Source organism: Salvelinus namaycush, chromosome 10 (genome assembly GCF_016432855.1).
Source record: "Salvelinus namaycush isolate Seneca chromosome 10, SaNama_1.0, whole genome shotgun sequence".
NCBI classification, from domain to species: Eukaryota; Metazoa; Chordata; class Actinopteri; order Salmoniformes; family Salmonidae; genus Salvelinus; species Salvelinus namaycush.
The window spans coordinates 14,809,800-14,953,978 of NC_052316.1; the positions used below are offsets into that span (position 1 = coordinate 14,809,800).

Consider the following 144,179-nt stretch of genomic DNA (forward strand, 5'->3'; position numbering starts at 1 on the left):
TGAAATAGTGCCTGGGGCTGAGCGGAGTGGAAACGTAATCCAATAGGACCTCCATCACTATTAGGGTTATTGATGGGGCATTGAGAGCAGGGACGGGGCTACCCTGTGGCCCACCCCACTGCTCCACACACTGATTTACTCTTACTGTCGTTGAACCAGAGCAAACAATAGCTTGAGGGAAGGGAAGGGGAGCCCCCACACATATTACTCACAAAGATACAGATGGCTGGTGTATGGCAACCCCTAACACAGACAAGGCTTCTCGTCTCTCCTTCTCTTCACTCTCCTTTCACTCAACCTCAAAGCCATCTATTCCATTATTTCCATCATGATGGAATGATGCCTGGTCACTGAATTTTCATACTGAAAGAGAAATACAGTCTAACATGTTGGCACAACATCCTCTCACCTGTGTAAATGATTTCAATTACGAACCCATCACTTTGATATTCATGCACCAACTTATACAGATAGTACTAGGTGTGCATTACTGTATCCCAGGTACACTGTCTGGGGCCCCTGCCAAAAGATAATGGCCGTGGCTGACTCTCCCAGACAACTTATGAAGCCATTTGTGTCTGGTTAAGACAGGAAGTTGTATTTACAGCCCGGCTCCTTTTGTACTTTTACAGAAATCATCTCTGTCTCCCTCCTGACAAAGGCAGATATGACTGGCCACTAAATCTTCTGGCAAATGGCCGCCCTAAACAGCACCAACAGAGGCTCAAGGGGCAGAATCATGGATTCTCGTAAAGAATCCACCCTCACAATTGAAGAACTGTGTGTGTGTGTGTGTGTGTGTGTGTGTGTGTGTGTGTGTGTGTGTGTGTGTGTGTGTGTGTGTGTGTGTGTGTGTGTGTGTGTGTGTGTGTGTGTGTGTGTGTGTGTGTGTGTGTGTCCCCACAAGGTTAGCTGTACAAGACTGTGTGTGTGTGTGTGTGTGCGGGCGAGAGAGAGATTGCGCCCAAGCTTGGCTGTTCTCCTCCTCTGCGCCCGATGCTAATGTGCGGGCTGTGAGTTACGGCACGTCCACCCTCCCCCCTGTTCCCCCTCGTCTCTCCGCAGAGATGGCAGGGACAGAGAGGAGACTGGTCAGTGCACAGTCCTAACACATTAGTGCTGAGCAGGCGTGCCGATGTCACACACTATCCTAGACCCTGATCTCCAATGCAAAACAAAGAATCAGAATCTAAAATGGCCTCTCTATTCGATTAGTGATAGATATATTCATGACAGATGGTTTTCCCACCCATCTGATATCGCTGGCTTATCTTATAGGAGAGGAGAGGTATGAAAAGGAGATAAGGTTATTATTTGACAGGGGATTTGATGAGGACAAAAAGTAGCGAAGCTGGAAAGTCCTGGAGAGCATCACTCACTCAACCAATAACAAGATTGTCTTTATGAAAAGATGAGAATGAGGAGATGAGGAAGATAACTTTTAAGAACAAGTCATTGTAATAAAAAGCAATATCCCCAAACAAAACTGAGGAAGTTGCAGAGGAACATCCATTATCAGCATTTTTAGACCAAGATAATGTCACTACTGTCCTGCATGTTGAAGTATTAAAAGATGAATGTGATTTAACCTTGAAAGTGTATTACAGAACACCAGTAAGACCATGGGCTTAATGAGACTGAATTTGGGGACTCGGGATAATGAGAAACCCAGTGAGAGGGATGAAGAATGATTGTGTAAGTCTCACAAGCCCAGACAGACAAATCAACTACCAGTCCCACTGTGCCTACTCTCTGGTGTACAGCACACTGCCTTGTTACTGTACTCCGACCGTACACGGTCACGGACACAGCCACCACCGCACACGGCAGCTCTCACACACACACGCTCTCTTTCTCTTTCTCCCTGGCCTCTAGACCATTCAGAGAAGTATGGTCCACTCGAGACAAATAGATGGATCTTTAGTTGTGTGGTCTCCAAAAGCTTAATGAGCATCTTCCCGATTCGGAGGTTCTTTTCCACAGCGAACATTTCAACAACATGATGACAACTGAGAAACATACTCCTGGTTTTTACTTGAGGGGTTGAGGTTTCTCCTCACTTGCTTGCTCACCTCTGGCAATTCCTCTATTACAAACAGAGGGATAAAGGAGGGGGTGTTGCTGGATAGGGTGAAGGCTGCTGGGGGAACTCAATTACAGCCAACTTAATAGAGCATCAGAAAAGGAGGAAGAGAGGGAGATTAAATTAATAGAATAATTGTATTTTTATAAAAAAATATATTTAACCTTTATTTAAGAATGACAGGCATGAAAAACTTAAACTTCACAGGTGGGCAAGTGTCAGAGATGGCCATTTGCCTGACTATAACCATGAATACTGAATATATCACGTGAAATAATCTAGCTTTGCTGACAAGTGGTAGTGAACTGAATACTATAGTCAACTGACTTGAGGAATTGCTTTCCAGTCATCTTCCATTAAATGCATTCCAATTAGTTTGGTGTCCCTCAACTAGGGAAGATAACTGATGAAAAGTGGATATCGAAAGTACACTGAGTGTACAAAACATTAAGGACACCTGCTCTTTCCGTGACATAGACTGACCAGATGAATCCAGGTGAAAGCTATGATCCATTCTTGATGTCACTTGTTAAATCCACTTCAATCAGTGAAAATGAAGGAAAGGAGTCAGGTTAAATAATTATTTTTAAGCCTTGAGACAATTGAGACATGGATTGTGTTTGTGCTATTCAGAACGTGAATAGGCAAGAAAAAAAAATGTAAGTACCTTTGAACGGGGAATGGTAGTACGTGCCAGGCGCACCGGTTTGTGTCAAGAACTGCAATGCTGCTGGGTTTCACACTCAACAGTTTCCCTTGTGTATCAACAATGGTCCACCACCCATAGGACATCCAGCCAACTTGCAGGCCAGTCAAGTTCTTCCACACCGATCTCGACAAACCATTTCTTTATGGACCTCGCTTTGTGCATAGGGGCATTGTCATGCTGAAACAGAAAAGGGCCTTCCCCAAACTATTGCCACAAAGTTGCAAGCACAGAATCATCTAGAATGTCATTGTATGCTGTAGCATTAAGATTTCCCTTCACTGGAGCTAAGGGACCTAGCCCGAACCATGAAAAACAGCCCCAGACCATTATTCCTTTTCCACCAAACTTAACAGTTGGCACTATTCATTGGGGCAGGTAGCGTTCTCCTGGCATCCGCCAAACCCAGATTCGTCCGTCAGACTGCCAGATGTTGAAGAGTGATTCATCACTCCAGAGAACGCATTTCCACTGCTCCAAAGTCCAATGGCGGTGAGCTTTACACCACTGCAGCCAACGCTTGGTATTGGGCATGGTGATCTTAGACTTGTGTGCGGCTGCTCTGCCATGGAAACCCATTTTATGAAGCTCCCGACGAACAGTTCTTGTGCTGACGTTGCTTCCAGAGGCAGTTTGGAAGTCGGTTGAGAGTGTTGCAACCGAGGACAGACTAACTTTACGCGCTACAGCACTCGGCGGTCCTGTTCTGTGAGCTTGTGTGGCCTACCACTTTGCTGGTGAGCCGTTGTTGCTCCTAGATGTTTCCACTTCACAATAACAGCACTTACAGTTGACCGGGGCAGCTCTAGCAGGGCAGAAATTTTACAAACTGACTTGTTGGAAAGGTGGCAACTTATGATGGTGCCACATTGAAGGTCACTGATCTCTTCAGTAAGGCCATTCTACTGCCAATGTTTGTATATGGAGTTTGCATGGCTGTGTGCTCGATTTTATACACCTATCAGCAACGGGTGTGGCTGAAATATCCGAATCCACTAGTTTGAAGGCGTGTCCACATACTTTTGTATCGGGGTACATCCAGAAAGTGTTCAGACCCCTTGGCTTTTTCCACATGTTGTTACCTTACAGCCTTATTCTAAATTGGATTAAATAAATGTTCCTCATCAATCTACACACAATACCCCATTATTACAAGGTGAAACCAGGTTTTTAGAATTTTTTGCAAATGTATTAAAAATAAATAACAGAAATACCTTACTTTCATAAGTATTCAGACCTTTTACTCAGTACTTTGTTGAAGCATCTTTGTCAGCAATTACAGCCTCGAGTCTTCTTGGGTATGATGCTACAAGCTTGGCACACCTGTATTTTGGGAGTTTCTCCCATTCTTCTCTGCAGATCCTCTCAAGCTCTGTCAGGTTTGATGGGGAGCGTCGCTGGACAGCTAATTTCAGGTCTCTCCAGAGATGTTCGACTGGGTACAAGTCCGGGCTCTGGCTGGGCCAATCAAGTTCATTCAGAGACTGTCCCGAAGCCACTCCTGCGTTGTCCTGTTGGAAGGTGAACCTTCGCCACAGTCTGAGGTCCTGAGCAGGTCTTCATGAAGGAGCTCTCTGTACTTTGCTCCATTCATCTTTCCCTCGATCCTGACTAGTCTCCCAGTCCCTACCGTGTCCAAACTTTCATACACAGTACCATTCAAAAATTTGGACACACCTACTCATTCAAGAGTTTTTATTTTTACTATTTTCTACACTGTAGAATAATAGTGAAGACATCAAAACTATGAAATAACATTTGGAATCATGTAGTAACCCAAAAATATATACATATGAAATTCTTCAAAGTAGCCACCCTTTGCCATGACAGCTTTGCACACTCTTGACATTCTCTCAACCAGTTTCATGAGGAATGCTTTTCCAAGTCTTGAAGGAGTTCCCACATATGCCGAGCACTTGTTGGCTGCTTTTCCTTCACTCTGCAGTCCAACTCATCCCAAGCCATCTCAATTGTGTAGCACACCAGCTAGGGGGATCCATCATCACAGACAGCCCTGAAATAGGTTGGCTACTTACTACCATGTATGAATCAATAGGCAGGAGGTGGGCTTGTTCATCAATTTTTCCAAGGCCCGGGTAATCAATCCTGGTGCATCAAAGCTGGTAGCATCCACATCCACCCACCGTTCTCAGCAAGCCCCGCTGCTCTGCATTCCACTAGCTGTGCTGGACGCCCTCACAGGGGTAATGGGTGACATCAGTCATGATAAGGCCTACTTTCCATGTATTGTAGCGTTCTCTACAGTCAGACTTTCACATGCAGGAAAGGACAAGTAAGGACACTGGCTTACAGGGAGTCTATAGAACATATTGTCTCTCTGTTTTGAAATATATTCTGTTCTTCCGTCAGAGAATAAAAAGCGTGCACATCCTCAGTTGGGAAACTTTACAAGTGTGCTCATTCTCAGGTTTCAAAATGGCAGCCATCTACCTGTTATGACACTCATGGGCTGAAGTTCAACAAGTTACATAAACCAAAACAAGTTTAGCATTAAAAACAAATAACATGGTTGGAATTCAGAAAAGTTTATTAAGTTGACTCATTTTGGCCATGACGTAATGAGAAACTACCATCATAAAAATCCCCAATATGTGGAGCCTTCTGTCTATGCCAAGTGGGCTTGATATAAAAACAAACACTCAAGTATGACATACACTGATCTCAGGGGGGAAAAAGCTAAATAGCAGCAAATCACAATACAATGAGTTGTCAGAAGAGTGGTGGATCCACGTGTACATAAACATCTGTCTCTATTAATAATGAGGTCTGACTAGCCCCTTGTGTGGCACCATTGTGTTAGGACTGTTTAGCAGCATGGCGTTGTTTGGAGGCCTTATAAAAAACATTGGAATTCCAAATCTACTGTGTGCCATACCACCAAGTTCACAGATGCTAAATGGCTGAATGCTAATTAGTGACACTAAAACAATAGTGTTAATATTTGGTTCAACAGAAAATCTTTTAGGATTTGTCCTCAAAAAATATATATATTTAAAAAAAAAAATAAGCTCATGCCATACATTGAAGTCCCAATTCGTTGAGGTTTTAATAATAAACAGTTTGCCGTCAAATATCAGCAGATATTTCCAAGTTTATTTAAGGCAAGCCTAAACATTTTACAGCAAATGGGTACAAAAAACTCCTCAAACAAAATGTCTGAAGGTGAAGCAGGGTTTAAAAAAAAATAATATAGATTTTCTCAATTCAATAATTAGACTGGGCTATCATACAAATGTGTGTATAGGGCACTAGTGGACCACATGGCATCCAAAATGTCCTCCCCAAACTGGGAAGAGATCAACAGAGAAGCATTAAAAGACACCCTTCACTTTATCCTCAATCCTCCAGTTAACATAATTATGTCTAGGAGAGGAGGACAGTATCAACTTATCTGACCATGGTGTGACAGACAGAAGGACAGAGCGACTGCTCTGAGTGGACTACTGCCCCTAGAGTCACCCAGTGGGAACACAGGTCTATCCAGTCTGGGCCTCCTCTATCCTGGTCTGTGAAGACTACCAGTCTTGTACATGAGGGGCAGCCATAAGAGGCAGTCCACAGTGGGCCACCCAAAACCATGCTGGAGGAGGAGTTAGCTGGGTTGCTGAAAGGGTCAGCACTGCTTGTTCATGTCCCTGTGGTAATTCCATGCTCCCCCGTCCAGCCCGCCTCCTCTTCTCCTCAGTCTTCCAGCCCTAGGTGTATGTGTGTGTTGGTCTCAGAGGATCTGTTCAGTGCTGGAGGCAGAGATATCCAGGAGTCTCCAGGCTGCGTAGGGGTTCAGCTCCTCTTGGTCTCGACACAGGGCCCACACGTACATCATCCTCAGCACCTTGTCCTGTGGGCCAAACAGACAAAGGTATTGGCAAGTTGAAAATTAAGTCACTTTTCAATGCTTTTGAGCAGGTGTCCAAAGTGTACAACCCTCCCTGCTAGCCTGTCCAGCTTATCCTCTCAGTGAGAGACAAAGGGGGAAAAAAGTTATCATCAACAATAGAACAAATAAAACGCCCAGCCTCCCTAAATCCCCTGGCAGTGCCTTGCGGTAGACTGAGGGAGTGCCAGTTTCCTGCGGCTGAGTGGATGCCCTCCCATTAGGCCCAGCTCCCCCCTCCTCCTCCAATCCAAAGACTCCCTGAGGTGCCCTCACTGGCCTATCAGACAGATTTACAGCTCAGGAGGCTTTCATGTGGAGTCTGGCTGACAGTCGGCAGGGGCTCAATAGACTAGTCTGGCTTCCTCTCTTTCGCTCATTCGAAAGATAAAGGGAGGAAGCCATTTTAGACTATAAGAGATGCACCCCCAGGTCTGAAACATTGCCATGTCTGATTAGCCAAGCTCAGAGACAAACAGAGCCCTGTTTGAATACTTTTACAATTGATCCTCATTTCCAGAGTATAGATGGAGGGTGTATTCTACTCACAGGGTCTCCCTCTATGACGTCTCCTTTAGTGTTGCGGATCACCATGACCAGCTGGGCCTGGAAGGTGATGATCAGCACTGGACCCTGCTCCATCATCTTCCCCATGGCCAGCTGAACACACACACAATTAAAATACACTAGTAGAAAAGCAAATCCCACAAACAAATATTAGGATGAGACGGTCGTAAAAGGCCTAGGGTAACTCACATCAATGTTGTCTATGTCCAGGATCTTAGAGTGGAACTGCAGACCCATAGCCTTGGCCTGTTGAATGGGGTGGGCCAGCTGGCTGTAAGTCTACACAAGACAGAGAGGTGTGGGTTAAGAACAACAAGGGCAGGATTTTTTTTTAACTGAAAATCTCAACATCACTATTGCAGATCTACATTTACAGTACTTCAAAAATAATCAATTCATCTTCAGCCGGTGTCCAAATGAATAGTCGATAAACTGGTCAATAAAAAAAGTGCTTACCGCTTCATAACACCAGTCCTTCAGAACCTCCAGCTCCCCTCGGATCATAGCCTGCAGACAGAAAGACAGAGAGGTAATGCAGACAGAGAGGTCAGAGTAGGGTGATATCCACACCTCAAGAGGCACTGCAGACATAGACAAAAAAAATGTATCTGGACAGCGGGGAAAGAAGTGCTGCATTGATTTTACAATTTGTCTGGATATTCATCAGATTTAAGTGAGACAGACTAATGTTTCTAGTAATGTGTATAGTGTCTCTATTAACTGCAGTGACATACAACTGTTACATGGAGGGTTCTCTCCCCCGAGTGTCTTCAGCTCAAAATGAGAATCTGTTTTCTGAAAATGAGATCTGTTTTCCCACTGTGCCTTCAACACAATCTGTACCGCACCAATGTCAGGGGAGGAAAGATATTTCTTTACCTCCAGGACGTTGGGTATGATGTCAAATTCACACTGCTTGAGGAAGACATCTTTGTCGAACGACGGATCCACCTTCAGAATCTCTGTCAGCACCTCAGACATCTCGGTCTTGGAGAAGAGCCCACCTGACCAGACATACACACAACTTTAAAACAAGAACAAAGACCGAGCCCACTAACCAAATACGTGATTGGGGTTAGGGTTGGTGGCATGGAGAAGTTAGTAGGTTACCTAGAAGGTCGGTCATTTTATCTGTGACGGCACGAGACGCTCTGACGAGGGCATTCTCGCTCTCATCGTACTTCATCTTCATTTCGAAGAACCCTGGGAAGAGAACGCAAATAGTGAGTCATCTCAGTTAATTGCAGTGCATCAACATCAAACAAAGAGTAACAGGCTGGGGGAAGATGTCATTTGGACTCGCATAAGTAGCATAAGTAGCATAAGTAGCATAGCATAAGTAGTGTTACCCCAAGGTCAGGGCATTGAGTTGTATTGTATGGATCAAACACAGGGACTGAGCTGTGGGTCGTTGTACAGTATCGCTCTGATATGTGATTGATTACTTACTGTACTTCGCTGGCACATTCTCTGATAACACACGCAGTACCAACATTCCATGATGTATTTACAGTGTTAGGCAAGTTGTGATGTGACAATAAGAAACTTGATACAATTTATTTCTATAGACTCAGCACAATGTCCTTACTGTAAATCATAGCTCCTTTTCACAAGTCAGAAACATGATTTATAGTCGGTGCAGTTTCCTTAGGTAATGCTTAATTGCTTGCTCCCTGTATAAAGCTACGGTAAAAACCCACAACAGGAACAGTCGTTTAAGGCTCCTAGTAAAAAAAAAAAGCCACTGCTCCCCAGTCTCTCATCCCCGACCCCTAGGAAGTCCCTGGGCTCCCATTACCTGCTGCTCGTTAGTGAGGGCCCATTAGCACCAGGGTTTTAATAGGAGCAGGACACTGTTCACCCGTCTGATACAGCAGTCAATCAGCTAGCAGAGGGATCCCTGTCTACACTAGGTTTGGATCCCTTACAATGTGCACCCTCAAGACTATGATTTTGGAGACCGGAACGTTTCTGACTGCCAACCATGACGACAGTTCGAATTTGGAAATGTTCAAGGTAAAGTCAAAAGTTAAGGACAAAGGGCACTTAGTAAAGATAAACGCACCACACCCAGCAGAGTAACAAGCACTAAGCCACTGATAGGTAGTTTATACACTTAGCCCCATCTACTGGACAAACGTTTTACAGTGGCAGACATTCATACCATTCTTTGACGTAGCAATAATGTAATATTTTAGAGTAATAACTCAGTCTTCATCATATAAATATCATCATCTTCCTACATTATGATTCGGAAAGGGTGATACTTAGACTGCAATGACTACGGCAGACATCAGAAAGATTAACAAACTGATAGTGAGACAGGCTGTCCTTACTGTTAAAAACCATGTTGTTATCCTTGAAGTCCTTCCACTGTGCGTACCATTTGGAGTCCTTGTGCAGCACCACCCCCATGGCCTCCCTAGAAAACAGATCACTGCTCAGTGCTCACGGCCATGCCACTACACACACACTTATCTAGACTAGAACTCATTTTCACCCTTACTGTGAATCCAAATTATACCTGCAAGTGCAATTTGGGCACTGATAAATATTGTGTGATATTGAGCTTGTCTGATAGACAAATTTTGAGTTCTAAAGATAATTCTGCTCAAATAAAAATCTAGAGCTCTACCGAAACAGAATGAGAGTGGGAGACTGTCAGCACGTACTCATTGGCCTCGAAGACCTTGTTCTCATTTTCTGCAGCCTTAGATGAAAAGTCACTCCTCTTCCGTAGTCTTTTGGGGGCCCGGTAGGGCCCACTCTGATTAAGGTCATCAATCTCCTTCTTCACATTCTCTATACCCTGTATGTGCACATACAGCAGGCTTTAGGGAAATGCATGGGCTGTTGTGATGAGCTCCCTAAGCAATGGGTTGTCTCTGTACATTCCCTCCTGATCATTTGACTTGCTTAGTTTATGCAGTGACAACCCCAAAAAAATGGAGCAAGTGATTTCTATAATGCAGTGAACATGACCAAACCCAGTATTTGACTTTGAAGTGCTGAATTGATCCTTTTGGACCTTGGAGAACCTATCCAGTTCTCACCTGAGATATTGCCCTGAAGGCACCGGTCTTTCCCAGTTTCTCTCCACTCTTGGACACAGACTCCGCAGACGTCTTGGCTGTCTTCGCTGCTTCCTCCACGCCCTCCTTGATCTTCCTCCCTATATCTGTACGACTGACCTCTTCCAGACCCTAAAAACAAGCAGACACTAACTTTTTGTCTCAGACACACACACACACACCGTTTCTGTTGACATGCCGAAGATATAGACCTACATACAGTGCATTCTGAAAGTATTCAGGCCCCTTAACTTTTGCTACATTACAACCTTATTCTAAAATTGATTAAATAGTTCCCCCCCCCCTCATCAATCTACACACAATACCCCATAATGACAAAGCAAAACCAGGTTGACATTTTTGCAAATGTATAAAAAACTGAAACATCACATTTACATAAATATTCAGACCCTTTACTCAGTACTTTGAAGCACCTTTGGCAGCGAAATCAGCCTTGAGTCTCCTTGGGTATGACGATACGAGCTTGGCACACCTGTATTTAGGGAGTTTCTCCCATTATTCTCTGCAGATCCTCTCAAGCGCTGTCAGTTTGGATGGGGAGCGTCGCTGCGCAGCTATTTTCAGGTCTCTCCAGAGATGTTCGATCGAGTTCAAGTCCGGGCTCTGGCTGGGCCACTTAAGGACATTCAGAGACTTTTTCCGAAGACTCTTCTGCATTGTCTTGGCTGTGTGCTTAGGGTCATTGTCCTGTTGGAAGATGAATCTTCACCCCAGTCTTAGGTCCTGAGCGCTCTGTACTTTACTTGGTTCATATTTCCCTTGATCCTGACTAGTCTCGCAGTCCCTGCCGCTGAAAAACAAACCCCACAGCATGATGCTGCCACCCCCATGGTTCATGTGACGCTTGGCATTCAGGCCAAAGAGTTCAATCTTGGTTTCATCAGACCAGATAACCTTGTTTCTCATGGTCAGAGTCTTTAAGTACCTTTTGGCAAAACTCCAAGTGGGCTGTCATGTGCGTTTTACTGACAGGCGGCCAGCTCTAGGAAGAGTCTTGGTGGTTCCAAAATTCTTCCATTTAAGAATGATCAAGGCCACTGTTTTCTTGGGGACCTTCAATGCTGCAGACATTTTTTGGTAATCTTCCCCAGATCTGTGCCTCGACACAATCCTGTGTCGGAGCTCTACGGACAATTCCTTCAACCTCATGGCTTGGTTTTGCTCTGACATGCACTGTCAACTGTGGGACCTTATAAAGACAGGTGTGTGCCTTTCCAAATCAATGCATTGATTTTACCACAGGTGGACACCAATTAAGTTGTAGAAACATCTCAAGGATGATCAATGGAAACAAATGCACCTGAGCTCAATTTTGAGTGTCATAGCAAAGGATCTGAATACTTATGTAAATAAGGTATCTGTTTTTATTTTTAATACATTTCCAAACATTTCTAAAACCCTATTTTTGCTTTGTCATTATGGGGTAAAATAAGAGGAACAAATTATTCATCAATTTTAGAATAAGGCCGTAACGTAACAAAATGTGGAAAAAGTCAAAGGGTCTGAATACTTTCCGATGGCACTATATAATTCATGTCAATGTTTCCATTTAATTGACAGCATGCAGCTCTACATTTACCATGCTCAAGTTTAGTCATCAAGGCTGATGAGTAACTAAACAGCAATCCATGTACCTCTTTCACAGTCTCTGAGAAGGTCCCTAACTTCTTCTTCAGAACTTCAGACGTCTTCACAGTTTCAGACTCTATGGTTTGCTAAGGAAGTAAAATAGTGAAGGAAAGAAGTCAAGTAATTATTCAATCCAACCTGCATAACAACATCCTTTGTCCAATGTGACAATGAAACAACACGTGACATGCGCTTCAAATTATTTGCTGGGCCACAAATGTCCACCTGAAGATCAAGGAATAAAGCTGTTCAAAGGATGGCAGCACTTACATATTTCCTCCGAGCTTGCTTCAGAGCTTCTGATTCCTCCAACTTTTTGGCCTCCTCACGAAACTTCTTGATGTTCTCCTTCATTTCCTTGTTCTTGCTGAGCTCCTGCTTGAGGTTGTCCAAGAACCCCCCAAAGAAGCCCTTTCGGCCACCTCCCCTGTCTGATGCATATCGTACCTAGAGCAAGATATAGGCATTGCATGAGTTGGAGAAAGGGGAACACACACTATATATACACAAAAGTATGTGGACACCCCATTCAAATTTGTGGAATCAGCTATTTCAGCCACACCTGTTGCTGACAGGTGTATACAATCAAGCACACAGCCATGCAATCTCCAAAGAAACATTGCCAGTAGAAGGTCCTTACTGAAGAGCTCAGTGACTTTCAATGTGGCACCGTCATAGGATGCCACTTCTCCAACAAGACCGCTTGTCAAATTCCTGGCCTGGTCAACTATAAGTGCTGTTATTGTGAAGTTGAAACGTCTAGGAGCAACAACAGCTCAGACGCGAAGTGGTAGCCCACACAAGCGCAGAGAACGGGACCGTTGAGTGCTGAAGCGGTCCATACAGAAATGTTTTGTTGAGATAGGTGTGGAAGAACTTGACTGGCCTGCACAGAGCCCTGACCTCAATCCTATCGAACACCTTTGGGATAAATTGGAACACTGACTGCAAACCAGGCCTAATCACCCAACATCAGTGCCCGACCACACTATTGCTCTTGTAGCTGAATGGAAGCAAGTCCCCGCAGAAATGTTCCAACATCTAGTGGAAAGCCTTCCCAGAAAAGTGGAGGCTGTTATAGCAGCAAAGATGGGACCAACTCCATATTAATGACCATGATTTTAGAATGTGATGTATGACGAGCAGGTGTACACATACTTTTGGTCGTGTATTTCTGCATAGGAATCAAAGAATTTTGGTTATCTGACTACTTCTGCATTCAACAAGAGTACATTGTTGGACAAGACAAGTTGGCTAAAGCAGAAATGGGATTTACACACAGCCTGCACTTTGAATGTTAATGCTACTAGTACGCAATTAATGATTATCACAAGGGGGAACAGTCACTGTTACCTGTGAAGAACTTGTGAGAGACCCACATATCCTGTATACATGAGGTTTGTTGTGTAGGAGCAAATATGAAGGACTGGAGACAAGCAAACTTCTTCTGACACACAGCTAGAGAGAGAAATACACAATTAGAAATAATCATTATAAAATTGTGTTCTGGCCACATTATGATTGGCAGAGAAGATTTGTTAGACCTACAATTTAAGTGCCCAAGAGAATTGATGTTGCCACCTCAGAGATTATGATTGCAAAAATGTTGAAGACAACATAGCCTTTATTGCTTATGAAATTAACAGATTCCTCCTACTAGCTACAATTGTTAACTTTGGCCTATAGTTTTATTTCATTTTCAAAAATTACTTTGAGGGTTAAAAAAAACCTTCAGAGTCTTGTGCAATTGAATGTGACATGTAAACGATATCCATGTCATCTGTCTATGCTATTGAAATAAGTGTGCAAAAGTGTAAATGATGCATATTCGAAATGTGCAGAGAGAGCAGCAAACTACTGCTTGGTACACATTTTATACGGTTATGAATCAAGGGCCAAACACCGGCACGACACAAGATTCCATTCAGAGAAGTCTTGCTGCTAAATTAGTCTGATTCGGCGTTAAAACGTATTGCAGTGGAGAAGGCGGTTCGAGTATATAAGTATTCCATCGCTATTTTCAATAATATATTAAGTTACTTATTTCTGGTTAAAAGACAATGTGGAAAAATATGTTTTAATGACAACTAACCTGGTAACACTGACACAAGGAGGCCGCCATCTTGGTTGCATTGCCTGTGACCTTTCCCGCTGATGACCTTCTGACGTATATGTGGAGGAGCCTGAAGAAAGTTGGACATTTTCGCCTTAAGCGAAAAATAAATAGTTCGGGTCGGATGAAAGCACCAACTTTGTCACATAGGCAGATGCATGCATCATGATTAAAAATATATTATTTTCAACAGCAAAAATCCAGACCAGGAGAGGTGTTAGCAGTAGCGCCAACTATGGCTCGGACAAGGATAGAACAATGTGTTATAAGAATCTTTGGTTTTGTATAAAAGTAAACAAACAGACACCGACAGCAACACATACAAATAAGTAATGCCTGATAATGCGCAAGTACTGTATCACTGCCGCTTTAGGCTCTGGTCCATATGCTGAATGAGAAAGAAAATAAGCGGATGCTAAAAAAAAACGCTAACCCATACAAGATGGGTGAAAATTTGGACACTGCAGCGACAGGCTCGAGGTCAAGGTAGCTAGATATTTATCCAACATTAGCAAGCTAACTAGCAAACATTTCCGCAATACCATTGCTTTTACTTTCAAAGAACATATGGGATTCTCTCCGAACTCACAAGCTTCCCTCTTCGAGAAGGTATTGTACAAAAAGAACCGGCAGACTACATTTAGAGCATCACACGAGGGATTTCTAATCTCCTGACCACCAAGGCATTTGAACTGACATTCATTGAGGAAAGTAGTTAGCTCCCATCACATGTTGCTATGATAAACAAATTGCTTCTCCACTCTATTCCATAGTTTACTCACACAAGTTTAGTAACTTCTTGCCTAGCCAAATGATCGTTCTTCAGATAGCTAGCCAGTTATTAATGATTGTTTCTGTGTTGAAGGATATGGATGCATCAGATGACATCCCCTCACCTATTGCAGAGAACTACCTCAGGCCGAGTGTGAGTAACAGCGGGGACAACAGTAATGAGCCTGACTTGCAGGTTCAGAAGTGAGACAGCTCTGCAGTTTCAGCTACATTCCGCCTAGAAGAGAAGCTTGGAGACAGTGTCAGACCTTCCAGCGTGAACAGACAGTTGTTTCGTGTTACTGGGATTCTAATTTATATATTCTATAGTTCTTTATTTTTATACCCAGTGACTAGAATAGTGAAACAAATCTCTACTCCATTGGGATTCCAAGCTACGATAGTACACTTGAGTGGCAAGGAAGAGACGGAAAACAAAATTCCAATGATATTTATTATCAAAACACCTCAGAACAAAAAGCAATGAAGTGAAGCATTAAGTAAAATAAAGAAATACAATTGTCACAAAAAAAATGCACAGATGAGCAATAACTAAAAGTACACATTTGCACTGTTACAAATGCCCAACAAACCAAGAAATATGCAAATATCAGGGTCAAAATGACAATCTGGACGATTATGCATTTCTGTCAATTCTGACATCGATCTCTCTTCCATTCAGCCTGTAGCCATTCATGGTGTGACAGGCTCTCTCGGCAGTCTCCGGGTTGTCGAAGCGAACCACGCCACAGCCCTTGGACTTGCCATTCTCTGTCTTGATGTCAGCATATTGGACGATACCTGCAGAAGAAAGCAGATACGGGTTAAAATTATTTGGCTGACGTTCCAATTGAATCTTGGGTCAGACTCACCATGGTGTAATTGTGAAATGTTGTGGGTTAACTTACACATTCCATTTACGTGTTTTTCAATCCTGTTAAATTACATTTAAGATTATTATTTCGCAAGAGACTTGACTCCCTAGAACTCGACCAGAGGGGAATGCGTCAGAAAATCTCTTACTTGCTGTTGTAGTTATTAGTATGTTAAATATGCAACCGTTGCAAGAGCTGTAATATCTAGTTACCCTTAAAGCAACAATTCAGATTTAAAAAAAATTGTTGGACCACAGCTTTTAGGGGCTTCTGACTCGAGTTTAAAAGGACTAACAACACTAGGGACTACAGATGTTTAGTGACTTGACTACAGCACTGGCCTCTTGGGTGCAAGAAAGTCCTTACGTACAGTACCAGTCAAATTGACACCAAGGTCTTGTTCATTTTTTTACAATTTTATACATTGTAGAATAGAAGACATCAAATCTATGAAAACACATGGAATCATGTAGTAACCCAAAAAGTGACAAATCAAAATATATTTTAGATTCTTCAAAGAAGCCACCCTTTGCCTTGATGACAGCTTTGCACATGCTTGGCACTCTCTCAACCAGCACCTGGAATGCTTTTCCAACAGTCTTGAAGGAGTTCCCACATATGCTGAGCACTTGTTGGCTGCTTTTCATTCACTCGGCAGTCCAACTTAAACTTGCCCATTTTTATCTCAGTCAAAGACTCAATCATGGACACTGTTACTGACAGTTGTGGCTGCTTTGAGTGATGTATGGGTGGATGTGATGTATGGGTGGATGTGGAGTGATGTATGGGTGGATACTTTGAAGAATCTAAAATATTTTGATTTAACACTTGGTTACTACATGATTCCATGTGTTAGTTGATGTCTTCACTATTATTGTACAATGTAGAAAGTTGTAAAAAGGCCTCCTGAGTGGCGCAGTGGTTAGCTGTGCCACTAGAGATTCTGGGTTTGAGTCCAGGATCTGTCGAAGCCGGCCGTGACACCCATGGGGAGGCGCACAATTGGTCGCCAGGTGTACGGCGTTTCCTTCGGCACATTGGTGCGCGGCTGGCTTCCGGGTTAAGTGGGCATTGTGTCAAGAACCAGTTGGGTTTCGGAGGACGCATGGCTCTCGACCTTCGCCTCGCCTCCGTACAGGAGTTGCAGCGATGAGACAATTGGATACCACAAAATTGAGGAGAAAAGTTTTTAGATTATGTTCTTACCGCATGTATTGAAGGTATCCTTCAGCACCTTCCAGGTGAAGTCATATGGCAGCTACAAGAGAAGAGTCAAATCGATCAGTTGAAGTTTACAATGGTGACTGTCGAATACTAGTTCAATATGCTGAATACGCTTTAACCACAACAATGGGGACACTTATTTCTCTAGAGACACTTACATTCCGGACAAAGATCTGACAGCCCTTCCTGGCGTTGGCCCCAGGACCTCCGGCTCCTCCAAAGCCATTTCCTCCAAAGCCTCCACGTTCCATCTCAGCAGGCCGGTCATACTGGCCTCCAACACCGGCAGTGCCCATGTGGTCCATGGTGGAGCCCATGCGGTCAAGCCCGGTGGTCGGGAAGCGGTCCATGCCAGCAGACCCCATGCGGTCAAAGTTGGTTCCCATCCTCTCCATGCCGGTGTTCATGCGGTCCACCATGCCCATGGGGGAGGTGAAGTCCAGGCCGGCGGACATGCGGTCTAAACTGGATGGGCCTAGGCAGTCAAACCCAGCTGGGCCCAGGCGGTCCATGCTGGAGCTCATACGATCCAGGCCAGAACCAAGTCTGTCCATACTAGGACCCAGCCGGTCCAGCCCAGAGCCCATACGGTCAAAGCCAGAGCCCCCCAGCCTGTTCAGATCAGACACACGGTCCATCCTCTCCATCCCACCCAGACGGTCCATTCCACCACCCAGGCGATCCATGCCAGAGCTCATGCGGTCCATGCCCAGTGAGCTACCTGTAAGTCGAGGGAAAACAGAAAACAAAAGAAACGACAACGACAATTGAGGCAGAGTTTAGGTCCTGTGAGAAATCAGCTTCAGGTGTGTTCAACACATCAGCAAGAAATTTAGCAAATCCTTAAAGTACTAACCCATTCCTCTATCAAAGGACTCCCCAAAATTATTGCGAGACATGCCCATTTCATTTCGACCACACTCCCGGTCAAAAGCACCACCAATCTCACGGTCCATCTCTGACAACACAAGAGATAAAACTATTAGAAGACCAGCCAAATGTGAACGTTCCATGTCAGAGTGAAATTAATTTCCTTACCATTCATACGTCCCATTCCTGATGGTCCAAAGCGCTCCATGTTGTTCATTCCTCCACCAAAGTTATCCATGTCTTGAGAAAAAAAATCAGAACAAAATGTCATCTTTAACACTCAAATGTATTAGAATAAAACACAATGCAAACGATTTGATGAACTGCACTCATTCAACGCAGTACAAAACATACATACCTCCCATTCTACCCATGCCACCACCGAAGCCCATGCCATCCATGCCTATAAACCAAACAATTAGTAAGTGACTGAAAGAAGTCAAATTAAAGTTCTATGTGAAGGAGGATCACAAAGACAGCCCCTTACCCCCAGGTCCCATGTTGCCCATTCCTCCACCACCACCACCTCGGTTCAGTGCGGTGGCGTCAATGGGTTGGCCACCAGGCCCCAGTCCCTGCCCAATGCCACTCAGGCCACCTGAGGGAAAAGCAATGGATGACTGAGAGAAACAAATACTACCAGCCCTTCTATTGAAGATCCTATGGAAGCTAGCCTTGAAGATACTCAACATTTTGGACAGATTAGTTTTCTGTTTTTCGTTTACTTTGGGGGGGGGGGGGAACACATTGTACTTACGGGGTAGTGCTGGGGGTCTCTCCGGTGGTGAAAAGTCTCCTTTTGGCAAGGACTTCTCATCCTGAAATATCCAACACAAGCATTGCTTAAAATGTGTACAGTTTGAACATTTACTAAAATTTACAAATGTTAGTCTCTAGAATATATGTTGCTTACCAGCTTGACATGCATGACCCGGTTGAACAGTAGTTGACCGTTGAACATGCTGACGGCTTGGACAGCTTCAATAGGCATGTCAAAGGTGACAGTGCCCATGCCCCTGCTATTCCCATCCTTGTCCTCCAAGATGTCAGTACGCACCACCACTCCTGCCATGCCAAACACCTCCTTCAGCTTCTTCCAGCCAACCTTGTAGTCCAGCTGGAAACAACATTGCATTGACAATAGGGAATCGGAAGATATTATCTAAAAATGCCAGCATCGGCCCGGTGTCTAGTTTAACGCCGATGTGCAAAACCGATGTCAAAGCTGACGTGCATACATATTACGTAAATGGCGCCACGAAACATACAGCACTACACAGAACAAAAGCAGAAACATACTAAGCGCACACTTCCAACACCTAAACAAGTTCAAGTCAAGCAGTCATTTGAAAGAGTAAGAACATTTGAGACAACTCAAAGGCGAAATCAATTATCGGCAAGATAATGGAATTCATTGCCTTTGACAATCAACCGTTCTCTGTCGTAGATGATGTTGGCTTTCTCTGTCTGGTCGAACACCTCGAGCCCCGGCTGTACCAAGTAGGCGCTATTTTTCAGATGTTTCCCTACTGGAGTTACACAGTATTATTGAAACGCACATCCCTGAGCTACTTGCTATTAACTTCACGACTGACATTTGGACCAGCGATGTCAGCCCCATGAGCATGCTGAGTTTGACAGCACAGTGGGTTGACAAGGACTTCGTACTGAGGAAATCCGTATTGCATGCTCAAGAATGTGCTGGTTCTCATACCACTGCTGCCATTTCAATGGCATTTGAGAACATGTTTTAAACATGAACACACTCCTAGCTCCATTCAAACAACTGACTGGAGAAATAAGCTCATCAACTGCGTCTGCAGCAGACGTGATACCCTCTGTCATGGCATTGAAACGCCTGCTCAACAAAAATGCCAACAGACCGTCGGGTTAACTTGGAAAAGTACTCTACTATAGGCTGTGAACAAGCGATTCGGCGGCATTCTCTAAGCCTCTTTACTGTGTCGCCACCATGCTCAATGCTAGGTACAAGGACCGCTACTTCGATGCAGACAAGAAACATGGTTTACGTGAGAATGTTAAACAGCTGGACAAGATGGAAACGGACACAGTGACAGTGCGCACCCGAGGAAGAGAGGCCACGGACAGACAGAGCTGAAACTTCGCTGCTTGACATGCATGATGAAATCCTGGTTGAGACTGAACAAACAATGAAACAGCACAACGAGTGAAAGAAATAGGTTTTGATTATGTTTTACTGGTAATGGGGACATACGTAAATGCCAACAAATTAACTTTTTGGTCAGTGCGTGTGTGTTTCAACTATTTAACTGTACTAGAATGCTTAAAAAGCAGCGAAATTTAAAAGGAAGGAAAATATAGGATATCGGTATCGGCCAAAAATGTCATATCGGTGCATCCCTAATTGACAAGGTTAAAATACTTGCAATAACATAATGCAATATATGACTTCAACTGATATTTTAAAAATATCTATATTGGCGTACTGGACTACAATCCGCGACTTACGTTAGCTACGAAGACCGTGCTTCCGATCTTGCCAGCCTGCAGCCCGTGGATGATCTCATTGGGGATGTTAGAGTTGTTCATGAGGCTGGGGGGGATGTTGACCATGGGTGGGCCGCCCGGTCCTGGGCCCATGCAGTCCATGTTCATCCGCTCCATATTCATGCGATCCATCCCCATCCCCATGTTCATTCCACCATGGCCGCCTGGGGGCCCACCACCACCTCCACCACCCTGGGCCCTGTGTGAATCCCTCTGGGCAATCACACCATCTGGGTCCTGGGGAAATAGGATTAGAGAAACATTGGCAACATTACCAAACAGGAAATACAAGCCTAATGATAGATTTGTTTTATTCTGGTGTCATTAGCTTAAACAAAATATTGCTTACCTCTTTAACCTTCAGGGGCCGACCATTCAGGTTGTGCTTGTTGACCTTCTCCACAGCCTTCTTCATCAGCTCCTCAGTCCTGAACTCAACAATCCTGTTGAGACAAAAACCATGATGAATATCAGGAACTTAAAACTTTGAGACATCTATTAGAATAAAGACTGGATGAAGAAAATACTTACGCACAACCCTTTGTTGATTGAAGACCGCACAACAGCATCATTGAAGTAGAAAAACAACATTTGAGTTAGTAATCAGTCATGGCAATGTAGAGAACAATGACTTCATGCATATTCAATAACAAGGTTAAACACATTCTACTCACTTGTATGGCCTTAGCCTAGAACAGTCAGCTACTCTTTCAAAATGAGTTGACAGCTTAAAAGCTGGTCACCAGACAATATAAAATGCAGAAGTCTGGTGAATCTAAACCCTTAAAACATTGTCCACATCAAAAGCAGAAGTCCCACAGACAAAATGGACTCTTGAAGGAAATATCTGTTCGACAAAAACAATTCAATGGACTCAAATCTATTGCACGTTACAACCTCTTGGGGGCTGGGCCCCACTTTAGTCCCAGATGAACAAATCTGCAGCAAAATTGACTTTCCAAACTACTGGAACCTGAATTCCCAATACGACGCCAACCCATGAGATGATGTCATTCAGTGCCAGACTGCAACATGTTCTGTTCAGCGTCACCCACTTGACACGCTTTCATCAACACTCCATGTCTGAAAATCCCCACAATTAAAGAAAAGGAAACTCAAGCTGACAAACACAGGTTTGTCTATTGCACTTACCCTTGATTTGCCTTCTCCGTCCATTAAGTGTTCCACGTACGTTACCTCACCCACTACAAATCAGATTCCAGACGACACACACCAAGGGAGAGAAGCCGAGAGAACAATGGGGGTTTAGAGCAGACACACAAGCGGTTGGTGACCGTGAGCTCGGCCTGCTACTCCAGAGCCTCCCCCCAAGCACCTCAGTAGCACAATTCTGGTACAGATCTACAAAAAGCTCTTACTGGATCTTAAAATGGCTTCTTAGCCTGTTCTTGCCGAGTCCCGAAACACAAAGACCAATAGAATGAAAAGAACAATAGTCAAATAGCTACCAGCCCTGTTATCGGATGGATTGTCATCATGGAGGAACCCTTTTCTAAATATAAACTTGACAGAATGAAAGTTTGCGAAGCCTTTTGAAACCACGAGTCCACCCTTCCAAAATCCATGTTCCTTGTTAAATGTATTTAGAACCACTGACTGATACAACGGTTCTACCGCACCTTTGAATGAATACACACGAAAAACTAAATTGTACCAACTCAGCTATCTCCAATGTCTGAAGAACATGGAATTAAATTTTTGGAAAGTTGTACATACATTGGACCTGGAGGCACAACAGTGTCCAACTTTGTAACTAACAGAGGGACAACCATTGCTAATTCCAGCAAATGAGTCAGCACCATAAATGGACATGAACCAATCCTCAGCTGAAACAAGAACAGGCGTAAGAAGATGCTTCATTTTGTAGACCTGTACCCCAAGAAATCGCAAACACACATCCGTGATCGGTACAACATGGAGATCTGCGGAAACAACAAACCTAAAAAAGAGAATGCAATTTAACGCCACATTCAATTATATCCAAACACTAAATTCTGTTTCTGAAAAGCATTGGTAACCTCTCAGAACACCTATGCTTTATCGTGATTAAAAGCAGGTGCTATTTACTACATTCGACCTAACATATCTATAGCTTTGCCAAAAACATGTAAACGTCTGTTTAAACTGTTAGATAAACAGTACACCGTTGCTTTTGTTGCAGGATTCAAATTGAAGTTAAGTTGAGGACAACTGATCCATGCTGCAAATTAAGATAATTACAGAACCAGTTATCAAACATTATAAAATTCTTACATTTGACAATCTCCAAGAAAAGGATCACGCAGAACATACGCAGCAAGAACCGCTTTAACAATTGTAGCGTAAGCACCTGAGAGCAATTCATTATGTCTCAAGGTAATAAGTACGTTTTTCTATTTTTCTGCATTTGTGAGAAACGCAATTTGCTATACCATTCAAGACCCAACACAGGAATTGATTGCCCATATACTATAAGCTCTGTACTTCATTTGAAGAGCCCCCTTTAGTTGGTAGATTCCCACTGTTCAATCAAGTGTAGCTGAAGAGATCAAGCACAAATTTATAATGCTATTCGCAGCACTATAAAAATGACTAGCCAAAGGCAGAAATCACAGAACTGTTCTGAAATCTGAAACATCTCGGAGAGTTAGCAGAACACAGGCCAATCCATGGAAAACCCGCTCCCATTTGAAGTTTTGCCACCTAGTCCACATACCAAGAACCTCATAGCTAATAATTGCAACTTGGGTCCTTTACAGGCCAGAGGCCTTCCAGTCAACATGGTGAAGTGGTTCAACACAAATGACCAGTTATGGAAGGCTTCATTAGCCATGCTGGTCTTCATATCTACAGTGGATCCAACACAACCCTTAACACCTTACCTTTTTCTTTCATTAGATCTTTGAGTGCCTGCCATTTCACATCGTATGGGATGTTGCTGACAAACACACGGTATCTCTTTGATGGGTTTCCATAGGGCTCAAAGCGACCACCTCCACGCTTCTGGGGCCTCTCCTTCCTGGTATTGGGTTCATGCTTGGCCTTGCCGTTCATTTCCCTTTGTAAAGAAAAAACGCATTAGCTCGATATGTATGTATTAGGTAACTAAGAATAGATGAACTCATTATGACTTTAGTTAGCTGGCTAGTTAACTTAGCTGCAAACAAATCAGATCGCTTTGCTAGCTACCCGACCGATAAACCTAGTTACCTGGAGTGGAGCCTGATATCGCACTCACGATCATGGTAGGGATGTCGAATTAATGGCTGCTGCAGTCATTATGGGGAGCTCCTTCTAGAGCGCCCGGTTAAAATTTCGCATTTTTTAAATTTCTAAATGGCTTAACTTATGAGAAAAGCATTGATGAAATCTGAGTTTGCTTCATTTACTATCAGACCAAATTATGACAATTTTACCATATCTAATTAATGTATATTACGGTACTTTCCATGATGCAAACACAAGCTGACGTTTTGACCACATCGAATTGGGGGGAATTACATCCTTTTTACCTCAGATTGGTGATGTTAGTATAAAAGTTTATAGTAAACACAATGACAAGTTCAATTGCTTAAAAACAGATCAATATCTTTTTTTATACATACGCACACACTGGGGGTCGCAAGACTTAGAACGCTATCATTTCCCCCCTCAAATGGCACGGATAATTCGGGGAGGTCTCTTAGGCTTGGGGCGGTATCCAGATTGTCATACCGACCATGTGCCATCACGGGATATTTGGTAACACTGAGCCTTCTAATACCGAAGATTAACAATGCTAACAAGTATATGTAAAAGCCCATAGAGAAAGCTAACTAAATGCTAACGAGTGCATTGGAAACATTTTATACAGTCTCTGACCTAAACTATTTGCAGGACAGACACCCCATTTTACAAATTAACTCAAAAATGCTACTCACAGTTTGCTGCACGCACAAAACAAATATTAGACGGCAAGGCTCTAGACCCAGGAGGGGATTCTCTGCTGTTTCAAAGCCAAGCTTGATTTTGGAAGAAGCTAACCATTTAGCTAGATAGCTACTAAATTAGCAAACCAACTGCACAACTACAGTGCATTTAGCACACTTTAGACAGTTAACTTAGTTTTAAGATATCTAGCTGGCAAACATTTAATTGTGAATTCCATACCGTAACTAGATCACTGAGTGTGTGCTGCACAACACAGTGACTCACAAGGCTCCGCTCTCATTGTTGGTGTGTTTGTTCCCTTTTCCCTGATGGCAGCCTCCCAAAACCAACATTCCAAAATATAGATATAAGCCTTCTACAAGTTCTCATTTAACTAACCATGTATAGGTTATTCAAAGTTCCCTTGTGGCCTTTGAATTAGGACTCTGCGATATGGCCTAAAAAGCATATTGATTTTGTTTAACTTATGGGCGATTCACGATATACATAAAAAATAATATATGACCAACTAGTAATTTAAAATGCAATATGCAGAAAATCACACCGCCATTTCCTGCTTTCAAAAATTCAAATAGTTTGTCTAATTTCAGTTTGTGACAAAACTAGTGTAGAGAATCATTGTGCCATCGAAACCACTGTGACATATCTTTTCAATAACCAAAAATGTATTTTCGGCTGGTGAACAAAACCAAAAGCTGCAAAAACAAAACTTAGCGGGAAGCATAGAAATAGCACACAAAGAACAGATCTACTTGTAGAGGCATGATAGAGAATATACACAGGACTCAATCTCAAACCCACGTGCTCGGGATTAGCCAGCTAATCTTCATATTTCAAGCTAACAAGGTAGAACAGTTGAATTGTTATGAACACACCCTTCTGTCTGTTTCCAACTGTTTGAACAGTATGCTAGTCTGTCCACTGTTCAGATGTTGAAATCAAGTGGCAAAGTTTATTTCTCAGAATGAGTTGCCAATTCCTTATATAAATTGTGTTTTATAATTATTGCACATCTATAAAACAGACCAGACAGCTAGTAAGTCTTTGGTTAAAATGCAGCTAGAGGTACCGCAAAACGGCACGTGGTAAACTGAGCATTAATTTTCCAGAATTAATGTTCATTGATACTCCTGTTTTAGTAGTCTGCTCTGTGCACAATTTGAGGAGTTGAGACATTAAAAAAAAGTATCGTTAGAAAGGTTAACTACTCCGCTATTACAGTAAAATAAAGTCTAAAATGTATTTCAGTGTCCATGATTTTGTGTTGTAGATATGTGGTAGTCGAGTAGTGGCCTGAGGGACACGCTTAATGTGTTGTGAAATGTATTGTAATGTTTTTAAAATTGTATACAATTGCCTCAATTTTGCTGGACCCCAGGAAGAGTAGCTGCTGCCTTGATAATAAATTCAAATGACCGATTCTGTTGGACCAAACCTCAAATGCAAATAGCAAGTTAAAACCTCTTGTCAGAGATGGAGTGATCTCTCATCTTTGTTGTTGTGAGTGGCAGGGGCTTGGTGTGTGTAAATGGAAAGGTGCACATGGCACAGAATGGAGACAAGACAAAAAGATATGAGAACAAGGGGACATAAAAGCTCATTCTTGTGATAGGCATTTGGAATATCGCACCAAAACATGAATGCAAATTAATTTGATATCACCCAGCTCTACTTTGAATAGTTAGTTTAAATAGCGCTACACTCCAAACGTTTGCCCCACATTCTATTGATTTTAGAATGATATCGATGAAGTGATTAACAAAAAAGTGTTGCGTTACACTTACTGCGTTGGCGACCCACTTGACTCAAAACGCAACACTTCAAAATGTAGCTAGATGTCTTCTACAAATTGTCCTCTAACCAGTGATGTACACATTCCCATATTCCGTGTGTTTTTTGCGCTGTGTTAACAGGACGCGTAACCTCATCTCCCCCCTTTTGTGCAATTGATTTCAACGTGATAAATCGATGAGTGACTGACAAGCAATGTCCTCTCTAAGCTGCGCGAGTGCGCGGCCTCGCACCTCCTGCAGGACTGCCACGCAGAAGAAATGCCAGGCCACGCAGAGATGCAAGAGATTGAACTTCACTGAGTTCGCACTATATAGATAAAAGTTTGATCAAATCAACATTAGTCAGCCCCTTTTCAATGCAACAAACCAAAACAAATCTAACTTTGCAATATTGAGTCTGACTTTGTTGTAGGGAGAGCCAGAGTGCAAAGGAGTAGAATTCTATTGGCAGGGATCTCTTTCAATTACCTCCAAGTGAATGCGCTTTTCAGATCAGAGCCTCGCGTGTGCACATGTTGATATTCTTCGCGAGTTATAACCCAGTTATAGATAAGTATAGGTCAGCAATGGGTAGTTACTGCTTCTTAGAAGAGCACCAAACATATAGGCTACATTTCTTTGAAAATTCAGGTAAAAAGCTTGTCTTAATTTAAGGGGCAGTGTTGTATTTTGAGACAGGCTTGAATATGCAAATAAGCCAATAGGCAGAGGGGTGGCCTATATTGTCTAATTCTCTGCATGGTAATTGCTTGTTTTGTAGTTTCTTGCATCATACAATGCAATTTACAGTCAAGTAAAAATATTTAATGGCAAGCCCTTCATTATGTAAAAAATACATTTAATAAAAAATTTAAAAAAGAGTCATGCAATGTAGGCCTGCATTGAACACCACATACAGGCTACTGCAGGCTCTCAGAAATCATAAACTATTTCCAAGTGAAAATGTTATGGGATTTGCTCCATTGGTTTTGTTGGTAGACCTACATTATGCTCAAATAGCCACAATGGCCTATTGGCTACAACTGTACTGGTACAGCCTCAGTGCTCACAGTAAACGTGCACCGGAAGTTGCATTAAGTTCTCACAACTTTCTAGTTTCCACTCACAAGACCTAAAATGTCCTCAGTGCCCCAGAGAATTAGAGGGAACATTGATGACAAGTGTTGCTTTTCTCTTTGTTTTGGTGACCCCGTATCAAAACACAACATTCCAAAATGTAGCTGACTGTCCTCTAACCAGTGATGTAAAAGTCTCCAGTTTCAATGTATTTTTCTAATCTCTCGATCAATGAGAGAAGACTTGAAATAGACAAGATGGCGGAGTACACATTGTTGGATTACTTAAATGACCAAAAAAATATATTTTAATAACGCAGCATTTTCCAAAACAGACCCCCTGCAACTGGACACTGACATTTTATGAGACCCGTCTCCACGAATCGATGATGAAGATAGTGTCATCCAAACCAGGTTAGTTAAAGTCTCTGGTGACGTTTTGTATAGCCACACCTGTAACTACCAGTATAATAGTACAAATATTTGGGATTTAAATCACATCTGGTGTTACAATCTGTAGCTATTGATTGATGGAGTCGGTCTGATGGTGAACAAGAGTTGAAACGTCCACTTACCAAAAAAATGGCTAGCTACCCTTTGTATTGATGTCTAGAAATGTAGCTGTAATTCATTAGCTAGCTAAATGCAAACTCTTCATTCGTGTTGTATTGGTTATTCTTAGGCCAACTTCAAGAGCCTGTCCGAGTATTTCTGGCCTGGTCTAATTAGTTGCTCTAGCGAGCTAAGGAGTCATGACTTGGCTACGAAAAAGGCGCTGACAGACAGCACGCGGCGGACGGGGTGGCTCAATCATTTTCAATGAAGCCTAGGCGGAGGGCAAAATTGTAGACTCTTAGCAGAGGCGGAGAAAATAGGATTCTGCTCTATTTTTTTCCAAGTGATGCAGTTGTTGACCAATCACAGTAGAAAACAGTCTAGCCCACTCTAGCTAGCTATTTTTTTTATTAATAATTTCTGTTGAATGTAAATTCATTTTAATGCATGCTTATGGTGTCAAAGCACACATTTTCACACGTCAATAATATTTATTTAGCTGCTATGGTCACTGGCGGCTGTCACCCTTGTGTTTGAAGGCACTAGCCGCTTTAACTAGAGGGGCAAGTAACATACTCGGCGGGGAAGTCTGCAATATTCCGCTGGCTGTCTGAAAATAGCTTAGCTTCCCTTTCGCCCTAGCCAATTAAACTCAACTCCAAGATTTACGATGGAGTGGAGCGGGGACTAGTGTGGGTGTAGTGAAGCTCCGATGTCACAAAATGTAGTTATCATAAACTACTGATTTCAGCACCCAAAGAATAGCCCGAAATTACACGTTGTAGTTGAGGGCTTTTCATTGGGTGCTAATCAGAAGACTGATAAAACCTTCCATTGTATGTGATGTCGAAGCTCCAGTCTGCCCACACTAGTCACCGCTCAGCTCCATCGTAAATTGCGGAGGAGTTTTGTCTGCTACTTTCACCCCTTTTCCAGATATGCAATATATTCCATAGATGGGTTAGCTGACAAAAACGATGTGCACGGAGCAGAAGTCTACATGTTGTTGTGATTCTGAATGGCCAGATCACTAGCAAGAACAACAAGATGAAACAATCTAGTTTGTCATTGATACTAGAGGTCGACCGATTAATCGGAATGGCCGATTAATTAGGGCTGATTTCAAGTTTTCATAACAATCGGAAATCGGTATTTTTGGACGCCGATTTTGCCGTATTTTTTAAATTTTTTATACAACTTTATTTAACGAGGCAAGTCAGTTAAGAACACATTCTTATTTTCATTGACGGCCTAGGAACGGTGGGTTAACTGCCTTGTTCAGGGGCAGAACGACAGATTTTTACCTTGTCAGCTCAGAGATTCAATCTTGCAACCTTACGGTTAACTAGTCCAACGCTCTAACCACCTGCCTCACGAGGAGCCTGCCTGTTACGCGAATGCAGTAAGAATCCATGGTAAGTTGCTAGCTAGGATTAAACTTATCTTATAAAAAACAATCACTCATAATCCCTAGTTATAACTACACATGGTTGATGATATTACTAGTTTATCTAGCGTCTTGCGTTGCATATAATCGATGCGGTGCGTATTCGCGAAAAAGGACTGTCGTTGCTCCAAAGTGTACCTAACCATAAACATCAATGCCCGTCTTAAAATCAATACACAGAAGTATATATTTTTAAACCTGCATATTTAGCTAAAAGAAAGGTTAGCAGGCAATATTAACCAAGTGAAATTGTGTCACTTCTCTTGCGTTCATTGCACGCAGAGTCAGGGTATATGCAACAGCTTGGAACGCCTGGCTCATTGCGAACTAATTTGCCAGAATTTTACGTAATTATGACATAACATTGAAGGTTGTGCAATGTAACAGCAGATCCGCTAGATAAAATACGTAATGGTTCCGTATTTCACTGAAAGAATAAATGTTTTGTTTCCGAAATGATAGTTTCCGGATTCGACCATATTAATGACCTAAGGCTCGTATTTCTGTGTGTTATTATGTTATATTTAAGTCTATGATTTGATAGAGCAGTCTGACTGAGCAATGGTAGGCACCAGCAGGCACGTAAGCATTCATTTAAACAGCACTTTCGTGCGTTCTTCCAGCAGCTCTTCGCAATGCTTCAAGCATTGCGCTGTTTATGACTTCAAGCCTATCAACTTCCGAGATTAGGCTGGTGTAACCGATGTGAAATGGCTAGCTAGTTAGCGGGGTGCGCGCTAATAGCGTTTCAAGCTCTGAGACTTGGAGTAGTTGTTCCCCTTGCTCTGCATGGGTAACGCTGCTTCGAGGGTGGCTGTTGTCGATGTGTTCCTGGTTCGAGGCCAGGTAGCGGCGAGGAGAGGGATGGAAGCTATACTGTTACACTGGCAATACTAAAGTGCCTATAAGAACATCCAATAGTCAAAGGTATAGGAAATACAAATCGTATAAAGAGAAATATTCCTATAATTCCTACAACCTAAAAAACGTCTTACCTGGGAATATTGAAGACTCATGTTAAAAGGAACCACCAGCTTTCATATGTTCTCATGTTCTGAGCAGGTGTAACGGATGTGAAATGGCTAGCTAGTTAGCGGGTACGCGCTACTAGCATTTCAATCAGTTACGTCACTTGCTCTGAAACCTAGAAGTAGGGTTGCACCTTTTTCCTGGAGAAGAAACTCACCCCCCTTTCAACCTCCTCCTTTTCCGCAGCAACCAGTGATCCGGGTCACGGCACCAATGTAACAGTATAACTTTAAACCGTCTCCTCGCCCCGACACGGGCGCGAACCAGGGACCCTCTGCACACATCAACAACTGACACCCACGAAGCGTCGTTACCCATCGCTCCACAAAAGCCGCGGCCCTTGCAGAGCAAGGTGCAACCCTACTTCTAGGTTTCAGAGCAAGTGACGTAACTGATTGAAATGCTACTAGCGCGTACCCGCTAACTAGCTAGCCATTTCACATCCGTTACACAGGGAACTTAAACTTTGGCTTTCTTACATGGCACTTTTACTTCCTTCTCCAACACTGTTTTTGCATTATTTAAACCAAATTGAACATGTTTCATTATTTATTTGAGGCTAAATTGATTTTATTGATGTATTATATTAAGGTAAAATAAGTGTTCATTCAGTATTGCTGTAATTGTCAATATTACAAATATATATATATATATATATATATAAATAAATTACTTTATTAAATCGGCCGATTAATCGGTATCGGCTTTTTTGGTCCTCCAATAATCGGTATAGGCGTTAAAATCATAATCGGTCGACCTCTGATACCATGTCTTATTTTGAGGTGACTGATTTCATGCCAATAACAATGTATGAGAGAAGTGCTGAATGTGCAAATATATATTTTTTGTAAATATTGAAGACGAAATACACCTTACATGTTGTCAACAACCTAAACCAACCCTGTTTGTTTTGCCCCATAGTTGCGCACGGCTCAGTTGTTGCTAAACAACCAACCCGTCTCGTGTTTGAATAACTAGCTAGTTGGCTATTACGCAAGTCCCAATACACTGAACAAAAATACAAAACGCAACATACAATTTTTTACTGAGTTACACTTCATAAGGAAGTAAGGCAATTTAAATAAATTAGGCCCTAATCTATGGATTTCATAACTGAATACAGATATGCATATGTTGATCACAGATACCCTAAAAAGAATGGTAGGGGCGTGATCAGAAAACCAGTCAGTATCTGGTGTGACCACCATTTACCTCAGTGCGACATCTTCAGAGTTGATCAGGCTGTTGATTGTGACCTGTGGAATGTTGTCCCCCTCTTCAATGACTGTGCAAACTTGCTGGATATTGGCGGTAACTGGATCTCGTCACGGTATCTCTGTGCATTCAAATTGCCATCGATAAAATGCAATTGTGCTTGTTGTACGTAACTTATGCCTGCCCATACCATAGCGCCACCATGGACCTGTTCACAACTTTGATATTAGCAAACTGCTTTCCCACACAACATGTGTCTGCCATCTGCCCAGTACAGTTGATACCGGGATTCATCTGTGAAGAGCACACTTCTCCAGCAAGGCCGAACTGCAGTCAGGTCAAGACCCTGGTGAGGGCAACAAGTGTAGCACGCATATGAGCTTCCCCGAAAAGTTCTGACAGTTTGTACAGAAATTCTTCGGTTGTGCAAACCCACTGTTTCATCAGTTGTCAGGGTGGCTGTTCTCAGAAGATTCAGCGGGCGAAGACGACAGATGTGGAAGTCCTGGACTGGCGTGGTCACACATGGTCTGCGTTTGTGAGGCCGGTTGGACATACAGCCAAATTCTCTAAAATGACTTGAGGCGGCTTATGGTAGAGAATGTAATATTAAATTATCTGGCAACAGCTCTGGTGGACAATTGGCAGTAAGCATGCCAATTGTACTGTCCCAAAACTTGTGATAAAACTGCACATTTAAGAATGGCCTTTTATTGTCCCCAGCACAAGGTGCTGTTTAATCAGCTTCTTGATTTGCCACACTTGTCAGGTGGATGGTTTATCTTGGCAAATGAGAAATGCTCATTAAGTGTTACATTTGTGCACAAAACTTGAGAAATAAGCTTTCTGTGATCTTTTATTTCAGCTCATGAAACATAAGACCAACACTACAAGTTGCGTTGAACCACCCCCCCAAAAAATAATTGTGTAGCAAGTGATGGCGTACTTCACTAAAAAAATAGGAGGGCGAGGAGAAATTGGTCAGTTAGCTAACGTTAGCTAGTTAAAAAAAATAATTGGGGGGGCTAACTAGTTACTGTAGCTAATTTGGTAATCTCATGCCAGTGCAAGCACGCACGCAGGCACATTTGTGGCTAACGTTAGCAGAATCAATTGATTAGCTAGTTAGTGGTGATTAGCCAGTTAGATAACCATTAAGCTAGCTGCTACTAGGCAGTTGGAGACATAATGTAACGTTACACGTAGCCAAACCTTAACGAGCAGGAGGTAAGTTAAATAGTTTAGTTAGCCAACTAGCTAACAAAAGAATAAATTAATGAAACGTTACCCCTGGCCTGGTTTCTCCGTAGCAGCGGCCTCGGTCGACATCTTCGCAGTTTATTCTGTTTCCGCTGATTTGTTGCTGAATGAATTTGCGGTCAGTAGAGTACTTCAAAAAGTTATTAAAATATTGTCTAAGTTTGGCAGTGGACCTTCACTTGAGCAGTATTGAATAAATATAGGATTTAATGTAATGCCTTTGGAGAGGCTGGCCGGCTGCAAGCTAGTGAAATGGCGGATGAATTCTTCTTTGGGTTTTATGGCTAACTACACTCAAAATATTGTTGTCGCCACCAACTGGCCGGAGAAATGCATCCGTTTGGGAGAGGCTATAGACGGATTAGCTGAAGAACTTCATGAAAACGATGCCCACGCAAATGACAACACGGAGAAAAACACATCTTTCAAAAATACATAAAAAAAAATACATAAACCAAATAAAAAACAAATATCAACAGGGTCAGTTCCGGGACTACAGAATCATGGGAGATGGAGTTTCACTGTCCCGTCACTGACAGCGCGCCACTTTTAAGTCATAATATAAGTCTGAAAGAAATACATCGCTAAAAAGTATTTCCATGTGCTTACACAACTTGTATTATTGTCTTTTTACATAAATTATAAAAGCTATTAGATTTTTAAACAGCTAGCTAAAAGGCCAGCTAACGTTAACCTTAGCATACAACACTGTTTGCCAGAGCGAATAAAGATCACTTCCTGTCTACAAGATGATAAAGCAATACACGTAACTGATTAAAATAAAATTGTTTAGAATTATGCGGGAAGAAACACAGAAAATACTAGATTATTGATTATCGGATAATTTACCTCGCTTTTTCACTGTCAAATAGCTAGCTACGTCCAAATAAGCAGTTGTGTTTATTTGTACTACAGCACAAACTCCGAGTGGATGGAGTTATGGGGTTAAGAAGGCGTGGCGTTGATCGAGTTCGATGTACCATGAATAAGCATGGTTGCACCGAGGTAAAGATGGTTTTGTATTCACACATTCGGACATTCAACAGACAATCAGACATTCGCCAAATGCCATTTAAAAATGTAAAAATCAATAACTAATTTACCGTTTGCCACAGAATCATCAAACTATGTATGATTTATTCTATAAATGTCTAGCATACTTTTACAACCTTTGTTTCGAGGAAAAATTATAGTTTTGATTTAATAGAAATACATAAAATCTATAAAATGCAATTTAAAGCGGTAAAAATCAATAACTAATTCACTGTTTGTCACAGAAACATCAAACAAGATATGATTTATTCTATAAATGTCTAGCATACTTTTACAACCTTTGTTTTGAGTAGAAATTCCAGTTTTGACTTGATATAAATACATAACATCTATAAAATGTCATTTAAAGCTATATAAATCAATAACGTTTTCACTGATTATGACAGTATCATCAATCTAGGTACGATTTATTCTATAAATGTCTAGTATACTTTTGCAAACTTTGCTTCGAGTAGAAATTCCAGTATCGATTTGATAGAAATACATAAAATCTCAAATATTGCATTTAAAGATGAAGAAATCTAATTCAGTGACTGTCTCAGAAAAAAGTGAAAATATGCATTTATTTGCAATAACTTTAAAGAAATGTTCATTTCAAGTGCAATTTGTTCTATATGAAGTTAGACAATGTTTACATAAAGTTGTACAATGTTTACAAACTTAAATTGTATGCCAAATCAATGTTAGCATTTTTAGTGCAACAGCTCCACATTTTAAAGTAGTTACAAGGCACAACAGTCATTTATTAATAGGTCTCTAATTTAACAGCAAAGAGGCCCCTTCCAATCATTTTCTATTTTGGCTTTGTTGAAGTTCTTCTTTGTTATCCCCAGACAAACTGAATGGTACCATCTCTGGCACACAGAGCATTCTATCTGCGGTATTAAAAACATAAAACAGGGTTATGTTTATTTACATGTAAATTACAGTTCTAGAATACCCAAATTCTGTTACATGCTTTTGCAATTAGGAACGTTTTCAAATTGAATTGGCTTTTGTTCAATTGCTAAATTGACTTTAAATGACATGCATTTGACCACAACCCTGACAGAAGCACACATAACTGTGTTGTTGAGTATTCATCGTTGAGTATTCAGGCAATATAAATCATATAGTAATAAAGGCATAAAAAGTTATCACACATCAATGTTGAAATATCAAACATTACAATAATGCCAGTCTTTGAAATCCAAATCAGTTTAATCGTCACTTGTGCCAGATACAACGTGTGTACCTATTACAGTGAATTGCTGTCATAGTATGTATCTTAGTATCTAGTATCTCTCATAGTAGACTAATAAAATTGAGTCATGATAATAGAACATTAGAGCAATAACTAGGGTTGCAAAGGGCCTGAATTTTTTCCAGGAATTTTCCATGGAAAGTTAAGCCCAGGAGTTTTGTGAATTTTGCTTAAATTCATCAAAAAATGTTGCTTATAACAGTGAACCTTTTTTGTGGGATACACATAAGGCAATTCTAGGTCTTGTGGCATATTTTGGTTAAACTATCCCCAATTCAATGGAATTGCAACCCTCTGCATGCACAGTGCATTCTTCTATCACATGTGCAGTGCACTCTTCCATCACATCTACAGCTGATTCTCAAGAACTTTCACACTAATGAGATGCTATTGAGCCCACACGAATACACTGTCTGAGCCAAGGACTAAATGCTTTCTGATAAGTTTTGATTACAATACTGGGTGGGGTGAATATATTTTATATGACATACATTATTTTTTTATTAGCTAGTAAATAGTAGCCTACAGCAAAGTGTGTTTAAATAATTTCTAACTTGTTAACAATTTCTGCTGGTTAGTTTTTGCTACCATGTGGGGTTTAGCTTTGTCACAATTGCCTGGAGTGGTGGGTGCAGAGTCAATTGCAGAGAGCAGAAGATACTGGGGAAAACCGTCTTTATTTGGATTCCCAAACGAACGCCCAAAACCATAGGCGAAAAATAGACCGAAAAATTGTCCGACCCAACACAGGGCACAAACGGACAGGAACACACCCTGACTAACAGAAAACAATCCCGCACAAACATAGGCGGGCCTAACAGGCTTAAATAGACATAAATCAAGAAACAAAATAAGAGACAGGTGCAACCAATAAGACCAAACAAACAGAAAAGGAAAAAGGGATCGGTGGCGGCTAGTAGACCGGCGACGACGACCGCCGAGCGCCGCCCGAACAGGCAGGGGAGCCACCTTCGGTGGGAGTCGTGACAAGCTTGCTTGAGCCTGCTAACTGAGGAGTGTGAATTCACCTGTTTCCATACATGTTTCATTTTAAAACATTTCTCTTACAAAGGAGTTGTTTAATCTAACTGCTTAACTATTTATCTGTACATGGAATTCTATTCGTTGTTTTTGTTACTCATTTTTTTCTAATCTTTACAGGAAAATGCCACGGGCACTATCTGATGTGTGGAGACATTTCACTGCAGCTAATGTAGACGGAAAAGCTGTGTACATTTGCAAATACTGTGCCAAATAATTTGTGAAGAATGCAACAAAGATGCAGAATATTCTGGCCAAGTGCATAAAGTCCACTCAGCGCTCACATCAAGCAACCTCTGACAAAAGTCCCTCTACTTCTATTCGAGGTGAAAATGATGAATCAGACACCTTATCGATAGCAACAGCTCATGGTCCGCTTGGAATCAGACGTTTTTTTGACTCAATGGAGGAACATAGACAGAGAAATGCTGATGAATGTCTTGCTCGAGCTGTGTATGCAACTAGTTCACCTCTGCTCACAGGCAATGTGTATTAGAAAAGATTTCTGAATGTTCTTCGCCCAGCATACACTCCTCCAACCAGACATGCTTTATCTACTAATTTGCTGGATGCAGAGTTCAACAGAGTTCAAGTGAAGGTCAAGCAAATCATAGAGAAAGCAGACTGTATTGCAATCATCTCTGATGGGTGGTCGAATGTTCGTGGGCAAGGAATAATTAACTACATCATCTCCACCCCTCAACCAGTATTCTACAAGCGCACTAACACCGGGGACAACAGATACACCGGTCTCTACATTGCAGATGAGCTGAAGGCAGTCATCAATGACCTTGGACCACAGAAGGTATTTGCACTGGTGACAGACAATGCTGCGAACATGAAGGCTGCTTGGTCTAACATGGAGGAGTCCTACCCTCACATCACACCCATTGGCTGTGCTGCTCATGCATTGAATCTGCTCCTCAAGGACATCATGGCACTGAAAACAATGGACACACTCTACAAGAGAGCTAAGGAAATGGTTAGGTATGTGAAGGGTCATCAAGTTATAGCAGCAATCTACCTCACCAAGCAAAGTGAGAAGAATAAGAGCACCACATTGAAGCTGCCCAGCAACAGCCGTTGGGGTGGTGTTGTCATCATGTGTGACAGTCTCCTGGAGGGGAAGGAGTCTCTCCAAGAAATGGCCATATCACAGTCTGCTGACATGGACAGCCCCATCAAGAGGATCTTCCTGGATGATGTATTTTGGGAGAGAGTGGTAAGCAACCTGAAACTCCTGAAACCTATAGCAGTAGCCATTGCACAGATTGAGGGAGACAATGCCATCCTGATGTTCAGACTCCGTACTGCCCTGCCCACTTCACTGTTGCTCCAAGCAGAGGAAATTGCCGTTCTAAAATACATCGAAAAGTGTGAAGACTTCTGCCTGAAGCCCATACACGCCGCAGCGTACATGTTGGACCCCAAGTATGCTGGCAAGAGCATCCTGTCTGGTGCAGAGATCAACAAGGCTTATGGTATCATCACTACCGTGTCTCTCCACTTTGGCCTGGATGAGCGCAAGGTTCTTGGCAGTCTGGCGAAGTACACTTCCAAGCAAGGGCTTTGGGATGGAGATGCAATATGGCAGTCGTGCCAACATATCTCATCAGCCACCTGGTGGAAGGGACTTTGTGGATCTGAGGCTCTTTCCGCTGTTGCCTCCATCCTCCTCTAAATCCCACCAACATCAGCCGCCTCAGAGCGCAACTGGTCCTTGTTTGGGAACACACACACCAAAGCATGCAACAGGCTGACCAATACAAGAGTTGAACAATTGGGGGCCATCCAGGCAAATTTGAGGCTTTTTGAGCCTGACAACAAGCCATCCTCAACAAGGTAGAAAAGTGACAGTAAAGATGAGGCCCCAGAGTCTGATGTTCAAGAGGTAGACATTGAGGAGGTCCAGTGAGGAGACATGGAAGCCTTAGAGGAAGACAACCAAAGCTTTGGTTTCTAGACTATCCTTTATGTTGAAAACGTTTTCTGGGAGATGCGATGGATCATTGGGGATCATTCAATATCCCCTTTCCCTTCATGTTCTGTGAAATCATCCCATATGAAGAGTCAATTCATTTAATTAAAGTTCAATTAGTAACTAAATAGTTTTTTTTTCTATTGGAAGGATTTAGTCATTTGCAATTTGTCTACTTATGATAAGGTAAAATATGTATGTTTCTGCCTTCATATGATATGGTAAATATATTCAATGCAAAAAACATCTACATAAACATCTACATATGAATGGTATTAATATTAAATAGCATATACTGTATTTCCGTTAATTCCCATATATTCCCGTTAATTCCCATGGAAAATTTCCACCTCTGAATATTCCCCAAAATGTGCAACCCAAGCAATAACACAAGGATAACCCTAATAAAAAAGTTTAAAGACAAAATGTCATACTTCTAAATGGCTTGAAGGATGAAACTACATGACGTTTCATAGCCTACTGTTATATTACACAAAGACAAACCTAGTTAGTCACATGATCATCAGTTTTCTCTGGATGATGCAAAGCACACATTGATTGGTCTTGCTTCGCATTGAAGACTGGAAAAAAAGAGGACCGCATTTGTATGCATTGTTGACACATTTAAAGACGCTTTCTGGAACCCATAGTTCTAAAGGTTGTGCTTCAACGACAAAATCTGTCCCTCACAGTTGCATACTACATTGTTCTCTCACTGTCTGTGCTTTGCCCCCTTCCCACACCCTGTAGCAAAGGGTACCCCAAAGATCGTCTTTCTGCTTTACACGACCCATTGGAGCCAAAAGTTTACCTCGAAAACACCTAGTCAACCTTGTTGTAAGCTACTGTATGTCTGAGAATTTCCCTCCTTTTTTCTGTATTTCCTGTTAGCCCCCACCATGTGGGATTTAGAAATATATATAACATGAATTACAATAATTATAGTAGGTACATCAAACGTATAACAGTCAGACACTGCTCAAAAGGACTTGATTGTGATATCTACACTCAGAATCAAAGTACATTAAACCTCCCAAAATGTATTTTCCAGTATCAGTATTTCCTTTTTCAGGCTTTTTTCCTGAGGTAATAGATTCAACTGTTCAACACTTACAGCCAAATGTTTAATACCCAGGGTATTCCCAGAACACATTCTGGAAAGTCTATAGATTCAGTGGTCACTTTATTAGGTACAACCCCCTATGCATCTAGAACATCGTGCATTCAAAACAGTTGATGAAAGTGGGAAAGGAGATAGACTGTTCAAGTCCAGTTTGAGTTTATTACAGTCAGTACAAGCTGAGTGTTGGAATTATTTAAAAAACAGTTTTGTAACTTTTCTGAGTTACAAAAGACCATCACAGACTGTGCTGTCATTTTGCACTTTCTATAGTTCAAACAAACAGTAACAGAATACCTGAATACTTCTCTGCATGCTTCAGTGTCTAGCAAGCCAAGACCACGGGACTTAGTGGAGCAATTTATTTTCGTAAATAGGGTGGTGACCCTAATAAAGTGGCAACTGAGTCTAGATATCACAAACAAGTCCCTTTGAGCAGTGTCTGTCTGTTATACGTTTGATCAATGGGTATAATGGTAAATCTGAACCCCAAGGTCCTCATAGGCTCACTTGGATATATAGAATTGGAAGTAAAGAAAAAAACATGAAACTAGGACATTTAAACACTGGCAGAATTCTTTCATCCACATCCATTCACATAAAATATATTTTAAAGTATAAATACCCTTCTAAGACCACTGTCTTTCTGGACGTTTTTAAAGGTTTGCAAATAGTTCTTTCTGCAAGGAATATGAATTGAAAGGGATTTGGTAATATCTATGTAGGTGACGTAGTTTCTACACTGGTATAATGGGTATAATGTGTGGTAGTTGCACACCTCCCTGCTGAATTATGAGGAGCTGATTTGGGCCAGTTTTCATGATCTTTTGTGAAAAAACAAATTTTCACAAAGGATTTGTGCTAGCAGTTTAAGAGAGAGAGAGAGCAAATAGCATAGGGACAGCCTGGTTGAAGTCCTAGTTTTTAAATGTTAGTGCCAGTAGATTGCAGAGGGGTTCACATACAGTTCAGAGGCAAATCATAATGTATACATTTAGCCCAAAGACCAAAAATGTACTGTCTACTTCTTATATTAGTGATTTTTTTTTATATCCACCCTCTGGTATCGTTCAATACCCATGCTAATATATACACAGTATATATACAGTATGTTATGTTTCACTCTTAGTTTTTCTTTTTTTCTCTCTCATGCCATATTCCCATTGCTAACATTATAGTTTTGCTATTCCATTACTCCCGTTCCATTGCTAGTTTCTGTAGTCTGGTGGCCTGTTAGTAAATGAAAAGAAAGAAGAAAAAATATTTCCATTCTTCCCATCACGGACTGGTAGAGCTGGGACACCAGGTGGGTGCAATAATTATTAAGTAGAACAGAAAAACAGCAGTACTCAGAACCTCCCTACACGTACCTCTCTAGCCACTGTCCTCTAAGTTATTTTCTACGAGGGAAAAACTCTCGTTGTAGTGAACGGGACTATGACGTAACTTTTACAAAATCGGTATCACTTCTAGCAATGACTGCTACCAGAGGGGAAGAGGCAAAGTGAGAGGGATAACCGGGCCCAAAATCTATCTTCTCCAGCAGGTGGCGTTTTTTTCACATACCAAGCGAGGAGTTTTTGTATGGCCAATGAGAGAATATCGAATTTGGTTAATCGGGATCGGTGTCCCAGCCACGGGACGGTTGAGCTAACGTAGTCTAATGCGATTAGCATGAGTTTGTAAGTAACAAAAATATTTCCCAGGACATAGACATATCTGATATTGGCAGAAAGCTTAAATTATTGTTAATATAACTGCACTGTCCACTTTACAGTAGCTATTACAGTGAAATAATACCATGCTATTGTTTGAGGAGAGTGTACAATTTTTAACATGAATAGTTATTAATAAACAAATTAGGCACATTTGGGCAGTCTTGATACAGAAATACAATGGTTCATTGGATCAGTCTAAAACTTTGCACATACACTGCTGCCAGCTAGTGGCCAACATCTAAATTGCACCTGGGCTGGAATAATACATTATGGCCTTGCATTTCAAACACGATGGTACAATTTTTTTTTACAAAAGAACAGTTGGGTTTTTCTTTGTATTATCTTTTACCATATCTATTGTGTTATATTCTCCTACATTCCTTTCATATTTCCACAAACTTCAAAGTGTTTCCATTCAAATGGTACCAAGAATATGCATATCCTTGCTTCAGGGCCTGAGCTACAGGCAGTTAGATTTGGGTATGTCATGTTATCGTTTATTTGTTATGAACTTTGAGAGAAATAAAACACTTTATATCATGCCTGGTCGTCACGAGTTACCAGCCAGAGTCATAAACCCTGCCTATTTCTACAATTTATCTTCTTAAAATTGTATTTTGGACCTAACATTGACCACACAGCTAACCTTATGCCTAACCTTAAATTAAAACTAAAGCCCAGTTTCATTGGCACTTTGAAGTCAACCCTTGGGCTGGCCTTGGTGGGCTAGCTCAAAGTGCATTTCCACTGTCTCTGGAAATTATAATATATCATGTTGCTAGGTAGCCAATTTCTGACTGTTAGCTAGCAAGATGTTGAATAATTTAATTCACCCTCACCATGCTGTAACTAACGTTACTCCATACTCCTTCTAGTGAACTCCTTCTAACTCCTTACTCCTTCTAGTGCCAGCCAGACTCAGGGCCATGTTATGTATTTTTTGTTGTTGACCAAATTCGACACACTCCATACACAAACTCCAAGCCAGCTAGCTTAATTCCTACCTTGCTTGCCATTGGCTATTAGCTAACTAGCTACCAGTCGTATTGAACACTAGCTAGCTACATCATATCAAACCTGTCGTCTGGTTTGCTTGCTTCGCTAGCTAGCTTTCAATATGACCTGGCCAGCTAAAATCCCTACTAGCTCACGTTAGCTATCTAGCTTGTTTCAACTCTGATTTGCTAGCTAATGTTAGGCAGCTAGCATTTGAGGGCTGACTGTTATCATAAAAGTTTATTGTGTAGTGCAAAAATGAATGAAGGATCCAGCTATGGTGGTAATTCGTGTTATGTCTGACTACTGCTTGTCCATATGCTAGCTAACAGCAACAAGCCCAGAACTAGCTAAATGTGTCAGCATCCAGCAGTGCTCAGCTTGGTGGTTGCATAGTAACGGCCTCACCAGTCCGAATTCTAATCGACCTGGCACCAGTTGTGAAACTTGACTGTGCTGCCCTGGGTTTCCGTCGACCCAGCTTGAATTTGAGAATTCCATTTGAGTCAGCTCGAATTTGGACCCAATTTTAAGTTCCAGTGGAAACGGGGCTTCATGCATTTTCACAGGTTAAAGTAAGGTGGTAGCGCACGGTATGTCCTAGTTACAGTCTTGTCTCATCGCTGCATCTCCCGTACGGACTCGGGAGAGGTGAAGGTCGAGAGCCGTGTTTCTCCAAAACACAACCCTACCAAGCCACACTGCTTCTTGACACAATGCCCGCTTAACCCAGAAGCCAGCCGCACCAATGTGTCGGAAGAAACACCTGGTGATCATGTCAGCGTGCACTGCGCCCAGCTGGAGTCGCTAGTGTGCGATGGGACAAACCCTCCCCTAACCTAGACTGCACTCGGCCAATTGTGCGCCGCCCCATGGGTCTCCCGGTTGACTCCTTGACTTTTTAGTTTAATACACTGAAAACAAACTTAAAGATAGCAAAAACAATCAATGTTGCTAAATCTCCTACTAGGCTATATACAATCTGATGCTGTCTGGAAAGAAAGAAAGAGAATGACATGTTGCCGGCCTAGCATTTGATTGATTGATGCTAGCAAGCATTTGGCTTCCCTTGATAAAACATTTACAAAATAATTAACCAATCAGCATTGAGCTGAGCTCAACTGTGGTTTGTCCTGGCGCAGCAAAACACCCCCCAAGGGAGGCCGGTTTGGATTTTGCTTCACACTAATCAAATCACATCCTAAGCTAAACGTCATTATTGTCAGACAAATGTGACTGTTTCTGGTCTGCTTGTGTTGATGTCCTGCAGTAGCTAGCTTGCTAAATCAGCCCTTTCCTAAGCCATGGATGGAGATGTGGATTTGGACTTGTGGTTTGGACTGAATTCTCTGTACAGGCGAATGATTGTGAAAGCGATTCTGATCTAACCATAAATTCCTATATTGTGCCACATGCCTGAGACGATTGAAGTCACGTGCACAAGTACAGGGAAATGTCTTTCTTGCTTGCTCTTTCCCAACAATGCAGTAATCAATATCAGTAGCAGTGGTGGAAAACGTACCCAATTGTCATAGTTGAGTAAAAGTACAGATACCTTAATAGAAAATGAGTAAAAGTAAAAGTCATCCAGTAAAATACTACTTGAGTAAAAGTCTAAAGTATTTGGTTTTAAATCTACCTAAGTATCAAAAGTAAATGTAATTGCTAAAACCTACTTAAGTATCAAAAGTAAAAGTAGAAATCACATCAAATTCCTTAAATTAAGCAAACCAGACGGGACCATTTTCTTGTTTTTTTAATTTACGGAGAGCCAGGGGAACACTCCAACACTCAGACATCACTTACAAAGGAAGCATTTACATTTCGTGGAGGCAGTAGGGATGACCAGGGATGGTCTCTTGATAAGTGTGTGAATTGGACAATTTTCCTGCCCTGCTAAGCATTCAAAATGTAAGAAGTACTTTTGGGTGTCAGGGAAAATGTATGTCATAAAAAGTAAATTATTTTCTTTAGGAATACAGTGAAGAAAAAGCAAAAGTTGTCAAAAATATAAATAGTAAAGTACAGATACCCCAAAAAACTACTTAAGTAGTACTTGAAAGTATTTTTACTTAATTACTTTACAACTGATCAGTAGTACTATAATAATAATAAATAAGTCAAGTAGAACAAAAACACACAAGAAATAGAAATAAGAAGAACACGAGAAAGTAAGTAAGCTATATACAGGGTCAGTTCCAGGGTTAGTTTCATTACCATATTTCCGATGTGCAGGGATGTTGGAGTGTTAGATATGTGTAGGAGTAAGGTGACTAGGCATCTGGATATACTAACTCATGTGTGTAGAGTCAGTATGAATGTGTGTGCGTGTTATGAAGTGGACCTGTTTAACTGTACTTGTGGGGACCAGAAGTCCCCACAAGAATATTAAACATACAAATATTTGACTAACTGGGGACATTTTATTAGACCCCACAAGGTCAAATGCTATTTCTAGTGGGTTTAGGGTTAAGGTTAGAATTAGTGTTAGGGTTCAAATTAAGTTCAGGGTTAGGAGCTAGGGTTAGTTTTATGGTTAGAAGCTTCTTTAAGGTTGCTGCCCCTGTCATCGCAAAGCCTATTTCCAACCTTTTTAACCTGTCTCTCCTTTCTGGGGAGGTTCCCATTGCTTGGAAGGCAGCCACAGTTCGTCCTTTATTGAAAGGGGGAGATCAATCTGATCCTAACTGTTATAGGCCTATTTCTATTTTGCCCTGTTTATCAAAAGTCTTTTGAAAAACTTGTCAATAATCAACTGACTGGCTTTCTTTATATCTATAGTATTCTCTCTGGTATGCAATCTGGTTTCCGCTCAGATTATGGATGTGTCACTGCAACCTTAAAGATCATCAATGATGTCACCATTGCCCTTGATGCTAAGCAATATTGTGCTGCTATTTTTATTGACCTGGCCAAAGCTTTTGATACGGTAGACCATTCCATTCTTGTGGGTCGCCTAAGGAGAATTGGTGTCTCTGAGGGGTCTTTGGCCTGGTTTGCTAACTACCTCTCTCAAAGAGTGCAGTGTATAAAGTCAGAAAATCTGCTGTCTCAGCCACTGCCTGTCACCAAGGGAGTACCCCAAGGCTCAATCCTAGGCCCCACGCTCTTCTCAATTTACATCAACAACATAGCTCAGGCTCAGTAGGAAGCTCTCTCATCCATTTATATGCAGATGATAGTCTTATGCTCAGCTGGCCCCTCTCCGGATTTTGTGTTAAATGCTCTACAACAAAGCTTTCTTAGTGTCCAACAAGCTTTCTCTACCCTTAACCTTGTTCTGAACACCTCCAAAACAAAGGTCATGTGGTTTGGTAAGAAGAATGCCCCTCTTCCCACAGGTGTTATTACTATCTCTGAGGGTTTAGCGCTTGAGGTAGTCACCACATACAAGTACTTGGGAGTATGGCTATACGGTGCACGGTCCTTTTCTCAGCACATATCAAAGCTGCAGGCTAAAGTTAAATCTAGACTTGATTTCCTCTATTATAATCGCTCCTCTTTCACCCCAGCTGCCAAATTAACCCTGATTCAGATGACCATCCTACCCATGCTAGATTACGGAGATATAATTTATAGATCGGCAGGTCAGGGTGCTCTCGAGCGGCTAGATGTTCTTTACCATTTGGCCATCAGATTTGCCACCAATGCTCCTTATAGGACACATCACTGCACTCTACACTCCTGGTAAACTGGTTATCTCTGAATACCCGTCGCAAGACCAACTGGTTGATGCTTATTTATAAAACCCTCTTAGGACTCACTCCGCCCTATCTAAGATATTTACTGCAGCCCTCATTCTCCACATACAACGCCCGTTCTGCCAGTCACATTCTATTAAAGGTCCCCAAAGCGCACACATCCCTGGGTCGCTCCTCTTTTCAGTTTTCTGCAGCTAGCGACTGGAACGAGCTGCAACAAACACTCAAACTGGACAGTTTTATCTCAATCTCTTCATTCAAAGACTCAATCATGGACACTCTTACTGACAGTTGTGGCTGCTTTGTATGATGTATTGTTGTCTCTACCTTCTTGACCTTTGTGCTGTTGTCTTTGCCCAATAATGTTTGTACCATGTTTTTGTTATGCAACCATGTTGTGTTGCTACCATGTTGTGTTGCTACCATGCTGTGTTGTCATGTGTTGCTGACTTGTTATGTTGTTGTCTTAGGTCTCTCTTTATGTATTGTTGTGTCTCTCTTGTTGTGATGTGTGTTTTGTTCTATATTTATATTGTTTTTATTTTTTTAAATCCCAGGCCCCAGTCCCCGCAGGAGGCCTTTTGCCTTTTGGTAGGCCGTCATTGTAAATAAGAATTTGTTCTTAACTGACTTGCCTAGTTAAATTTAAAAAATATAAACAAAATAGGGTTAAGGGGAATAGTGTGTCCCCACAAGGTTAGTTATACAAGAGTGTGTGTGTGTGAGTGAGTGAGTGCATAGAGTGAGTGTGTGAGTGTGCATAGAAGGGTCAATGCAGATAGTCATTGTAGCCATTTTGTTAACTATTTAGCAGTCTTATGGCTTTGGGATAGAAGCTGTTCAGACGGCTGTTGGGTGTCAGACGTGATGCTCCGGTACAGCTTGCCGTTCCGGAGCAGAGAGAACAGTCGATGGCTTGAGTGGCTGAAATCTTTAACAGTTTTCTGGGCCTTTCTTTCACAGTGCCTGATATAGAGGTCCTGGATGGCAGGGAGCTCGGCCCCCAGTGATGTACTAGGCTGTCCGCACCACCCTCTGTAGCGCCATGTGATCGAGACCGGTGCAGTTGCCATAACAAGTATTGATGCAGCCAGTCAAGATGCTCTCAATGGTGCAGCTGTAGAACTTCTTGAGGATTTGAGTAGACCCTTGATAAAGTATAATTTGACAGGGGTGGTCATCAGATGAAAAAAGAAGCCAGCATTCTTTAACCACCAACTGTAGATATTATCACGGATATAGCCTAGCTATGTAGGCCTATTACTACTGTAATGGAATGCCATGATTATTGTAGTACAATTTACATTGGCGCCAGTGAACTCCTCCCCTTCTGCAGAGCCAGGAAGATCCCCTCTTCCTGCGGTCGGTTGGAGACTGTGACAGCCAAGGCATTGTCTCGCGCATTGGGTTACAGGAAAAAAAGGGACGTAGCAAACACTACAACCAACAGCTGAAACGCTAGACCAGGAATATATCGCAATTAAATTGGAATCAGACGATTTTAAAGACATGGGTAACCGAGATGATGAATACGATTTCTTGTTCAAAGGTAAACTAACTGTCATCCATTTCTACCCATCTAGCTGTAGCTAGCTGCTTTTTGTGGTAGCTACAACAAATAGAATTTGTCTGATTTTGTCAATTACGTAGGTACCGTTAGAGGAAGCTCCCACAATGTATTTTATTATAACAGATTGTTTTAGAATGTCCAGATAGATTTAGCAAGCCTCCATCTGATCTGGTGGCTTGCTAATTCTTAGTTTGTCGCATTGTGTTGACAAATGCACAGCTTTAACTTGTCTAACGACAGAGGTTTTCTCTGGTCTCGTTCCTTCATAACACCATCATCATACTCAAAGGTGCTGGCCAGCAACATGCAGATTTCTAAAAATACAAATGATAGCTAGGATTCTTTTCACAAGTGTGCCAAAGGTCAAACCTGAAATGGGTGATTCATTAAGTCATTGTAATTTTTTATTTGTTCTATATGTAACTTATTGGTAATAGCCATAAAGAATATGCCTAATAGAAATACTGTTATATTTGTTCATAAACTGTTTGCTTACATTATAATGTGACTGACAGTATGCGATGTAGCTGAACATGACCATCCCTGATAATAGACTGCCCATTTAATTGTATCAGATAAGAATGGGATAATGAGCAGGAAGGAAGTCCCTGGCACAAGAAACCACATTTGTCAAAATCTTACAGATACCAATTTATTACCCTACTGATAAGTTACTGTTAGATGTTTCAATCCCACAGAAGCACACCACACCTGTTACCAATCTAGTGTAGTATACAGCGATATTCAAAATGATACATTCCAAATGACACTTAAAACACGATAATAGAAAATGTGATAAAAGGGACAGAGTGAGAACAGAGGATTTCCAACTGATTCAGAGGGTGAATCACTGGAGAAGACAGGAAAGGAAGAGAGGCCCTCTGAAAGTGTCAACTCAGGTTTCCCAGTAGGAACAGGTTCTCAGCTTCCTGCAGCATGACTTCAGAAGGACAAAGTTCACAACGTTTTCCTCCACTAAAGAGACAGAGCAGCACTTTATACTCATTTAACCACTTTATTTCTGTTAAGAATGCTTTTCTGTTGTTTTCGTCATATTGGCAAGGCCTGGCAAACAGCAGTATTCAATCAATGAACATATTGTCTTTCCAAAGCATTCAAAGAAGTCAGACATGCACAGATCCATTTGATTATGACCATTTTCCTAAGTAATCCACTTGGCATACTTGTAATTGGTTTACTGTATATGATCTGTTATGTGGTCTAACATTTTCCACTGTACTGAACATACAGCAGCAGCCTGTCATTGCAGTGCTAAATGTGTGTTTTGTTGCCAGTGGTGCTGATCGGAGACTCTGGTGTGGGGAAGAGTAACCTGCTGTCCCGTTTCACACGGAATGAGTTCAACCTGGAGAGCAAAAGCACCATCGGTGTGGAATTCGCCACCCGCAGCATCCAGGTGGACGGCAAGATGATAAAGGCCCAGATCTGGGATACAGCTGGACAGGAGCGCTACAGAGCCATCACCTCAGCGTGAGTGGAGGAGGGAGCTCACTGCTCAATAATGTTAAGGATGCTCGTCTTGCTGTAACCTGCCCTTTATGGAACTAGCATATTTTGATAGTACTGAAACCATTGTTTGAAATCTTTCTCTATCTTAGTCTCACAACCTATGACCTCCTATCCTCCCTGCTCTGTCCCAATCAGGTACTACCGGGGGGCGGTGGGGGCTCTCCTAGTGTACGACATTGCCAAGCATCTAACCTATGAAAACGTGGAGCGCTGGCTGAAGGAGCTGAGGGATCATGCTGATAACAACATCGTCATCATGCTGGTGGGCAACAAGAGTGACCTGCGCCACCTCAGGGCAGTGCCCACAGACGAGGCTCGCGCCTTCGCAGGTAAACAACAAAAACACTGGAGTAGATGACAGCTCACTCTGGGGACAAAGAAGACACCCCTGTTGGTCTCAACTCAATCTTTTCTCTCTTTCTCCCTCAGAAAAGAATACGCTATCATTTATTGAGACCTCAGCTTTGGACTCCACTAATGTAGAAGAGGCGTTCAAGAACATCCTCGCAGGTAAGAAGAGGGAGCCACGACACACCTCACATTACTGGAAACAAACTAGTCTATAAGGTATGTATTATTGGCACATTGTATTTTCAGTTACTGTCTCTTCTTTTTCCTCCAGAAATCTACCGAATCGTATCACAGAAGCAGATAGCTGACAGATCAGCACATGACGAGTCTCCAGGCAACAATGTAGTGGACATCAGTGTCCCCCCCACCACCGATGGGCAGAAAAACAAACTACCGTGCTGCCAAAGCCTGTGACCCTCAGCACTCCTCTGACCCCCTTTCCCCAACCCCCCTCCACTTCCACCATCACACTGTCTTAACCTGTACCGCCCATTCTGTCTTTGTTACCATATGTGGCGACGCCCTACTCTCCCCTCCCTCCCTGTATACAAAACTTACTTTTTATTACTTGTGAACTCACATATGCTCTTCTGTCATGAAGTGAAACGTAAAAAAGCCTTCCTGTCACTTGTTCAGTTATTCATGGATTCAACATTGAGGTTCCTGCAGTGTAGCAACAGGACAGTTGTCTGTGAAATGGGATGAGCTGGATTTGAAGTGCTGTAGTGTTTTGGACTCTGGGATTTGAACAATGACCACTAGATGGTGCTGTGTATATAGCCTCTCACAGTTTCTCTTGAATAAGGCAGTATAATTACATTGGTATATGCATTTCGTTAGTTATCATGCCAGAAATGACCTTCATTGTGTATTTATTCAAATGTATTTGTCTCACCTTTTCATTGTTTTATTTTCAATAAGCACTGTAAGACTTTACAATAAACTCAATGACAAAGTAATACGTAAGTCATTCATTTAACATATGCAACCCTTATCAGTGTGCTGTACAGTACTGGAATTCAAAATGCTCAACTTTAGATGTATGTGGGTAGACTATGTGAGCTGTCTTGTCCTGTATGTCTGTCTGTCCTTATGGAGGCTTGCTGTTGTAGAGGCGGGGGTCTACAGGAGGTTGTTTACATTTCCTCCAGGCCCAGTCCTGTTCCTCTGATCTAGGACAGCGCCACACCCCATTAGAGATAGCCTAGTGGTGTCAAGCATGATGCTACAGCAGCATATGAAAACTATTAGACCCGTGTTTATTCTAAGCCCCTTATAGGCCTATCTGCCAGGCATTGCATGGGAGCGAGATCCAGGAACTAACTGTTCACAGGGATTCAATTCAACATTTCATCAGTTGCTGACCTCTGTGTAAGCCAGTAGTGGAAAACAGAATTGAATTATCGAATGACATGACCCTCTCATCTTTGGCGGTCTATTTTAGGAGGATGGATTAGAAAAGAGCCTTGGATGGAGATGAGTTTTATATACCAAACAAAAATATAAACACAACGTGCAACAATTTCAATAATTTTACTATGTTACAGTTCATATAAGGAAATCAGTCAATTGAAATAAATTCATTAGGCCCTAATCTATGGTTTTCACATGACTGGGCATGAGAGCAGCCATGGATGGGCCTGGGAGGGCATAGGCCCAAGCCAAGCCAAGCCAATCAGAATTAGTTTTTCCCCACAAAAGGAATTTATTACATACAGAAATACTCCCGTTTCATCAGCTGTCCGGGTGGCTGGTCTCAGACGATCCCGCAGGTGAAGAAGCCGGATGTGGATATCCTTGGCTGAACTTGGTCTGCGGTTGTAAGGCCAGTTGGACATACTGCCAAATTCTCTAAAATGACGTTGAGGCGGCTTATGGTAGAGAAATTAACATTCAATTCTGACAACAGGTCTGGTGGACATTCCTGCAGTCAGCATGCCAATTGCACACTCCCTCAAAACTTGAGACATCTGTGTTGTGTGACAAAACAGCACATTTTAGAGTGGCCTTTTATTGTTCCCAGCACAAGTTGCACCTGTGTAATGATTATGCTGTTTAATCAGCTTCTTGATAGTCAGGTGGATCAATTATCTTGGCAAAGGAGAAATGCTTTTTGTGCATATGGAACATTTCAGGGATTTTGTATTTCAGTTCATGAAACATGGGACCAACACTTTACATTTCTGTTCAGTATAAGTTGAGAATGTAACCAGTAAGTCAACATACTTTAACACATGACATGGGACATTTTGTTGATATGTTTACCCTGTTGTTGAACTGAGAGTGACTGGGAACCAGAGCACTAGATACCAAACAAATTCTACATTTTCCATGTGAACAAAAAGTGCAAAACCCCTATCAAGAGTAATGTGACCTAGGATAGTACACACAATATTTGCATGAACTTTGGAAAAGTTCAACCAACATTTTGCAAACAATTCCATTTTGGACTGAATGTGTTAACTGATGCAGATAACCGTAAAGTCTGAAATAACATCAAATAAGAGGCCTGTGTAGTACATGCAAGTGTCCACATCATTAAGAAGACAAAGGAGTCATTGATGTTTATCCATTCTGTAGCTTCATTTTTAAATTTGCGTTGCACACTTTTCTTGGCTGATTGCAAGCACCAACATATCTTGGTGAAGACATCTTTCTTTATACATTGCACAACATTAACATGTTTTGAAATACTATAGTGTAAGATTGATACAAATCCTGTGCTTAATGAATAATTGAAACAAATTACAAATGATACACATGAATATATTAAAAACTGTGGTAAAATGAACACGAGATTAAAACATTAACAAAAACAAGTCTACAAAGCTGATATGTTGCTCCTTTTACATACGAGCATGACAATGCCCTGGACCCTTGGTTTCATCTTCAAATCAAAAACGAAATCAGAGGAGCAATATCCGAACACCAGAAACTGGGAAAATTGTACAATATCAGTAACACTTTTAAATCCCTTTTAAAGTCTGTATTGGGAGATGATATAAACAACCACACTGTATTCATTTCCATTATAGTTTTGTGAAAGTGCCGTTTGATATACTGGTATAAAAACACAAGAATCAATGCTTCTTTGGAGAGAAGGAACTGTTTGAGTTAGCGTTTATAACACTGGAGTTGAATGTCTCTGAGCATATTGTAGGCAACCAAGACTCGCATAGAAAAATCCAACATCCTATCATGACCTTCTCAGCCTACACGAGTGAGCGAACTGCTACGATCCTTCATATGCACTTACTTCTACATTATACTTCTGCTTTCATTACGTATTGTTAAGGTTATAGGTAAGAATTGCACTGTGAAGTGATCGAATTGCACACTTGCTGTAACTACACCCGACATTGCAAAGTCTCCATAGCTCCCAACATGTCAGCTGGAGGCGAACTCACCAATCAGAGACAGCATGTGACATGGGCAGTGCCCATCGCTGACGACGCAGATAAGAACTCTCTCCACCCTGAAAGATCCTCAACACGGTTCCACCCCACCACACACCCACAGGAAAATAACCTCATACTAAACTCTAGTATTACTATTGCACAACGTTATCAACCCTTTAACACCAGATGAGGATTCCTTCAGTGACAATCGCCACTTTACAACAACAAAAACATTTATCTATTTTCAAAATGGGTCTCCCAACAGGACACTACACTGAACTGAACTGGGCTGACTAGTGTTCGTCTATGCTGAGGATGACTACCTACTTTGTTTACTGTAGATCACCATTTTCCCCCCAAGTTTAATCTGATTTCAGAAAGCCACTCACACAACCAGGGTTCTTACAGCTGCATAAATAAACCTTTCCAGTGCATAGCTGTTCCACCGCAAAGCCCTTTAGGGGATCAACCCTCAGGTACCGGAAGAGTTGAACCTGCCCCTACAGATGAGCAATAGATAGGAGCATGATTGCTATGAAGGGGTTAAAACAAATTCGACTATCATAGAAAAAATCAAAAAGAGTGACCTAGGCCTAGGTTTTTGGCTTCTGTGCACCATAACGTGAGCTTCCCCTACTGAGGAGGATATTTGCATTAATCCTCCTCTCTTTAGGCCTGTTAACAGCTTTTAAGATTCAGGGTCAATACTTGTATGGTCAACCAAGGACGCTATGATTAACAATACATATACAAATATGTGAAAATGAAGCTTCGCTAAGACAGAGGAACGTCCGAAAGGACCATACAGTGTACAGGGAAGAAATCAAATGCACAAAACCCACACAAAGACCTATGCTGTTTTTGCACATCTCTCTCATCCAGAGGTTACCTCATATGTCTTAAAGTTGTGGTAGATGGATAACAACAAAACACATAACAGTCTAGAACCAGACACTGGGTTCTACTGTCAAGGTACAGTCAGTAGGTACGTCTGAGTGTAGGCGTCAGAGTCTGGTCGACTGCATATCGGAGGGAATACAACTTCTACAAAACCTGAAGTAACATCAACCAACCAATCTACGCTCTTTCTGGATGTCATTACTAGCTATTGTTACGTGACTACACAAAAAGAAAACACACCAATACAAAAAAAAACAGAAATTAAAAGCTTTTCATTGGAATCTCATCATAGGAGAGCAATGTACTATTAATTTTCTGTAAGTCTGATCTTGACCATGCGATACTGGAAAGGTAAGCCTTACTTTCCCTCAACCACAAAAAGCTTGAACTTCATGTTGGTGGGATACACATTTCCATAAAGGTTTTTCTTCATCAGTGGCATCTAGAGATCAGCTCACTCTATTTGAACAGTTTTTTTTCTATTAAGTGCTGATAGTATGAGACCTCTATACTCCCAGGGAGGAAACCTTGACCAACATACACACTAGCAACACTAAATCAATGGAAGCTCAACCAACCGATCTTTCAATCACCCAAAGTAAAAAAAAAAACAATACCCCCCCCCCCCCAACGAAATAAAAAAAATAAACAGTGCATCGCATGCATGCAAAACTGTGCGTGTTGGGGGCAGTCTCCTCACATACTGCGAGAGCACCTGCGTCCACAGTGTTTTATTGCACAATCTCCATCTTCATGAACAACATTCCTGCTCACACCAAGGGGAAAACAGATGGGAGTTAAATTGAAGGGAGTCAACTGAATTGCGTATAAAAATGGCATGAGCATATATAATCCCCCAGTGGCCTGTGGTTGGTGAACCGGAGTCAAAACTTCTCACTTCTGCACTCAGTGGTTAGGGAATCAACTGCTGGATGAATCGCCTTAGATCAGCATCAACGATCCATGCCTCACTTTTATAGACGGTTGAGGAGAACTGAAAATAAAGAGAGTAAATGTTCACTTCAACGCTAGCGTTCGGTTTTAAAGCTTCGACAGCCATCTCCACTGAGCATCAGTCCAATCCTTCGCCGTCTTCTTGCAGGGCCCAGTGGAGTACCATCCAATCAACTTCCCATTTCCAAACCTTCACAAAACACTATACTGCACGGTACTCAATGGCCTCTAACATACTGCTTTCTTTACCTGATCAATATAAAAAACGCCAGTAAAGGCTATAACACGACTAAATAAAAAAGAAAGGTATAAAATGAAGTGCTGATGATGATACACGTAGGTAAAAAAGGATTTAAACAGAAAAATTTAAAAAATCTGCATCCACAAGTGCTTGGGCTCTGGTTGGAGACTTGTTTTTTTTGCAACAAACCTCCAGCACACGAAGAAGAACCCCAACATCAATTTTCCCACCTTTGACCTCATACTATGGTCTCGTCAGCTGTCTTTTTCAGCAGCTTCGTGGAGAGCAGGGAATGCTGGCTAGAATGCCCACCCTTCGCATCTGGAAGGAGCAGGCGTACTTTCTGGTTGGTTCGTCTCCACTCAGAGTAGAGCTGACAGTGGTAGCGGAATGATACCTGCAGGGGAGAAGGGGGTTGAGGAGGGGAGAAGGGGGTTGAGGAGGAGAGAAGGGGGTTGAGGAGGAGAGAATTTTGATGCTCCTCCAAAGCTAAAAACAAACAAACTAGCACGCTAAAGGTTTGAGAACTGCTGCCCAAGCACATTCATGAGTTGAAACACAATACAACTGGTAAATACAAAACAGACTCGATCAAAGTCCATTTCTGTCTTTTAAAGCAAAGTCTTTTTAGAAGCAACAGGCATGACAAAAGACTCATAAAAACAAATCATTACGCATCTAATTTAAGTGGGACTGTCTTGGACGGTCTTGTTGTCCCACTAAGTATTTAAAGTGTGATTAGTCAAAGACAGGCTACTAGCTTCCCAACCATGATATAGCATGCTGAGACGCTGATCTAAGGTCAATTCTAGCCGGTCCTAGATGTGGGCCTACTTACCAGAGTCCAGAGGACGTAAATGGTGAAGAGGGCGATGGTGAGGGCGATGAGGCCCACGGCCTCCAGTCTGCTGTTGAAGTGCAGGTGGTCTTGAGCTCCCCTCAGACACAGCCAGCCAGAGATGGCTGCCAGGGGCGTGATGAACAGGAAGCACAGCATGTCACAGAACAACGTGCGCTTCTCGTTCCGAGGGCCCGGGTCCCGCATCCACTGTGAAGACAGAAGAGAGGGGAGAGAAGGAAGAAATAAAGTGTACTGAGCATGCACTACAGGACCAACATGGTCACTGGAGGACTCATGCTGCTTTTTCTTCTTCTTCTTCTTCTTCTTCAGGGTTTGGTTTATTGAGATACCCATTAGTAGATGAATGGCTAAACTTCCTGGATTCATACATCAGTCATTACACGAACACATGATGATACATTACAATAAATAACAAACAAAAAATCCCTAATCCCTCCCTAACTAGATTTCCGTTGACATATTCAGGATTTAATACGCATGAGTAATACACAACTAAGTCAAACTAAGCCAACATTGCTTCATGTTGTTGACCCATGAGCAAGGCCCATAATTCTATATCAACACAGAAGTATTGCAGCTACAAGCACAATGTTTCCATTGAGTAATCTATGTAAGCAGAAAGAGACAAAGAAGAGTGAATCATGCTCATGTGTTTTGACACAGCATAAGCAGAACCACACACACACCGCAGGCAGAGGAATGCTGACAAAGGCAAAAGCAAGCAGCAGTCACACACACACACACACACACACACACACACACACACACACACACACACACACACACACACACACACACACACACACACACACACACACACACACACACAGACAGAGGGGCAGGCATAGGAGTGCAGACAAGCTAAAGGCATTGACCTTTGTTACCTCTGTGAGGGACCTGGGCTTGCGCTCAATTGTGAACTCTGTGTGGCACAGCTCACAGTAACTGGTGTTGGAGGAGGAGAGCCACTTCTCCAGGCAGCTCTTGTGCACCGTGCCCAGAGTCCCTGTGCAGTCGCAGGGGGACAGGAGGCCCTCGCCGTTGGCCCCCTCGTGGCAGATCCGGCAGATTGGCCCATCGCTGGAGGAAACAGAAAGGTCCTGAACAGGATACTTAGACTGGGTTTATTTACTACAGCCTGCCGAATATTACTTGGGCTAACATAACATTTCAGTCTTAACAGCTAAGCAAATTCTCATAAATTCTGAGGCTAACTGTGAGACATCTTTCCGGACACATACTCCCAAACACTCTCACGAGTTCCAGATATGACTAGGATTACTACTATAACAGCCTGTTATAAAAGCCCTAAACATCTCATAAATGCTCAGCTCTGAAAGTGAGTTTTCAGCCACAGTACCTCTGTGTGCTCGCAGGTTTGATGACAGTGGAGAGCAGCCGTCCATCTTTGGCTGTGACCTGGGTGACATACTGTGATCTGCAGTTATCCGACTCTTCCACGCTTTTGGACAGGGCAGCGTTGCCAGTGCAGTCACACAGAGAGCCAGGGAGGTGGCAACACTCCCCCGTTGTCATGGTTACGCCGTCCAGGGGGTCAGGGGTCAAGGGAATGATGAGGAACAGACTCAGCTCAGAGCAGTTAGGCCCAACAGCTAGAGAGTGATGAGAAGGAGTTAGGACCTCATTCACTTCATACAATACACTTCTAGTACTAGTTACGTCACCGAGCTTATTATGAGACAAATAGTGAGGTTTAAAATATAATATCATTTTCTTTGACCAACATTATTATTACACTGAGCTGTATGACAACATGAAAAAGGCTCTTAAAATGTTTTCACAACACTGAGAATTTGTATTGTAGTAAATATTAGGAAATAAAATAATGATCTTCTTGTCTGAACTGTAGGCACATTTGCCCCAAAATCCAGAGTGCAGTTGAGCCAATTTGGCAAAACACAACACAGCTACTTCTAAAATTCTATCTCTGTATGAGCAGCAGGGCACAAGGGAGTGACGGCCTACCCCGGCCAAGCTGTCTCCTAGATATCCTCACCCAGATAATTGGCTACTCAGACACTGAATTCATATATCTGTCTGTATGGGATCTTACAGCCTCTTACAGCTTCTAGGAAATATACTGACATGACCAAATTATAGCTTTTGAAAAATAACCATATAAATGAAAACCTTTGATCAAAGCCAAAGCATTCTTATTTGACCCTCAAAATACAATACAGACACCATTATCTATCCAGATATGTTTTTATTTAACCTTTATTTAACTAGGTGAGTCAGTTAAGAACAAATTCTTATTTTACAATGACGGCCTAACCCTCCCCTAACCTGGACGACGCTGGGCCAATTGTGCGCCACCCTATGAGACTCCCGATCCTGATACAGCCCGAGATCGAACAAGGGTCTGTAGTGACGCCTCTAGCACAGAAATGCAGTGCCTTAGATCGCTGCGCCACTCCGGAGCCCTCAGATAGCAGAATATCAGGGGGTGGCTAGACATTCCCTGGTCTCTCCAAAATGACAGAGTATCATCAAGTCTACCAATCATTATGTGTTGTAACGTTAGATATCAGGAAAACATATAATCTTCATTTGATGGTGATTAATCAATGTGGTTACTACAAAACAAACATAGTTAGAACGCTAGCTAGCTACATCATACTTGAAGTGTCGAATCCCGACGAGAACACACACACACACTCAAATACAGACACAAAACCCCGACCGAAGGACACAGCTGGATAATTTGGTCAGCCAGCTGTGTTTAGCTCTAGCTAAAGTAGCTAGTGCAGTAAAGAATAGCAACCATACTGATTGCTACATGACAATGGATTATGGTTTAATTGTGTTCACAGTATCGTTCATTTATTAAGCTAATGCCTTCTGCTAGGAAAACGGTCTAGTGAGCCAGCTAACTTTATTTTAGCTAACTATAGTAGCTATTTGTTAGCCGCTAACTTAGCTACTGTAACGTTACTAGCTAGCCAGCCGACAGAGACTGTAGAAAAAAAATACTCACCGCGTTCCTTCTTTTTTCATTTTAACAGCTGATATGTGGGGTTGTCAATGTATAAAATAGTCCTCTATAGAAACCATCAATGTTGAGAATTGCTTTATTTCCTTTCAGATATCTAGCTAGCTATGCCAGTTCTCGTCTAGCTGTCAGACAACAGTAGCACAGCGTTTCTAAACCCAGAGGCGCAACATCGCGAGACTACCGGGAACGCTTGCGAAACTGACCAAGCAGACACATGCTAGGGTTTGGGATTGGAGAAGTCAATGAGCTTGTTCGACATTGCAAGTGGCTGCTGACTGACTGATCTACAAATCACTTTGCATCAAAAATAACTACTCATTAATGTTTGTAGATCCGCCAGTCAGTCACAATTTACCCACAATGCATCATGGATTTGATGCTCTCGAACAAGGACAATATGTCCATGCGATCTGGGATCAGTGAGAGAAGTGAAAATGTATTCCTTAGTTCATTTTCTAGAAATCTAAAGGCACAACCTAGATTCGAGCCAATTTCTTAAAAGTTGTTGAACATGTTATTACTCCAATCTCGTGAAAGTGACAAAGTTACACGTTTTCATTTTCGTCAAACACAACTTTATATTGAAGGAGTGCCTTTGATTCGACGGCATGCACACGCACAGTTCGGCGCGAGACAACGGTCAGACCCGAAGACGTGTATCTGCGCATGCGCTCAGCTAGCCAAAGTCGCCATGACATCGCCCTCAAGTGTGATCCGGGATTTCTATTGGAGAAGCAGTTTATGCCTCACTTCATTATTGGTCAGTGATCTTCATACTGTATGGTCTTTGACAGTAGCCTCCTCCACATACGGACGGCGTTTCCGATCAGCATAGCTAGTTATCTTTCTCGCCAACTGGATGTCCACGTTCTTTTTTTGTAAATTGGCTGGCATTCTGCGCCCGATTGATAGGATATAAACATTTTAAACATAGAAACCTGATAGAAATTCAATATTTCACCCATTTGAATGTGAAATAAAACAGATTGTTACAGGTATTTTTCCATATGGAAGAAAAGCACCGTTATTTTGTATAATGTAAATTAACACCAGAAGCAAGCACACATTTTGTTTGTCAATGTATTTATCCACGTTTAATCGTTCACAAATTAAGCGATTTATATTTACATAGTGGATTGCACTTAAAATAAATACCCTTATTTTCTTAATCAGACTTTTTTTCTAAAATAAAATCAACTATTCAGAATGACTGAAATTAATGACTTAAAGGTAATCAGGCATAAAGTAAAAGAACAATTCTGACAATATATCAAAGTAGTTGCAATTCACTTCATATCTAATGGACACACTTCTGGTGAGCATGTACAGTATTTTGAAGTTACATGTTGGAACGTATTCAACTAAGTCTACCATAACATTTCAGTGCACAATTTTTTTTCTACATTCAATTCTTCAAAATGTGTAAATAAGTCTAAAATTTAAAGTTGCAATTGAGATATTGGTCCTACTGATAGCAGTTATGTGAACATGTATTTCTGTATCACAGATTCAACATTATAACTAACTACACCACTAGAAGTCCTGCAGTATATGTTTCAGCATTATAAGACTTGAGAGGAAAACTTGATGTTCAAAGAAAATGTCTGTCAACAAGTGACATTCATTTGGTTTATTTCCATTTCAATGCTCCCTGATGAAAAGGCAAATTAACACGTGTTTATTGATTTAAAAGTTGGACATGTGACAGAAAATTACATACAGGCAATTCTACTAGAAAGGAGAGACATAAGGCATTATAGCCAACCATACAAAAGCAGCCTTCCTTTCTTAAAAATTCCACTGTCAACTACATTTTAGAGGCTTAATGGTTTGAGTAGAGTGAAGCAATGAAAACATCCTCCACCCTAGATATTGAGTGTTACTGTATATCAGCCCCCCTCCTCCTCAAAACAAGCAAGCTAAGTGTTGTCATTTAAAAGATGTTAGTTCTTCGGAATTAGTTGTTGGTTTTACATGGCGAGTTCCATTGAAATGATTGGCAGGACACAAGATGCATATTTACGTTTGCTTTCAACTGTAGTCGGACTACTGGATCAATTCATAGTATGATCTAATTACAGAGCGAACACAGTTGCTGCATCTAACAATAGTGAAACAAAGTCCATGATACAATTGGAAAAAGTCAAATTTTGACAAAAGTTTCTCTCTGCAAGTTTACTGTTTAGATTAGATTATTTTAGATTGAAAATGATCACAGCCACACTTTGGCATCTCTTTGAACCATAGGCGTAACAAAACCCCCCACTTAATATCAGCCCAAGTCAGTCACTACCCCAGGTCTCTGTTCTTGCTCCTTTCATGCCACACTCAGGACTGAGGACAGCAGCAAGGCAACCAGAAGCACAGGACAAACTGATCTCTCACCATTCCTTCTACAGGATTGGGTCACACGATCAGAACCTGAATTCAAAATAGGATTTTTGCCTATCACTTGGTAAAAGACATGAGCTTTGAGGTTAGAAGAGGATAGCATACAGACAAAAAAGGAGAAAGGACTTATCTAGAAAGTCTGATTTTCTAGGAGATTTCTAAAACACATGGAGGAAGAGAGACCGCAGCAGTTCAACAACCAGGACAAAAGAAAGATGAATGAGGGGTGGGGGTAGGAAGGTGGTATTGTGGGTCACAGGCTTTGGCAGCATGGTAGTTTGTTTTTCTGCCCATCGGTGGTGGGGGGGACACTGATGTCCACTACATTGTTGCCTGGAGACTCGTCATGTGCTGATCTGTCAGCTATCTGCTTCTGTGATACGATTCGGTGGATTTCTGTGGAGAAAATACAAATAAATCAGTTACTCATTATTAAATATGCCATTCCATTCATGTGTAAGAAATCAAACCATTTGACTTGAAACTAACTAATGTAAATAGCCTTGTATAGTGGCCCCTGCCCATTACCTGTGAGGATGTTCTTGAACGCCTCTTCTACATTAGTGGAGTCCAAAGCTGAGGTCTCAATAAATGATAGCGTATTCTTTTCTGAGGGAGAAAGAGAGAAAAGATTGAGTTGAGACCAACAGGGGTGTCTTCTTTGTCCCCGGAGTGAGCTGTCATCTACTCCAGTGTTTTTGTTGTTTACCTGCGAAGGCGCGAGCCTCGTCTGTGGGCACTGCCCTGAGGTGGCGCAGGTCACTCTTGTTGCCCACCAGCATGATGACGATGTTGTTATCAGCATGATCCCTCAGCTCCTTCAGCCAGCGCTCCACGTTTTCATAGGTTAGATGCTTGGCAATGTCGTACACTAGGAGAGCCCCCACCGCCCCCCGGTAGTACCTGATTGGGACAGAGCAGGGAGGATAGGAGGTCATAGGTTGTGAGACTAAGATAGAGAAAGATTTCAAACAATGGTTTCAGTACTATCAAAATATGCTAGTTCCATAAAGGGCAGGTTACAGCAAGACGAGCATCCTTAACATTATTGAGCAGTGAGCTCCCTCCTCCACTCACGCTGAGGTGATGGCTCTGTAGCGCTCCTGTCCAGCTGTATCCCAGATCTGGGCCTTTATCATCTTGCCATCCACCTGGATGCTGCGGGTGGCGAATTCCACACCGATGGTGCTTTTGCTCTCCAGGTTGAACTCATTCCTTGTGAAACGGGACAGCAGGTTACTCTTCCCCACACCAGAGTCGCCGATAAGCACCACTGGCAAAAAAAATATATATATATATATTGGAACTGCAATGACAGGCTTCTATGTCAGTGGAAACAATTGGGGTTGAGAGATGACTAGTACAGAGCTATATTTGTTCAACAATGACTAAATGGAAGCCCAAATCTACTGAGCATGTTTTTCCTGGTAGCTAGTCATTTAACCACTATCATGATAGATACAGTCATGATGACCTGGTGCAGATACTTAGAGAGGGGTCGAAATTTACCGAAGAATGATTACCTGGGAGGAAAATGGGAGAGGGTCATGCTTTTTCAATTTCAGTCAAGGGGAAAGTTTAGTTTTTTAATCAAGTCCAGGGGAGGGTCATGTAATTTGCTAATTATTAAATTCCAATACTTCTCAATGTTTTGGAATTAGTTGATTAGGATTATATATGAACTCAGCAAAAAAAAGAAACGGCCCTTTTTCAGGACCCGGTCTTTCAAAGATAATTCATAAAAATCCAAATAACTTCACAGATCTTCATTGCAAAGGGTTTAAACACTGTTTCCCATGCTTGTTCAATGAACCATAAACAATTAATGAACATGCACCTGTGGAACGGTCGTTAACTTCTTATGGCTGCAATCCCGGTAACGGGATCGATATGACAACAGCCAGTGAAAGTGCCGGGCGCAAAATTCAAAAAACAGAAATATCATAATTAAAATTCCTCAGACATACATGTGTCTTATACCATTTTAAAAGGTCATCTTGTTGTTAATCCCAAAGTGTCCGATTTCAAATATGCTTTTCAGCGAAAGCACCACAAACGATTATGTTAGGTCACACCATACCACAATAAGCACAGTCATTTTTCCAGCCAAAGATTGGAGTCACAAAAAGCACAAAGAGATAAAATGAATCACTAACCTTTGATGATCTTCATCAGATGAAGGACTTCATGTTACACAATACATGTATGTTTTGTTTGATAAAGTTCATATTTATATAAAAAAATCTGAGTTTACATTGGCGCGTTACATTCACTAGTTCCAAAAACATCCAGTGATTTTGCATAGCCACATCGTTTCAACAGAAATACTCATCATAAATGTATATGATAATACAAGTTATACACATGGAATTATAGATATACCCTTCCTTAATGCAACCGCTGTGTTAGATTTAAAAAAAAAAACTTTACGGAAAAAGCAAACCATGCAATAATCTGAGACGGCGCTCAGAACAATAGTCAAATTAGCCGCCATGTTGGAGTCAACAGAAACCAGAAATTACATGATAAATATTCCCTTACCTTTGATGATCTTCATCAGAATGCACTCCCAGGAATCCCAGGTCTACAATAAATGCTTGATTTGTTTGATAATGTCCGTTATTTATGTCCAATTAGCTACTTTGGTTTGGTTTTTCCAACAGTTGTTTAGACAAATTATTTAAGTTAATTCACTGTATCAGAAGTTTACATACACTAAGTTGACTGTGCCTTTAAACAGCTTGAAAAATTCCAGAAAATTATGTCATGGCTTTAGAAGCTTCTGATAGGCTAATTGAATCATTTGAGTCAATTGGAGGTGTACCTGTGGATGTATTTCAAGGCCTACCTTCAAACTCAGTGCCTTTTTGCTTGACATAGGAAAATCAAAAGAAATCAGCCAAGACCTCAGGAAAAAAATTGTAGACCTCCACAAGTCTGGTTCATCCTTGGGAGCAATTTTCAATAGTACGCAAGTATAAACACCATGGGACCACGCAGCCTTCATACCGCTCAGGAAGGAAACATGTTCTGTCTCCTAGAGATGAACGTACTTTGGTGTGAAAAGTGCAAATCAATCCCAGAACAACAGCAAAGGACCTTGTGAAGATGCTGGAGGAAACAGGGCCAAAAGTATCTATAGCCACAGTAAAACGAGTCCTATATCGACATAACCTGAAAGTCCGCTCAGCAAGGAAGAAGCCACTGCTCCAAAACCGCCATAAAAAAGCCAGACTACGGTTTGCAACTGCACATGGGGACAAAGATCGTACTTTTTGGAGCAATGTCCTCTGGTCTGATGAAACAAAAATAGAACTGTTTGGCCATAATGACCATCGTTATGTTTGGAGGAAAAAGGGGGAGGCTTGCAACCGTGAAGCACGGGGGTGGCAGCATCATGTTGTGGGGGTGCTTTGCTGCAGGAGGGACTGGTGCACTTCACAAAATAGATGGCATCATGAGGATGGAAAATTATGTGGATATATTGAAGCAACATCTCAAGACGTCAGTCAGGAAGTTAAAGCTTGGTCGTAAATTGGGTCTTCCAAATGGACAATGACCCCAAGCATACAAGTTGTGGCAAAATGGCTTAAGGACAACAAAGTCAAGGTATTGGAGTGGCCATCACAAAGCCCTGACCTCAATCCTATAGAAAATGTGTGGGCAGAACTGAAAAAGCGTGTGCGAGCAAGGAGGCCTACTAACCTGACTCAGTTACACCAGCTCTGTCTGGAGAAATGGGCTAAAATTCACCCAACTTATTGTAGGAAGCTTGTGGAAGGCTACCCGAAACATTTGACCCAAGTTAAACAATTTTAAGGCAATGCTACCAAATACTAATTGAGTGTATGTAAACTTCTGACCCACTGGGAATGTGATGAAAGAAATAAAAGCTGAAATAAATCATTCTCTCTACTATTATTCTGACATTTCACATTCTTAAAATAAAGTGGTGATCCTAACTGACCTACAACAGGGAATTTTTACTAGGATTAAATGTAAGGAATTGTGAAAAACTGAGTTTCAATATATTTGGCTAAGGTGTATGTATATTTCCGACTTCAACTGTGTGTGTGTATACATATGCCCGATGTCACCCTTAATCTCTGACTCTCCTCTGGGTGCGAAACATCAAGTGCGCTTATAGGCTATTTAGTTTGGTCTCAATCAAATGATCCATAGCCTATAGGCCAGGGGTATTCAACTCTTACCCTACGAGGTCCAAAGCCTGCTGGCTTTCTGTTCTACCTAATAATTAAAATAGCATAGACCAGGTCTAAATCAGTCCCTGGTTGGAGGGGAACGATGAAAATAAATACAGTGGAACTGTCTTCGAGGTCCAGAGTTGAGTTTAAAAGGCTATAGTCAATAAGGATGACCCCAATATAGTCGACTGATCGATTGTTTGGGCAACCAATATTTTTTTTTGTCAAGCAGTGGCAAATATATTTGTAAATAAATTATGGCACACGAGACACCCGTCTGATTCATGCCTGTCGGAGTGGACTAATCCATTGCGGAGGCCGCAGGGATGACACACCAGTATCACCAGTAGTACATTTAGGGTGGGTTGCACCAACATGGTTTAAATTAATCTAGGATTAGAGCTAATCTAGGTTGTGTAAATCTAGGTTAATAATTAGAGATGTGTTGCACCACTTAATTTAGAATCTAGATCAGTAAATCTATGATGAACGGTTTTAAACTATGATTAGTGACATTACACCAATATGAGGTATTTCGTGATTTGAAACGAAATAGCTAGTCAACAAAGTCGCTGTTCCTTGATAAAATAATAACAAGGTTAGAACTACTGCAACTCCATCGTGAAAGGTCATAGGTTGGCTGACTTGAAATAAAATCCGTTATTTGCCAGTACTAGACAGAAAACGAATTAGTTAGCTACTGTAGCTGGCTAGTTTATTAACCAAGCTAGCTTGCATACAATATTATTGTCATTACTTAACGTTATTTAACCATTTATTATTTGTCCGATAGCCACTTGATCTTGGCACGTCAAAGAAGCTCAAATTTCTCCGCTTATGAAAAAAATAAAAATAACTCGGAGCTGGAGGAGGAATTTAGTAATGTACTGGAGGATAAAAAGACAGACAACACGACTGTCAAAAAGAAGACACCTGGGCCATTTTATGCGACAAATATAATGGATCGACGCGGAGGGAAAAAACTTAAATACGAAAGCCAAAAAGGATGAGGCAGAGGAGAGGCGGGGGCTATTTCAGACCGGAGCCAGAGGGCGGCCTCCGTCAAAGGGAATTGATCCTGTCATCCAGAAGATATGCGAAATGATTCCCCAGCAGTTTGCCCCTCTCCATAACCCCTATGATGACGACGGACAACTTGACCCACCAATATTTAGTATGCATAAACAACAATGCACACTAAAACTAACATTAATACTACTTCACTACAATGTTACCGTTATCAGGCCCGTTACAGCATGTTGCATAACATCATCATTCGTATCAAGGCTGGGCATATCATAAGCCCCAATTCAATTGTTGTACAAAATGGGCACATAAATAGCCTACTAATAATGAGTTAATTATCATAAAACTCAATAGGATTTAACCGGTCTCTAATTATTCTCCGAGGAACTCATTTAGGTCTCTCCACAGTAGATATGCTACCATTATCAGTTAAACCACCTCATGTGGCAGTTTAGAATTAATTTCCAATTTAAGTTTAGATATTTTTTTTAATTCATTGAGCAACACGCGTAAAATTAATCTAGGTTTAAAGTGAAAACTAAACTTAGATTAGAGGAAGGATTTAATTTAAAACTAGGTTTAAAATTTTAGTGCAACAAGATAAATAGATTAACCTTGATTTAACACAGTTTGAGTTAATCCATGTTGGTGCAACCCACCCTTACCGTTAATTCCCAGTTTCGAATCTACGTTTGTCTGGTTACAGTAATTTATGTTAATGTATTCAATATATTATTATTACTCTTACCGTTGTCATTGTAGGAGTGGACACGTTGTTGACAGCGAGCACAACCTAGGCTACGCTTGTGAGAAAAATGTAAAAAAAAAAAAAAAAAACGTAATTCCATTTACGAGTTGTCAATTGATTAAATTGGCAATCTTGAGTAAAGATACGCACTTGATTACGCATAGAGCTAGGTCTAGGCTACCTGGCCTGGGCGCAAATGTAGGTTTATAAATGCGCCCATTTGGGGATCTGATATTATTTCTGATTGTCTTAACTCACCATCACTGTGGAGCTTCTCAACGTAATTTTTTCTTCGCCTCAAACAGCAAGTAAACAAAGTCTGTTTTTTCATCCATTGAGAATGACAATAGATCCTCAACGTAGCCTATTTGAAAAATCTTTCCAGCGCTCTCCCTTTTGATAACTACTCGGCATGAAAGGAGAAAAAAGGTGTCATGCTCTGATCTGGTGGAAACATAAAATAGTTACTTCTTATCCCTTGTGCAAATAGCCTACAGTTGTGTCTGTACAGAGCTCACTGGCCTGGGAAACTGAGGACCCAGAATATTTTATATAATGTTGCAAGTTTGCTAGCACCAGCTTCAGGCTGACCAAGTTAATAGTTAAAAAAGAAAATCAAAAATCCTTGCAGACAGGCCATGCATAGTCAATGTGATTCATAGAATATTTATTTTTAGGATATTTTCTATCTTTTTATTTGTTGGTTTTATGTCGTTTTTTTAAATATATTGGCAATGGCAATAGAAGTTACTTTTAGATGGGTATCATTTTCATTTAACTAGTTTTGATTAACCACATGACATTGATTTTGAAATATGAAGATGTTATTATAAAATGAAATTAAACTGTTCCACGAAAATGTGCATATGAAAATCATAACTGGCACGCCGTAGAATTGTTTCGATAACTTGGCACTCCAAATGGAAAAGGTTGCCGACCGCTGGTGTAGCCTATTACTGGCAACTTCAGGAGCTTAAAAGGCAGAATCTGCAAAGGACAGCAGAATTGGGCAGCAGGAGGAGAGTTTTATTTTTTTAAACTTCTGGTTAGGCTATATTAGTCTCTGGCTCCCTCTTCAGTAATTTTCATTTTTAAAATTGCAGTGCTTAAAAGCATCAGAGAAGCTCAGTAGCCTACATATAGTTGATTTTATTCAAAACATAGGGTGTGTCTATATGGAAAAATACACTTAAAATTGACCAATCGATTGGTCGAAAGAATAGATGACTCTCGGTCGACCCAGATTTCTTTTGGTCGGGGACAGCCCTAATAGGTAATAACGTACAAAGTCCATGCACGGAGAAGCACAGAGCAAAGTTACATTTCTAAAATAGCTGCTGGGATGGTGTAAATACAACTAGGCTGCATTACACACTGCAAGGATATTCCAACACTGAGCCCCAGGTTGCTTTGCTCTTGCTTCTTGTGAGAAGCCTAACCAATGTCTGTGCTGTGTAGGCCTACAGTGGCAGTTCCGGAGAAGCAAAGGCTTCTTATTCTTATTATATTTTTCTTATTAGATCTAGTAAAAAAAAAAAAAAAAATGCACTCTTGCATGCGGACTAGTCTATGGCCTATGTTCTGTTCAGTTTGAGGAGAGCGCGAAGATACGGAGGATTGGAGGTCAACTTTGATAGCTTGCTATAGCTACTATAAATAATTTTATTAAAAACAAATGTTTCTAGCCCATGATGTATTTATCAATTCTTACAGCCTTATTCAAAAATGAAATAGTTTTCCCCCCTCAATCTACAAACTGAAAATAAACATTTGCATAAGTATTCAGACCCTTTACTCCGTACTTTGTTGAAGCACCTTTGGCAGCGCTTATAGCCTAGAGAGTCTTCTTGGGTATGAACATGAGAGCTTGGCACACCTGTATTTGGGGAGTTTCTCCCATTCTTCTCTGTAGATCCTCTCAAGTTCTGTCAGGTTGGAGAAGGAGCGTAGCTGTACAGCTATTTTCAGGTCTCTCCAGAGATGTTCGATTGGATTCAAGTCTAGGCTCTGGCTGGGCCACTCAAGGACATTCAGAGACTTGTCCTGAAGCCACTCCTGCGTTGTCTTGGCTGTGTGCTTAGGGTTGTTGTCCTGTTGGAAGGTGATCCTTTGCCACAGTCGGAGGTCCTGAGCGCTCTGGAGCAGGTTTTCATCAAGGATCTCTGTACTTTGCTCCATTCATCTTTCCCTCGATCCTGACTAGTCTCCCAGTCCCTGCCGCTGAAAAACATCCCCACAACATGATGCTGCCACCACCATGCTTCACGGTAGGGATGGTGCCAGGTTTCATCCAGACGTAACAGTTGACATCCAGGCCAAAGAGTTCAATCTTGGTTTCATCAGGCCTGAGAATGTTGTTTCTCATGGTCTGAGAGTCCTTTAGGTGCCTTTTGGCAAAGTCCAAGTGGTCTGTCATGTGCCTTTTACTTAAGAGTGGCTTCCGTCTGGCCACTCTACCATAAAAGGCCTGATTGGTGGAGTGCTTCAGAGATGGTTGTACTTCCGGAAGCTTTAAGAATGATGGAGGCCACTGTGTTCTCGGGGACCTTCAATGCTGCAGACATTTTTTTGGTACCCTTCCCCAGATATGTGCCTCAACACAATCCTGTCTCAGAGCTTTCCAAATCATGTTCAATCAATTGAAGTTACAACAGGGGGACTTGAGTCTCATAGCAAAGGGTCTGAATACTTATGTAAATATGGTATTTTTTTAAATTATAAATTAGCAAAAAAAAATCTAAAAACCTGTTTTTGCTTTGTCATTATGGGATATTGTTTGTAGATGGATGAAAAAAAAAGGTTAAACGCAGCCTTAAAGTATGGGACCTGTTAATGATGGGTCGTGACGTGCCAGAGTAAATGTATAATTATTTCATGAATTACTGGAATTGCAACTGTACTCTCGGTTCAGTGCGCTCTATGCTTAGCAGCGGTCTCCAGGGTTGCCAGGTCAAGCTAAAATTTCTAACCAATGACCACTCAAAACCTGCCCAAAAGGCCTGAAACTAGCCACATTTATACAATAAACCCTTTTTCGATAACATTATCGAGCAAATTAACCGACACGGGATAAGTGTCCCTAAACCGGGATGATTGTTGCTAACGTGCGCTAATGTGACTAGAATGACGTTGTATACAACAGCCAACTTTCTGGGACATAGACATGGCTTATATGGGCAGAAAGCTTAAATTATTGTTAATCTAACGGCAGTGTCTAATTAACAGTAGCTATTACAGTGAAAAAAAATACCATGCTTTGTTTGAGGAGAGTGCACAACAACAAAAAACGTTTCATGGCAACTGGTTTGATATATTCACCTCTGAAGGTAATTAAATGTACTTATATTTAGTAATCTTGCTCTGATTTGTCCTCCTGAGAGTCCCAGAGATAAAAATGTAGCATAGTTTTGTTTGATAAAATACATTTTTATGTTAATGTAGGAACTGGGGTCTACAGTTTGACACCACTGCTGACTCTGGCTCCACACCCACCCTGCCATCTAGTTGTGTGAATGTTAGTGTATAAGCTAATGATCCATCATGTATGGCATTCCTGGGAGTGTGTAAAAAAAAAAAAATGTTATTACCATAGCATTTTTATATGTTCTATAGGCAAACTCCTGGCAGACTTAATACAAAATATTGTGCAGTAATGTTATTCTTCACTGGATCAGTCTGAAACTTTGCACACACTGCTGCCATCTGGTGGTCAAAATCTAAAATTACTCTTGCATTTGAAAGAGGATCCATTAAAAAAAAAAACTTTTTTTTTCATCACAACTTTTACCAGATCTAATGGGTTATATTCTCCTACATTTCCACAAACTTCAAAGTGTTCCCTTTCAAATGGTATCAAGAATATGCATATCCCTGCTTCAGGTCCTGAGCTACAAGCAGTTAGATTTGGCTATGTCATTTTAGGGGTAAACTGGGAAGAAAAAAAGGGTATGATCCTTTAAGAATATCGACTTAACTTGTCAAGACAGAAGCAAAATTTGATTTATCAAAATAACAATTGTGAACTATGACATAATAAGCAAAAAAAATATATATATAAAAAATAATATATATGAGAGAGAAATGCCATTTATTTAACTAGGCAAGTCAGTTATGAGCAAATTCTTATTTACAATGACGGCCTACCCCGGCCAAACCCTAACGACGCTGGGCCAATTGTGCGCCGCCCTTTCTGATACAGCCTGGAATAGAACTAGGGTCTGTAGTGACGCCTCTAGCACTGAGATACAGTGCCTTAGACCGCCTCGCCACTCGGGAGCCCATGGCGGCCGTGGTGCAAGTATACCCAAAACCCGCAACCAATACATTTTTCACCCACGACACAGTTTTCCAAGTAGCCCAATATCAGGAAAACCGCAGACATGGCAACCCTGGGTGTCTCTGCTCAGTTTGGCAGCTGCGCAAGTGGGTGGAAAATGCCATTGTGCTTCGCGGTTTACCAGATCTTTTTCGGCAGTTTTCTGGAAGATCAGTCCGCGACCCACACGCTGCAGCACTGTCGTTCAGCAGCAGTCGATGCACTTGTCATTCCCATTCGCCGTCACTCACCGCTGTCATCAAATGGACTCAAGCTAGCCACAAGAGGGCCATCATTGTTCCTGTTCCCAAGAAAGCTAAGGTAACTGAGCTAAATGACTACCGCCCCGTAGCACTCACTTCCGTCATCATGAAGTGCTTTGAGAGACTAGTCAAGGACCATATCACCTCCACCCTACCTGACACACTAGACCCACTCCAATTTGCTTACCGCCCCAATAGGTACACAGACGACGCAATCGCAACCACACTGCACACTGCCCTAACCCATCTGGACAAGAGGAATACCTATGTGAGAATGCTGATCATCGACTACAGCTCAGCATTTAACACCATAGTACCCTCCAAACTCGTAATCAAGCTTGAGACCCTGGGTCTCGACCCCGCCCTGTGCAACTGGGTACTGGACTTCCTGACGGGCCGCCCCCAGGTGGTGAGGGTAGGTAACAACATCTCCAACCCGCTGATCCTCAACACTGGGGCCCCACAAGGGTGCGTTCTGAGCCCTCTCCTGTACTCCCTGTCCACCCACGACTGCGTGGACATGCACGCCTCCAACTCAATCATCAAGTTTGCGGACGACACTACAGTGGTAGGATTGATTACCAACAACGACGAGACGGCCTACAGGGAGGAGGTGAGGGCCCTCGGAGTGGGGTGTCAGGAAAATAACCTCACACTCACCAAAACAAAGGAGATGATTGTGGACTTCAGAAACCGGCAGAGGGAGCACCCCCCTATCCACATCGACGGGACAGTAGTGGAGAGGGTAGTAAGTTAAGTTCCTCGGCGTACACATCACGGACAAACTGAATTGGTTCACCCACACAGACAGCGTTGTGAAGAAGGCGGAGCAGCGCCTCTTCAACCTCAGGAGGCTGAAGAAATGCGGCTTGTCACCAAAAGCACTCACAAACTTCTACAGATGCACAATCGAGAGCATCCTGTCGGGCTGTATCACCGCCTGGTACGGCAACTGCTCCGCCCACAACCGTAAGGCTCTCCAGAGGGTAGTGAGGTCTGCACAACGCATCACTGGGGGCAAACTACCTGCCCTCCAGGACACCTACACCACCCGATGTCACAGGAAGGCCATAAAGATCATCAAGGACAACAACCACCCGAGCCACTGCCTGTTCACCCCGCTATTATCCAGAAGGCGAGGTCAGTACAGGTGCATCAAAGAAGGGACCGTGAGACTGAAAAACAGCTTTTATCTCAAGGCCATCAGACTGTTAAACAGCCACCACTAACATCGAGTGGCTGCTGCCAACATACTGACTCAACTCCAGCTCACTTTAATAATGGAAATTGATCAAAAATGTATCACTAGCCACTTTAAACAATGCCACTTAATATAATGTATATGTATATACTGTACTCGATACCATCTACTGCATCTTGCCTATGCCGTTCTGTACCATCACTCATTCATATATCTTTATGTACATATTCTTTATCCCTTTACACTTGTGTGTATAAGGTAGTAGTTGTGGAATTGTTAGGTTAGATTACTCGTTGGTTATTACTGCATTGTCGGAACTAGAAGCACAAGCATTTCACTACACTCGCATTAACATCTGCTAACCATGTGTATGTGTGACAAATCAAATTTGATTTCTGACTAAGTTCAATTGTCATGAAACGCAAATACAGCGATGAGTTTCTCTCTTGGTTTAATACAAACTTTGAGAAATAACGAGAAGCGCACACTCGTTTTGTGCGGGAAGTGCTTAGTAATGGGTCTCAAAATGAACAAAATAAAAACAACATCCTGACCAAACATTCACAGCATGACGGTAAACCCTAGGAGTTATAACAGATCAGGGCAGAATGCCTCAAACAGTGCTCTGACAGTGGAAGAGTAAGTGAGCAAGTAAGGCATTGTTGTCACTTTGTAACAGGTGATGATGATAAGCTGAAATAAAGGAGTACTGTCTCATAGTAGTTGATGCGAGTTTCTCTTTCAAACAATCCCCTTGTACACAGCTAATAGCTAGCGTTAACCAAAGCAAGCTAGCTAGCTACTAAGTAACAGTACATATGAACAATGATCAGGCCTACTGTACATCTTACTGTAGAAATTGTTGAAAACAAGTCTAGGTTGGAACTGTTGCTGTTAAAATACTGTTGAAGTCGGAAGTTTACATACACTTAGGTTGGAGTCATTAAAACTCGTTTTTAAACCACTCCACAAATTTCTTGTTAACAAACTATGGTTTTGGCAAGTCGGTTAGGACATCTACTTTGTGCATGACACAAGTAATTTTTCCAACAATTGTTTACAGATTATTTCACTTATAAATCACTGTATCACAATTCCAGCGGGTCAGAAGTTTACATACACTAAGTTGACTGTGCCTTCAAACAGCTTGAAAAATTCCAGAAAATTAAGTCATGGATTTAGAAGCTTCTGATAGGCTAATTGACATCATTTGTGTCAATTGGAGGTGTACCTGTGGATGTATTTCAAGGCCTACCTTCAAACTCAGTGCCTCTTTGCTTGACATCATAGGAAAATCAAAAGAAATCAGCCAAGATCTCAGAAAACAAATTGTAGACCTCCACAAGTCTGGGTCATCCTTGGGAGCATTTTCAAATGCCTGAAGGTGCCACGTTCATCTGTACAAACAATAGTACGCAAGTATAAACACCATGGGATCACGCAGCCGTCATAGCGCTCAGGAAGGAGACGCGTTCTGTCTCCTAGAGATGAACGTTCTTTGGTGCGAAAAGTGCAAATCAATCCCGGAACAACAGCAAAGAACCTTGTGAAGTTGCTGGAGGAAACAGGTACAAAAGAATCTATATCCACAGTAAAACAAGTCCTATATCGACAGAACCTGAAAGGCCGCTCAGCAAGGAAGAAGCCACTGCTCCAAAACCTCCATAAAAAAGCCAGACTACGGTTTGCAACTGCACATTGGGACAAAGATCGTACTTTTGGAGAATTATCCTCTGGTCTGATGAAACAAAAATAGAAGTGTTTGCCATAATAATGTTAGGAGGGACTGGTGCACTTCACAAAATTGATGGCATCATGAAGATGGAAAATTATGTGGATATATTGAAGCAACATCTAAAGACGTCAGTCAGGAAATTAAAGCTTGGTCACAAATGGGTCTTCCAAATGGACAATGACCCCAAGCATACTTCCAAAGTTGTGGCAAAATGGCTTAAGGACAACAAAGTGAAGGTATTGGAGTGGCCATCACAAAGCCCTGACCTCAATCCTACATAAAATGTGTGGGTAGAACTGAAAAGGCGTGTGATCAAGGAGGCCTACAAACCTGACTCAGTTACACCAGCTCTGTCAGGAGGAATGGGCCAAAGTTCACCCAACTTATTGTGGGAAGCTTGTGGAAGGCTACCCAAAACGTTTGACCCAAGTTAAACAATTTAAAGGCAATGCTACCAAATACTAATTGAGTATATGTAAACTTCTGACCCACTAGGAATGTGATGAAAGAAATAAAAGCGGAAATAAATCATTCTCTACTATTATGACACTTCACATTCTTAAAATAAAGTGGTGATCCTAACTGACCTAAGACAGTGAATTTTTACTAGGATTAAATGTCAGGAATGTGAAAAACTAAGTTTAAATGTATTTGGCTAAGGTGTATGTAAACTTCCAACTTCAACTGTACAATGAATAATTTTTATTCTGAACTGGAATAAAGTGATTGTAAGAATGCTGTTCATTGATTATAGCTCAGCATGCAACGCCATAGTACCCTCCAAGTTCATCATTAAGCTCTAGGCATTGCCCGGTCTGAACCCCGCCCTGTGTAACTGGGTCCTGGACTTCCTGACGGGCCGCCCCCAGGTGGTGAAGGTAGGAAACAACACCTCCACTTCGCTGATCCTCAACACTGGGGCCCCACAAGGGTGTGTGCTCAGCCCTCTCCTGTACTCCCTGTTCACCCATGACTGTGTGGCCACACACGCCTCCAACTCAATCATCAAGTTCGCAGACGACACAACAGCAGTAGGCTTGATTACCAACAATGAGACAGCCTACAGGGAGGAGGAAAATAACCTCTCACCCAATGTCAACAAAACAAAGGAGATGATGGTGGACTTCAGGAAACAGCAGAGGGTGCACCCCCCTATCCACATCGACGGGACCGCAGTGGAGAAGGTGGAAAGCTTCAAGTTCCTCGGTGTACACATCACTGAAACGGTCCACCCACACAGACAGTGTGGTGAAGAAGGCACAACACCGCCTCTTCAACCTCAGGAGGCTGAAGAAAAGAAAATAACTAAAACCCTTAAACTTTTACAGATGCACAATTGAGAGCATCCTGTCGGGCTGTATCACTGCCTGGTACAGCAACTGCACCGCCCGCAACCGCAGGGCTCTCCAGAGTGTAGTGCGGTCTGCCCAACGCATCACCGGGGGCAAACTACCTGCCCTCCAGGACACCTACATCACCCGATGTCACAGGCAAAAAAGATTATCAAGGACAACAACCATCCGAGCCACTGCCTGTTCACCCCGCTATCAGTCAGAAGGCGAGGTCAGTACAGGTGCATCAATGCTGGGACCGAGAGACTGAAAAACAGCTTTTATCTCAAGGCCATCCGACTGTTAACCTGTTTGGGCTGCAGGGGCAGTATTGAGTAGCCGGATAAAAGGTGCATATTATTATTACTATTGGATAGAAAACACTCTCTAGTTTCTAAAACCGTTTGAATTATATCTGTGAGTAAAACAGAACTCATTTTGCAGCAAACTTCCTGACAGGAAGTGGAAAATCTGAAATCGATGCTCTCTTCTAGGGGCTGCCTATAAACGTCCTTGATATTTATTAGAATACATGCACTTCATACGTCTTCCACTAGATGTCGACAGGCAGTGAGAGAAGAAATTGAGTGTATAACTTGATCTGGGCTCGAATAAATGCTCTTTGTATGACGTGTCACCAGTTTCCTGTTTTCTGGAGAGCGCGTGAAGGGACCTGGGATTGCCTTCTGTACAGCTGTCGTTATAGACGACTAATATCTCCGGCTTTGATTTTATTTGATACATGTGACAATATCATCGTAAAGTATGTTTTTTCAATAGTTTTATTAGATTATTGAAATTTTTTCGGGACGTTAGGCGTGTTGCGTTGGTTCACGAAGGAGAGCTTAGCGCCACTTTGCTAGCTTTCCGTGCTAATTGACTGGAGAAGAGGACATTCTAAATCCAAACAACGATTGTTCCCGACAAAGGACCCCTTGTACAACATTCTGATGAAAGATCATCAAAAGTAGGACCCATTTTATGATGTTATTTCATATATCTGTCGAACATGTTGTACTAGTAGGTTGCGGCCAGGTTTTGGGCACGCTCTCGCCATAACGTAAACTGCATATCGTAATGAAGTTATTTTTAGAATTCTAACACGGCGATTGCATTAAGAACTAGTGTATCTATCATTTCCTATACAACATGTATTTTTTAGTTATGTTTATGAATAGTTATTTGGTCAGAATATGTGAGTGCCAGAAAAATATCCGGACGTTGTGGGAAAAAGATGCTACGTTAGCACAATGTATAACCACTGATTTCAGCTCTAAATATGCACATTTTCGAACAAAACATAAGTGTATGTATAACCTGATGTTATAGGACTGTCATCTGATGAAGCTTATCAAGGTTAGTCAAAAATTATATATCTTTTGCTGGTTTGTTACGATCGCTAACTTTTGCTGCTGGGGAATGGCTTGTGTTTCTGGCTATTGTGGTAAGCTAATATAATGCTATATTGTGTTTTCGCTGTAAAACACTTAAGAAATCGGAAATATTGGCTGGAATCACAAGATGCCTGTCTTTCATTTGCTGTACACCATGTATTTTTCAGAAATGTTTTATGATGAGTATTTAGGTATTTGACGTTGGTGTCTAATTACTCTGGCTGCTTCGGTGCCATTTCTGACGGTAGCTGTGATGGTAGCTGCAATGTAAAACTGATTTATAGCTCAAATATGCACATTTTTCGTACAAAACATAGATTTATTGAATAACATGTTATAAGACTGTCATCTGATGAAGTTGTTTCTTGGTTAGTTTGGTTGGTTCTTGGTTAGTTAGGTTGGCTTTGTGCATGCTACCTGTGCTGTGAAAAATGTCTGTCCTTATTTGTATTTGGTGGTGAGCTAACATAAATATACATGGTGTTTTCGCTGTAAAACATTTTAAAAATCGGACATGTTGGCTGGATTCACAAGATGTTTATCTTTCAAATGCTGTATTGGACTTGTTAATGTGTAAAAGTTAAATATTTCAAAAAAATATATTTTGAATTTCACGCCCTGCACTTGAAGTGGCTGTTGTCATATTGTGCCCGGCTTCGGGCTTGCAGCCATAAGAAGTTAAATAGCCATCACTAGCACATAGAGGCTGCTGCCTATATACATAGACTTGAAATCATTGGCCACTTTAATAACCGGAACACTAGTCACTTTAATAATGTTTACATATTTTGCATTACTCATCTCATGTATATACTGTATTCCATTCTACTGTATCTTAAGTCTTTGCCGCTCATTGCTTGTCCATATATTCATAATGCCATTCCTTTACTTAGATTTTTTGTTTATTGGGTATATGTTGTGAAACTGTTAGATATTACTGCACTGTCGGAGCTAGAAACAGGTATTTCGCTACACCCGCAATAACATCTGCTAAACATGTGTATGTGACCAATAAATTTTGATTTGAAGCCAGATGCTTTTTGAGGCAAACACTCATAGTTCTGGGTTGCTCATCTACAGCAGGAAGCGTTCTCTTGTCTGACTGAGAAAGCAGTAGATGTTCTGATCCGGTTTGGATCACATTTCTACAGCAAGATGTACAGTTGGCCTGAATTTTTCATATGTACCATTACTTAGGATTGCACTATCAAAAACTGAGCCTGTGTGTGTTCTGTTATACATCTGTGAGATGTGATCAGTCAGTTTTTTCTGGGTCAGAATGAAGATTATTTATTGTATTTTAACTGCAACAGTTCCAACCTAGACAGATATATGAGTGTTTTTATTAGGGGAAAATAAACATGAATAGCTATTTATATGGGTATTTCATTTCATTGTTATTTGTCAATACTGCATTTGTTTTAGGCATAAGGGCAATGAAATGTACCAATATTTACAAATAGTTTGATGTTTTCATAAGCTTGGGTCCCAGGAAAACACAGAATAAAAAATTTAAAAACCTGCTGTAACGTAACAAAATGTGGAAAAAGTCAAGTCTGAATACTTTCCGAATGCACTGTATATAAAGTGATCTATTAGAGCACTTTGGTCCCTGATGCTTTATGCTAGAAACAAGCTGTAAAATACAGGGAAAGATGCGACTCCGATGTATATGGGAATATCCTTGTGTCATTTCTTTGACATTGAGGCTGAGCTACAACCTTCTATAGCCGAGGAGACAAAAAAAAAGAGACTTTGCTTGGAAGTAATCTAATTCTGTCACTATCAACTGATTAAGCTATTCACTTTCTGTACAATAGTAGATTCTTAAACCCAGACAGCTTTTAGGGAAACACTTGTGACCTTCCCCTTGGTTTGTGCCGTGGCGGAGATCTTTGTGGGCTATACTCGGCCTTGTCTCAGGATTGTAAGTTGGTGGTTGAAGATATCCCTCTAGTGGTGCGGGGGCTGTGCTTTGGCAAAGTGGGTGGGGTTATATCCTTCCTGTTTGGCCCTGTACGGGGGTATCATCGGATGGGGCCACAGTGTCTCCTGACCCCTCCTGTCTCAGCCTCCAGTATTTATGCTGCAGTAGTTTATGTGTCGGGGGGCTAGGGTCAGTTTGTTATATCTGGAGTACTTCTCCTGTCTTATCCGGTGTCCTGTGTGAATTTAAGTATGCTCTCTCTAATTCTCTCCTTCTCTCTTTCTTTCTCTCCCTCGGAGGACCTGAGCCCTAGGACCATGCGTCAGGACTACCGGGCATGATGACTCCTTGCTGTCCCCAGTGCACCTGGCCGTGGCTGCTGTTCCAGTTTCAACTGTTCTGCCTGCGGCTATGGAACCCTGACCAGTCCACCGGACGTGCTACCTGTCCCAGACCTGCTGTTTTCAACTCTCTAGAGACAGCAGGAGCGGTAGAGATACTCTTAATGATCGGCTATGAAAAGCCAACTGACATTTACTCCTGAGGTGCTGACTTGCTGCACCCTCGATAACTACTGTGATTATTATTATTTGACCATGCTGGTCATTTATGAACATTTGAACATCTTGGCCATGTTCTGTTATAATCTCCACCCGGCACAGCCAGAAGAGGACTGGCCACCCCTCATAGCCTGGTTCCTCTCTAGGTTTCTTCCTAGGTTTTGGCCTTTCTAGGGAGTTTTTCCTAGCCACCGTGCTTCTACACCTGCATTGCTTGCTGTTTGGGGTTTTAGGCTGGGTTTCTGTACAGCACTTCGAGATATTAGCTGATGTACGAAGGGCTATATAAATAAATTTGATTTGATTCTCTCGTAGGGTTAAGCCACGGAAGAACAGTAGCCAGCAGTTAAAGTTTACATTTTTCTGAGTCGGTAGACCTATTGTCTGGGGTGGAAAGGTAGACCTAACTTTTGAAAGTACCATGCTCAGATTCCTAATGATTTCTCAGATGTAATTATTTGCAAACAGGGACAGTTTCGTTGCAAACAAAACACAGATTTGGCATTGGAGAAATATGATAAGATTAACTAATAGGCCTCTGTCCATTCTTAGCCTGTAATTTCTGTAATTTGTGCAGTATTTAAGCAATAAGGCCCGAAGGGGTGTGGTATATGGCCAATATACCATGGCTAAGGGCTGTTCTTATCCACGATGCAACACGGGAGTTCCTGGACACAGCCCTTAGGCTTGGTATATTGGCCATATATCACAAACCCCAAGGTGCCTTACTGCTATTATAAACTGGTTACCAATGTAATTAGAGCCGTAAAAAGAAATGCTTTGTCATACCCGTGGTATACGATCTGATATACCACGGCTGTCAGCCAATCAGGAGATGGAGGAGAAGGAGATGATTGTGGACTACAGGAAAAGGAGGACGGGGTTGTAGTGGAGCAGGTTGAGAGTTTCAAGTTCCTTGGTGTCCACATCACCAACAATCTAGAATGGTCCAAACATACCAAGACAGTCGTGAAGAGGGCACGACAAAGCCTATTCTCCCTCAGGAAACTAAAAAGATTTGGCACGGGTCCTCAGATCCTCAAAAGGTTCTACAGCTGCAACATCGAGAGCATCCTGACTGGTTGCATTACTGCCTGGTACGGTAATTGCTCCGCCTCCGACCGCAAGGCACTACAGAGGGTAGTGCGTACGGCGCAGTACATCACTGGGGCTAAGCTGCCTGCCATCCAGGACCTCTACACCAGGCGGTGTCAGAGGAAGGCCCTAAAAATTGTCAAAGACCCCAGCCATAGACTGTTCTCTCTACTACTGCATGGCATGCGGTACTGGAGTGCCAAGTCTAAGACAAAAAGGCTTCAACAGTTTTTACCCCCAAGCCATAAGATTCCTGAACAGGTAATCAAATGGCTACCCGGACTATTTGCATTGTACCCCCCCGTCCAACCCCTCTTTTACGCTGCTACTCTCTGTTTATCATACATGCATAGTCACTTTAACCATATGTACATACTACCTCAATCAGCCTGACTAACAAGTGCCTGCCTGTATGTACCCTCGCTACTGTTATAGCCTCGCTACTGTATATAGCCTCCCTACTGTTTTTCACTTAACTTTTACTGTTGTTTTATTTCTTTACTTACCTATTGTTCACCTAATACCTTATTGGCACTATTGGTTAGAGCCTGTAAGTAAGCGTTTTGCTGTAAGGTCTACTACACCTGTTGTATTCGGCGCACATGACAAATAAACTTTGATTTGATCAGCATTCAGGGCTCGAACCACCCAGTTAACCTCTCTGCGCTACGGATCCCTTTAGCGGGATCCTTTTCCTAAACAACCGCTGAACTGCAGGGCGCCAAATATTACAAAAAATATTTATAATCATGCAATCACAAGTGAAATATACCAAAACACAGCGTAGCTTGTTGTTAATCCACCTATCGTGTCAGATTTTGGAAATATGCTTTACAGCGAAAGCAATCCAAGCTTTTGTGAGTGTATCAATCAATGCTAGAACAGCTAGCATGGTCACGAAAGTCAGAAAAGCAATAAAATGAATCGCTTACCTTTGATAATCTTCGGATGTTTGCACTCACGAGACTCCCAGTTACACAATAAATGTTATTTTTGTTCGATGAATATTACTTTTAACAAAAAAACACCATTTGGGTTGCGCGCTATGTTCAGAAAACCAAAGCCTCGTTCCGTTCGACGAAAATTCCAAAAAGTATCCGTAATGTTTGTAGAAACATGTCAAATGTTTTTTATAATCAATCTTTAGGTTGTTTTTAACATACATAATCGATAATATTTCAACCGGACCGTAACCTATTCAATAAAAGAGAGAAAGAAAATGGAGAGCTACCCCTCTCGCTCGCAGGAACTAATCAAAGGACACCTGACTAGTTTTGAAAAATCTCGCTAATTTTTCTAAATAAAAGACTGAAACTATGTCTTAAGCCTGGTCACAGCCTGAGGAAGCCACTGGAAAAGAAATCTGGTTGATACCCCTTTAAATGGAAGAAAGACGGGCAAAAATCATTTCCGGGTTAGATTTCCTCAGGTTTTCGCCTGCAAAATCAGTTTTGTTATACTCACAGACAATATTTTGAAAGTTTTGGAAACTTTGGAGTGTTTTCTATCCTAATCTGTAAATTATATGCATATTCTACGATCTGGACCTGAGAAATAGTCCGTTTACCTTGGGAACGTTATTTAAAAATAAATAAAAAATCTGACCCCTAGCGTCAAGAAGTTATTAATAATAAAAATATTCTGCTAATATGTAAAATGACGTAGAACCACATGAAATGTTTATAGAAAGCATATTTTTTCTCTGACCTGCAAATACAATGATAGATTCATGCAATGTTTTTACTGTAAAATACATATTTCCACCCACAACCTGGTCCACAGCCCTGTGCACTATCAAAATTCCTGCGTTGCCATGTGATGCTTACCGGATGACGGAACAGTTGCTAAAACTGCATATCTAAGGCTCTGGTCTGTCCAAGAAGTGAGGGGTAAACATGTTCTCTGGTATCCACTTTTTTTTTTTAAATTATTATTTTGGGTATAGGGGATGGTCACTTGTTTAGGTAAGCAAATTAATTTTAAGGGAGGGCCATCCATTTTAATTTACAAAAGGTCCGATTTTATTCATGTAACCCTTATTATAAATAATGTTCACTCCCCTTGGGCAAAGTTATTTGTGAGAGAAAACATTTCATATCTTGGATACAGACGTTTTCAGTCATAATGGTTCTTCATATTTCAGACAAGTGGTGACCAAGCTATACTAACATCGTAGTTACCAATATACTGCAGTCTGTTATGGCTAGCCTAGTACATCGCAAGTGGCTTTGGCTAACATAACACCAAATATTTATATCTGTGCTCATACCAGCTGATTGTCATACATTAGCAAACTAACGTTACATAGTTTGCTAGTTAACGTTAGCTGTTTGCTATCCACTCTAAATCTTATAAACGTTTATAACTAGTAGCTATTTTTCTCCACATTGTCTATATGTAGCTTACATTAGCTAACAAACTAAAAATGGTGATGAGACGCTTATTAGGCCACAGATAACCGCTTGTTAGCTAGCTTGCTAACAGGTTAGCAAGCTAGTTTGGCTAACGTTAGCGAGCTGAACAGTAAGTTAAGGCAGTGGAGACGTCATCATCTGCTTTGAACTTCAACTACTGAGAAAACAAGTAAATGGTCCCCCAACTACTAAACTTCTGGAGCGCGTCTTACCTTTGAATAAATAGTCGTATTCGTCGTCTCGGGTTCCCATTTTGACGATTCCCACTTTATGAAAATATTAGACTGCCAAAGAAATTCTCCGGACTCCTAAATGCAGTAAAACAGTCTCGGGAAGGAATTCGCACGTGAGCTGAGGGACAACTGCTTTGACCAATTAGAGGTACATCTCTGTTAATTGATAGATACATTGACAAATAATACCCTTCACCATGTAATATTGACCAATGGCCATAGGTAGGGGCGTGATCAGATCGAGAAAAAAAACCTCTGCAAATCTACATTCTAGAAAATGTGGATTGAGCAATCATTTTTTCCACAATGTCAGTATTTCAGTTCATACATGAATTTGATGGTTTAGGAATGTGATCTTATTATTGAAAATAAAAGACAAACAAAAATGGACTAGAACCAATGATTTATTTGCCATGAATTCATTCGGATTATTTTAACAATTCTCAAATTGTCTGGTAAATTAAAATGATGGGGTTTCCCTCAGTTGTAAAGTAATTCAATGGTCCAAAAGAGTCTCGCTGCTGGTGCTATGACGTCCGGAGTAAACCCTTGATATTCCTCTGGAATTCAACTAAGACAAAACAAATTCATACTGCATTCATAACTTACAATTCAGCGAAAAGTTCAATTCATAGTCTAAAATTATTAATCAAATAATTTGGTGGAATAAATGCCAGTACAAGGGCAAACATTGGCCTACTTCTGTCATAATGAAGGCCTCTAAGCTTTTGTTGAGTAAACGAAAGCAAAACAATGGGATATCATGCCATATAATTAGTAAAATATGCCTTTCTGTAATTCAATGGTCTCTTAATTTTGTGAATCCTTTTTTCCTATCAAAAAGTTCCATTGTTATGACTGACCTGGAGTTGACGACGGGGTGGAGCCTGGATGTATGTCATCTACATATTCTCTTTGTGATAGCTTAACGTAATTGCTTTTTACCTGACTGGAGGTTCTTCAATCTTTTTTGGATTGTTAGTAAATGCTGCATGCCTTCAGAATCATTCAACCCACGGAGGGAGCTAGACCCAAGCCTCTTCTCAAGGCCTAAATATTGCCTGTGAAGAAAAAATGACTAAACAATACATACAGATCTGTAATGGCACTCAATAATGTAAAAGCATAAAACCCCAGAACCTTCTATCCACTCTCCCAGGAGACAGCAAATTGGGAGACAACAAATTGAGCATGAAAAGAAAAGATCTGGGCTAAACTATGAAATCTATGCAGAGATGTGGATTAGATTACCCATAGGGATATGGAGAAGCAGGCCTCGTAAAGAGGTTCCTCTGGGAAATCGTCACAGCAGAAGGGGAACGGATGGAGGGTGATGCTCCACTTTTCCATGCTCCTGCTCTATATTGGTACCTTTCATCCCCTCCTTCTTCCAGCAGCTGGTAACTCTGCAGAGAATCTAAACTGTCCACCTGCAGAAAAAAAGGTACATAAAGCCAACAACTTCGTCAAATTGCAATACTGATGCAGAAATTCTAAGTTTTCTGTGGACTGTGAAACCTCAGCTGTGCTTCTTCATTCAATTATGCTACTAAGGTAATGTAACAAGTATAGTAGCAATACACTGAAAGTGATTCTTTAGTCTGAGCAACCGTGCCGTGAGCAAAATATACCAATGTGTATCGATTGTCCATTATTTACAGTCTCACCAGTTTTTCTGCCCTTTTCTCCCAGTCCTTGCTCTCGTCTAACACCTGCACCCAGTCTTGCCTCCCTGGGTCGTCTCTCCCAGCCTCCTTCTCCAGGACGGAGTGCAGGCTGGTTCTCAGGTGGAAGAACTCCTCCTTCAGGCCACCCTTGCGGGGGGCTAAGTGCTGTGGTCCCTTCTCCTTGCCACAGACCTGGCTGCACCTCAGCAGGTCTGCCTGTAGGTGGCGGTGTACATCCGCCAGGTCCTTCTGACACATCCTCAGGCTATTCAGAGCAAACCCCTTCTCCTCAGTTTGAGTTCTCAGCTTCTTCCTGTCAGAGTGGAGAAAGGGGACATAAGGGAGTGAGTAATGTCCAACCATTGGCTAGGGTGACTATTTGTGTCAATAAAGGAAAGTCTGTGTGTGTGTGCTGGTGTTTACCTGAGAATCTTGATAGTGTCTTGCAGCTCTTTCTCATATCTAATGGATCTTTCAAGGTCCTTGCTTGCCTTTGACTGCTCCTCCAGCAATTTAGTGTTCAAGGCAGCAACTAACAGAACCAATATAAAATCAGGTTTACACAGTTAAAAGGAAACATCTGATATAATCTTAAACATTATTTTGGTGGATTTTCACATTGACGAAGCAGAATTATCAATTTCACTCACTCTGGCTGTGCAGCTCCTGCTCTCTTGAAGACAATTTCTTTGCAGCTCTGTTCAGTTTCTCTTGAAGCTGCCCCACCTCCTTCACATGCCCAGACTCAGTCCTGTTCAGTGCATCCTGCAGAATCTCCACCTTCTCCCTGGCACTCTGAAGACCCACCTGCAGGTCCTGCACTGTGCTGTGGTGCTCCCCCTCAGTGGCCCTGAGAGTCTGCATCAAACTCTTGATCCTCTCCTCCAGCTCCTCTTTACATTTCTCCAGAGACTGCTGCTGGGCCTTGGTTGCCCTGATCCAGCTCTCACTGACCCCCAGGGCCTCCTGTAAGGACTGGGTCTTCTCCTCTGAAGATCTGAGAGCTTCCTTCAGGGCTTTGGCTTTCTCATCTGTAGCCTTGAGCCAATGTTGTGTCGACTGGAGCTTTTCCTCTGAGGAGTTGAGGCTCTGCTGCAGGGACTGGGCTCTCTCATCCAAGGCCCAATGGTCATGTTGGAGGGATAAGACCTTCTCCTCCTCAGACTTCAGGCTCTGCTGCAGGAGAGAGACCTTTTCCTCAGAAGAGCCGAGGGTCTGCTGCAGAGACTTGACCCTTTCCTCAGACTTCCAGTTACTGTGCTGAAGGAAGTCAACCTTTTTCTCTGAAGCGCTAAGGTTCTGGCTAAGGCACTGGTTGTTCTTCTCAAAGGAAGCCAGGTTATGTTGCAGAGTCTGGTTCCTCTCTTGGGAGTCCCCAAGGATTTGCTGCAGGCTTTGGCCTCTCTTCTCAGACTCGTCCAGGTCCTGCTGAAGGGACTGGAGCCTATTGTCAGAGAACCGGAGGGTTTTCTGCAGACTCTGAGTCCTTTCATTGGAGCCCATGAGATTGTGCTGCAAGGACAGGACCTGTCTTTCAAACTCCTTGATTTTCTGCTCCATGGAGTTTACCTTGCCCTCAGACAGTCTGAGGTTCTGCTGGAGTGTGAGCTTAGAGCTCTTATTCTCTTGTTCAGCAGAGTGAAGGGAAAGGTGCAGGCTCTTCATCACAGTCTCATGTCGAGACTTGGCATCTCTGAGCTCCATTTTCAGGGCATCGTTCTCAGAGAGTAGGAATGTTCGGTCGGACGAGATCAGGTAACTCTGCACGTCATCCTTCAGTCAAACAAAGCACAGAGGTTACATGCATGATGGTCATATATGACTATGGAAATTATCCTATAGCCTCACATAAAAAACACAGTCCTAAATCAAGAGGGAAACACGTCCAGAGTACCTACCGAGTTTTTGGTAAAGGCTAATTTCAAGAGGAGCTCTTGGAGGGAGGGGATGTGTAAGAGAATGTGTCTGTCCTGCTGGTCTTTCCTGTGACAGCCATCCTTCAATGCTGATGACTTAATCACCAATTTACATGCATCTGAACGAATTTGATCCAAAATAGGCTGAGAACACAAAACATTACTGGATACTAAAGAAAACCATTTTTTTTAAAGAAGTCAAACAGTCATTTGCTACTATGCATCATCATCATACCTTCATGTGGGCTTGGACCATAGCCTCTACTTCTTTGTATGACATTTTGGACTGGTCTATTTCATCATGAAGCTGTCTTATTATAACAGAATGGGATTCTAGTAAATAAAAGAGTGAATTAGCCTTCAACTTTAACATTAGATTTTTAAATATTTGTTATATGCATTTGTAGAATTGTCTCCAAAAGGCCCAAATACAATAAAATGTTAGTTTTACCACTGGGTTGATTTCCCTCATCACTAAGAACTCCATTTGCTGGACTTGAGCATCTACTATTGCTTGCATTTGACATTTTGTCTCCAAGACCCTGGAACAAACCAGATACAGTTACTAAAATACATATAAAGTAAACATATTTGCTAATGAACAAAGTTTTGATGAGAGGACAACAAACCTTGCAAGACAGGTCCTCAAATGTGTAGAGAGTGTTAGTGAAGTCTCCGTTGTCCATCATCATGCCAAAAATGGGTGAATAACCCTATAGCTTGATTAAAATAGCATACTTCCAATTGTCATTGTTAGACAAATTATGTGATAGCTAGATTATATTAGCCACATTTCTACAAAATAAAAAAGTTCCAAAATGCGATAGTGATACGGCTCCTAAAATATCACTACTTTTGAAAATGTATGTTGTTCTCCAAGGAAACCTGACCTATGATTCTATAATTCCAATCGACCATTCCCGCCCTTTTAGCTCTGGTTCTTGAACCGAATGTAGCGGTATGAAAACGTAGAATGGCTGACGCGCGACCCACGTGATTACACAGCGCCCTTCAGGAACGTAGGGCTGCTGGGGTCTGTTGCTAAACGTTTTGCAACAGAAACAGTTAATTCCAAACGGAAAACGAGAGTTTCTATTGAACAAATTCAGATACGTCGCTCCCAGTTTGATTCCGTTAAATCTGTTTACTTCCGTTTGGTTCTATATGTACAGTGCGTTCGGAAAGTATTCAGGCTCCTTCACTTTTTCCACATTTTGTTACGTTACGCAGACCCGGGCAATTCCAGTCCTCGAGGGCCTGATTGGTGTCAGACTTTTCCCCCATCCCTAGCAAACACATCTGATTTAAACTAATTGCATTCTAAACTGAAGATCATTAGCTGGGACTGGGGCAAAAGTCTGACACCAATCAGGCCCCGAGGACTGGAGTTGCCCAGGCCTGCACGTTATGGCCTTATTCTAAAATTAATTAAATATTTGTTTTACCTCATCAATATACACACAATATCCCCTAATAAAAAGTAAAAACAGGTTTTTAGAAAATGTTGCAAATGTATTAAAAATAAAAAACAAAAAACCTTATTTACTTAAGTATTCAGACCCTTTACTATGAGACTCGAAATTGAGCTCATGTGCATCCTGTTTCCATCGATCATCCTTGAGATGTTTTTACAACTTGGAGACCACCTGTGGTAAATTTAATTGATTGGACATGATTTGGAAAGGCACACACCTGTCTATATAAGGTCCCACAGTTGACAGTGCATGTCAGATCAAAAACCAAGCCATGAAGTCAAAGGAATTGTCCGTAGAGCTCCGAGACAGATCTGGGGAAGGGTACCAAAAAATGTCTGCAACATTGAAGGTCCCCAAGAACACAGTGGCCTCCATCATTCTTAAATGGAAGAAGTTTGGAACCACCAAGACTCATCCTAGAGCCTGCCACCCGGGGGAGAAGGGCCTTGGTCGGGGAGGTGACCAAGAACCCGATGGTCACTGACAGAGCTCCAGAGTTCCTCTGTGGAAATGGTTGGCTGCAAACTTTCTACTTTTAAACTCGGACAAAACAGAGATGCTTGTTCTAGGTCCCAAGAAACAAAGAGATCTTCTGTTGAATCTGACAATTAATCTTGATGGTTGTAAAGTCGTCTCAAATAAAACTGTGAAGGACCTCGGCGTTCCTCTGGACCCTGATCTCTCTTTTGACGAACATATCAAGACTGTTTCAAGGACAGCTTTTTTCCATCTACGTAACATTGCAAAAATCAGAAATGTTCTGTCCAAAAATGATGCAAAAAAAGGAACCATGCTTTTGTTACTTCTAGGTTAGACTACTGCAATGCTCTACTTTCCGGCTACCCGGATAAAGCACTAAATAAACTTCAGTTAGTGCTAAATACGGCTGCTAGAATCCTGACTAGAACCCAAAAACTTCCTGTTAAGGCAATGGCTGATTTCAAGGTTTTACTGCTAACCTACAAAGCATTACATGGGCTTGCTCCTAGTTATCTTTCCGATTTGGTCCTGCAGTACATACCTACACGTACGCTACGGTCACAAGATGCAGGCCTCCTAATTGTCTCTAGAATTTCTAAGCAAACAGCTGGAGCCAGGGCTTTCTCCTATAGAGCTCCATTTTTATGGAATGGTCTGCCTACCCATGTGAGAGACGCAGACTCGGTCTCAACCTTTAAGTCTTTACTGAAGACTCATATCTTCAGTGGGTCATATGATTGAGTGTAGTCTGGCCCAGGAGTGTGAAGGTGAACGGAAAGGCTCTGGAGCATCGAACCGCCCTTGCTGTCTCTGCCTGGCCGGTTCCCCTCTCTCCACTGGGATTCTCTGCCTCTAACCCTATTACAGGGGCTGAGTCACTGGCTTACTGGTGCTCTTTCATGCCGTCCCTAGGAGGGGTGCGTCACTTGAGTGGGTTGAGTCACTGACGTGATCTTCCTGTCTGGGTTGGCGCCCCCCCTTGGGTTGTGCCGTGGCGGAGATCTTTGTGGGCTATACTCAGCCTTGTCTCAGGATGGTAAATTGGTGGTTGAAGATATCCCTCTAGTGGTGTGGGGGCTGTGCTTTGGCAAAGTGGGTGGGGTTATATCCTTCCTGTTTGGCCCTGTCCGGGGGTATCATCGGATGGGGCCACAGTGTCTCCTGACCCCTCCTGTCTCAGCCTCCAGTATTTATGCTGCAGTAGTTTGTGTCGGGGGGCTAGGGTCAGTTTGTTATATCTGGAGTCATGTCTTATCCGGTGTCCTGTGTGAATTTAAGTATGCTCTCTCTAATTCTCTCTTTCTTTCTCTCTCTCAGAGGACCTGAGCCCTAGGACCATGCCTCAGGACTACCTGGCATGATGACTCCTTGCTGTCCCCAGTCCACCTGGCCGTGGCTGCTGCTCCAGTTTCAACTGTTCTGCCTGCGGCTATGGAACCCTGACCTGTTCACCGGACGTGCTACCTGTCCCAGACCTGCTGTTTTCAACTCTCTAGAGACAGCAGGAGCGGTAGAGATACTCTTAATGATCGGCTATGAAAAGCTAACTGACATTTACTCCTGAGGTGCTGACTTGCTGCACCCTCGACAACTACTGGGATTATTATTATTTGACCATGCTGGTCATTTATGAACATTTGAACATCTTGGCCATGTTCTGTTATAATCTCCACCCGGCACAGCCAGAAGAGGACTGGCCACCCCTCATAGCCTGGTTCCTCTCTAGGTTTATTCCTAGGTTTTGGCCTTTCTAGAGAGTTTTTCCTAGCCACCGTGCTTCTACACCTGCATTGCTTGCTGTTTGGGGTTTTAGGCTGGGTTTCTATACAGCACTTTGAGATATCAGCTGATGTAAGAAGGGCTATATAAATAAATTTGATTTGATTTGTCCTTCTGGAAAGTTGTCCCATCTCTGCAGCACTCCACCGATCAGGCATTTATGGTAAAGTGTCCAGACAGAAGACACTCCTCAGTACAAGGCACATGACAGCCCACTTGGGGTTTGCCAAAAGGCACCTAAAGGACTCTCAGACCATGAGAAACAAGGTTATCTGGTCTGATGAAACCAAGATTAACTCTTTGGCCTTGATGCCAAGCATCACGTCTGGAGGAAACCAGGCACATCTCTTCACCTGGCCAATACCATCCCTATGTTGAAGCATGGTGGTGGTAGCATCATGCTGTGGGGATGTTTTTCAGCTGCACGGACTGGGAGACTAGTCAGGATCGAGGGAAAGATTAACGGAGCAAAGTACAGAGAGATCCTTGATGAAAACCTGCTCCAGAGCTATCAGGACCTCAGACTGGGGCGAAGGTTCACCGTTCAACAGGACAACGACCCTAAGCAGGAGTGACTTCAGGACAAGTCTCTGAATGTCCTTGAGTGTCCCAGCCAGAGCCCGGACTTGAACCCGATCTAACATCTCTGGAGAGGCCTGAAAATACCAGTGCAGTGACAATCCCATCCAACCTGACAGAGCTTGAGAGGATCTGCAGAGAAGAATGGAAGAAACTCCCCAAATACCGGTGTGCCAAGCTTGTAGCGTCATACCCAAGAAGACTCGAGGCTGTAATCGCTGCCAATGGTGCTTCAAAAAAGTACAGAGTGAAAGGCTCTGCATACTTATTTTAATGTGATATTTCAGTTTCATTTTTTTTTTAAATTTGCAAAAATGTCTAAAAACCTGTTTTTGCTTTTCCATTATGGGGTGTTGTGTGTAGATTTGAGGGGGGGAAAAACAATTGAATACATTTTAGAATAAGGCTGTAACGTAACAGAATGTGGAAAAAGTGAAGGGGTTTGAACACTTTCCGAATGCACTGTACATATCTACCTCAATTCCCTCTTACCTCTACACATTGCCTCGGTACTGGTACCCTATGTATATAGCAAAGTTATCATTACGCATTGTGTATTTATTCCTTGTTATTATTTCTCTTTTTCTCTCTGCATTGTTGGAAAGGGCCCATAAGTAAGCATTTCACTGTTAATCTAGTCCTGTTGTTTACGAAGCATGTGACAAATACAATTTGATTTAAACGGAAAACTGTTTACGTTGCAAGGGGTAGGCCTAATGAATACCCCCTGGTGTTAGCAAGACTAATGCCAAGTTCAAAAGAACTGGGAACTCGGAAGAAAACAAGCTCCAACTGGGAAAAACATTTTGAACGGTCTTCCAACTCGAAATTCGAAGTCGGAAACTCAGGCATCTTTTTAGAGCTCCAACTTTCTGACCTGAAGATCACTGACGTTATGATTTGACCTCGTTTCTTTTCCGAGTTCCCAGTTATCTTGTGCCGCGTTCACATGCTAGTTGGAACTAGGAAACGTAGACATTTTTCGACTTGCTAACTGGTTGAACGGGGCACATGTATAACTACAACCGATTAACAAGTTGGAAATTTCCTAGTAGCACGTGAATGCGGCATTTAAAGCACCATATTGAAAACACGTCACCGACAGAAAGACAAAATTTATGTTGGCATTCATTTTGGAACTTTATTTTTTCCCCCCCACCTTTTGATTGACATAAATTAAGAGAAGGTTGTACAATTGAATTTCATCCCTGCTTTTTGACAGTTGAATTCGGTTGACAATACATTTTAATGTCACTTCACTCTGATATAGCTGTTTAAATGAGAGGGCTCTTTCACAGGGCATATTTTCTCTATGTAAAACATTCAAGCGAAATACTAACAAAAAGACAAAAACAATCAAAACCAAGATCATGTAGCCACAATATGAGACACTCTTTTCACGCCACTTTGATACAGCTACACCCGGATGTGATTTTCGTAGCAGGTTAGGAGAGCATTTTCCAAAGCCCTAACCCTTAATAACGTTAGCCTAATTCTCCCAACCTGCTATGTTAATTCTCCTAACCCGCTACGAAAGTCACTTCCGGTCGTAGCTGTATCAGTATATGGGCAGGTAACAGTGCGAACAGCTTTTGAGAGCATGCATGACATTTTGTTAGAACAGGGAAATTATGGACCAATGTCAAAATATTTCCTAAGGACCTCATATTTGACATGATAAAAAAACATGATTGATTGCATAACACATTTGAACATTTTCCCTCTGTTGTATTGTATTGTGTTATAGCAGTACTATTTTTCAAAAAGCTGTAAAGTGTAAACAACAGTCCAGTAAGTATGATCTCCATTTGTGGGCCACGCCGACCATAATAAATTAGCTCAGATGACAACTGACTGGTAGACTCAAACATTTCTGTTTTGATGAGGACCCAATCATAGTAGTGTTATGAAACATTTTCTTTATACCTTCCTCATTCACCAGTATTGCTTCAGATAAGATGGCATAAATCAAAAGAAAGATATTCTTGGGGAGCGTGCCTTGAACATCATGTTGCTATTCTCACCAGTTGAAAATATTGAATTCTATACTAGGCTGGTCAATATGCTTATCTTAAAATGTATCTTCTGTGAGCCTTCTTGCAGAATAGGGGGAAAAGGCCACACAAAAATCAAGCACTGCACAATTATGTTTTTCACAGCATGCGCTGAACAGTAGCACAAGAGACACATGGAGGGAATTCCCTTGCTTGCAAACATCAGCAATATAGACATGGAAGTCAACAGACAACTTTGGAAGCATGGACAAATACACTATATCATAGACATAGAACTGCTTTATTTTGTATTCATTCTCATCGTAAGAGTCCAAACACACACAGACATACAGCCATCTATTTATCCTCATGTATAAATAGATGAATATACATGAATACATATTTCTGATATGCATATTCATTTTTAAACCATGCTATGTCTCTGTGAAGGAGGGCACACTGTGATTTGAAAACATGTACACTAAACTGGTACAGTAAAACTGACAACTCTTCAGTAATGGATATCATACATAAAAAAAAAAAGAAAACAGCTGTGATTTATAAACCATAAATCGAGCTGCATCGTGTCAACACCTTGAAGAACATGGTACAGTAAATCATGTGTAGCTCTTAATCATTTCCTGCCAGCAGCAAAAAATGTAATCAAATAAAAATAATATTCTCCAATTCAAATGGAAAATATATTTATATATTCTTTATATATGTATTTATAATTGTATATACACATTTTCTGGCTCACAACTACAGTACTGAAAAAAATGACTTGAAAATAATAAATACAACAGCACTACTATGAAAAAAACATTGATATGATACGTTTTAATTTCTCAATAAGGCAATTAAAACTAACTAAGACTACACCTGTACTGTACAACATACTGCTGCTATGGTCTCTTGATGACATGGACAACAGCAACTGATTACAACTGGCCACTGCACATTATGATAGGATGATCAGTATTTTACACGTTTTGACATTGACGCCTTCCGTCACGCACAGACATACAAACACACCAAATAACTTAAATAGCCAAGTGTGAAACAGAAAAAGAATAAAACATATTGAAACACAACTTAAACCTTAAAACATGGAATTCGCATAAAGACTATAACACTAATCCTATACCAGATGATTGTGATGAAGACCTCACTTTCACATCTGATGATGGTTGATACATAAAAGTGCTGTCTAAGAGCAGCCTGAAATCCATCTCGGATGAACTATTACTAAATAACAGAAGTATTAATTAATTCTGGACATGTGATACTGTGAGTTTTTTGGCCTAAGTAATCAAATCCATTAGCCTAAATCCCCTCCAGCAGAGCTAACATTCAGAGTCAAGGTTTGACTGCTGAAATATTGGTATTTCATGACATTACGACAGCTCAATGAATCATTATGCTTAGAAAATGATTTGTTTGCATTCCTCTGAAAGTTGGGCGGTTCTAGAAGCCATTGTAATGATGTAGGATTTTGAAATGATTGACAATACCCAGCCTTATTTAGTGTTGCAATGATCTGGTTTTGAGGCTAGAAGCCTTTAGCAATACTGTGACAGAAATGACAAAATAAATACATAACAACGAATAAACAAACCTGTAAAATAATACAGTAGGCTTATGCGATTTACCAAATCATGTTTTCTGAAACACATTCTATAGATAATTTTTCATCTATTGGAAATAAAGTGTTCCCTCTCCAATGGTAAAGTACCATTCAACATAGCGGTAAAGTACCATTCAACATAGCGGTAAAGTACCACTTCGATAGCGACGTTAAGATTGCTGCTAGAGCTACAAAACAACATTAAGATTCCTGCTAGAGCTACATTTGAAGCACACAACATAACAAAATATATTCACAGTATTAAATGGCACAAAAAAGTGCACAAAAAAAAAGATAAAAAAACAACAAAATAATAAACTAAGAAAAATCACAATATAAATTAACATGATATCAATTAAATAAATGTGACCATTTGACTGTATCGACATTTGGGAATGTGAGAGGAGTAGCAGAGTTGCCTCAATAACCATGTTTTTAATGGGGCATGCTAGATGTATAGCCTAGCAATTTGAGTTCCTGCTTTTCTTCTGCTATGGCAATTTGGGGTTGGGGTGGGTTGAAAGGAGGGGAATCGATCATACAGTATCATCACCACTGTGACTACGGGATGTCGAGGGGGTTTCCTCACAGTATTTAGTCTGTTTTGTTTTTGTATCCATGGTTTAAAATACAGGTCTGGATTGGAATGCTTCCGCTGCCTGCCAATCAGAGGCCCGGGGATCAGTCTGATGGCTCCTCTCTCCACGGAATCATCCTCTCAGCTCTACAGAGGAGTGTTTACGGTTGGTGGAAGGAGAGAGAGAGAGAAAAAAAAAAAAAGAGAAATAGAAGTTGTAAATCTTTGGCACATAATCCTGTCGAGTGTAAAATAAAATCTATTCTTCCCCCACAGCACGATATAACTGAGGTACAACTCTTATCAAAGCAAATCTATTGATCAAAGGTATATCAATAATTTAAAGGGAAAGTCAGAGGACATAGTGAAAATAAGAGGGTAGAAAAATTTAGTATTTTCCTCTCAAATGAACATCCCCCTCAACACAACTAAATAATGCATTTTTCCATGACTGCTTTTATATTTGTATTCATCTATGCATAGACAAACCCCAGGAGACAATCTACTTCCACTAGGCACTGTAATGCCATGTCCCACAGCTCTGATTCCACTTATTCCTCTGGCAGCTCCTGTCCCTGGGGGACGTGGAAGTGATGATTCTCTTTGTGTGTGTGTCTTCTCTATGGAGAATAATGGGACGGGGGACGGGGAGGAGTGATTGTTCAATCCACTTCCTCCTTGCCACATACGAGTGCAGTGGGCTTTGACCAGGGGTTAGCCAGCCTGCTACAGCTCTGAGCTTCTACAACTACTGCAGCTTAGGACTGTTAAAATACCCTGGACAAAAAAAAGCTCAGAGGGCATAATAGGGTCATTTCATCTTCCCTACAAGATGAGTAGAATGGCCTTTAGTAACACTTTATTTGGATAGTTTCAAGTAGATGGTTTGTAGATGTTCAGTAGCTGTTCAATTACTGTCAGCATTTCAACTAACTATCCACTAACCCTAGCCATAACCTTAACCATTATCCTAACCCTAAACTTAACCCTAATCCTATACTTAGCCCAGGTTTAAAATAAGGGTAAAGGTTAACAATAACCCTAACCTTAGCATGCAGTTGCTTATCAACAGACAGTTTGTTGATAGTATAACCATCTGTAGATCATCTATATGGGACTATCCAAATAAACATGTGACCTGGACTTTAATCATGACATTTGTCAATGGATTCATATACGTTTCTTTATGAAGAAAATTAGTGATTGCTCATCCATCTCCATCCAACCCTTGCCGTAAACTAGAAGCCCGTAATGGGATATGCCTGCTTAACTTTCCAAAGCTGTAATAGTAGCTTTAGTAATAAGAGTTTAATTTATAATTTATCTAAAATCTCAATTACAGAACATTCATGGAATTTGGCACCCTGAAAATACCTAGTGAAATAGAAGTCATCAGTAATATAACGGAGTTTGTACCAAGGGATCAATTACGGTATGTCATAACACAGTCGTTTCTGATCATTTGTGCAGAGTGGCTGAAAGAGGATCATCTGAAAGCAATACTGTCATATTATATGGACTCATGAACAAAGAAAACACAGTTATTGGGTTTCATAGAGGAACTGTACAAATCAAATCAATTTATTGCCATACTTGCCACCATTCATCTGACCAACTGCTTTGTACTGTATGTGTCAAAGCGATTATATGTTGGTCAGTTGTTTCAGAAAAAACAAATGACATTGACAACTGTAGCTGTGTGTGTTTGGGATCTGGCAATGGTGATGCATGAGCCAGGAGGAGGTAGGCTGCAAAATTCTTACTTTCCCCAAAATCCCTGGTTCTCCAGAAATCCTGGTAGCGAGGCGCTGGATTTCCTGCTTATTCCCTTCTGATTCCGGGAATCTTCCAATCGGGATTTCGGGAAAACCTGGGACTTTTGGGAAAGCTACCGGAATTTTGCAACCCTAGCGGAGGAGACATGTACCAAGTTGCCAAACCACATGCAGTCAGACAAACCCAGGGTTGTGAAGAAACTGAACAGCATGCTGGGTGTTGCATGGTGAAGGGGGAACCAAATAGTCATAACTGGCACGGCCATACTGAGTGGGCATGACGGTCGGGCCGGCCAATACACACTGGTACTGGAGGTGTAATTCATACTACTTACTGTCTCGCACTCCTCCCCTTCCCCATCCGGCAAGGTCTGAGACTCACTGCCGTAGTGCAGAGGGGAGTACACCCAGGTCTTGTCCTCAGGGGGCTGCACAAATGAGGGCGCCAGAAAGAGGGGGCCATTGGATGCAGCACAGAGAGAAGCAGAGGCAGGCAAGGGAGATAGACAGGACAGGAAAACACAAGACAGGCAGGAAAATAAAATTAGAAATGCAAAAGGAGGAAATGACATTACAGAAAGTGTGAGCTTGGAAAATAGATTAGCCTAACCATAGAAATGTGAAAATGAAACACTAGCAGTGCAATCCTATTGGAATACAGCCTAGAGCAGGGGTCTCAAATCTTTTCTACCATGACAGCTAAATAAATACAAAAATAGGCACATTCTTTTCTTCTACTCTACCCTGCAACTCTTCCCAGGTCCTTGGTGTACAATATATATTTTTTTTTCTGTCAATATACCTGGTAAAATAATGCTTAATAAATAACTAAGTGGGACCCATAAAATTATATTTAGTATTTTCCTAAATTATATTTTCTCAGTACATTTTTTCCAGGTTTGGGATAATTTTTTTATTAGTTTTACTCTCAGTATTACAATTATTCATAGAGAAACATTGAAAATGTATGTTCTGAGTCCATGTCAATACTTAAAGGCCCAATGTAGATGCTTTTATATCATTTCTGGGTAACAATTAAGTACCTTACTGTAATAGATTTCCATTAAAATTGGCAAAAGTAGCTGTTTAACATTTAAAAAAAATCTCAAGCAAGAATTTTGCTAGGACTGTCTGGGAGTGTTCTGAGTGTGGGGGGGGACACTAAAAACGAGCTTATTGGCAGAGAGGTTTGGAACTCTATTAACCTGTTTACCGCATGGTGACGTCACCATAGAAAGCCGATGTTAGAGCCCATGCAAACCTGATGATTGGAAAGTCCTGTGTAGATTGCATTTTCAACCAGCAACTATGAGGAAATAATACTGAAATAAGTTTAATCAGATGTTGTACAATATGATATAGAAAACAGGCATAACTACATTTTGACTGCACTGGGCCTTTAAATCACATCAGAAGACAATTTTTTAAGTCTGAAAAAATATATATATAACATTTAGATTTTTGAGAGTAATTCACCTTTAATTGCGCATCTAGCAAGAGAGGCATTTGTAGGTCTAGGATGTTTCTGCTGTGGCCTACTGCTGCAGCACATGTCATGGCAGAGTTTGCAAAACAATCACCACCCAATTGATACAAATAATCATGATATAGTTCTGTCAGGTAATACTACTTTGCAGTTAACATTTAATAGATGTTTTTATTTTTTAAGTCTTTCTTCTGTCTACCCATAAGACAGTTATCATTAGCGTCGCTAACTGGCTGCATTCAGAGTGATAGACAAACGCAGGCACCAAACAGACAGATGGGAAATTAATTGGCAGATATTGTGTTATGTTTGGGTTTTTAAGCCAATAGTGACTAACCAAGGGTGGGATAATGTCAATGTGGCTTTGATTGGATTGTAGCCGGGAGCTTTATGTTTATGACAGTATGCGATGGAACACAGAATAGATTGGCGAGCTACTCATAAGTGGGCTGTGAGCTTGCGATCTACCTGTTGGAGACCCCTGGCCTAGAGGTAGACTACTAACATGTACTAACATCAACTTTGCATTCAAAAGAATGTTAGTTCTTTCCTGGTATCACTTTCAAAACTCTTCATTAGTAATGCTATCTGGGAGACCTATGCGTGTGACTAAGAATTGCTTTCTATGACTATGCTATTTCAAAAAAGCCATGGTGAAGTGGACAGGAAAAATTATGAATCTGCAGTAAGTGTCAGCCAGAAAACAGGGTGGGAGTGGGTGGTTAGCGGTGGGTGGAAAGCGAGCGTGCCAGCACTGCCAACAGGACATATTCTCCCAAAGCATCTTTCCCCCTTTCTTTCTTATTATGTGCATTAAGTGTTTAGCCCTGTCAGAGCCTCAGCGCTGCTCTGTCTCTGAGGCAGTGACCGTGGCCCCGTACAGTACTTTCCCTTTCAGAAAGAGCAGCCAGCAGCTGCCACACACCGCCTATGATAACGTAGTTGGAAGCGGCACTGAGGTTTGACGTCACATACACACTTGTCGCTCACACACGCTCATACACACACACACACACCATATGCAAACACACGCCACACTCACAGCGCAAGAGCTAACACACCATCCACAGGGAGACCCCTCAGGTGGAGAGAGAAAGTGAGAGAGGTGGGAATATAGGGAGTGAACGAGAGACAGATGGCCTCAAATGAGAAGCCAGAGCCCCCTCCTGTCACTCAGCCGCCTCCTCCCTTCTTTCCCCATCTCTCCCCCTCTCTCTCTATACAGCCGGCCATGATTTGATTCAACATGAAGAGGAACAAACCCCAAGGGGAGGAGGAGGTATATAAATAATATTAACAAAGACATGATATGAAGGCAGAACAAAAAAAGACCATGACCCCTTTTGTTATGAGAGGAAACACACGACATGATGAAATAAGAAAGGTCTAGAACAATACGTAGAGCATATAATGTGTCATGCCCTCTTACAAATCAAGTATCCCTTGAGAAAAGGAATATCAGTCCATAATGGATCTTGTCTAATTTTCACTGACATCTTTGGAAAACACTGAGAAGATCAACTGAGGAATCAGTACAGTTACAGCACTAAGACTCAAAGTAAGCAGACTGGGGGACTAAGCTACAACAACTCCAGTCACAGCTATAGGCCATTGATATTTGTATAAAAATGTGCGACTAACTGAAGCATTGACTAAGCAGTTAGCAGAGCTACCAGCATGTTCCACAGACTTACACTGCATCTGAGAGCTGGTCTGGAGCTTTGTCTTCCGCAGTACAGGAGAGAACACCCAGGTTCTCCCTGCAAGCTGACAGCACATCCCCACAGAGAGATGGGAGACACCAGAGAGGGCAGAGGAGAGAGGGGTGAAAAGGATGAAGGGACAGACAAATGAGACAAAGCTGGAACATGGAGAGAAATTAAAAAGGTTAAGTATAGAGGTGATAGAAGAGATGATTGCTGGTTTGACTGTTACGATGAAGGGTGACGAAATTAGCCATGATGATGAATAAGTCAGGTGCTTTCTTTCACTCTCTCACCCTCCTCTCTCCACCTTGAAGGCGTCAGCATGCATCAATTCGGCTGGCGCCTAGCCGAACAAGTGTGCTCACATACTCCCTTAAAACACCTTCACTTGAAAAACTAGAAAAAAAAGCACCAATAGTACTGTCGCCAAAATACGAGGTATAAATGCAGTGGACACTATATCCGTGCTTTAGAGCCCATAATGCAATTCCTCAGAGAATGGGCGTGGCTTCACAACGTTTTCAGATTTGAAGACAATGGTGGAAAATATGCAGTCGAAGTCCGACGAGAGTGGATACAAATTCATTGCTTTAACTAATTATCAAAAATGTTGAGCAAGGTTATAAAGTAATGACTTTTCAAATAAGTTACACGTTATGTTGGCTGACAATTTGTTAGCTATGCTATCCTTACGAACTGAATATCATATCATTAAAGCAGTATGTACTGGTATGTTTGCTAGTTACCTAATGTTAGTTGGCTACTAATAAATCGAACTTGTAATCTTCTATTTAACTAACTACCCAACGTTTATTGACTTGATTATTCACATCATTCTTAGCTAAGTGGTATAGTCGTTGTGTGTTTCAATGGACATTGTTAATTCTGGCTATCTACTCCGATTTCAGAGCACTCTCGCACAGAATAACTCAACACCTGCTGAATATGGCCGTTGTTAGTAAACGTTGGCAAAAAAAGCGTAATTAAATTGGTGCCAGCAGCACAGTTACAGTCACCAACGCTCTGGATAACATGAAAACAGCCTAACCAGCTCTGCTAGAGGGAGTAAAATGGTCAGAGTGAGGTGTTAGTCATTTGTTATGCTAACAAGCTAGCAAGAGGTTGCATAGCAACAGCATCAACTTCCGGGAGACAGGCGAAACTCTAGTACTCTCAACTGAAATGATACCGTTCGCTTACATTATACTAAAATGAACTAATAGCAGTGGTGTAAAGTACTTAAGTAGTACTTTAGAGTATTTTTTACTTAAGTAGTATCTGTTCTTTACTATTTATATTTTTGACAACTTTTACTTCACTAGATTCCTAAATAAAATGATGTACTTTTTACTCCATACATTTTCCCTGACACCCAAAAGTACTTGTTACATTTTGAATGCTTAGCAGGACAGGAAAATTGTCTAATTCACACACTTATCAAGAGGACATCCCTAGTCATCCCTACTACATCTGATCTGGCGGACTCACTAAACACATTCGTCGTTTGTAAATTATGTCTGAGTGTTGGAGCGTGCCCCTGGCTATCCATAAATAAAACAAATAATATGGTGCTGTCTGGTTTGCTTAATATAAGGAATTTGATATGATTTATACTTTTACTTTTGATACTTAAGTATATTTAAAACCAAATACTTTTAGACTTTTACTAGGTAACTCTCACTTTTACTTGAGTAATTTTCTATTAAGGTATGTAGTGTATATACTCTTTAAGTATGTAGTATACAGTATGTTAGTATGGGTATTAGAAGACAGCTCATCTCAAAATAGTCCGAATTAATCTAAAATATCTCAAGAAATCTGTCAAATGTTTACGTTTTTGCCGAAGAGATATTAGTCGCGCAATTCTACATCTAACTAAGATGTTTGGTGCAGTATTTTTCAATTAAAAAATGTGCATGAAAACTAGTCGTCTTTCAAAGAATGACAAAAGACTTCCCTACTGTTGACCAATCACCGACGAAGGGGCGTAGACTTTGACTCCGAACTTCGACTTGCCTCAAGAAAAATATTTGTGTGAACAGCCGAGAAAACCCTCACCGAAGTCCAAAACGAACAAAAACGTCACAAAATGTTAATATAATATTTGCACAAACTCTACCAAGCTGTTTCGGCTGGGAAGCATACGGACGCCTTAAGCCTCCATCATAGCGAGAGAAAGAGAGAGAAGAGAGAGTGTGAAAGACAGCAATAGAGAAAGGGAGGTGGTGACTGCTAGGGTAGGGTGGTATCCAGATTTTCATATCGTCATATCGTCCTTCTCTCATCTCGGGATTCACAACATTATCGGCTTAGTACTACAAGGGGGCGCCAAAAATGCCAAAAATACCATTGGGCGTCTGTTACCAGTAATAACGAATTTCCATGGAGGCTAAATATGCTAACATGTGCAAACCAAAATAAACAAATTGCAAAGACAGTCAATCCAGCTCAAAAAGTTATACATATATAAGTAGGAGCTCCCGAATGTAATTTTTTGTGAGTTTGGACATTTGCAAGCGAATGTGAACGAGAGACATTGTGCCAATGAAAAACGTTGACGCATGCTTGTCTGAAGGAAGAACAGTACTGGCTCTGAAGCAGCATGTGTAGGCCTAAATGCTGTGTCTGTGTGGAGTCTGGAGTCGCTAGGGCAACGGGCTTGCCTGCTCTGCTCTGAGAAGATGGGGAGGAGCAGAAGGGCCGAGAACAGAAAGGAGAAAAAAACGCAAGGAAATCAAAAGATAGCAGTGGCAGCTGTACAGATAACTCATCCAAAGGGCTTTGACTTCTCAAACAGAAAGCTTACACAATTCACTTTAAGCAAAACATTAAGAAATATAGCTGCCTACATTCTATCTATGATAAACAGACATTTTTGCAAAAAAGATCTTGATTTTTCATTGTAAGCTCATTTACTTGTGTGGCTGAAAGTCAAAAAGCATTGAACTTCTGTTGTCATCTGATGAAAATTAAGCTATTTTCTGCCAAATGTGTTGCACTAATGTATTTTCTGTGAAGGAAAACTACAGTTGAAGTCAGAAGTTTACATACACTTATGTTGGAGTCATTAAAACTCGTTTTTCAACCACTCCACAAATTTCTTGTTAACAAACTATAGTTTTGGCAAGTCAGTTAGGACATCTACTTTGTGCATGACACAAGTAATTTTTCCAACAATTGTGTACAGACAGATTATTTCACTTATAATTCCCTGTATCACAATTCCGGTGGGTTAGAAGTTTACATACACTGAGTTGACTGTGCCTTCAAACAGCTTGAAAAATCCAGAAAATTATGTCATGGCGTTAGAAGCTTCTGATAGGCTAATTGACATCATTTGAGTCAATTGGAGGTGCACCTGTGGATGTATTTCAAGGCCTACCTTCAAACTCAGTGCCTTTTGCTTGACATCATGGGAAAATCAAAAGAAATCAGCCAAGACCTCAGAAAAAAATTGTAGACCTCCACAAGTCTGGTTCATCCTTGGGAGCAATTTCCAAATGCCTGAAGGTAAATGGTATTGACGGTATTGAAAAACCATCCTGTGGCTATTTCCAAATGCCTCAGTATACGGTATACCGCCCAAGCCCAGTGACTGTTGATGATAAATTAATAATTCAAGCTGTTGCCACTCAACAGGGGCTTGTGGGGCTTGTGAATCTTCCCAACGCCTGCTCTGACCAGAACAATCACTTAAGCCCTCTCTCCAAGGGCTCTCAGAGTAATGTCCACTCTGTCTCTTAGGACTGGTGCAATATCCCATGAAATGTTTTGATGAAGAGTCATCTCTGCTTTTATGTTACCGGAATTTATATGCTTAAAGTAATGATTAGAATATTCCACCCTGAAACCATATAATTATATGAAATTGATTAGGTCCATAAAAGTATTATTAATGATGTGTGTAGTTTTAGTCAGTAAAAGTATAATTAATGGTGTGTGTAGTTTTAGTCAGAATTAGAACAAGGACCGTTTGTTCCTTTTTAGTATGTAAGCAGGGTGCATGTGGGAAACAAATGATAAGAGGAGCTATCGACAGACAAGCTGGACCACTGTGTTCCGTACAGGACATTCTCTCCACCCGGGGAGGGGAGAAACTGTTAGGCTTGCAGAAGATTATGAAACATGTTGCAGAATTAGGGTAAAACAATATATCGGTACAATATGTTTTTATAGTATCTTAAACACAGACTGTCTGAGCAAAATTCGGTGCCGACCTGGCTAGGGGCCTCAGAGAGATTGGGGAGAGGACGGGAAGTACTTCCCACGGTCTCCCTATCTTGAGGGAGGACGGGGAATGATTCTCGTGGCCGCCTCCCTAATCTTTGTCGGCTGGGTAGTAGGACAGTATGTGCGTAGGATACCTACTGTTTGTGTGTGTATGTATGTGCGTAGGATACCTAATGTTAGTGTGTGAATTTAAGTAAGGAGCCAGTATAAAATTAATGGTTTTGTACAACGGACTAGCGCTCTCGTAAATAAACTTTCTGACTATCGTAGCTGGGCATCCGTCTGTTTCATTCAACCAGTATCTTACAAATTCTGGGTTGCAGACTGAGTAGTTTAATTGAATTGGGTTATGAACACTGAGAACATAATTCTCGTGACATTTTACCAGTCAAATAATCATCTGTTTATGCTACCCAGAAGACAATCCTCTGTTTATGCTGTCTACTAGTATTTGCTTCGTATATTCATACGACATGGCCATATTGTACAACCTCATAGCGTACTAGACTACAAACCATTTAGAAGCACTCTACAAAAAAAATTATGTTCCATTAAAATACAAAATGACCTAATCTGTGTCTGTTGGCTAAAATGTAAATGACTACAGGTGCATACTGCATACAGACAGAGGTGATATAGTGGTTGTCTAGGAGTGTTGCCTTGCTGTTTGCTACAGATCTTCTCTTTGTGTGTCTCCGTGTCTCTATTTTCTGTCTCCTGACCTGAGCTACTGCACATGAAGAGAGAAGCAGAGCAGAGCAGATGAAATGGTCATAAAGACATCAGAGAGCTGCTAAACAGACAGACCTACTGACGCTCAGGGCCACAGACAGACCTACTGGGCCACAGTGTGAGGCGTTTGATTGCAGGAGAGACTGTCCACCAATCAGAGCAATGCCAGAGGAGACTTCCCTATCCGGCCTTCTCATCCCTTATCACCAGAGACGCATCCATTAATGCATGGCTTAGGCTCTGAAATCTGTCGTAGAACCTAACATATGGAATTGTTTTAAGATGGTCATACCAAGAATCATTTAGCTATTTGATTCAGAATTTTAGGACCCCGAGGTATAAAAATATATAAAAATAATTTGATGAAACATTGACCATGTCTCATGGTCTGACAAACACCTCTCTAGCTGTGTCACCTTTCACCGCAGATGCAGAAGGGCGACGTCGGCAGATGCGGTGGATTTAGACGCATCCAATGCAAAAAAAACACATCTCTAGCTTAAACTGATGGATTTTGATGGGGATTTTGTTATTATGCTAGTTAGATTTCCAGGGGACATCGACTCTACGGTTAACCCTTAACCCTCTACAGACTCTACAGACCACTCTGGGGTCCAACTGTCAAAGCTTCTGTAGAAAGGCATCCAACTCAGAGAATCACACATACATACCCTCCCATGACCCAACGCTAACAACACACACTCTGACCATCTGCATTACGGGTGGCGATGATGAGTTACACACATGGACAAACAATATTTGACAAAGCAAAAATGGAAATGATGGCCAATGGAGATGTAAGCTATCTGTGTCTAGTTTACCATCTGCTGTTGTCTGTATCATGTTAGTGCAGTATGCCTGCTGACTGACAAACCTAGGATCTATTTAGTAGCTAGGATACTGTAGTATTTAGCTATTTACCATGCTGTAAGTGGGCTGTAAGGCTAGTGGTATTTAGCGTCTATCATAACTGTGCCTTGTGTGTGTGTCCAGGGTCGTATTCATTAGGCACCAAACGTAAGACAAAAGACTGAAACAGGCAGGGACTACCTGGACTTTGATTTCCGTTACAAAACGTTTTCTGTTGCGTGCCCTAAGGAATACGACCTGTGTGTGTGTGTGCTGAGCCAATGAAAGTACAGCTTACAAAGTAGATGTCTGTGATTGGCACGTCATCCTCGTCGTCCTGTGAGGCTTGGCTGGTGCATCCGGACCCAGACACTGTGCTGCCCCGGCGGTCCCGCTCAGCCTCCACAACCACAACCTTGCGACTGACAGCGGCCTCTGGGCCAGGGGTCTCAGCAGCAGGGGCCTCAGCAGAGGCTTCAGCAGGGGCCCCAGGGGCTGGGGGAGAGGAGGAGGAGGGTGGGGCAGCAGCCTCGGCTACCTCTGGTACCTCACTGAGAGAAGAGACCGGGGGGGGGTCAGACACACCTGCTCATACACAACCACAGACGTGATAAGACAAACTGTACCCACCTGCTCTTTAACACACACTCACACACACCTGCTCTCTAACACACACTCACACAAACAGAACCACAGATGTGATAAGACATACTGTACATACCTGTTCTCTAACACACACACACACGCTCTCGCACAGGATAGAATAGCTGTACAGACAAATGATCAGGGCCACTTCCTATTAAGCCCTTCTAATGAACAAGAACCAGCCCAGCCAGGCAGAGCTGAGACTGACCCGTATGATCAGAAGGAACAGGCTCCAGGGTGGTTTATGATGACGGCACTAACCCAGACTTACAGTACCAGATGGCGTGGTGCCGCGCCACCACAATCCCTCTATTGTCCAGGCCCAGATCATTGACTATTAGGAACGACTTAAGCTTATCCCAGATTGCTTTCTCAGCCTTGTGTGTTTAGAGCTTACGCTGAAAAACCTGGAGCCTGGCATTCCTAAAGAGCAATGACAGCATCTCAGACTCAAAGACAGACCTGATTGGTTGGGAAGAAGTCTTTAAAATGGGTGGACCTGATGTTGCCATGCAGCCATGGACCTTGCACTCTCTCTCTTTTATTCTCTCTTGCCCTCACCTCTCACTCTCTCCCCCAGCAGGGGAGTATCTGAGGCTGCTTTGAGGAGCCGGGTCTCCAGATGGCTAATTCCCCAGTAACCCGTTGGCCTGCCTGCCCCCTGCCCCCTTCACCCTTCTACCCCACCCAGCCCCACTGAGGCCATATGTCTGGCCCTGTCTCAGCCTCTCAGCCCAAGCCTTAGCCCCAGACCCTCTGACCTAGTTCCACTGCCCCGGCCGCTCCACGACTTTCCCAATGCACTCCTGTCTGTCTGTCTCACCCTTTTACCCTGTCTCTCCCCCTACTCACTCTCTTAACCTAATTAGATGGCTGCTCCAGAGAACATCCGCAGGCACCGCTTATCTGTCCATAATAATGGATTTATAGCAACAGCACACAACCACTCCAATAACCAAATGGGACTGAGAGTAAGGTGGGGACTTAATATCGCCGCCGCCCTATCAACCAAATGGGACCATGGCTGCCCCACTTCCCAGAGCTAACCAGGGTGTTATCCTGTCGCAGGTGAGACATTTTCAGTTTATTTTTAGTGAAAAGTGCAGAAGCAACTGCGGCACGGTTCTTATTGGGGTCAGAGCAGTCGTAACAGGTCTGTAACCTGACAACCCCTTCAGAAAGGTAGCAATCTGGAACACTTTATACCCACGACGCCCTGTGTTACAGGGAGCGCTTATATGAACCAGTGAGCATGTTAGGTACCGAGATGGTGACAGTTGAAAGGTTAATATCTCTGTAAATGTATGGACCTGGTTTCAGCGAGTGTGTTGGATGCTAGGTGTGCTGCTCAGAAGAGTTGAGCCTCGCTTTTCAGGGCTTTGTGTGATACATCTTGGTCTATGTAGAGTAAGGCTGAGGCTGTGTACCTGGTCTCTGGAGAGGGCTGTGGGGCCGTGATGGTGGGCTCGCTGTCGTGTCTCTTCACCTCCACCTCCACCGTGATGGTCTGCTGCTCCTCCTCACGCACCTCCTCCTGAGTCCTACACACAAAAATGCGTAACGTAAGTACACACGCACACACACATTGAGTGAGCTCCAAAAGTATTGGGACAGACTATTACTGCATTGTCGGAAATAGAAGCACAAGCATTTCGCTACACTCGCATTAACATCTGCTAACCATGTGTATGTGACAAATAAAATTTGATTTGATTTGACAGTGACAAATCATGTGTTGTTTCAGCTCTTTACTCCAGCACTTTGGATTTGAAATGATACTATGACTATGAGGTTAAAGTTCAAACTGTCAGCTTTAACACACACGCACACACAGGAAATACAACTGAGCGACAGGAAGGGTGGTCACACCCATAAAAACACAGACCAACAGGCAGACCTGACACACCCTAGCCTAGTAGCCTTCCTCACTGGTCAGAGACAGAATGACTGGCGCTGTAAGAACACTAAACTACCAAGTCCTTTATGCAACGGAATAAGTTGTGCATTTCATACAGGCCATGCAGAGTAGTGCTCTTACCTCCCGTCATGGCTGACAGACTGGGTGTGCCTCCTGCAGAGAAACAGACGGACAGAGAGATCACTGTAAGTTAATGGTGTTATAAGCCAGGGTGGGGTACATAAAATAGGCTCGATAGCTTTGACAGTTCAACACAATCAGTTATTGTTGGTTATTCAGTCATGAATATAACCATTATATTATGAACTGGGTGGTTTGAGTCCTGAATGCTGATTGGCTGACAGCCATGGTATATCAGACCGTATACCACGGATATGACAAAACATTTATTTTTACTGCTCTAATTACGTTGGTAACCAGTTTATAATAGCAATAAGGCACCTTGGGGGTTTGTGTTACAGTGGGGCAAAAAAGTATTTAGTCAGCCACCAATTGTGCAAGTTCTCCCACTTAAAAAGATGTGAGAGGCCTGTAATTTTCATCATAGGTACACTTCAACTATGACAGACAAAATGAGAAAAAAAAATCCAGAAAATCGCATTGTAGGATTTTTAATGAATTTATTTGCAAATTATGGTGGAAAATAAGTATTTGGTCAATAACAAAAGTTTCTCAATACTTTGTTATATACCCTTTGATGGCAATGACAGAGGTCAAACATTTTCTGTAAGTCTTCACAAGGTTTTCACACACTGTTGCTGGTATTTTGGCCCATTCCTCCATGCAGATCTCCTCTAGAGCAGTGATGTTTTGGGGCTGTTGCTGGGCAACACAGACTTTCAACTCCCTCCAAAGATTTTCTATGGGGTTGAGATCTGGGGACTGGCTAGGCCACTCCAGGACCTTGAAATGCTTCTTACGAAGCCACTTCTTCGTTGCCTGGGCGGTGTGTTTGGGATCATTGTCATGCTGAAAGACCCAGCCACGTTTCATCTTCAATGCCCTTGCTGATGGTAGGCTTTGTTACTTTGGTCCCAGCTCTCTGCAGGTCATTCACTAGGTCCCCCCGTGTGGTTCTGGAATTTTTGCTCACCGTTCTTGTGATCATTTTGACCCCACGGGGTGAGATCTTGCGTGGAGCCCCAGATCGAGGGAGATTATCAGTGGTCTTGTATGTCTTCCATTTCCTAATAATTTCTCCCACAGTTGATTTCTTCAAACCAAGCTGCTTACCTATTGCAGATTCAGTCTTCCCAGCCTGGTGCAGGTCTACACTTTTGTTTCTGGTGTCCTTTGACAGCTCTTTGGTCTTGGCCATAGTGGAGTTTGGAGTGTGACTGTTTGAGGTTGTGGACAGGTGTCTTTTATACTGATAACAAGTTCAAACAGGTGCCATTAATACAGGTAACGAGTGGAGGACAGAGGAGCCTCTTAAAGAAGAAGTTACAGGTCTGTGAGAGCCAGAAATCTTGCTTGTTTGTAGGTGACCAAATACTTATTTTCCACCATAATTTGCAAATAAATTCATTAAAAATCCTACAATGTGATTTTCTGGATTTTTTCCCCTCATTTTGTCTGTCATAGTTGAAGTGTACCTATGATAAAAATTACAGGCCTCTCTCATCTTTTTAAGTGGGAGAACTTGCACAATTGGTGGCTGACTAAATACTTTTTTGCCCCACTGTATATGGCCAATATAGCACGGCTAACGGCTGTATGCAGGCACTCCGCGTTGCGTCATGCTTAAGAATAGTCCTTAGCCATGGTATATTGGCCATATACCACACCGCCTTATTGCTTAATTATACATCTTGACTTATTTTCTTCTTGTTTTTTTATTTTCTTCTCATGAAAAGGACATGCTCCACATGCGTCATGAATACATGCTCCAGAAATAGGACATTGTGTCCATAGCGGTACCTTCTCTCAGAGCTGTTGTTCTGGTACCTGTAGCGGGGGTGCTCTGCCCCAGCGTCTGAGGGAGACCTCTCTGGGATGGACAGAGAGGTGGTGGAGGAGAGCGTGGTGGCGATGGAGGCTGTGGTCGCCTCCTCAAATGACGGAGGGGTGCAGGGGAGGAGGTCTGGTCGCCCTGAGAGAAAGAGAGAAGGGGGAGAGAGAATCAGAACAGGTTGACAAAACACCTGCATCCAGTCTCCGTTAACAGCTAGGTTAAAATGATAGCGCTGTGTGAATGTGATGGAGGGGGTTTGCATGGTCTAGTACCCCCTACCCTCGTCCTCCAGCGTGGGGAAGCTGCGTGCTCCTCTCAGGTCGTAGATGTTGTCGTCTCTCTCCGAGGGCAGCTGGCTGGCTGACCAGGCGGCCCCGGGGCCAGTGTACTTAGTCACCGTCAGGCCCACACGGCCCTTCTTAATGGGAGAAGACTTCAAGGCTGCGGAACACACACAGAGGAATAACGTCACTAAGGGAACACTTGTCTTCTTATTCCCAAAGGGAATAGTACTGCTGAACAATTAATCAAATGGCCACGGGACTATTACATTGACCCCCCCCATTTGTTTTGTACACTGCTGCTACTCGCTGTTTATTGATTGAGTGTTCAATCTTTTCTAATACCGCCCAGTACAAAATACATAACGGAGTATTTGCAGTTCAAGTGAAAAAGTACATCCATTCATAAGACAAGAAGTTAATAGCCAACAGCAACCTTCAAGCATAACAACAAGTGAATTAAGCAGTGGAAGCGGTGTGTCTGTCAGTCTGACTGACTGGCAGTCTAGTCTAGTCTGATCAGGTCTACTCACAGGAGCTCTTCTTAAACACAGTGCTGCTCATAAATTTGAAGAACCTGTCTGCATAGAAGCCCGGCCGATGGACTGATACGGTGTCCTGAGAGAGAGAGAGAGCACAAGAGCGACAAAGAAAGAAAGATGGAGAGAAAAATGGTATGAGGAGAGAAAGACAAAGCGAACGAGAGAGCGGTAGAGGGAGAGAGAACAAAAACACTTTTAAATACAGTGTCTCCCCACATGCTGTACATCCTCCTGCATGGCCTAGTGTATGAATCCTCTCTCTCTCTCTACAGGTGGCCAGAAGAAAACAACACTTCCTCATCCCATTATTCAGAGGTAGACAACGAGAGCATCACTGCAGCTGAAGAAATCCCGATGTGTGTATGTGTTGGTTGTGTTAACTCGGAGAATATATAGCCCTTCATCATTCACTCATTATGCTGGTTTCACAACACGTCACAGAGACAGGGTGAGAACATAAGGTGATATACACCAGGCTTGTTAGACAAGAGGGGGAGGGAAAAATAAGGAAGAAAGAAGGAAAGAGCAAAAAAAGAGAGAGCGAGAGACTGTGGTTCTATACTAGGAGCATCCTGGAGCTGATGTCTGAGAGGAAAGGGGGGAGTGTGAGGTGCTTGAGGTCAGAGCCAGAGGATCTGTTAGAGATGAGGAGGAGGGAGCTCTTACTGGGTCACTGTGTACATGTGTATTGGACAGATTCAATAAGGAGGCTACACACACACACTACTTAGACAAGTGGCCCGAAGGACCTATATTGTTGCAATGATACACACGGCCAAACACACACAAAGGGCTACCCTGCTTCTCCTCAATAGCTTAACCTGTCTGTATAGCTGTGACTTCGTCAATCAATGCATGAGGGAAAAGAATGGCAGGGTATAGCGTACTCCCAGACAGAGGGGGGGAAAAGACAGACGCTAGCTTGCTGTTCAATGATTAAAACCACACAGCTGGTCACAGCTGTTTGTCTGGGAGGGGCTGGAGTAAGACAGACTGTCTTGTCCATAAAATGGACTAGGGACCAGGAGTTTTTCCTCAGCACATGACCTGAGCGGGAAAAACTCTGGGCTCTACTCACAGGTCACATGATCAGGAAAGTCTTGGCCCCTAAGCATGACCTAAGAAAACCTCGACCAGTCACAAGACTTGGCAATAGAATAGCTCATAAGAAGAAAACATAGTGTTACATAACCCATAAGCCAGAGAAGAAACGGATATTGGAAATGATTATGTTCATAAAGAGCTCAGATATGATTACAGAGGCCACTGTAATAAGAAATACAAACGAAGAGGGATTATGATGAACGTGGAACTCACCCCATCATGAACCATAGCCTTCCATGTGTGCTCCAGCTTCTTTATTAGCCTGGAACCGGAAAGAAATAACAGTCAAACGTTTGATATTAAAAATGCATTAAGGTCACAGAGACAAATATAAACAGCGGCAGCCATCCATGGCTACAGGCTGTTTTCTACACTGATGGAGGCTGAATATTTTGTTACTCTTATGAAGCTGGGAGGTTGGTTCTACATGACAGAGAGTGGCTGAATGAGTTATAATATATACTGAGCAAAAACATAAACGCAACACTTTCAAAGATTTTACTGAATTACAGTTCATATAAGGAAATCAGTCAATTGAAATGTATTCATTAGGCCCTAATCTATGGATTTTACATGACTGGGAATACAGATATGTATCTGTTGATCACAGATACCTTAAAAAGAAAAGGTAAGGGTGTGGATCAGAAAACCAGTCAGTATCTGGTGTGGCCACCATTTGCCTCATGCCTCTTCGCATAGAGTTGATCAGGCTGTTGATTGTGGCCTGTGGAATGTTGTCCCACTCCTTTTCAATGGCGGTGCAAAGTTGCTGGATATTGGCGGGAACTGGAACACGCTGTCGTACACGTTGATCCAGAGCATCCCAAACATGCTCAATGGGTGACATGTCTGGTGAGTATGCAGGCAATGGTTGAACTGGGACATTTTCAGCTTCCAGGAATTGTGTACAGATTAGAGGTCGACCGATTAATCGGAATGGCCGATTAATTTGGTCCGATTTCAAGTTTTCATAACAATCGGAAATCGTTAATTTTGGACGCTGATTTTGCCGATTTATTATTATTTATTTTTTACACCTTTATTTAACTAGGCAAGTCAGTTAAGAACACATTCTTATTTTCAATGACGGCCTAGGAACGGTGTAACCCACCAGTTCTGCCCCTGAACTGCCTTGTTCAGGGGCAGAACGACAGATTTTTACCTTGTCAGCTCAGGGATTCTATCTTGCAACCTTACGGTTAACTAGTCCAACGCTCTAACCACCTGCCTCACGAGGAGCCCGCCTGTTACGCGAATGCAGTAAGAGGCCAAGGTAAGTTGCTAGCTAGCATTAAACTTATCTTATAAAAAACAATCAATCATAATCACTAGTTATAACTACACATGGTTGATGATATTACTAGTTTATCTAGCGTGTCCTGCGTTGCATATAATCGATGCAGTGCGCATTCGCGAAAAAGGACTGTCGTTGCTCCAACGTGTACCTAACCATAAACATCAATGCCTTTCTTAAAATCAATACACAGAAGTATATATTTTTAAACCTGCATATTTAGCTAAAATAAATCCAGGTTAGCAGGCAATATTAACCAGGTGAAATTGTGTCACTTCTCTTGCGTTCATTGCACGCAGAGTCAGGGTATATGCAACAGTTTGGGCCGCCTGGCTCATTGCGAACTAATTTGCCAGAATTTTACGTAATTATGACATAACATTGAAGGTTGTGCAATGTAACAGCAATATTTAGACTGATGGATGCCACCCGTTAGATAAAATACGGAACGGTTCCGTATTTCACTGAAATAATAAATGTTTTGTTTTCGAGATGATAGTTTCCAGATTCGACCATATTAATGACCTAAGGCTCGTATTTCTGTGTGTTATTATGGTATAATTAAGTCTATGATTTGATAGAGCAGTCTGACTGAGCGATGGTGGGCATCAGCAGGCTCGTAAGCATTCATTCAAACAGCACTTTCGTGCGTTTTGCCAGCAGCTCTGCTGTTTATGAATTCAAAACTATCAACTCCCGAGATTAGGCTGGTGTAACCGATGTGAAATGGCTAGCTAGTTAGCAGGGTGCACGCTAATAGCGTTTCAAACGTCACTCGCTCTGAGACTTGGAGTAGTTGTTCCCCTTGCTCTGCATGGGTAACGCTGCTTCGAGGGTGGCTGTTGTCGATGTGTTCCTGGTTCGAGCCCAGGTAGCGGCGAGGAGAGGGATGGAAGCTATACTGTTACACGGGCAATACTAAAGTGCCTATAAGAACATCCAATAGTCAAAGGTATATGAAATACAAATCGTATAGAGAGAAATAGTCCTATAATTCCTATAATAACTACAACCTAAAACTTCTTACCTGGGAATATTGAAGACTCATGTTAAAAAGGAACCACCAGCTTTCATATGTTCTCATGTTCTGAGCAAGGAACTTAAACGTTAGCTTTCTTACATGGCACATATTGCACTTTTACTTTCTTCTCCAACACTTTGTTTTTGCATTATTTAAACCAAATTGAACATGGTTCATTATTTATTTGAGGCTAAATTGATTTTATTGATGTATTATATTAAGTTAAAATTAGTGTTCATTCAGTATTGTTGTAATTGTCATTATTACAAATAAAAAATAAAATAAAAACCGTCCGATTAATCGGTATCGGCTTTTTTTCGTCCTCCAATAATCGGTATCGGTGTTGAAAAATCATAATCGGTCGACCTCTAGTACAGATTCTTGCGAAATGGGGGTGTGCGTTATCCTGCTGAAACATGAGGTGATGGCGGATGAATGGCAAGACAATGGGCCTCAGGATCTCGTCACGTTATCTCGGTGCATTCAAATTGCCATCGATTAAAATGCAATTGTGTTCGTTGTCTGTAGCTTATGCCTGCCCATACCATAACCCCACCGCCACCATTGACATCAGCAAACTGCTCGCCCACACAACGCCATACACGTGGTCTGCGGTTGTGAGGCTGGTTGGACGCACTGACAAATTCTCTAAAACGATGAGGCAGCTTATGGTAGAGAAAATGAACATTCAGTTCTGGCAACAACTCTGGTGGACATTCCTGCAGTAAGCATGTCAATTGCTTTCTCCCTCAAAACTTGAGACATCTGTGGCATTGTGTTGTGTGACAAAACTCCACATTTTAGAGTGGCCTTTTATTGTCCCCAGCACAAGGTGCACCCGTTTAATGATCATGCTGTTTAATCAGCTTCTTGCTATGCCACACCTGTTAGATGGGTTGATTATCTAGGCAAAGGAGAAATGCTCACTAACAGGAATGTAAACAAATTTGTGCAAAAAAAAATTGAAATAAGTTTTAGTGCAAATGGAACATTTCTGTGATCTTTTATTTCCGCTCATGAAACATGGGACAAACACTTTACATGTTGCATTTATATTTTTGTTCTGTGTAGTTACCTGGGTCACATTCATTAGGCCCCATACTGAAGAAAAGAGGGACTATCTGAACTTCTCCAATAAGAAATGTACGTTTTCATTTCCGTTCCAAAACGTTTTGCTACAGTGTGCCCTAATGAACACGACTCTGTATAATTGATATGATGTGTGGGTACGTGTATGACTGAATGATGTATGATTATTACCTGTAGGATTGCAGGATGTCTATGATTCCGATGTAGAGGAGTAGACGCTCTCCTTTCCCATTGACTGCTGGGATGCCTCCCATCCTACAGAGACAAACATGAAGAGATGGAGTGAGATACAAAAAGTGACACTGACAAACAGAGATATACAAGGAGACAACAAGCAACACTCATACACACACCCAGCCTGTCACACGTCTCAGTCACTCACGTGTCGTCTGTTTCGATAGACTCCCCGCAGGCAGCCCCTCCCTGGATAGACTCCATGGCGGTGGAGTAGAGGGCCTTCTGGGCCACGGGCCTCTTCTGATCCTTCTCTCCTCCCTCCATCTGCTGCTCCCTCTCTGCCTGGTCAATGTTATGGACCCCCAGCAGCAAGCTGTAGTCCATGATCTTAAAGCTCTCCAGCACCTGGGAACATACACAGAGATATGGGTTCCAGTTATGGGACTGAGCCAGGCCGATCAACCCTATGAACAGGTCCACAGGTCAATGGGGTTCTTCTCAATGATCTTTTCTATTACAGTTCTGGGCATTAAAAAGTTAACCTGTACTGCAGTGCCATATAAAACATTTGCAACACAGTGGGTGACGTAATCGCACAGTCAGGGGCATATTTCAGAAATGTATTTAATTATGAACGTCAAAGAGAGTTTGTAATATTACATTTGCCCTCAACTGTAGATGCTAGGTTTCAAACCAGGTCAATGTGTAATTTAAACCCTTATAGCAATGGGTCCGAAAACCCGGCTGGTTTTCCTCACCAGACAGTCTCTCTGCAGGGTCTTGACCAGAGCGCTGTACATATCCTGGTCTAGCATCAGGCCATCCTGCAGATCCTGCATGAAGTCCAGGTCTTTGAAGGTGGGCTTGGCTTTCTGTCTCTCCTTCTTCGAGGCACAGCGTTTGTACGTGGAGCCCTTCAGGTCAAACTTGAGGTGCATGCGGACGGCGCGCGGTAGAACATTGTTCATGACCACCATGCGGATGTTCTTACCGCCAGATTGGATGCAGTACAGGCCGAAGAACTTGGGAAGCAGGGTGCGAGGGTTCTGGTTGAGGTTCTGGAGAGCGAGAGAGACAGTGTGAGAAAAAGACCGACGGCACCAAGACCAGACCAAGAGCACAGGGCAGTATTGGAACAAACAGTCCATGATTTGGTACCACCTGATTCTTCAAGACCAAACTAACCTTCAAAATATTCAAAACACATGAATAGGCAAAAAAGACCGAAAGCAATAACCCAAAGCACGAGCCGTTTAAACAAATCTAATTCACCCTTCAGTAAAAATATCTCCTTATCAATCTTCCCCTTTAAATTAGGTTAACCAAGCGACACGTTGCAAAAACATTGACCTTAACCTCCTGAATCCCATTAAAGTAATGACAGAGGAGCCTGCTCCTTATCCACTCAAAAACAACCACTGCTGGCAGACAGACAGACAGACAGAGAGAGCGCAAGTGGGGGAGAGATAGAGAGGGAAAGAGGGGCGACAGACAGGGGTCGGAGGGGGCCAGATGGGCCGCAGGGCTCCAACAGCAGCCTGCTGAGGGGCCTTCAGGCTTTTAGGCCAAAGCCAGTGACCTTCAAAGGAGAGACCGACTGAGGCATGATAGAGAGTAGGAAGAAGAGATGGATGGAGAGAAACAGAGGGAGAGAGGGAGGGAACCCATATCCTCCAGCCACAGATGACCCATCTGTCCATGAGTGGAGGGCACAGCGCTGACAAGTCAACAACAGACACGTGAGAGAGAGAGAGCGGGGGAGGAAAGACAGGGATAGAGAAAAAGAGATGTGAGAGGATGAGAACAAGTGAAAGCGTAACAGAGAATAGAGCTTGGCATGGAAACATATTAAATGATGGGGGGGAAAACAGGCAAGGAAAATAATAGCATAAGTGTGCAAAACAAGTGTGAGGGGTAAAAGTGAGAGGGTGGCACGGACGTCTGTTACATCACCATGCTTTACATTATGCCCCCAGCCCAACCCAGTCCTGTCAGATGCAGCAGACGTGTAGAGTTGCTCTACTGCCTGTGTGTGTGTGTGTGTCTCCCCACTGTGTCTCAGTCAGTCAGTCTCAGTCTGTTATGGCTTCAGGCTATAGACAACCTGCATGGCTCAGAATCTCTCTGGGCTCCTTAACTCGTATACCTAAAACACCCATAAGAATCGTGCAACTGCAATGGTCTGGAGCCCAAATTGTGGAAAGGAACCTAAAATAGAAACATGGACATACATGGAGCTGTTGCTATTTAAACAGAGTTCTACTGAAGTGTGACCAGCATGGCTAACAAAGGCTCAACAACATCCTGCTTCTGTTACACAGTGACAAGGGCCTTACAAGACTCGATGACCTACAGTTATCTGCAGTCTAGACCAGGAATAGGCAACTGGCGACCCAGGCCCTCTGATCAATTTAGTCAGGTTCTCAACTTACTGCAGCGAGGTAGAATAGTAGAATACACACGGTGCAATTTTGAAATTTGGTTGTGCATCAACAGTTTCTCTCTTATATCGGGTCCCTGATTGTTACTCAATTAGCCCATGTCAGATAATTATTTTTTAGATTGGTAAGTTAGTCTAGCGGCCAGCTATCTAAACTTGTAGTGATCAAGGTCAAATTACTGCAAACATTTCTCTCCATCCTACGGCAAAATGTGTAGATTTGCAGGAAACTAGCTTTTAAAACAGCAACATTTTCTCTACAGCACATGGCAAAATGTGTAGAATTGCACAAAATTAACTCTAAAACACATGGAGTTCAGATGTTGTGGCCCTCCACCCCCATCAAAGTCACCAATCCCTGGTCTAGACAATGAATGTACCAAGGTGTAAAGCAGGTAGGCAGAGTTTGGGATTGGAGCAATGAAGTGTGTAAAGATGGGATCAGTAAAAACATGGGCTTCATGTTCCTTTGTGTCAGAAAATAAGGAATTTCTGATTCATCAGGAAAGATTGCGTCTCTGCTTGTAGAGTGTATGTTAGTGAGTGGGATTACAATGAAGAGTGTAGTATGTGAAAGAATTATGTAGGGTGTGTGCGCACGTGCATGCACGGGTATCTGTACGTGCATGCTTGTGTGTGTGTGTGTTTCTGTATATGCGTGAACACATGTGCGTTTGTGTATGTGTAAGTGCGTGCATGTGTGCGTATTGCGAGTGCGTATTGCGAGTGCGTATTGCGAGTGTGTGGGGTCACATCTCACCATGTAGTATCCAGGCAGCAGCTTCTGCAGAAACTCTGCCTCCTTGTGCATGACGGTCTTGATGATGAACTCATCGTCCTTGGTCAGGTAGAACACAGAGCCACTGGCCCCGGGGTTGGACAACTCAATCAGGGGCTCGTTACACAGGGAGTACTAGAGACACAGAGATAAAAGCACACATACACACAGCCACAGAGACAGAGGGACACTGGTCAGATTGGGTAAAAGCACTGAAAAACTGAAATAAAATAAAATTTCTGTTTGAAAACAAATATCACTTTTGGGGGTTAGATATTAATCCTCCTTAGAAAAGCAGTGAATCAAGACAATAGTTTCACCATAATCCATTACCTACGCCTTGTTGCGCTCCGTTATTTTCTTAAGAGACAGCAAAACGATTTCTGAAAACCCTGTCTATGTGGTAGTGGAAATGAGATGCTCTAATAAAGTGAGATGAAACAAGGACAAGCTAGAAACAACACCCTGTTGAAACACGCACAGCAGGAGACTGATGCATAAACATCCCAATCAGACAGTATTGGGAATGAGGGATAGAAGGACGGTCGGGAGGGGAGAACAGGATGGATGGAGAGAACGATTGAGAGTGTGAGACCCGAATGGGGGAGGGAGAGAGAGATGAGAAAGGAAAAGAAAGAGAGAGGAAGAGAGAGGAGTGAGGGAGATATAGGTAGAGAGAGGACGCGAGAGTAAGAGAGAAGGGACCCTGAGTGCAGAGAGCACGAGCACTGGCCCCAGGCACTGTGATGAATCACTGAGGCAGGAACACCTCGCACACACACGTGGCCAGTCTCACACACACACTACATTTTATTTATTTTTTATTTTATTTAACCTTTATTTAACTGGACAAGCCAGTTAAGAACAAATTCTAATTTACAATGACGGCGTACACTGGCCAAACCCAGACGACGCTGGGCCAATTGTGCGCCGCCCTATGGGACTCCCAATCATGGCCGGTTGTGATTAGAGGTCGACCGATTAATCGGAATGGCCGATTAATTAGGGCCGATTTCAAGTTTTCATAACAATCGGCATTTTTGGACGCCGATTACATTGCACTCCACGAGGAGACTGGGTTGCAGGCTGACTACCTGTTATGCGAGTGCAGCAAGGAGCCAAGGTAAGGTGCTAGCTAGCATTAAACTTATCTTAGAAAAAACAATCCATCTTAACATAATCACTAGTTAACTACACATGGTTGATGATATTACTAGTTTATGTAGCTTGTCCTGCGTTGTATATAATCGATGCGGGGCCTGTTCATTTATCATTGAATCACAGCCTACTTCGCCAAACGGGGGATTTAACAAGCGCATTCGCGAAAAAAGCACTGTCGTTGCACCAATGTGTACCTAACCATAAACATCAATGCCTTTCTTAAAATCAACACAGAAGTATATCTTTTTAAACTTGCATATTTAGTTAATATTGCCTACTATCATGAATTTCTTTTAACTAGGGAAATTGTGTCACTTCTCTTGCGTTCTGTTCAAGCAGAGTCCGGGTATATGCAGCAGTTTGGGCCGCCTGGCTCGTTGCGAACTGTGTGAAGACCATTTCTTCCTAACAAAGACCGTAATTAATTTGCCAGAATTGTACATAATTATGACATACCGTTGAAGGTTGTGCAATGTAACAGCAATATTTAGACTTAGGGATGCCACCCGTTAGATAAAATACGGAACGGTTCCGTATTTCACTGAAAGAATAAAAGTTTTGTTTTCGAAATGATAGTTTCCGGATTTGACCATACTAATGACCGAAGGCTCGTATTTATGTGTGTTATTATATTATAATTAAGTCTATGATTTGATGGAGTAGTCTGAGCGGTGGTAGGCAGCAGCAGGCTTGTAAGCATTCATTCAAACAGCACTTTCCTGCATTTGCCAGCAGCTCTTCGCTGTGCTTCAAGCATTGTGCTGTTTATGACTTCAAGCCTATCAACTCCCGAGATTAGGCTGGCAATACTAAAGTACCTATTAGAACATCCAATAGTCAAAGGTATATGAAACACAAATGGTATAGAGAGAAATAGTCCTATAATAACTACAACCTAAAACTTCTTACCTGGGAATATTGAATACTCATGTTAAAAGGAACCACCAGCTTTCATATGTTCTGAGCAAGGAACTTAAAGGTTATCTTTTTTACATGGCACATATTGCACTTTTACTTTCTTCTCCAACACTTTGTTTTTGCATTATTTAAACCAAATTGATCATGTTTCATTATTTATTTGAGACTAAATTGATTTTATTGATGTATTATATTAAGTTAAAATAAGTGTTCATTCAGTATTGTTGTAATTGTCATTATTACATATACACACCATATATATATATATATATATATATATATGGAGAGCCCTGATATATTGGGAGCCCTGAATGCAGACCCTCAGAGAGACAGATACACCTAATGCACAAAGGATCTTAAAATAGCCCAGGTCCATATGTTTATACATGAGACGGTCTGTTCCTTAAGGGGCTTCTGTAAAGAGCTGCTCAGGTTGGGCTGACATCTCATCTCTGCTGTGTTCCGCTGTGTGTGTCTAGACCAGAACCCCAGTGTGCTTAACACATAACCAACCCTAGGTTAATGACAGACAGAGAGACGCTTCACGATTCACTGCCCAAACGAATTGTGAACGTGTTACACCCCTGAAAAAGGGGAGAAAGAATCACGAGTGTGATACGGAATTGTTTCTTCAATGAAAACTTTAGTGCAAATCATTTTACATAAGTAACACATTTGACAGAATAACAGATCTACAGGAAATAGATAGTCTTGTAGGGTACAAGGCTTATTCAAGTCACAACAGTATACACTGTACATCACTGAAACAAATACTATTTCCAATATAACTGTCAAGCACAAAGCTTTAACTCAGTAAACCATAACTCAATTTATCAACAGGCAATAAAGTGTTTGAAAAACCATTACACAAATAACGCCGCAAAATATCTTATTAACAACGCACATGTTCATTCACAATCTACATAAAATGGCAGCTACGTAGCAGTACCTAGCAGTACGAAGCTATTCTTCGCTGCAACCGAGCAGGGCTCATATTACTCTCTGCAAACTTAACTAACTTCCTCAATATGTTACTAAGACACACCTTAAACACTCTTGACATGTTAGCGAGTTATTACATTTAAATTACTCTTTTTTATCATCAATAACGTACCTGAAAAAGGGGAGAAATGAAATGTGATACGGAATTGTTTCTTCAATGAAAACTTTAGTGCAATGAGAAAAAGACCGCGATTTCTCCGGGACCTTCAGTGGAGACCAGAGCAATCGATCTCAGGCTCATAGATTAAGAGCATTTAGTAGATCACAGATTAACACTTTTACCCACGACAAAATAAAGTAATCAACATAACGTTTACACATTCCTCTCACAATTCGTACCCTTTGTATGCTTGACGGATTTTAACACAATTATATAAATGTTATCAATCTATCAACTAATACTGAATGCATGATCTTCTTAACCTTAGATGTTTTAAGATCCTCACATACTATGAACTTACTAATACTTTTTAATGTATAACAGGCTATTAGTATTTCCTTTAACCTGTCACAAACGCAGCCCCCGGAGCGGTTAGCCCTTGTGGCTTGGACCATGGATTGTCCTGGGCTTGTTGCTGCCCTGCAACAACACCAGGTCTATTTTGCTCCAGAGAAGTAGCTCATTGTTCTCGTTGCCGCCATCATCCCTGCGACCTGCCCTGTCTGCAACCGTGAGGGTAACAGCGTAGCCTACGTTGCTACCATGACAAAGACCAAAGCTGGTGAGAGTACTGATGGAGTCTCAGTGGAGGACAGTGGAGTCTCTCAATCACAGGTGAAGGATCTTTTAAACTAACAAAAATAGTTCTACAAGCAGTTGTTACAACAACAAGAAAATAGCTTCAAGTGTTTTGTCCAAATATTGGTGGAGTCAGTTAATAAAAGAATGGACGACCTGACCAGAGAGGTCCAGGACCTGAAGAACAGTTTGCAGTTCTACCAGGGTCAGCTTGATGAGTTGAAACAGGAGAACACCAAGATGACAGCAATCCATAAGTCATTGAGAGAGGACATCAGTTCTGTATGTGAATCCATGATAACAATGGAGAAATGAGCTTATCTCAAGGGGAAATAAAGATGGAACAACATTGTTGTGGACGGAATTGCAGAATCTCCACGAGACCTGGACAGAGTTTGAAGACAAAGTGATGGAAATTATCATTGAGAAACTGAAGATGGACAACAGGAAGATTGAGATAGAGCGCGCCCACAGGACTGGAAAACCCACCACCGGCCCAGGTGACAGGCCCAGGCCGATAGTGGTCAAGTTCCTGAGGTTCAAGGACAAGCTAGCTGTTCTGGAAAGAGACAAAAACTTCAAAGGGACGTACATCTTCCTCAACGAGGACTATCCTGAAGCTGTGCGCCAGAAGAGGGAAAAACGTATCCCAGCCATTAAAGCTGTCCACCCTCCCTCCCAAAAGCCTGGAAGGGATAAGAGAGCCAAGCCTGTGGGTTTGTAGCTTCAACCCGGCAGCACACACACACCAACTGATTAATGGACTGCTGAATTGTATGTTTTTTTTCTCTTGCTTTGTTTGCTCTTTTCCATATTAAGTCTATTTCTGATAAGCTACCCAGGAAAGGGCAAAAACAATTGCCCATATTAATATATGTAAAGTTCATGAAATTAATAACTTGCTAACATCAGATAACATTCATATATTAGTAATTTCTGAGACTCACTTAGATAATTCCTTTGATTATACAGCAGTAGTAATACAAGCAGTAACATTTACAGAAGAGACAGGAATGCTTATGGGGGAGGTATTGCTATATATACCTCCCCCATATATTAATATGGGCAATTGTTTTTGCCCTTTCCTGGGTAGCTTATCAGACGAGACACATATATATATATATATATATATATATTCAGTGCCATATCCCTGTAATGCTTACAGAAGATCTCATGTCAAGTGTTATTGAAGTGTTGTGGTTGCAGGTTCACCTGCCTCATCTAAAGACTATTATATTTTGTTATGGGAAGTTCGCCTCTTTTCACTGACTCAGATCTTTTCGACTCATTCAGTCAAAAAAACAAATCTTTCAGCGGAGCGCGTATTAATCCTGCTGTAAAATCAATTGCGGCCAGCAGGTCAAACGAACGACTAATATAATCACTTGTAAAAACTAATTGTGGCTCACGAGTCAGTAAAAAGAGTTGTTCAAAAATAATAACTTGTTCGTGAACTGCATATCACAAATTATTTTCAAGTGCTAACAGTCAGTATCTAGATATGCTTGATAGTGTATGTGATGTAAACAGAAAGGTCTACTTTCTTGGGGACCTAAATATTGACTGGTTTTCATAAAGCTGTACGCTCAAGAGGAAGTTTCTCACTGTAAACCAGTGCCTATAATCTGGTTCAGGTTATTAAATCAACCTAGCAGGGTGTTTACAAACACTACAGGAACTAGATCGCCACATGTATTTGTCACATTTTTACTAATACTGTAGAACTTTGTTCTAAAGCTGTATCCATACCCATTGGATGCAGTGATCACGCAGTGATCACACATCCAGTGGCTAAATCCAGGAAAGCCAAAGTTCCAAAAGCTGGGCCTAAAATAGTGTATACGAGTCCTACAAAATATTTAGCTGTTATTCTTATGTGGATGATGTAACAAATGTCACTAAACTCAACAAAAAGAAGACGAAACTGTATTATGAAGCCAAGATCAATGATAGTGATAAATGAGTACTTTAAAGTACTTTAAATTAAAAGACAAATTCAACTCCATCTTTCATCAAATCAGATGGCTTATTCATCACAAAACCATTTGATATTGCCAATTATTTTTATGATTACTTCACTGGCAAAGTGGGCAAACTTAAGCAGGAAATGCCAACAACGAACAGTGAGCCATCTTATTCATGCCTAAAAAAACAAATCATGAAAGAAAAGCATTGAAAGTTTGAATTTTGTAAAGTTAGTGTTTGATAGGTGGAAAAATTGTTATTGATCAATAATGACAAACTTCCTGTCATTGACAACTTAGGTGGAAACCTCCTGAGGATAGTAGCTGGCTGTATAACCACTCCTATCTGTCATATTTTTAATCTGAGCCTTGAGAAAATTGTTTGCCCTCGGGCCTGGAGGGAAGCCTGTCACACCTTGACCGTAGAGAGCCTTTTTATTCTCTATTTTGGTTAGGTCGGTGTGTGACTAGGGTGGGTAATCTAGGTTGTTTATTTCTATGTTGGCCTGGTATGGTTCCCAATCAGAGGCAGCTGTTTTTCGTTGTCTCTGATTGGGGATCATATTTAGGCAGCCATTTCCCCACTGTGTTCTTGTTAATGTGTAGTTGCCTGTGAGCACTTCATTGACATCACGTTTCGTTTGTTCTTTATTGTTTTGTGCGTTTCACTTCAATAAATATGTGGAACCCATATCATGCTGCGCTTTGGTCCGAATGTTCTTACGACGATCGTGACAAAGCCAAAGTCATTCCGCTAACCAAGAATGGTAAAGCGGCCTTTACTGGTTCTAACAGCCGACCGATCAGCTTGCTGCCAGCTTTTAGCAAATTTCTCTGTAAACAAATTAAAAGACTTTCGGTATGCCTTTAGAGAAGGGCACTCAACATGTACTGTACTCACACAAATGACCAGGGTCGCAACTTTCACTGGGGACATGACCCTCCCACGTGAATACGGTGTGCGTTAGGACGATGCGGACACCTCAGAGCGGTAGGGTAGGCTGTTTTCCGGTTTCAGCCGGCTTGATTTAGGACCGCACAGACACCGCAGAGCATATAGCATGCGGACAGGCTGTGTGAAGGCAAAACTTCTGAAAAGCTGGCGTATAGAACCAGCACGAGAGATATTAATCAAATCAAATTTGATTAGTCACATGTGCCAATACAACAGGTGTAGACCTTACAGTGAAATGCTTACTTACGGGCCCCTAACCAACAATGCAGTTTGAAAAAAATATGGATAAGAATAAGAAATAAAAAAGTAACAAGTAATTAAAGAGCAGCAGTAAAATAACAAATGCGAGACTATATACAGGGGGGTAGCGGTACAGAATCAATGTGCGGGGGCACTGGTTAGTTTAGGTAATATGTACATGTAGGTAGAGTTATTAAAGTGACTATGCATAGATGACAGAGAGTAGCAGCTGTGTAAAAGACAATGCAAATAGTCTGGGTAGCCATTTGATTAGATGTTCAGGACTTTTATGGCTTGGGGTTAGAAGCTGTTTAGAAGCCTCTTGGACCTAGACTTGGCACTCCGGTACCGCTTGCCATGCGGTAGCAGAGAGAACAGTCTATGACTAGGGTGGCTGGAGTCTTTGACAATTTTTAGGGCCTTCCTCTGACACTGCCTGGTATAGAGGTCCTGAACGGCAGGAAGCTTGGCCCCAGTGATGTACTGGGCCGTTCGCACTACCCTCTGTAGTGCCTTGCGGTCGGAGGCCGAGCAGTTGCCACACCAGGCAGTGATGCAACCAGAAATTAAATAAAATTGTATTGGTCACATACACATGGTTAACAGATGTTAATGCGAGTGTAGCGAAATGCTTGTGCTTATAGTTCCGATCGTGCAGTAATATCTAACAAGTAATCTAACAATTGCACAACAACTACCTTATACACATAAAAGTGTAAAGGAATGAATAAGAATATGTACATATAAATATATGGATGAGCGATGGCCGAACAGCATAGGCAAGATGCAGTAGATGGTACAGAATATACATATGAGATGAGTAATATAGGGTATGTAAACATTATATAAAGTGGCATTGTTTAAAGTGACTAGTGAAACATTTATTATCCAATTTTTAATTATTAAAGTGGCTAGAGATTTGAGTCAGTATGTTGACAGCAGCCACTCAACGTCAGTGATGGCTGTGTAACAGTCTGATGACCTTGAAATAGAAGCTGTTTAACACTCTCTCGGTCCCAGCTTTGATGAACATGTACTGACCTCGCCTTCTGGATGATAGCAGGGTGAACAGGCAGTGGCTCGGGTGGTTGTTGTCCTTGATGATTTTTTTGGCCTTCCTGTGACATCGGGTGGTGTAGGTGTCCTAGAGGGCAGGTAGTTTGCCCCTGGTAATGCGTTGTGCAGACCTCACTACCCTCTGGAGAGCCTTACGGTTGTGGGCAGAGCAGTTGCCGTACCAGGCGGAGATACAGCCCGACAGGATGCTCTCGATTGTGCATCTGTAAAAGTTTGTGAGTGTTTTTGGTGAGAAGCCAAATTTCTTCAGTCTCCTGAGGTTGAAGAGGCGCTGTTGCGTGGGTGGGTGGACCATTTCAATTTGTCTGTGATGTGTATGCCGAGGAACTTAAAACTTTGGAGTCGTGGTTAGATTTGCCAGTCAGGATGCTCTCGATGGTGCAGCTGTAGAACCTTTTGAGGATCTGAGGACCCATGCTAAATCTTTTCAGTCTCCTGAGGGGAAATAGGTTTTGTCGTACCCTCTCCACGACTGTCTTGGTGTGGTTGGACCATGTTAGTTTGTTGGTGATGTGGACACCAAGGAACTTGAAGCTCTCAACCTGCTCCGCTGCAGCCCAGTCGATGAGAATGGGGGTGTGCTCAGTCCTGGTTTTCCTGTAGTCCACAATCATCTCCTTTTTCTATGAACAGAGGCAGCAGCTGTCTGTTGCGCTTTTTCTCAGAGTTGTAAAAACAAGCAGAGCAGAAACTGGATACTCTTTAGTTGACTGATCTAGCTGGGACGGTAACTGCTGTTTGGCAGAAACATATAGTTATTCTTTTTTTCCTCAATCACAGTAGACTTGAATCAAACGATTGAAACCAGCGGCTAAACAATTGCAAACCAATATTTTTTTTTCAGTGCAATGTGAGTTTTTATTAGTCAGTATAGCAATGTAACATTATTGATCTGTCAGTTTCCCTAGCGAATTCCCTACTTTTCACACTGACATGGTATAAACAGCTCTACAAGAATCACTGTCATGGTTCACAGTCAGTACACAACACTATGCTCATCATGTCTTAGCAGGATCAGATGGTGACAGGTGTCCCAGCAAGGTCAGACAGCCAGGGAAGACCAGTCTACGGAGCTCACGTGAATTTTGTAGTATATTATAACAATCAGTGAATGGATACAAAGTTCCATCTTGAGTTGATGGGTAGGTTACATTCTGGGATCAGGGAATAATGGTCATTTCAATTGTTGAACCATTGATTCTATTCATGGATGGAATCAATGTTTAAATGTACACCAAAGTCATTATTTGTCATGCCTCATCTGAGCAGGGTCAAATGGTGACAGGGGTCTCATCAGGGTCAGGCAGCCAGGGAAGACCAGTCTATGACGGAGCGGAGGGGAATTTTTGCAGATACAACACTTTATTTTCTCTTTGCAGCAAACACTGGAAATGCAAGAAGCTTCAAAGATTGAAAGTATTTTAAGGCATTATGGGAAACCTCTAAAGTTAATTTCCAAACTGTATCAAGGGTTGATAGAGGCTTTTCCTGATGACACAAAACATGTAAAACAAAAAGTGAGGAAGACCTGGGAGACGCTATTGATGATGATGATGATGAATCGATACAGATATGAACATGACTGGGCATTCTAACATATAATGACTGCAGTTTAAGACCATCCATAGAACATCCTATATGCCAGTAAAACTGATCATCATCAATATCAGATTCTACCCTTATCCCCATTTTTGTTTGCTTGGAAATGTTGATACTGGAGACTTATCAGAAGAAACTGTGAAACCTAACATTTATAGTGCTTAAGAAATGCATTGCAATTAACTGCAAGGTGGGTTATCCTCCCACAACGGATGGAAGTAATGTCAAGTTAAGTACCACTAGATTTGATTTATTACAAGAATAAGGAAATACTGGGCAATTTTCACACAGTCTGGATGCCTTATATGGAATACAGCACGACAAAAGGAGTCTGTATTGATAACATGCCCACGTCAGGGGAGATACCTATTTAAGCAATCACTAGTTGCTGGGCTGCGCAGTCCTGGCCCTAGGGTTCTGCCATACTGTTGGCTGACACTCTGGCCTTGGCCTAACACAACTAATACCAAAAATGAATGTTTCACTAAGATCCTAAAGCTGAGTGGGGCATGTTGGGTTGGGGTGCTGCAGGGCCGTGGACACCTAGGGACAGGACGGGGGTACCCAGCTATATTGTGTGCAATTAGAAAGAGATCTACAGTACTATCTGGCATATGATATGAATTATATGGAGGGTGTACTGTTTCTGTGTGTTAATGTGTAGGTGTGTGTGTTCTTTTAATAAAATGTTTGTTTTCCAAACCTTTCCTTGAGACATAAAACAAAGATGGGAAGGAAGTTGGGGAGAGAGCTATTTACTACACTGGTGGGGGTTGGGCGTTCAGGTGGCTCAGGCAGGCTGGGCAGTCTGGCAGAAATTTGATATAGCTGTCTTAATAAAAGACAATCAAAAGTCTTGTAGGCTATTGGTTAAAGTCGCAACACAATATTGATTATTGAATTATCATTGATCTAGTTCAGTATTATCAATCACTTAAACATATTTAATAATGATCTCTTACCTAGCTTGATGGCTGGGCATTTTTGCTTACTTTATGTTGTTCTTAATAGAGACGGCTAGAAGGGCCATGGGTCATATTAGATTGTGTAGAAATGCAGGAATTGGCTTCAGATGCAGAGGACCCCCAGACCCCCCCCCAAGTTATGTCCCCCACCCCCACTTCAAAAACCAAAGTTGTGCCCCTGAAATTACTGATGATTGGTTGAAAGAAATTTTCAGTGCAGCCTTTGATATTATTTGCCATAACATGTTGAAAGAATGTATGTGTTTTGTCTTTTCAAACTCTGCCATATCGTGGATTCAGAGCCTTGCAAAAGTAAAGGACCATTTTAAGCCGTACACTCCACAGAGCTGTGCTTTATGGAAGAGTGGTCCGAAAAAAGCCATTGCTTAAAGAAAAAAAATAAGCAAACATTTGTTGTTCGCCAGAAGGCATGTGGGAGACTCCCCAAACATATGGAAGAAGGTACTCTGGTCAGATGAGACTAAAATTGAGCTTTTTGGCCATCAAGGAAAATGTGTCTGGCGCAAACCCAACACCTCTCAACACCCCGAGAACACCATCCCCACAGTGAAGCATGGTGGTGGCAGTATCATGCTGTGGGGATGTTATTCATCAGGGACTGGGAAACTGGACAGAACTGAAGGAATGATGGATGGCGCTAAATACAGGGAAATTCTTGAGGGAAACCTGTTTCAGTCTTCCAGAGATTTGAGACTGGGACGGAGGTTCACCTTCCAGCAGGACAATGACCCTAAGGACACTGCTGAAGCTACACTTGAGTGGTTTAAGGGGAAACATTTAAATGTCTTGGAATGGCCTAGTCAAAGCCCAGACCTCAATCCAATTGAGGATCTGTGGTATGACTTACATATTGCTGTATACCAGCGGAACCCATCCAACTTGAAGGAGCTGGAGCAGTTTTGACTTAAAGAATGGGCAAAAATCCCAGTGGCTAGATGTGCTAAGCTTCGCATCTTCAAAGTGGTAGGCATGTTGTGTAAATCAAATGATACAAACCCCCAAAAACCATTTAAATTCCAGGTTGTAAAGGCAACAAAATAGGGAAAATGCCAAGGGGGTGAATACTTTTGCAAGCCACTGTATCTAATAGAACACATAGAAGAAGCCAATTTTTACTCTCAGCTTCTTAATCTTGTCAATAGGGGGGCGCTATTTTCACTTTGGGGAAAATCGTGCCCAAATTAAACTGCCTCGTACTCTATTCTAGATCATACAATTTGCATATTATTATTACTATTGGATAGAAAACACTCTCAAGTTTCTAAAACTGTTTGAATTATATCTGTGAGTAAAACAGAACTCATTTTGCAGCAAACTTCCATACAGGAAGTGAAAAATCTGAAAACGAGGCTCTGTTCCAGGGCCTGCCTATTCAACTGGCTTATATTTATCGATATGCATGCACTTCATACGCCTTCCACTAGATGTCAACAGGCAGTGGAAGGTGGAATGGTGTGTCTAGCTTAATCTGAGGTCGAACAAGAGCTTTTGGAGTGGCAGGTCAGGAATTTCCTTTCTCTCCCTAGGCGCGCGAAGCACCTCCATATTGTCTTCTGATAAGCGTTCGGTATACACGGCTAATATCTCCGGCTCTGATTTTATTTGATACATGTGATAATAACATCGTAAAGTATGTTTTTTCAACCGAGTTTTATCAGATTATTCAACGTTTATTGGGACTTTTGGAGTTTTCCGTTCTTTGTGTCGAGAGAAACTGGGAACGGCATCAACATTGGCTAGCATTGTGGCGCGAATTCGACAGGAGAAAAGGACATTCTAAAACCAAACAACGATTTATTCTGGAAATAGGACTCCTTGTACAAGATTCTGATGGAAGCTCAGCAAAAGTAAGAACATTTTATGATGTTATTTCGTATTTCTGTGGAAAATGTTATTTCTATTCTCCGCCGTTTTGGCGGGCGCTGTCTCGCAATAATGCAAGCTGTTTGTTATGGTAAAGTTATTTTTAAAAATCTAACACGGCGGTTGCATTAAGAACCAGTGTATCTTTCATTTGCTGTACAACAAGTATTTTTTAGTAAAGTTTATGATGAGTTCTTTGGTCAGATTAGGTGAGTGTCCAAAATAGCTCCTGACATTCTGGGGAAATGTTGCTACATTTTCACAATGTATAACCACGGTTTGCAGCTCTAAATAAGCACATTTTTGAACAAAACATAAGTGTATTGTATAACCTGATGTTATAAGACTGTCATCTGATGAAGTTGTTCAAGGTTAGTGATTAATTTTATATCTTTTGCTGGTTTTTGCGAATGCTATCTATGCGGTGAATAAATGCGGTTGTGTGCTTGGCTATTGTGGTAAGCTAATATAATTCTATATTGTGTTTTCGCTGTAAAACACTTAAAAAATCTGAAATATTGGCTGGATTCACAAGATGTTTATCTTTCATTTGCTGTACACCATGTATTTTTCATAAATGTTTTATGATGAGTATTTAGGTATTTCACGTTGCTCTCTGTAATTATTCTGGCTGCTTTGGTGATATTTTTGATGGTAGCTGCAATGTAAAACTATGATTTATACCTCAAATATGCACATTTTCGAACAAAACATAAATTTATTGTATAACATGTTATAAGACTGTCATCTGATGAAGTTGTTTCTTGGTTAGTGACTAATTATCTCTCTATTTGGTCGGTTTTGTGATAGCTACCTATGCGGTAGAAACATGGTGAAAATATGCGGTTGAGTCTTTGGCTATTGTGGTTAGCTAATAGAAATACATAGTGTTTTCGCTGTAAAACATTTTAAAAATCGGAAATGATGGCTGGATTCACAAGATGTTTATCTTTCATTTGCTGTATTGGACTTGTGATTTCATGAAAATTATATTATATGATATCCCTGTCCCGTTAGGTTAGGCTATGCTAGTCAGCTTTTTTGATGAGGATGCTCCCGGATCCGGGATGGGTATTAAGTAAAGGTTCGCTTCTTAACTAACTCATCAATATGCTTTTTAAGAGACAGCTTTTCATCTATCCAGATGCCCAGATATGTGTAAGCAGGGACACTATCAATATGGACAAAGTACACATGCTTAAATCATTAAAGTTATTTTTATGCGCTCTAGAGAACATATATTTAGTTTCACCTGCATTCAGTACTAATTTCAGGTCAATAAAGTTGCTTTGTAATACAATGAAGGCAGACTTTAGTTCATATAGAGCCTGGTCAACCGTGGGTGCAATAGCATACACAACAGTTTAATAGACAGTTTAACACTTTAATGGAAGCTTCTCTTGGCCCTCTATTCTTTTATATTTTTACCAATGACCTGCCACTGGCATTAAACAAAGCCTGTGTGTTCATGTATGCTGATGATTCAACCCTATACGCGTCAGCAAATAGTGAAGTCACTGCAACCTTAAACAAAGAGTTGCAGTCAGTTTTAGAATAGGTGGCCAGGAATAAACTGGTCCTGAACATCTCTTAAACTAAGAGCATTGAATTTGGTACAAATCATTCCCTAAGTTCTAAACCTCAGCTGAATCTGGTAATGAATGGTGTGGCTGTTGAGCAAGTTGAGGCTAAATTACTTGGTGTTACCTTAGATTGTAAACTGTCATGGTCAAAACATATAGATTCAATCGTTATAAAGATGGGGAGAGGTCTGTCCGTGATAAAGACATGCTCTGTTTTTTTTTACACTACACAAAGCAAGTCCTGCAGGCTCTAGTTTGATCTCATCTTGATTATTGTCCAGTCATATGGGCCAAGTGCTGCAAAGAAAGACCTAGTTAAGCTGCAGCCGGCCCAGAACAGAGCGGCACGTTTTGCTCTTCATTGTAATCAGAGGGCTAATATCAATACTATGCATGCCAGTCTCTTGAGAAAAGGCTGACTATCACTTCTTGTTTTTATAAGAAACATAATGCGTTAGATATTCCAAATTGTTTGCATGGTCAACGTATAGCGCTGACACACACTTACTCCACCAGACACGCCACCAGAGGTCTTTTCACAGTCCCCAGGTCCAGAACACATTTAAAGAAACGTACAGTATTATACAGAGCCATGAGTGCATGGAACTCCCTTCAATCTTACATAGTGCAAGTGAACAGCAAACCTGGTTTAAAAAAACAAATAAAGCAACACCTCTACCCCATGTGACCTATTTGTTGTGTTTATGTACTGACATGTATGTGTAACTGATAGATGCGCGCACACACACACACACTACATGTTCATGTTTTAAATGCATGTAAATTGTAAGGTCTTTGTCTATAATGTTGGACCTCAGTAAGACTAGTTGTCGCCATTGGCGATGGCTAATGGGGATCCTAATAAAATATAAATAAAATAAATGAATTACTCCCATAGAGCTCTGGAGAAGAGGGAAGGAGCTGTGGACTGGGTTATTTTGGGGATTATGGTTGTTTGTGTTTGTGGAATAGGCACACTGGTGTATTTTCTGTACAGTACAGTCGTGGCCAAAAGTTTTGAGAATGACACAAATATTAATTTTCACATAATTTGCTGCTTCAGTGTCTTTAGATATTTTTGTCAGATGTTACTATGGAATACTGAAGTATAATTACAAGCATTTCATTAGTGTCAAAAGCTTTTATTGACAATTACATGAAGTTGATGCAAAGAGTCAATATTTGCAGCGTTGACCCTTCTTTTTCAAGAACTCTGCAATCCGCCCTGGCATGCTGTCAATTAACTTCTGGGCCACATCCTGACTGATGGCAGCCCATTCTTGCATAATCAATGCTTGGAGTTTGTCAGAATTTGTGGGGTTTCGTTTGTCTACCTGCCTCTTGAGGATTGACCACACGTTCTCAATGGGATTAAGGTCTGGGGAGTTTCTTGGCCATGGACCCAAAATATCGATGTTTTGTTCCCCGAGCCACTTAGTTATCACTTTTGCCTTATGGCAAGGTGCTCCATCATGCTGGAAAAGGCATTGTTCGTCACCAAACTGTTGGTGGATGGTTGGGAGAAGTTGCTCTCGGAGGATGTGTTGGTACCATTCTTTATTCATGGCTGTCTTCTTAGGCAAAATTGTGAGTGAGCCCACTCCCTTGGCTGAGAAGCAACCCCACACATGAATGTTCTCAGGATGCTTTACTGTTGGCATGACACAGGACTGATGGTAGCGCTCACCTTGTCTTCTCCGGACAAGCTTTTTTTCCGGATGCCCCAAACAATCGGAAAGGGGATTCATCAGAGAAAATGACTTTACCCCTGTCCTCAGCAGTCCAATCCCTGTACCTTTTGCAGAATATCAGTCTGTCCCTGATGTTTTTCCTGGAGAGAAGTGGCTTCTTTGCTGCCCTTCTTGACACCAGGCCATCCTCCAAAAGTATTCACCTCACTGTGTGTGCAGATGCACTCACACCTGCCTGCTGCCATTCCTGAGCAAGCTCTGTACTGGTGGTGCCCCGATCCCGCAGCTGAATCAACTTTAGGAGACAGTCCTGGCGCTTGCTGGACTTTCTTGGGCGCCCTGAAGCCTTCTTCACAACAATTGAACCGCTCTCCTTGAAGTTCTTGATGATCCGATAAATGGTTGATTTAGGTGCAATCTTACTGGCAGCAATATCCTTGCCTGTGAAGCCCTTTTTGTGCAAAGCAATGATGACGGCACGTGTTTCCTTGCAGGTAACCATGGTTGACAGAGGAAGAACAATGATTCCAAGCACCACCCTCCTTTTGAAGCTTCCAGTCTGTTATTCGAACTCAATCAGCATGACAGAGTGATCTCCCGCCTTGTCCTTTTCAGAGAATCCCTGACATGTCAGCTGGTCCTTTTGTGGCAGGGCTGAAATGCAGTGGAATTTTTTGGGGGGGATTCAGTTAATTTGCATGGCAAAGAGGGTGCAATTCATCTGATCACTCTTCATAACATTCTGGAGTATATGCAAATTGCCATCATACAAACTGAGGCAGCAGACTTTATGAAAATGTATATTTGTGTCATTCTCAAAACTTTTGGCCACGACTGTACACTGCTATTTGCTATTCAGAAAATCAATACAAACAGAAGTTGCCCATATACTCTACTGTAGCTCTGTACATTGTTGTCCGAAAAGGAACAAAGGAATAACTAAGACCAAATTCTTGCATTGTGTCTGTACATGTTGATACACAGCCAAACACAATGCCAGTCAGCCAGCACAGATACAATGTGACAAGGGCCATGAGGTGTGACACTGTGTCTATCGCACGCACGCATTATTATGTCATAGCTAGGGTTGGCAGGGTAATTGTATAAACGTTTATTGTTGATTAACTTCATTTAAGTAGACAAACTTTACCCAAAAGGAGTAAAGTAAAAGTAAGCCTGGTCCACACCTAACAGCCAGTTTTAGAATTGTGTTGTAGAACAATTATAGTGCTTTAAACTGACTGAAGACGGGACTGCAGGACATAAAAAAATACAAGACCTGCGTGCGGTTGAGTCCGTTTCCACGGTAACATGGACTCTTTACAGCGTGATGAAACTTTGTTGCTCCTTGTTTCAGCAAAGTGTTGTTGCAAACGAGTATGAGGAAATACATGCAACCAATGGCTTACCAAAAACAGGGAACACTGTGACTTGACCACAGAGCGTCTAGTTAACAGCAGCACGCTATACCCTCAATTAGCTGTCAGCCTGGCTTGACAGTAAACATGGATCATCACGTCCCTGATTTGAGTCCTATTGTCACACCCTGGCCTTAGTTATCTTTGTTTTCATTTATTATTTTAGTTAGGTCAGGGTGTGACATGGTGAATGTATGTGTTTTTGTAGTGTCTAGGGTGGTTGTAAGGTTAGGGGGTTTATTAGAGTAGTTGGGTTTATGTTTAGTATAGATGTCTAGCTGTGTCTATGGTTGCCTGAAGGGTTCTCAATCAGAGACAGATGTCATTAATTGTCTCTGATTGGGAGCCATATTTAAGGCAGCCATAGGCACTAGGTTTTTGTGGGTAATTGTCTGTGTCTATGTGTAGTGTTTGTGTCAGCACTATTTGTATTTATAGCTTCACGGTCGTCTGTTTGTTGTTTTGTTTCATTTTTTCCTTCTTATAATAAAGAGAAGATGTATTTTTCAAGCGCTGCGCCTTGGTCCTCTCTCTCTCCTATAGACGATCGTGACACCTATGCAGTCGGGAGCAGCACAGGACAGGAGGAAATGCATGTTTTTATTGTATTTATTATAACGTGACTGCGGTCATATGGTTGACAATTAACCGTCATCCAAAATTCCATGACCGTCACAGCCCTAGTCATAGCAAAACAGGACATGTATGTATCCTATTTGTCATGTACACAGACATAAACACATGCCCAGACTGCTGACCGCTCAGGGAGGAGCAGTGACTCACTCTGCCTCCACACTGATGATGTGTGACAGGCCAACGGCAGCCCTCCTCGCCCTAACCACTTCCCCAGACCTCCTCTGGGCCTAACCATCTCTCTACCCAGACCTCTTATAGCACCCCCAACCCTTCTCTGGCCCTCCCCAACCGTCATCCTCTCTACTCACCATTTCTCCCTCCCCATCTCTGCTTCTTCCTGCCTTATATCCCTATTCATCCACACAGTATTTCTTAGCCCATTTCTTCCGCCCTCCCAAACTCTCCAACCCTGCCTGTCCCTCCCCCGTCTCTCCTGATATTCTTCCCAATCTCTCTCCAGCCAAGACTCGTGCCTGCCTGTCTGGTGGGGGAAATCACGCTCCCAGTCATGGTGCTACATTGCCTGCTGTGCTGCTGGCAGCAGGCTGGACCGAGAGGGAGGGAGTGGGCAACAGGCTGTGGGAGTGTTGGCTAAGACCAGGAGGTGGACTGGATACCTCAGTCTCTCAATACAGGGAGCCTCTGAACAGCTTTTGTACAGAGACCTGCTTCTGTCACCAAGGGAGTACTCCAAGGCTCGATCCTAGGTGCCACGCTCTTCTCAATTTACATCAACAACATAGCTTAAGCAGTAGGAAGCTCTCTCATCCATTTCCATGCAGACAATACAGTCTTATACTCAGCTGGCCCCTCCCCGTATTTTGTGTTGTGTTAAACGCTCTACAACAAAGCGTTCTTAGTGTCCAACAAGCTTTCTCTGCCCTTAACCTTGTTCTGAACACCTCCAAAACAAAGGTCATGTGGTTTGGTAAGAAGAATGCCCCTCTCCCCACAGGTGTGATTACTACCTCTGAGGGTTTAGAGCTTGAGGTAGTCACCTCATACAAGTACTTGGGAGTATGGCTAGAAGGTACACTGTCCTTCTCTAAGCACATATCAAAGCTGATTCAGATGACCATCCTACCCATGCTAGATTACGGAGACGTAATTTATAGATCGGTAGGTAAGGGTGCTCTCGAGCGGCTAGATGTTCTTTACCATTCGGCCATCAGATTTGCCACCAATGCTCCTTATAGGACACATCACTGCACTCTACACTCCTCTGTAAACTGGTCATCTCTGAATACCCGTCGCAAGACCCACTGGTTGATGCTTATTTATAAAACCTTCTTAGGCCTCACTCCCCCCTATCTGAGATACCTACTGCAGCCCTCATCCTCCACATACAACACTCGTTCTGCCAGTCACATTCTGTTAAAGGTCCCCAAAGCGCACACATCCCTGGGTCGCTCCTCTTTTCAGTTCGCTGCAGCTATTCAAAGACTCAATCATGGACACTTTTACTGACAGTTGTGGCTGCTTCGCGTGATGTATTGTTGTCCCTACCTTCTTGCCCTTTGTGCTGTTGTCTGTGCACAATAATGTTTGTACCATTTTTTGTGCTGCTACCATGTTGTGCTGCTGCCATGCTGTGTTGCTGCCATGCTATGTTGTCGTCTTAGGTCTCTCTTTATGTAGTTTTTGTCTCTCTTGTCCTGATGTGTGTTATGTCCTATTTTTTTTTATTTTTTTTTTATTATTTTTTTTATAATCCCAGCCCCCGACCCCGCAGGAGGTCTTTTGCCTTATGGTAGGCCTTTAGTGTAAATAAGAATTTGTTCTTAACTGACTTGCCTAGTTAAATAAAGGTTTATAAAAAAAAAAAAAAAAAAAAAAAAAAAAAAAAGTGGGATCAGGAATTGGTGCACTAGCTACCCTAAAACCATTCCTCAACATTGACCTATTAAATCAAATTGTATTTGTAATGCACTGAATACAACAGTGCACCTTACACCTTACAGTGAAATGCTTACTTACAAGCCCTTAACCAACAATGCTTTAAGAAGTTAAGAAAAATAAGTGTTAAGTAAAAAATAGAGAATGAATGCTCCTCTGTTCATTCTGGATATCTAATGTATGGTGACACCATGCCATGTGTTCATGTCTGTTGCCATGGTTGAAAAAGGGTAGAGTTACATGTTCTTACCAGGTAGTCATCAGGCCTGATCCCAAAGAGCTCCCTGAAGTAGCGGAAGGCCACAGGAGCGTACGTCTTGAAGCGGAAGTCTGGGAAGTGGTGGGCTGGAGTCAGGTTGCTGCCTTCACTGGGACCAGGAGAGAGGGAGAAAGGCTTTTAGATACGGGACAATTATCCTCCCCGGATTTTGTGTTAAATGCTCTACAACAAAGCTTTCTTAGTGTCCAACAAGCTTTCTCTACCCTTAACCTTGTTCTGAACACCTCCAAAACAAAGGTCATGTGGTTTGGTAAGAAGAATGCCCCTCTCCCCACAGGTGTTATTACTACCTCTGAGGGTTTAGAGCTTGAGGTAGTCACCTCACACAAGTACTTGGGAGTATGGCTAGAAGGTACACTGTCCTTCTCTCAGCACATATCAAAGCTGCAGACTTGGTGTACTCTATCGTAATTGCTCCTCTTTCACCCCAGCTGCCAAACTAACCCTGATTCAGATGACCATCCTACCCATGCTAGACTACGGAGACGTAATTTATAGATCGGCTAGATGTTCTTTACCATTCGGCCATCAGATTTGCTACCATTGCGCCACATAGGACACATCACTGCACTCTATACTCCTGGTAAACTGGTCATCTCTGTATACCTGTCGCAAGACCCACTGGTTGATGCTTATTTATAAAACCCTCTTAGGCCTCACTCCCCCCTATCAGAGATATCTACTGCAGCCCTCATCCTCCACATACAACACCCTTTCTGCCAGTCACATTCTGTTAAAGGTCCCCAAAGCACACACATCCCTGGGTCCCTCCTCTTTTCAGTTTACTGTAGCTATTCAAAGAATCATGGACACTTTTACTGACAGTTGTGGCTGCTTCGTGTGATGTATTGTTGTCTCTACCTTCTTGCCTTTGTGCTGCCCAATAATGTTTGTACCATCTTTTGTGCTGCTACCATGTCATTGTCATGTGGTGTTGCTATTATGCTGTGTTGTCATGTGTTTCTGCCATGCTATGTTGTCGTCTTAAGTTTCTCTTCATCTAGTGTTGTGGTGTCTCTTGTTGGGATGTGTATTTTGTCCTATATTTTTAATCCCAGCCCCCATAGGAGGCCTTTTGGTAGGCTGTCATTGTAAATAAGAATTTGTTCTTAATTGACTTGCTTAGTTAAATAAAAGGTAAAACAAATATTTTAAATTGAACCTTTATTTAACTAGGTGAGTCAGTTAAGAACAAATTCTTATTTACAACTACGGCATATCCCGGCCAAACCCGGACAACGCTGGGCCAATTGTGCGCCGCCCTTTGGGACTCCCAATCACGGCCGGATGTGATACAGCCTGGAATCAAACCAGGGACTGTGGTGACACCTCTTGCACTGAGATGCAATGCCTTAGACCGCAGCGCCACTATGAAGGAATCATTCTAGTGTAAATAACAAATGACTTACCATCAAAAGAACATCTCTAGGATCAGTTTTGTGATCGGTCAGAAATCTCTGATATATTTGAAAGACCTCATTCTAATGTCACAAAGCTGTGTGCTGCCCTGATGGTGTGGTTACCTGGGGAAGAAGATGCTCTCCACCACATAGAAGTCCTGCATGAGGACGTCTCTCTCAGGCTTGGAGCTCAGGTTGCCCACCGTGTAGCCGATGCCCAGCTGGATGGCACCTTTCAGGGCAGAGGACGTGGTCTGGGGGAGAGGAGAGAGATGGTGGGGGTTAGGGAAATACTTAGACATTTCTGAGCTTGGTGGACTACCACTCATTTATATTCATTGAGAAATCTTACGATTTACAAGCTCCATTAGCTCAGCTCTCAGACGGGACTGAATTCTACACTAGAGGCAAAACATTGACTCACTCAGACATGCAAACCAGAATACCTATTCTGTAAGGTGCTAAAAACAGACAGGGTGGCTGAATCGGGTCGGAGTAGATCTCTGTCAGGTTGGTTATCTGTGAGACACACTCGGATTGCTCTGCAGTGTCTTTTCTTTATGCCTTCTCACATATATAAGAAATACCCCCAAAATCTGTCAATGTGCCCTTGAGCAAGGCACTTAACCCTGATTTGCTCCAGGGGTGCCGTACTACTATGACTGACCCTGTAAAACAACACACTTCACTGCACCTATCAAGTGTATGTGACCATAAAACGTATAGTATAAGTGGAGAGTACAGTGTGCAGGCTTACAGAGCTATGTCCCTTCTCTGCTTTGCCTGTACACAGCTGTAGCCTAACTGTGCATAAAGGACCATTGCCAAGTGCCTACCAAGGGAGTTTTTCCTTGCCAATGTCTTGGCTTGTTCTATTGGGGGTTTGGCTGCTTTGCTGTAAGGCATTTGTAAAAGGCGCAGGCACTATATGTGATCACTATATGCTTGATTAATTAATTGATTGACTGGCTAAAATCCGGGGAGATGGTGTCGACTGCCTACCTTCTTGTAGGTGGTCTCTCCGGACGCGTCCACTCCCCTGTGGCCCATCCTCTTCCCCTGGCCTGGTAGACCCGAGACACCAGGTAGCTGTTGGTCAGAGGATGGAGCAGAGTGGTTAAGACACATATTTAAATCGATACTCACTTCTATGGGCTGACAACACTAACAACACGAACACCTGAGGTTAGTGTTTATCAAGCGTTTGCAGCACCAGTGTGAAGTTTCCACCTGTTCTTTTCAATAATAAACACATCAAATGAGGAACGAAAGGTAAACCAAATTAAATGTATGTCACATGCGCCAGGTGTAGACTTTACCATGAAATGCTTACTTACTTAGAAATAGTAACACAATAAAATAACAATAACGAGGCTATATACTGTACAAGGAGCACCGGGGCCGAGTCAATGTGCAGGGGTACGAGGCAGTTGAGGTAATATGTACATATAGATTGGGGTAAAAGTGACTAGGCAATCAGGATAGACAAACAGCGTAGCAGCAGAGTATGTGAAAGTGAGTCTACAGTGCCTTCAAAAAGTATTCAGACCCCTTGACTTTTTCCACATTGTAGAGTGTTACAGCCTGAACTTAAAATGTATTGACTGTGTGTGGAGTCAAGGTGATCTAGAGTTTTTTCTGAATATCAATAGAGGTACAAAGACAGTTCCACATTTTTCAGCTTTTCTTTTGTCCTGTATTCCCCTTTGAAAATCACAAGTGCAAACTTGACACAGGTGTGAACGCTTGGTAAATGTGTCACTAAGCCTTCTGAGTGGACTGAGTGTCCCTTCAAATTCCTCTTTCTAACCTCTATCCTCCCAGATTACGCAGCCAAATTGAGAGTGGGTGCTTCTCATCACAGGGCAGAGTGGAACATGGAAGGGGCTTATAACCATAGCAGTCCCTATGGAGATTCCCTCACTACCCCTGAGCATACTGATGCTGATTGACGTGCAGGGGGATCAAAGTAGACGGACACGGTGTGTGTAGCAGTCAGAACACATACAGAGTATAGGGAAATGGTGTGTGTGTGAAGCAGTCAGAACACATACAGAGTATAGGGAAATGGTGTGTGTGTGAAGCAGTCAGAACACATACAGAGTATAGGGAAATGGTGTGTGTGTGAAGCAGTCAGAACACATACAGAGTATAGGGAAATGGTGTGTGTGTGAAGCAGTCAGAACACATACAAACTATAGGGAAATGGTGTGTGTAGGATCACAGTGAGGAGAGGGGGGTTAACATAGAGGGCATGTCAGGGAGGAAGAGTCAAATGTATTTCACGGTCATATGGGCTAAATAAAAGTAAAGTAAGCAAGTACATTACCTCTGTGATGTGTGCTTTTCTAGCAGAATAGTCTGTGAGAGAGAGAGAGAGAGAGAGAGAGAACGTGAGTCCTACGAGAGGCTCCATTACTTCACATGATTAGTGTTAGAAGGAACAAACAGAAGTCCCATATGTTAAGTGTAAAAAAACAGTGGGGGGCAGGTAGTGGAGGGGATGGTTACCATATCACTATACCATGCCCATTCTTCCTGGTAATCCGTACCATCCACCCATCCCCAGTCCCACTCTAGCATTTCTACCAGTCCATAAAGCCATGCGATGTGAAGACGTAAACAACAAAAGAAGTAATCAGTGAGCTCTGCTGTTCTGTTCTCCCCAGCTGGCCTGAAATAGATCCACAATTGTAGCCAATTTCGCCACTTAGCATAATGAAGGACTGAGAGGGGAGCTCAGATAGCACAGCACAACACAACATAACACAACACACTACTGGTTTGATTGATTCAGTTCATTCTTAGGAGTATTAACACCAGACGCCAGTGGGCTGATTACATCAAGAGTCAATACACTGACTGACTGAGGCATTTAAAACTGACAGTGGTTCACACCGACATTGTTATTATTAGGCTTGTCTATTTAACATGAGTAACACGCAGACAGTAAGAGTGCAATTTGAATGGCCTATAGAAATACTTTCTTTTAGAATAAGAATGCGTTATAGGCTACACCAGGTGTGAAAGGCAACGGGAGTAGGCGATGTGATGACAGAGGGCTGCAAAGAGGAGAATCTGCATGTTCTCTGAATATGTTTTTCTCCTTTAAGCTGCAGTGCTAAAGTCTGCCTGCCTGCTTCCTCTGGTTGCCCATGTGACTGAGCCAGCCCTCCTCCCTCTCCTCCCCTCCAGCTCTCTGTAACTCACTCGCTCCCTCTGTCACACACAGCTTTGCTGAGGGATGAACAAGCCAAAACGTGCCAATGCAATCCTTCTGGAACATTGCATAAAGAAAAAAAAAAGACATTACATCCAACCACGTTGACACTGAGAATGTTGACAATGCAGATGGTGAGAGGAGAGAGGTGCCTATCCTCCTTGTTACTGGGCAGACCCTAAGGCTTTCCTCTGTTCCTGTTTCCTTTATAAAAGCCCCCCTGTCATTTTGCCCTGTGAACAGTGGGCTTCTTCGGTCCATTTTCCAGTTCTTTGAGAGTATTGATTG

At 42.0% G+C, this 144,179-nt stretch overlaps 7 protein-coding genes across 9 annotated transcripts; 1 reads left to right on the top strand and 6 right to left on the bottom strand.

Annotated features, from left to right (window-relative positions):
- Nucleotides 1-5,348: 5,348 nt before the first annotated feature.
- LOC120054443 (mitochondrial import inner membrane translocase subunit TIM44-like) lies at nucleotides 5,349-14,106 on the bottom strand. The gene is made up of 13 exons (XM_039001861.1): nucleotides 14,065-14,106; nucleotides 13,326-13,430; nucleotides 12,243-12,419; nucleotides 11,978-12,058; nucleotides 10,305-10,454; nucleotides 9,924-10,060; nucleotides 9,588-9,673; nucleotides 8,362-8,454; nucleotides 8,131-8,255; nucleotides 7,708-7,758; nucleotides 7,441-7,530; nucleotides 7,234-7,344; nucleotides 5,349-6,648 (listed from the first exon to the last, which is right to left on the bottom strand). Exons 1-13 carry the CDS (start codon nucleotides 14,092-14,094, stop codon nucleotides 6,529-6,531), a joined length of 1,356 nt encoding a protein of 451 aa, XP_038857789.1. The 5' UTR covers nucleotides 14,095-14,106; the 3' UTR covers nucleotides 5,349-6,528.
- A 1,185-nt stretch (nucleotides 14,107-15,291) lies between these two features.
- Nucleotides 15,292-32,902, bottom strand: LOC120054742 (heterogeneous nuclear ribonucleoprotein M-like). 2 transcript variants are annotated; one of them, XM_039002306.1, is made up of 15 exons: nucleotides 32,667-32,902; nucleotides 23,237-23,412; nucleotides 21,507-21,559; nucleotides 20,886-20,893; nucleotides 20,704-20,797; nucleotides 20,316-20,591; nucleotides 18,739-18,942; nucleotides 18,583-18,643; nucleotides 18,313-18,423; nucleotides 18,184-18,228; nucleotides 17,994-18,065; nucleotides 17,812-17,913; nucleotides 17,114-17,676; nucleotides 16,938-16,989; nucleotides 15,292-15,657 (listed from the first exon to the last, which is right to left on the bottom strand). In XM_039002306.1, the coding sequence occupies exons 1-15, from the start codon at nucleotides 32,705-32,707 to the stop codon at nucleotides 15,494-15,496; spliced, it is 2,022 nt and encodes a 673-aa protein (XP_038858234.1). In that variant the 5' UTR covers nucleotides 32,708-32,902; the 3' UTR covers nucleotides 15,292-15,493. The 2 variants fall into 2 exon arrangements, with proteins under 2 accessions (XP_038858234.1, XP_038858235.1); XM_039002307.1 differs by lacking the exons at nucleotides 21,507-21,559; nucleotides 32,667-32,902 and having other exon boundaries at nucleotides 23,237-23,345.
- A 13,936-nt stretch (nucleotides 32,903-46,838) lies between these two features.
- Nucleotides 46,839-49,898, top strand: LOC120054743 (ras-related protein Rab-11B-like). Its single transcript, XM_039002308.1, has 5 exons — nucleotides 46,839-47,037; nucleotides 48,354-48,549; nucleotides 48,724-48,917; nucleotides 49,018-49,098; nucleotides 49,211-49,898. Exons 1-5 carry the CDS (start codon nucleotides 46,998-47,000, stop codon nucleotides 49,351-49,353), a joined length of 654 nt encoding a protein of 217 aa, XP_038858236.1. The 5' UTR covers nucleotides 46,839-46,997; the 3' UTR covers nucleotides 49,354-49,898.
- Nucleotides 49,899-51,501: 1,603 nt separating this feature from the next.
- On the bottom strand, nucleotides 51,502-58,479 carry LOC120054744 (E3 ubiquitin-protein ligase MARCHF2). Of its 2 annotated transcripts, XM_039002310.1 has the most exons (6): nucleotides 58,293-58,479; nucleotides 56,655-56,907; nucleotides 56,179-56,374; nucleotides 55,271-55,480; nucleotides 54,663-54,829; nucleotides 51,502-54,231 (listed from the first exon to the last, which is right to left on the bottom strand). In XM_039002310.1, exons 2-5 carry the CDS (start codon nucleotides 56,828-56,830, stop codon nucleotides 54,671-54,673), a joined length of 741 nt encoding a protein of 246 aa, XP_038858238.1. In that variant the 5' UTR covers nucleotides 56,831-56,907; nucleotides 58,293-58,479; the 3' UTR covers nucleotides 51,502-54,231; nucleotides 54,663-54,670. The 2 variants fall into 2 exon arrangements, with proteins under 2 accessions (XP_038858238.1, XP_038858237.1); XM_039002309.1 differs by having other exon boundaries at nucleotides 51,502-54,829.
- Nucleotides 58,480-59,900: 1,421 nt separating this feature from the next.
- LOC120054746 (ras-related protein Rab-11B-like) lies at nucleotides 59,901-83,275 on the bottom strand. The gene is made up of 5 exons (XM_039002311.1): nucleotides 83,128-83,275; nucleotides 61,779-61,974; nucleotides 61,411-61,604; nucleotides 61,230-61,310; nucleotides 59,901-61,097 (listed from the first exon to the last, which is right to left on the bottom strand). The coding sequence occupies exons 1-5, from the start codon at nucleotides 83,165-83,167 to the stop codon at nucleotides 60,955-60,957; spliced, it is 654 nt and encodes a 217-aa protein (XP_038858239.1). The 5' UTR covers nucleotides 83,168-83,275; the 3' UTR covers nucleotides 59,901-60,954.
- A 259-nt stretch (nucleotides 83,276-83,534) lies between these two features.
- On the bottom strand, nucleotides 83,535-87,664 carry LOC120054444 (interaptin-like). The gene is made up of 10 exons (XM_039001862.1): nucleotides 87,361-87,664; nucleotides 87,183-87,273; nucleotides 86,967-87,064; nucleotides 86,714-86,875; nucleotides 85,466-86,588; nucleotides 85,239-85,347; nucleotides 84,816-85,128; nucleotides 84,400-84,578; nucleotides 84,094-84,209; nucleotides 83,535-83,719 (listed from the first exon to the last, which is right to left on the bottom strand). The coding sequence occupies exons 1-10, from the start codon at nucleotides 87,421-87,423 to the stop codon at nucleotides 83,676-83,678; spliced, it is 2,298 nt and encodes a 765-aa protein (XP_038857790.1). The 5' UTR covers nucleotides 87,424-87,664; the 3' UTR covers nucleotides 83,535-83,675.
- A 5,647-nt stretch (nucleotides 87,665-93,311) lies between these two features.
- On the bottom strand, nucleotides 93,312-141,754 carry pip5k1ca (phosphatidylinositol-4-phosphate 5-kinase, type I, gamma a). Its single transcript, XM_039002312.1, has 15 exons — nucleotides 141,674-141,754; nucleotides 140,795-140,925; nucleotides 139,242-139,359; nucleotides 119,246-119,398; nucleotides 116,804-117,103; nucleotides 116,251-116,450; nucleotides 116,040-116,123; nucleotides 112,678-112,726; nucleotides 111,352-111,436; nucleotides 110,817-110,978; nucleotides 110,504-110,675; nucleotides 108,704-108,736; nucleotides 108,093-108,206; nucleotides 106,319-106,571; nucleotides 93,312-95,389 (listed from the first exon to the last, which is right to left on the bottom strand). Exons 1-15 carry the CDS (start codon nucleotides 141,719-141,721, stop codon nucleotides 95,384-95,386), a joined length of 1,908 nt encoding a protein of 635 aa, XP_038858240.1. The 5' UTR covers nucleotides 141,722-141,754; the 3' UTR covers nucleotides 93,312-95,383.
- Between the last annotated feature and the right edge of the window lie 2,425 nt (nucleotides 141,755-144,179).

Bases quoted from the DNA above. Each gene is read 5' to 3' on its own strand.
- LOC120054443 (XM_039001861.1), bottom strand. From the start codon at position 14,094: ATGGCGGCCTCCTTGTGTCAGTGTTACCAG. The intron at 12,059-12,242 runs GTAAGTGCTGCC...TTACTTCCTTAG, and splicing joins AGCAAGCTCGGAGGAAATAT to CAAACCATAGAGTCTGAAAC. The intron at 10,061-10,304 runs GTGAGAACTGGA...GTGCACATACAG, and splicing joins CCTTCAGGGCAATATCTCAG to GGTATAGAGAATGTGAAGAA.
- LOC120054742 (XM_039002306.1), bottom strand. From the start codon at position 32,707: ATGTCGACCGAGGCCGCTGCTACGGAGAAACCAGGCCAGGG. The intron at 23,413-32,666 runs GTAACGTTTCAT...TTCTTTACAAAG, and splicing joins ACGGAGAAACCAGGCCAGGG to GGAAATGAACGGCAAGGCCA. The intron at 18,229-18,312 runs GTAAGGGGCTGT...TTTGGTTTATAG, and splicing joins GGGCAACATGGGACCTGGGG to GCATGGATGGCATGGGCTTC.
- LOC120054743 (XM_039002308.1), top strand. From the start codon at position 46,998: ATGGGTAACCGAGATGATGAATACGATTTCTTGTTCAAAG. The intron at 47,038-48,353 runs GTAAACTAACTG...TTTTGTTGCCAG, and splicing joins ATACGATTTCTTGTTCAAAG to TGGTGCTGATCGGAGACTCT. The intron at 48,550-48,723 runs GTGAGTGGAGGA...TGTCCCAATCAG, and splicing joins TACAGAGCCATCACCTCAGC to GTACTACCGGGGGGCGGTGG.
- LOC120054744 (XM_039002310.1), bottom strand. From the start codon at position 56,830: ATGACAACGGGGGAGTGTTGCCACCTCCCTGGCTCTCTGTGTGACTGC. The intron at 56,375-56,654 runs GTACTGTGGCTG...TGTTTCCTCCAG, and splicing joins AAACCTGCGAGCACACAGAG to CGATGGGCCAATCTGCCGGA. The intron at 55,481-56,178 runs GTAACAAAGGTC...CTGTCTTCACAG, and splicing joins AGCCCAGGTCCCTCACAGAG to TGGATGCGGGACCCGGGCCC.
- LOC120054746 (XM_039002311.1), bottom strand. From the start codon at position 83,167: ATGGGAACCCGAGACGACGAATACGACTATTTATTCAAAG. The intron at 61,311-61,410 runs GTAAACAACAAA...TTTCTCCCTCAG, and splicing joins CGAGGCTCGCGCCTTCGCAG to AAAAGAATACGCTATCATTT. The intron at 61,098-61,229 runs GTAATGGGCAGG...TTTTCTCCACAG, and splicing joins GTTCAAGAACATCCTCACAG to AAATCCACCGAATCGTATCA.
- LOC120054444 (XM_039001862.1), bottom strand. From the start codon at position 87,423: ATGATGATGGACAACGGAGACTTCACTAACACTCTCTACACATTTGAG. The intron at 87,065-87,182 runs GTAAAACTAACA...TTTATTTACTAG, and splicing joins TGAGGGAAATCAACCCAGTG to AATCCCATTCTGTTATAATA. The intron at 84,210-84,399 runs GTAATCTAATCC...TTTTCTTCACAG, and splicing joins GCTTCTCCATATCCCTATGG to GCAATATTTAGGCCTTGAGA.
- pip5k1ca (XM_039002312.1), bottom strand. From the start codon at position 141,721: ATGGGCCACAGGGGAGTGGACGCGTCCGGAGAGACCACCTACAAGAAG. The intron at 117,104-119,245 runs GTGAGATGTGAC...CTCGCTCTCCAG, and splicing joins TGCTGCCTGGATACTACATG to AACCTCAACCAGAACCCTCG. The intron at 108,737-110,503 runs GTACCGCTATGG...GTTTCTCTGCAG, and splicing joins AACAACAGCTCTGAGAGAAG to GAGGCACACCCAGTCTGTCA.